Below are 143926 nucleotides of genomic sequence, written 5' to 3' on the forward strand. Positions count from 1 at the left end.
TTGCGCCTATATTCTGGTTTTCATCATAGCTGCAAACTACCTGCATAGAATAACTTTAATATCATCTTGCTTAGAATCGGATTTTACACAGAAATCGTTTTTATCGTTCGAACGCAGCTTTCGATTTTAATTGCAAAAAGTTTTTCGCTGCACTAATTCACCCCCCTCCCCCCCTCTTAGTGCTCTTGATCCTAACAGAAGTGGGGTAGTGTGACTTAGCAGGGTGCGGGTATGCTTTGCTCGGGCGAACCTCTCAGGTCCGTCGCTTGCTCTCGGGCTTCCCCCATCCCGACTTGCTACCCACTCGGCCTTTATCAAGTCGAGTCAGTTGGGGGAGCCGCTAGCCACACGATCTGAGGAATGAGAGGAGCGAGCGTCTGCATCATGCCCACCATGGCTTGCACTTGTTTGGTCAGGCTGAGGAATGCCTCAGGTGTCACGGCCGAGGGTCCCATGGTTAGTCCAATAATATATGTATATTGGATCTTTTGAGACAATTATTAGTCTTAGAATGTAATTCTGATCGGTCAATACAAATACATTTCAATATAATTATTTTATTTTTTTTAGATTAGTTAATCTATCTTGGAAGGTAAAAATGGGTAGAGTAAACCTATTTTTATTTTATTTAAAATTAATGTCCTCTTCCTCTACATGTAGGAAATGAATAAAATAAATCATTTAAATCACGAGAAGTGCTTCCATAGAAGTTCAACTTCCATTCATCTACATCTCTTGTTTCTTATTCCCATTCCTCCTTCCTATTGCAAGGTTTCTAATCTTTTCTATTGCAAGTGTTCCGATCCTTTCTATTGCAAGTGTTTCGATCCTTTCTATTGCAAGCTTTCTAATCTTTCCTATTACAAGTGTCCTAACCTTTCCTTACTGCAATTTTATCTCTACAATTTTTGTATTTGATATATCTCCTGTTTAGATATAACGATTTGAATCTGTGAAACTTCCGAGATTCTGACCTTTCTACCTTGTTATGGTTATAACTTTATGCACTGACCTCTATTTGGATAAAACTTATTTGATCTGAATATAGACTCATAATTCTTTCTTTTGATAGCTTATTTTAAGAATTCGGAGTAAGTTTGCCTATCCAAACTTCTATTTCAAATAAGCCTACGAATTCTGTAAAATAGGGATCGTAATTTCTGACCTTTTGATAATGAACTGCCTATAAGTCCTTGTTGGAAACTTTAATTTATTCCAAACTTATTTTATTTTAAATTAGACACGTATATCTTTTATTTGATACTTAGATTGAAAGATTTAGAGTCCAAATGCCCGCCCAGTTGTCTGTTGAAACTAACCCTGTGAATTCTATAAAATTGAGATTTGTTCTTTGATCTTGGGTAACTAAATCTATTGTAACTCTTTGTTGAAAACTTCGATTCATACAAAAATTATTTTATTTGAAATAAGATTGAAATATCTTTCACAATAGCTTTCTTGAGTATATTGGAGCACGATTGATAGTTTGAATCATTTGTTCAATGTGCCTCTCGAATTCTGCTAGAAATCGAGCTTTGGTCGATTTCACATATTCTGGTTTTATTCCTTTGGAAATTGATTTCATTTAGCTTTCTTGTCCAATTAAGCTTTATATTACTGCTTTGAATTCTTGTATGCTCTTATCCTTAAAATTATTTATATTCTTGAAAACTATTGTGTAACGTTTATACTATATCGTATTAACTCATATAGGCACATGTATATCCCATTGTTCTGCATTTGCTTTCGATATGTGCCTCCATTTTCATTCCTTTGGACATTAAATTCTATCTAACCTTCTTATTTAAATTGAGTTATATGTGATTGCTAGGAATTCTTGAATGCTCTTGCTTTCATTTCCTTTCAAATCTGAATACATTTGTGAAAGATTATACTTGCGTCGTATTGACTCGTAAAGGCGCATGTACGTTTTGTTGTTTTGCGTGTGCTTCCGATATGTGCTTTTTATTGTTCATACTGTCCTTTTGTACTTTGGTGTTTGTGGGATACTGTAAACCTTTGCTAGAAATGGTAAAGGGAGTTATGCATAGAGCCTACGATGCTCTACCGGCCCCCTCTGACTTCACCTAGATGTGGGTGGATGGAGCTCCCAAACGTGGGAGATTTCTGTCTGGTGATCATTCAGAAATGAATGAATCACATTCTGTCTGTGGTCCCACTACACTTTCTGTATATTTGATATGATATTCAGAGCTTTTGTTATGTATTTATGTATGTGCTTTGGATAAGAAAGATATGAATGCAACGTCAAATACGACGTTTCAACTTCTGTTTTGTATTCGTTCTTTGATATGCTCTGAAATGGTTTATATGCCGTTGATATGTTCTGAAATATTTCCTACGCTATTGATATGTTCCGAAATGCTCCCTATGCCTCTGAAATGTTCCTACGCCATTGATATGCTTTGAAATATTCCATATGCCATTAATATGTTCCGAAATATCCCATTCGTTATTGATATGCTCCGATGATTCAATATTGTATTTATTCCACTTCTTTATTTACAGTATGAAAACATATTCATTTCCTCTTCATCTATCCAAATCTATAACACTATCAGAGTGAAATAAGAGATCTAAGGAAGAACATAGGTTGGACTTTATTAGTAACAAGTAAATATTTTGTACGTAAAAAAATTAAGATAATAGGGGGATAAACACCAATAAAAAAATATGAGGCAATCCAAAAAACACTTGATTGTGATCAAATTTATAAGCCGACTTGGATATCGAGCATTTACCTATAAGAACTAAATTAGTTGCAATAAATAGTTGCAACCCTATTCATATTAAAATTCATTATGAACTGTGAAAAGGAATTTGGTAGGGACTGAAGCATAATGTCCACACACAAGTTATCCTCTAGGACCATTTCTAGACCTATGAGTTTCTCTATCCACTCAATCATCTTTAGGACATGGTTTTGAACCGGTGACCCGTCAGTCATCCTAGCGCGGAAGAGGCTCTTGGATATCTCATATCACTGAGTCCTTCCCTGTTCCTTAAACAATTTATGGACATATAGGAGAATGGATCTGGCATCCATCTTTTCATGTTGTCTCTGTAACTCAGGAGTTATAGAGCCCAACATATAGCACTGAGCAAGAGTGGAGTCATCAATGTACTTCACGTAGCGAGTGATCTCATCCTCACTTGCCCCTTCTTCGGGCGTAGGCATCACTGTATCAAGGACGTACAAGATTTTCTCCGTCGTGAGAAAAATTCTCAAGTTACGGAGCCAATCCGTATAATTTGGACCAGTGAGGCTGTTGACATCAAGTATGCCATGTAAGGGATTTGAAAGCGACACTTTCTAAAAATAAAGATGCAGTAGAAATGAATAATATGCAGATTTTGCATGAAGTAAACTATCAAGATATGGACTTCTATCTTAATATGCTCCCACTATTTTACTAACGAGTCACGCGACACCCACAACACGTGAAACGGAAGTCTCCGACAGACTTCTAGTGTGGATCAGGATCCAATCAGCGTCTTAGTGTAACCTCGAGGGACTTAACCAATCACACTAAGCCTAAAAGGTAGGCAACTCTTGCCGATCACAACTCTTTGTGATTCCCATCCTGTTCGGCCTCCGAATCACCATGGCCTCGAGGGACTCGACCAACCATGATGCTCGGTTAAGTCAACACCTTCATTACAAGATGATTCTGATTTGATGATATACCCTCGAGGGACTCGACCAAGCATACCATGTCCTCAGTTCATCGGTGACATCTCTATGTCGTAAGCAAGATAGCGAATCACGATATAGGTGAGTCTCGAGGGACTCGACCAACTCAACCTACACCGGGAATCAGTTCCTACTTATAACGATGGAAGGCCACGTGGGTTAATCTAATTGCCTCACGTTTACCGACTTAATATTATCGAGAGAGATGTTTCTATGATTTGGTCTCCTAATATGACATGTCACACATATGCATATTTAATATATATCTACATCGCATGCAAATGTATATATATATCTAGTATGTGTATAAGCAATCACACCAGATGATCATGGACCACAACCTAATGTGATTAGGCCCAAGCTAGTAGGCCTAATCACTCACATCAAGATCTATGTGTGCAACGGTGTATCTCCATGCCCTGTGATCGTCCATCTCGCCCTCGTTGGTTCCGTCGACATTTTGATGCATCTTCATGCATAGCGATTGTCCGTCTCGTGGGTCCCGCTATCGCATCCATGCTCCCGCTGCGCCTCCTCATGTGATTATAACTTAATCATAGGCATGCAGGCCCGACAATAAACGAGAAATATAATAGAGGCTCATAGACCTCAATAATAATAATCACAAGTACACACATCGCACGGTCCACGATCATCCGTCCACACATCATACATCACATGTATAAATAATCATCATCATGTAGGACTACTAGATAATGATAAAAAATAATAATCAACTAAACCTTTTAATTAATTAGTATTTTATGAAATCAGGGACATATAGGAAATTTTTGAATTCATAGGGGTATTTTCATAATTTGGACAAAAGACAGAAACGAGAATTTATCAAATTTCGAGGGGCAAAACTATCTTTTGCCCAGAAAACCCTAATGCCCTACTCCCCTTTGCTACTGCCGCTGCCGCCACCCTGCTGGCGGCGGGCTGTACGACGGGGCGGGGGCGCCGCCCTTGTAGGTGGGCGCCACCGTGGGTTGGTGCCCCTACGGGTGGCGCTGCCCTCGCGAGCGCTGTGCCCGCGGGTGTAGTGCCCCGCCGGGCAGCCACCCTTGTGGGGGGGCTTGCTCGTAGGAGTAGCGGTCGCAAGCTCCGTTGCCCTGTGGCGCCTCAGCCCGCGGGCGCTGCAACCGCAGGCGCCTCGCCCCGCGGTGCCTCTGCCCACGAGTCCAGCACTCGCAGGCGTCGCCCTTGCGCACGGGCACAGTGCCCACATGCAGGTGGCTGCCTTGCCCGTAGCCCTGCCTACCGGTGACGTGCGGCAACGACCGCGGGTGGGGCACCCGCAGGCTGCTAGCCCCACCGGCTGCAAGTAGGCCGCAGGCCGGCTGCTGTAGGGGCAGCCCCTGTGCTACCTGCCTTCGACTGCGCTGCATGCACGTAGATCGAGGGCAGCAACTATTGCTCCCCTTCCTTGTTTTTACGTTAAAATTCTTCCTTAACACAACACACGCAGTTCAAAACCTATCATTCGCACGAACAACCTAGCTCTGATACCATTGTTGGGAAATCTTGATGGGGCGACATCACATGCGCAGCGAAAGAACAAGGAAAAACAAAATCCCCGATTCCCAAAGAGATGTTCGTCGTCGTGCAAAGATTGGTGCGCAAAATCCGCGAAACTTAAAACTGCGTATAGAGTATATTGTGTTACCTAGGGAGATCATATATCCCTGTTTCCTTGCAGATCTGAAGGAGGTCAAGCGTCCTCCTCTCTAGCAGTGATACACACGGCAGGGCTGCGAAGACGCTCCTCAAAACTCTAGGTCTACTTTGAGGTGAAGAGGGGGAGGAGAATAGGAGAGGCAAGCAAAGGCTCTAGCCAATGAGACTCTGAATCCCTCCTATTTATAGAGGTCCCCTGTCAAACCCTAATGGATCCTCCCTTAGTGGGTATTGGATTTGCATCCAATAACCCAAGCCTTTTAGATTAGTGGATCTTTATCCAATAATCTCTTAAGGGCTCTTATTGGATCTCGTCCATGGGATCCAATAATTCAGGGGTTTATTGGATATCCAATAAGACAAGGGCTCCGTCGGATATCTCATATATGAACCTCTACTCATCGCAATGCCTACCACATGTGTATGACCCTCTAGGCCCAATATCGAGCTGGCTGTGAGTCATACCTATCAGAACTCCTTCTAATTCGATGAATTATTATCTTTGTAATAATTCACTTAACTCATCGACTACGGACGTACTAGGCCACTACGTCGTAGTCCCCAGACGATACAGGGGAATCCAATCCATTGAACCTGTCTGTCCTTAGTTACCGTGTACTTATAGTCCATCATCCATCTAATATCCCAGAGACTGTATATCGAGCATGGTGCTGTCAGACCCATACGGTTTCTACTCGAGTCTCGCTCTAATCGGATTCTCCTAGAGAACTCTTTCTCTCTCAACCAAAATGACCCTGGCCAGGGATTTGTTTGAGCAAGAACACATGGGATATTCCTCTCATGACGCCGAGAGTGGATGATCCTCTATTGACACTCAATAGCCCTCGTAAGGTCGACTACCACTCCCAATGTCCAGTTGTACTAGATCTGGGATAGCCAAACCTATAAGTCTCGTATCAAACTATGGAGCACTCATACAGGACATCCTTGGTGACTCAAGTCTAAGGACCAGATACACCACTAGGACTATGGAATCACTATCTGACAATAAGGCATCATCAACCATCCAGCATTCCGTAAGCGGATCAATCGGTGAACTCATTCTCCAATGAGCACCTGTACTGTATCCCTAGTGTCCCTACATGAGCAGCTATGAGACCAGCTGCATCCATCATATGGACGGGTATACAGCACACCAGTCTGTCCGGTTATTACGATGTCCCTTTCGAGTAACCTATGACCAGGATTATTTAGGATCTGTGTTTAAAGGTGAATCGATCTCATTATCGTGATCTCATCACGATCCGATTCCCATTGCACAAATCCAAGGACATCGCAATATATATATGTATATATATGTATATATATATATATGTATATATATATGTATATATATATATATGTATATATATATGTATGTATATATATATATATGTATGTATATATATATATGTATATATATATATGTATATGTATATATGCAATAGTTATAAAGTGATATATGCTAAAATATAATAATAAAAAAGATTCTGTATCAAATTGCACGTACCATTACTCATGTTATTGGCTTGTTGGGCACCTATTGCTAGTATTTATACTATTGTATGAGGGTCGATAGCACGTCGGTTTGGTGTGGCTACTGATTCTTGAGGGATGGGACGACTATTTTGATCGGTCGTCGTCTCAGGTGGCATGCGGAGCAATGTCAGACAGCACCGCCCCGAGCTCTCGGGATGGGACATGTGGAACAGCTTCTTAGTACACTTCTGACTTGACGTGTGGCGTCAGCTATGACGTGTCTTGGGCCCAAAATACGTCGTATCAAATAATACTATATTAAGAGCTAAAATAGCTAAAGAGATGGGGCATAATTATTATGGAGAACCCGCATGGCCCAATGATATTTTATATTTTATTCAGTAGTAATTCTAGGTACTATTGCATGTAATGTAGGCTTGGTAATTCTAGAACCATCATTAGTAATGTAGGGTTTGAAAATATTACCAAAATGGTACTTTGTTCCCGTATTATAAATACTCCATACAATTCCCAATAAGTTATTAGGTGTTCTTTTAATGGTTTCAATACCAATGAGATTATTAACGGCACTTTTTTTAAAGAATATTAATAAATTTTAAAATCTATTTCATCATCCAATAGCTACAATAGTCTTTTTGATTAGCAGCTCTTTAGTTAGGTAGTGGGTGGATTAGCAGCTCTTTAGTCGGGTGATCCTCGACTTTGGCCCCTTCGATGAGCAAGTCAGTAGTGGGTGGATTGTTTTCTAGTGTAGTTTCTAGTGGATCCTACTACTTCCTCTCAAATCATATTATACTAATACTATTATTTAATTATATCATTGAATCATTTATTTCTCTTGAAATCATTTGTTACATCACGTACAAAACTTAATTATATACCACTTCTACGAATGGCTCGTAATATGACTAGCAATTGCCACTAATCATTATATCATCACATTATAGTTTATGCCTTAATGGTATAAACTATAATGTCATGATATAAGAAGTACTGCAGGGGCAAATAATGTTAGTTAAGAAAGCCAGATAAGAATCATGATGTAGGCAAGAAAGAAAAATAAATTTAAACTAAAACATAAAAATGAACCATGTCATAACTTCTCAACGAAAGTGATATTGCCAAAAAGAAAGAAGAAAAGAATGCCTATCATGGAGTAAGAACTTGGGAGATCCAATCTAATCACAAGCTAAGTAAAAGGATCAACATGCAAGACAGTCTCGCCATTAAAATATATCCTACATAAAACATTATAGAAGTCCAACAAAAAATGAAAGTGTTAAAAGGGTGCAATCTGATGTAAGACCTGCAAGTTATGGAAAGACGCTATATTATACAAGGCTACTGTATCAGATGATGTGAGCACCAATGAAATTTTTTTTTCACATTTAGATAAGAATTTAAATCGATAATATACATGAATAATTTATGCATCATAAATTAGAAAATAAAAGTCTAAGGTATTTAATCTCAAGAACTTAGGTTCGTATATCAATTTTAAACATAAATTCTGTAATATGCTATATGTAATATGAAAAAAATTTAATTAAGAATTAAAATTAAATAATAATATATCGGATCTACATTGCATATCTTTCGATGTCTTCTGGAGAGAAGTTTATGAAATCTACAGGGATACCATCTTCGGATCTAAAACCCACTATATATCAATCTAAAAAGAGAACTAGATTCTCTTTTTTCACTCTTTATATTTTTTTTTCATATGACGACTTAGATTTGGAAGTTCAATAAAACAAAATAAGTATTAAAAAGGTATAATCTTGCAATTTACCCTAGTTGGATGTGATACTAGTTACAAGGCTACTATATCAAATAATGTAAGAACCAATTAAAAAACAAATTCCTATGATATGGTTCAACGTATTGTTAGAGTAACAATAACTTCAGAAAAAAAAATATGCCAAAGGGTCAAGCCAAAACATTATAATGATAACAAATAGGGCTGAAAATATTATAATGATAACAAATAGGTCTGGTGTCATGAGTAAGAACGTAGCAACCATTGTACAAGCCTATAAGGGACAACTTGAAACAAATTAATCTTAATATGATGATAATCAATCCATTTAAGTTTATTAGAGCAGAGAGACATTAATTGAGGGGTATTTATAGGCCCCAAGAGGATTCAAATTTGGGCTTCAAATTTTGAATTCTCTTGGGTTTCCAAGACTGGCGGTGCCACCACCTATCAATGTCTATCAGATGGTGTACTGGCGGTGCCACCGCCTGTCGGTGGCTGTGCCACCACCTAATCTCGGGTGCTGGGCGGTGCCACCGCCTGACTCTTCGGGCTCTGGGCGGTGCCACCGCCCAGTTCGACGGTTCCACCACCCATCCTTAAAGATCTCTGGTTGGGCTTCATGTCCGTCCCAAACTAGGTCACTTTTGGGTCCAATTGGCCCCTAACCAAGATATAGGATTGTCCCTTAATCTTAACCCTAATTACATGTGAACTACATACCTATAAACATAATCCTAAGCAAGTTTTTAATCGGCCAACGTCGAGTTTTGTTTCGGCGAGCTTTCTTGTGATCTTCCGGTGGACTTTCGATATGCCCTTGGTTTCTTCTAGCAGACTCCCAGCAGGCTCTCGATCTTGTGACGAATTCAACGAGTAACTGAGCCTTCTCGGTGATCTCTGCGAACCTCTGACGATCACTTCGGTAGACTTCTAAAAGTTTTGACAAGTCTCCGATCTTTCTTGGTTGGTTCCGACAGTATCTCCGACGAATCTTCGGACTCTCAAACGTCCATCGAACTTTACTCCGGTATCCTTGCTTTATGTTTTTAGGCTATCGTAGTTAATCTTGCACACTTAACTTCAATAATATGGATTAGACCAATTAACCCATCAATTGATTTCATCATCAAAATCCGAGATTCAACACTTCTTAAGTCTTATTTAAAGGGTCCAATAAAATGTTTATATTGGATCTTTTGAGACAATTATTGGTCTTAGAATGTAATTCTAATTGGTCAATAAAAATACATGTCAATACAATTTTTTTTATTTTTTTAGATTAGTTAATCTATCTTGGAAGGTAAAAATGGGTAGAGTAAACCTATTTTTTATTTTATTTGAAATTAACATCCTCTTCCTTTGCACGTAGGAAATGAATAAAATAAATCAATTAAATCATGAGAAGTGCTTCCATAGAAGTTAAACTTCCATTTATCTGCATCTCTTGTTTTTTATTCCCATTCCCATAAGAATGAATACTATGATTCGCATTTCGAATAGGCATAGATATATCATCTTTAAGATAACTTCTATCTTGAGAGTTATTCACAATCTCCCCTAATGTATAATCTAATATATAAATCAATTGATTCTGTCAGGTTAGTTATATGTTGTGTTGTGTCAACTATATCCACATAAGGTGGTGAGATGATATCTAGAGCAGTTATATATTTAGGGCCCTTTATGCAAATGGATGCATCTCTAACTCTATATATATTACTTCTCAATACAATTTCTTTCAAATTTAGTAAAATTTTATGTATCGATTTTTCAATACTTATTATCGTAGAATATTCATGCAATACTTTTTCAAAGTTTGCACATGGGATACATGTTCCTTCTAATTCTCAAGTAAAGCCCTTTGCATTGCAATAGCTATGGTATTGGCTTGACCTTTCGTAAGCGAGGATAGAATGAAAAGACTATTATAAAAATATTTATGTCTACTCTTGATTCAACATACCTCTACTGTAGTGTTCTAGTGGATCCTGCTACTTCCTCTCAAATCATAATATACTAATACTATTATTTAATCATATCATTGAATCATTTATTTCTCATGAAATCATTTGTTATATCACATACAAAACTTAATTATATACCACTTCTACGAATGGCTCGTAATATGACTAGCAATTGCCACTAATCATTAGATCATCACATTATAGTTCATGCCTTAATGGTATAAACTATAATGTCATGATATAAGAAGTGGGGCAAATAATGTTAGTCAAGAAAGCCAGGTAAGAAAGAAAAATAAATTTAAACTAAAACATAAAAATGAACCATGTCATAACTTCTCAACGAAAGTGATATTGCCACAAAGAAAGAAGAAAAAATGCTTATCATAGAGCAAGAACTTGGGAGATCCAATCTAATCACAAGCTAAGTAAAAGGATCAACATGCAAGGCAGTCTCGCCATTAAAATATATCCTACATAAAACATTATAGAAGTCCAACAAAAAATGAAAGTGTTAAAAGGGTGCAATCTGATGTAAGACCTGCGAGTTATGGAAAGACTATATTATACAAGGCTTCTGCATCAGATGATGTGAGCACCAATGAAATTTTTTTTTTTCACATTTAGATAAGAATTTAAATTGATAATATACATGAATAATTTATGCATCATAAATTAGAAAATAAAATATCTAAGGTATTTAATCTCAAGAACTTAGGTTCTAATATCAATTGTAAACATAAAATCTGTAATATGCTATATGTAATATGAAAAAAAAATTTAATTCCGAATTAAAATTAAATAATAATATATCGGATCTACAATGCATATCTTTCGATGTCATCCGGAAAGAACTTTATGAAATCTATAGGGACACCATCTTCGGATCTAAAACCCACTATATATCAATCTAAAAAGAGAACTAGATTCTCTTTTTTCACTCATTATATATTTTTTTCATATGTCGACTTAGATTCGGAAGTTCAATAAAACAAAATAAGTATTAAAAAGGTATAATCTTGCAATTTACCCTAGTTGGATGTGATACTAGTTACAAGGCTACTATATCAGATAATGTAAGAACCAATTAAAAAAGAAATTCCCATGATATGGTTCAACGTATTGTTAGAGTAACAATAATTTCAGAAAAAAAAAATATGCCAAAGGGTCAAGCCAAAACATTATAATGATAACAAATAGGGCTGAAAATATTATAATGATAACAAATAGGTCTGGTGTCATGATTAAGAAAGTAGCAACCATTGTACAAGCCTATAAGGGCCAACTTGAAACAAATTAATCTTAATATGATGATAATCAATCCATTTAAGTTTATTAGAGCAGAGAGACAGATTAATTCATGATAGCTTTTGTCAAGTACAAATGGTTAAGACTTTACGATTTTATTATTGTGGTAACAAAAGACTTATGTGTTGCTCAATAATATGTCAATTAAAATATATCATTGGAGTAGGACAAATCACATTTTAAAGGAGAGACTCAACAAACATGTTATTTTCAACCAAGGACAATATAACTATCTAAAGTTATGCATACTCTAGTTTGCAGTATAAATAATCTATAATTAGCTCGAATCAACATACTGAAATTAACTAATTACATAACATAATTTATAATTAGCCTTCCTCTCTCTCTCTCTCTCCCTCTCTCTCTCTTTCTCTCTCTCTCTCTTCATCTCTCTCTATATATAGAACAAGAGCCGAGCCATAGAAGCATTCTGTTTCCGACACATCTCTCTGACAATGGAGCACTCGTCGCCAATATTCCGTGTAACACCTCTTCTCCTTTTCTTTTCTTTTTCCCAGTAATCCTATCTCAAAGCTTTAATCCTTCAAACTCCAACTTTTCTCGGTTACGTGCAGGTGTTGATGATTTTAGTGCTGTGGACGGTGGTAACAGCGGCGTTCATAGGGATTGTTGAGGGCCATCGCCACCACCGACGGGCAGGTGGTGCGACGGAGCTAGAAGCCTTCCACTATGCGGCGACGGGGGCAGGAGGATGCCGGGCCCACGTGGCCAGCCTGACGGACTTCGACGGGGTGGGCGACGGGGTGACCTCCAACACGGCGGCCTTTGTGGCGGCCATGGCCAACCTCAGTAAGGTGGCGTACGATGGCGGCGCGATGCTGGTGGTGCAGGCCGGCCGGTGGCTCACCGGGCCCTTCAACCTCGCCGACCACTTCACCCTCTTCCTTGACCACGTCGCCGTCATCCTCGCCACTCAGGTCCGCCTCCCTCCTCCGCCCCCTTCCCCCACCTTCTCCTCCATCTATTTCGATGTAGAGTGCATGTTCATATTGGATCTTTTGAGACAATTATTGGTCTTAGAATGTAATTCTGATCGGTCAATAAAAATACATGTCAATATAATTTTTTTTTTAGATTAGTTAATCTATCTTGGAAGGCAAAAATGGGTAGAGTAAATCTATTTTTATTTTATTTGAAATTAATGTCCTCTTCCTCTACATGTAGGAAATGAATAAAATAAATCAATTAAATCACGAGAAGTGCTTCAATAGAAGTTAAACTTCCATTCATCTACATCTCTTGTTTCTTATTCCCATTCCTCCTTCCTTTTGCAAGCTTTCTAATAGTTTTTATTGCAAGTGTTCCGATCCTTTCTATTGCAAGTGTTTCGATCCTTCCTATTGCACGCTTTCTAATCTTTCCTATTGCAAGTGTCCTAACCTTTCCTTACTGTAATTTTATCTCTATATTTGCTTTAAATATGAGGAACTTTAAATTGTTCTAGCCTTGCATTTGATATATCTCCTGTTTAGACATAACGATTTGAATCTATGAAACTTCTGAGATTTTGACCTTTCTACCTTGTTATGGTTATAAATTTATGCACTAACCTCTGATTTGGCCAAAACTTATTTGATCTGAATATAGACTCATAAACCTTTCTTTCATTAGCTTATTTTAAGAATTCGGAGTAAGTTTGCCTTTCCAAACTTCTGTTTCAAATAAGCCTACGAATTTTGTAAAATAGGGATCGTAATTTCTGACCTTTTGATACTGAACTGCCTATAAGTCCCTATTAGATACTTTGATTTATTCCAAACTTATTTCATTTTAAACTAGAGACGTAGATCTTTCATTTAATACCTAGATTGAAAGATTTAGAGTCCAAATGCCTGCCCAGTTTTCTGTTGAACTAACCCTGTGAATTCTATAAAATTAAGATTTGTTCTTTGATCATGGGTTACTAAATCTATTGTAACTCTTTGTTGAAAACTTCGATTCATACGAAAATTATTTTATTTAAAATAAAATTGAAATATCTTTCATAATAGCTTTCTTGAGTATATTGGAGCATGATTGATAGTTTGAATCATTTGTTCAATGTGCCTCTCAAATTCTGTTAGAAATCGAGCTTTGGTCGATTTAACATATTCTAGTTTCATTCCATTGAAAATTGATTTCATTTAGCTTTCTTATCCAATTGAGCTTTATATTACTGCTTTGAATTCTTGTATGCTCTTGTCCTTAAAATTATTTACATTCTTGAAATCTATTGTGTAACGTTTATGCTATATCGTATTAACTCATATAGGCACATGTATATCCCATTGTTCTGCATTTGCTTTCGATATGTACCTATTCCAGTTTCATTCCTTTGGACATTGAATTTTATCTAACCTTCTTATTTGAATTCAGTTATATGTGATTGCTTGGAATCCTTGAATGCTCTTGCTTCCATTTCCTTTCAAATCTGAATATATTTGTGAAAGATTATGCTTATATCGTATTGACTCGTAAAGGCGCATGTATGTTTTGTTGTTCCGCGTGTGCTTCCGATATGTGCTATTTATTGTTTATACTGTCCTTTTGTACTTTGGTGTTTATGAGATACTGTGAACCTTTGCCAGAAATGGTAAAGAGAGTTATGCATAGAGCCTGCGATGTTTTACCAGCCCCCTCTGACTTCACTTAGACGTGGGTGGATGGAGCTCCCAAACGTGAGAGACTTTTGTCTGGTGGTCATTCAGAAATGGATGAATCACATTCTGTCTGTGGTCCCACTACACTTTCTGTATGTTTGATATGATATCTAGAGCTTTGGTTATGTATTTATGTATGCGCTTTGGGTAAGAAAGATAAGAATGCAACGTCAAATACGACGTTTCAGCTTTTGTTTCATATTCATTCTTTGATATGTTCTGAAATATTTCCTATGCTATTGATATGTTCTGAGATGCTCCCTATGCCTCTGAAATGTTCCTACGCCATTGATATGCTTTGAAATATTCTATATGCCATTGATATGTTCCAAAATGTTTCATTTGTCATTAATATGCTCCAAAACATTTCATACACAGTTAATAAGCTCCGAAATGTTTCATTTATTATTGATATGCTCCGATGATTCAATATTATATTTATTCCACTTCCTTATTTACAGTATGGAAACATATTCATTTCCTCTTCATATATGCAAATCTATAACAATATGAGAGTGAAATAAGAGATCTAAGGAAGAACATAGGTTGGACTTTATTAGTAATAAGTAAATAATTTGTACGTAAACAAATCAAGATATTAGGGGGATAAACACCAATAAAAAAATATGAGACAATCCAAAAAACACTTTATTATGATCAAATTTATAAGCCGACTTGGATATCGAGCATTTACCTATAAGAACTAAATTAGTTGCAACCCTGGAAAATAGAATTTAGTAAATCTTTTCTTACATAGAGTCATTATATATGATATGTGGAGATATGTATGAAAAGTAGATTTTATACGGATCTATTTTTACCATTCATTTCATTCTTGCTCGAGTCGAATGATGAAAAATTATCATATTTGGTTCCTTCAGGGGGTTGATCAATAAGAATTCACCTATCCCAATAACAAAAAAACTTGACTAGAACGATACTATATTAAGAGGAAGTTCGCAGGGTGGCCGTTAAAGGCCTAGGTCGCACGCTGGTGAGGAAGTTCTACTCGAACTCCCTGGTGAGCTGGTCAAAGGACAAGACCGAAGATTGGCGCAATCGGCTGAACCACGTTCGTACCGGTCCCCTCAGGGTGGTCGGAAATGCCCGGCACATCAATGCATCGGAGGTGCCATAGAGGGCCATCTGAGCCTGAAATGTGGCGACATGCTCCGCAGCATCGGAGCCACTGTAATATGTCTCCAATGCCGACAGCCTAAAGTTGAGGGGTACCGACTGGTCTTGTACTTCCTTTGTTAAAGGGGACTTGCCTGAGCCGCCTTTGCTAGACTCGCTCGGTGATTTTTGGAACTCGCGCTAGAACTCGTCCAAGCATTGGTTGACTTGGGACAGTTGGGCCCTGAGCGAGTCATCCGCCAAGTCAAACGATATGGTGTCAAACTCGAAGTGGGGTAGTTTGACTTAGCAGGGTGCGGGTATGCTCTGCTTGGGCGGACCTCTCGGGTCCGTCGCTTGCTTTCGGGCTTCCCCCATCTCGACTTGCTACCCACTCGGCCTCAATCGGGTCGGGTCAGTTGGGGGAGCCACTACCCACACGATCTGAGGAATGAACGGAGCGAGCGTCTGCATCATGCCCACCATGGCTTGAACTTGTTTGGTCAGGCTAAGGAATGCCTCGGGTGTCACAGCCGAGGGTCCCGTGGTTAGTTCGAGGGGTGACAACCGTGGGTCATTGAAAAGGTGCCAATAGCGATCTAGCGTCGAGGCCGGGATCCCCCCATCTCCGAGGGTGGGGAGGGACTGATTTCTGGGCTCGATGGAGGGGAGAAAGGTCGGTGGTGTTGGGCTGATAGCCCATATTTAGCCCATGTGGGCTAGGGCAGCCCACAGCCCACACCTCCTCTTAACCTAACCCTAATTAAGATTAGGGGAGTGTGGTGGCTACGTTTTAGAAGCAGAAAAAGGCTATAAAGGCAGAAAAGGAAGAGAAAGAAAGGGAAGAAGACAAGGACAACGCAGAGAGACTATTCTCAATCATCTAGCAGTGTTCTCATCTCAGGTTAGATCAAATCTACAGTAGACTCTTGCTGTGATTACTTGGGGAGGTTTTAGATATTGTGGGCAGTGACGTGATCCTTGTATCCCAGTTATTCTCTTGTGGTTGTTGTTAGGGTTTTGGGCAAGAGATTGAGATTTGTATATTCATTATTCTCATAGTGGATTATCTCTAGTTTGCCCCGTGGTTTTTACCCTTCACATTGAAGGGGTTTTCCACGTATATCTTGGTGTTCTATTTGATTGTGTTTCCATTTTATTCCGCTGCGTATTATGGTCTTCTAGTATTTGTTCATATACAAAGATTATTCCTCTTTATATCCCCATCAACTGGTATCAGAGCGGGGTTTTGGTGATTTAATTTTTGTATATTGAATATGGAGGCCAGTAATGTTTCTCGCATGATTAGTTTGAATGGAAATAATTGGATGATATGGAAACTAAGAATGGAAGATCTCTTGTATTGCAAAGATTTGTATGGACCTTTGCAAGGGGATAGTGCAAAACCTACAACTATGAAAGATGATGAGTGGAAGAGGTTAGATCGAAAAACAATTTGGTTTATTAGACAATGGCTTGATGATAGTGTCTTTCACCATGTTTCTACTGAAATTTCTGCATATTCTCTTTGGAAAAAATTGGAAAGTCTCTATGAAAGAAAAACAGCTGGGAACAAAGCTTTTTTGATCAGAAAACTTGTGAACCTAAAATATAGAGAGGGTGCTTCTATTGCTGAGCATTTGAATGAAATGCAGAGTATTACTAACCAGTTATCCTCTATGAAAATGTCTCTTGATGATGAGTTGTAGGCATTGTTACTTCTCAGTTCATTACTAGAAAGTTGGGAGACACTAGTGGTTTCCCTTAGTAATTCTGCGCCAAATGATATTGTCACTATGAGTCAAGTAACAAGCAGTTTGTTGAATGAGAAGTTGAGAAGAAAGAGTTCGGCAACATCTCAGAATGATTCACAGGCACTTATCTCAGAGAACAGAGGAAGGTCAAAGTCTAGAAGCAGTTCACGTATGGGTAGGAGCAAGTCAATATCAAGAAAAGATATTGTTTGCTATAACTATGGTGAGAAAGAACATTACAAGAACCAATGTAAGCAACCTAAGAAGAACAAGAAAAAGGGAAAAGAAGTGGAGTCTACAAAGTTAAAGGATAATACTACAGCTACAGTGCAGGGTGGTGATTATTTGATTTTGTCTCCTTCTGATGATATTTTTTCTTGTGTGTGTCAGGATCTTGAGTGGGTGATTGACACAGGTGCTTCTTATCATGCTACACCTCGGAGAGAGTTTTTTGCTACATATAGGTCTGGAAACTTTGGTGTTGTCAAGATGGGCAACTATGGCACATCAGACATCATTGGCATGGGTGATATCCATTTAAAGACCAACCTTGGCTGCAAGTTGGTACTTAAGGATGTGAGGCATGTGGTTGACTTGAGGCTGAATTTAATTTTAGTTGGAAGACTAGATGATGAAGAGTATGAAAGCAGATTTCACAGAGGGCAATGGAAGCTCAGTAAGGGTTCTCTTGTTATAGCTAGTGGAAAGAAATGCCATACTTTGTACAGGTTGCAGGCTAAAGCTTATGGTGAGCAGTTAAATGCTACAGAGAAAGACTTCAGTATGGAGTTGTGGCATAGGCGATTGGGACACATGAGCGAGAAGGGGCTGCAAGCTCTTTCCAAGAGAGAGGTATTACCAGATCTCAGAGGTATACATCTGAACCCTTGTATTGATTATTTGATTGGTAAACAACATAGAGTTTCATTTGCTAGTGTTGCTTTGTCTAGAAAAATGTATGCCTTAGACCGTGTTTATACAGATGTATATGGTCCTTTGAGGACAAAAACTCTTTGTGGGTCTGTTGATGTTCTTGGTATAAGTGGTACACTTTATTTTGTCACTTTTATAGATGATTTTTCCAGGAAAGTTTGGGCTTATGCTTTGAAGACCAAAGATCAGGTATTAATGTCTTCAAAGAGTTTCATGCCAAGGTTGAAAGGGAGACAGAAAGGAAATTGAAATGCATAAGATCATATAATGGTGGTGAGTATACGGGATTGTTTAATGACTATTGCAGGTCACATGGGATCCAACATGAGATGACAGTTCCTGGTACACCTCAGCATAATGCAATTGCAGAGAGGATGAACCGCACCATCATGGAAAAGATCAGATGTATGCTTTCACAGGCCAAGCTACCCAAAAGGTTTTGGGATGAGGCTTTGAGAACTGCAGTTGATGTGATCAACTTATCACCATGTACAGCCCTAGATGGTGATGTTGCAGAGAATGTATGGTCAGGGAAAGATATTTCCTACAGGCATTTGAGAGTGTTTGGTTGTCGTGCATTTGCACATGTTCCAGATAATGAGAGGTCCAAGCTGGATGGTAAGTCTAAAGAATGTATTTTTCTTGGTTACTCACATGATCAGTTTGGTTACAGGCTTTGGGATCCAGAAAAGCAGAAGGTGTTCAGGAGCAGAGATGTGGTCTTCTTTGAGGATCAAACCTTTGAGGATTTGAAGAAGAAGGCACCAGCCAAGACTTCTGCAGAAGGATTAGCAGATTGTGACCCAGTTATTCCTCTAGTATATCAGGGTGATGGGGGAGATGTGCAAGAAAATAGTGTAGAGCCTGATGTTGATTTACTTGCAGGACATGTTGAGCAAAAAGAAGTAGGAGAGCAAGTTCCCGCAGAACCTCAGTTGAGAAGATCTTCTAGACAACGTCAACCTTCCAGAAGATACTCTATAGATGAGTATGTGATGCTTACTGATGCAGGTGAACCAGAGAGTTACCAGGAAGCAGTTGAGAGTGAGCAGAAAGAGAAGTGGTTAGTTGCTATGCAGGAAGAGATGGATGCTCTTCAGAAGAACCACACTTATGATTTGGTGTGTTAGGATCGGAGCGGCACTAAGAGGGGGGGGTGAATTAGTGCAGCGGATTAAAACTTCGATTTTAATCAAAATCTTTCGTACGTTAAGAACGAAACTTGAGAAATTTAACTTGAAGGCGTATTCTTGAAGTTGCGCAGCAAGAGTAATAAGGAACTAAAGCAGTAAGAAGATTTGCAGTAATGTAAATGACAATAATAAAAAGCAAACAAGAGATTACGCCGATTTTTAGAGTGGTTCGGTCAAATGACCTACTCCACTTGCGAGGCCCCTCTTCGATGAGGCTCCCACCTTCCACTAGCAAGTCTCTTGAAATGGAAGGGTAAACACCCCTCTTACAACCTTTTACAAGCAGCTCAACCTCTTACAAATTTTCAATAAGAAAGGAGGAGGAGAACTCTCTAGCAAATTGAAAACAAGACTTGCTAAGACTTTCTAAGACTTTTCTTTCAATCAAAATGCTTTTTAAAAGTTGTAACCTCAGCTGAGATTTGAGGGGTATTTATAGGCCTCAAGAGGATTCAAATTTTGGGCTCCAAAATTTGAATTCTCTTAGGGTTCTCGGTGCTGGCGGTTCCACCGCCTAGCCAGGCGGTGCCACCGCCCAGCGCTCGGGTGCTGGACGGTGCAACCGCCCAGCCAAGGAGGTGTCACCGCCCAGCTAGGCGGTGCCACCGCCTACAGTGTTTTCAGCCCGACTACAGTGTTTTCAGTCACTAGTTGGGCTTCAATCTTGGCTCTCTAGTTCGCTGGTTTAGCTTAATTTTTAGCCTAAACCAACTCTAACTTTGGGCCCAGTTGGCCCCTAACCAGGATATAGGATTATCTCTTAATCCTAATCCTAATTACAAGTGGACTACATAACCAAAACACGTCCTAAGCAAATTTTCAACCGCGAACGTCGAGTCTTGTTCTAGCGAGCTTTCCGACGAACTTTCTACCGACGGGCTTCTAGCAAGCTCCCGAACTTGTGATGACTTTAATGAGTAGCCGAGCCTTCTCGGTGATCTTCGTGAACCTCCGACGATCTCTTCGGCGAACTTCCGAAAATTCCGACAGGTTCCCGATTTCTTCTCGGTTGGTTCTGGCAACATCTCCGACGATTCTTCGGACTCTTAAACGTCCATCGAACTTGACTCCGGTATTCTCGCTTTGTGTTTTCTGGTTATCGTAGTTAATCCTGCATACTTAACTCAATAATATGGATTAGATCAAATAACCCATCAATTGATTTTATCATCAAAATCCGAGATTCAACAATCTCCCCCTTTTTGATGATGACAATCAATTGATGACGGAGTTAAACGTAACTCCCCCTATCTATATGCCATATTATGAGAAGATAAAACACTTGAATTTCATCATTGAATTCAAGTATAAACCGATAAGCTCTAACCGTAGAACTTATCGTTATTCTCATTAAGCATAATGTAAATGCGAAACTTTGATGAAAATCTTTTTCAAGTCGAAAGATAAGAGACAAATTTTACTATGACAAGAGATAAAGATTTTCAACTTGAATTGCATGATTATACATTTTAGACATGCATTCAATATGATCAATCAATCTTACGATATTTTCAAGGATTTTGAAAGGCATATAAGATAATCATCGATCAATCACTTTTCTCAAGGATTTTGCAATTCATATTTTGTCATGCTATTAAGAATGATATAAGTCATCACTTTTCTCCCCCTTTGTCATCAACAAAAAGGAAAATGAGACTTGAAGCACATATTTTGTCATACAACGATTTTATCATTGAAAATTAAGTATGCAAAAATATTTACGCAGAGTTCATTTTAGAGGAAAATTCAGCATGCATTCATATTATCTAATCTCTTCTTTCTATGAATAACAGAAATTGTAGATGTATATAAGAGAGAGATTGGGATAAAAAAAATTCAAGTAGTAATTTCACGAAGTCAAGATCATAATTCGAATACAAACTCATTCAAATCATCAAATTAATGAAAATCTCAACATTACTTTTTAAACATCACATAAGGCATTTAAAGAATTTTTGAAACATAGGAGAATGATTAATTTAAGCATACAATGTTTCAATCAAATTCAAGTCATGAATGCCAATACTTTCATATTTGTAAGTATCAATTCATGAATGCCAAAAGATATTATTTGTGATTCCAATTTTGCAAGATCAAGATTATGATTTAGATAAAACTTATTTAAATCAAATCGCTAACTTGAAATTCATAATCAAGTCATCAAAGTCGATTTCGAGATTTCACAACATGTCATATGGAATTTGAAGGAGAATGAGAGACGGAAAGAAGATGAAAAACTTTACGGAAAATCCAATCAAACAAGTTTATTGTTTAGGGACAATTTAACATACCTAATTCCCTTCTAATGAATTCAAATTGGTCTTCATTCAAGGCTTTTGTGAATATATCTGCTAATTGATGCTTTGTGTCAATGAATTCTAGAACAACATCATTGTTAAGAACATGATTGCGTATGAAATGATGCCTAACGTCGATGTGCTTAGTTCTAGAGTGCTGAATTGGATTTTTAGTAAGGCATATGGCACTAGTATTATCGCATTTTATGGGAATATTTTTAAGGTGAATTCCATAGTCTTCTAATATATTTTTCATCCAAATTACTTGTGCACAACATGCACTTGCAGCAATGTATTCGGCTTCCGCCGTAGATAGTGCGACTGAATTTTGTTTCTTGGAAGTCCAAGAAACAAGTGCATGTCCTAAAAATTGGCATATTCCGAATGTACTTTTTCTATCTATCCTGCATCCGCCAAAATCGGCATCTGCATAAGCTATTTGATCGAATTTTTCAGATTTTGGATACCACAATCCTAAATTTGGAGTTCCTTTAAGATATCTAAATATTCTTTTAACACTCTTAAGATGACATAATTTAGGATTAGATTGAAACCTAGCGCAAAGTCCTACACTAAACATAATATCCGGTCTAGTCGCAGTGAGGTAGAGTAGACTACCTATCATTCCCCTATATGTTTTTTGATCGAAACTTTCACCATTTTCATCCATATCTAACTTAGTCGCAGTACTCATAGGGGTGTTTATTGCTTTTGAACTATCCATGTTAAATCGTTTTAACAATTCTAATGTATATTTGGATTGGTTAAGAAATATACCATCACTAAGTTGTTTGATTTGTAATCCCAAAAAGAAAGTTAATTCACCCATTAAACTCATTTCAAATTCAAGACTCATACATTTGGCAAATGATTCACATAGTGATTCATCCGAAGAGCCAAACACAATATCGTCAACATAAATTTGCACAATAAGAAAATTATTTTCAAAATGTTTAATAAACAATGTAGTATCAACCTTGCCTTTGGTAAAATTATTTAAAATAAGAAAGGAACTAAGCCTTTCATACCAAGCTCTAGGAGCTTGTTTTAAGCCATAGAGAGCTTTAGTCAATTTGAATACATGATTAGGAAGAAGAGAATTTTCAAATCCAGGAGGTTGTTCGACAAATACTTCTTCGGAAATAAAGCCATTCAAGAAAGTACTTTTAACATCCATTTGAAATAGTTTAAAATTATTACTACTAGCATAGGCAAGGAGCATCCTTATGGCTTCTAATCGAGCCACGGGAGTGAAGGTTTCTTCGTAATCGATACCTTCTTCTTGGTTGAAACCTTTGGCCACTAATCTAGCCTTGTTTCTAACCACGATACCATTTTCGTCTTTCTTGTTTCTAAAGACCCACTTAGTACCTATGACTAAGTGGTCACTTGGTCTAGGAACAAGCTTCCATACCTCATTCCTCTCAAATTGGTTCAATTCTTCTTGCATTGCAATGATCCAAAAATCATCTTTTAAGGCTTCGTCAATGCATTTAGGTTCAATTTGAGAAAGGAAAGCGGCGTTAGCATAGAAATTTTTGAAAGAAGAACGAGTTTGAACCCCTTTTGATGTATCTCCTATAATTTGCTCTTTTGGATGAGCATCTACATACTTCCATTCTTTTGGTAAAGAAATTTCGGAAGAAGATGCATTCAAATGGCTATTTTGAGGAGAGGGTTCATTTAAATTCAAATTATCAAAACCAAGATCATCATCAAAATCATTTTTCTTTAAATCGGAAATTTCATTAAAAACTACATGAATAGACTCTTCAATTACTAAAGTTCTTTTATTAAAAACCCGAAAAGCTTTAGAAACGGAAGAGTAACCAAGAAAGATGCCTTCATCGGATTTAGCATCAAATTTTCCTAAAGCATCCCTTTCATTTAAAATAAAGCATTTACAACCAAAAACTTTAAAATAGGAGATATTTGGTTTTTTGTTATTCCATAATTCATAGGGAGTTTTGGATAAGGATGGTCTTATTAGAACTCTATTCATGATGTAGCAAGCCGTATTTACGGCTTCGGCCCAAAAGTACTTAGGTAAACTATGTTCATTCAACATAGTTCTTGCCATTTCTTGTAGGTTTCTATTTTTCCTTTCAACTACTCCATTTTGTTGAGGATTTCTTGGAGTTGAGAAGTTGTGATTGTACCCATTACTTTCGCAAAAATTTTGAAAGTCACGATTTTGGAATTCACCACCGTGATCACTCTGAATTGATGAAATCATGAAGCCTTTTTCGTTTTGAGTGAGTTTACAAAATTTAGAGAAACACTTGAAGCAATCACTTTTGTGAGCTAAGAAATAGGTCCAAGTGTATCTAGAGTAGTCATCCACAATCACAAAAGCATATTTGCTTCCACCTAGACTTGTTGTATCAATTGGTCCAAATAAGTCCAAATGGATCAATTGTAATGGTCTAGTAGTGCTAATTTGATTTTTTGGTTTGAAGCTTGTTTTTATTTGTTTGCCTAGTTGACATGCATCGCATACTTTGTCCTTAATAAACTTTATATTTGGAATTCCTCATACTAATTCTTGAGATGAGATCTTAGATATTGTTTTCATGCTTGCATGGCCTAATCTCCTATGCCAAAGCCAAGCATCATCATTTACGGCGGAGAAGCACATTTCATTACTTAGTTCATCAAGATTGATGGTATAGACATTATTTTGTTTTAAAGCAATCATAGTCATGTTATGATTTGGTTTTTCAATAATGCACATATTTGATTCAAATCTAACGATGTAACCTTTATCGCATAGTTGACTAATACTCAAGAGATTATGTTTCAATCCATCAACTAGTAAGACATCATCAATGGAAAAATTAAATTTGTTACCAATAGTTCCCTTGCCAATGATTTTGCCCTTGTTGTTGTCTCCGAAGGTAACGTACCCTTCTTCTTTGCTAGTGAGCATAGAGAAATGAGATGGATCTCCAGTCATATGTCTTGAGCATCCACTATCGAGATACCATCTCTTGCTCCTAGCTTGTGGGTTTGTCTACAAAAGAGGATGATTTTTAGGTACCCATTTGATTTTGGGTGCCTCAAAAATTGACCCACTAACTTTGTTATTTATGATTGAATTCTTTATAGTTCCTTTAGGAACCCATATTAATTTTTGTGAACTAATTTTCCTAAATGGGCATTTGTAGGCAATATGTCCGGATTTGAAACAAAAGTTGCATTTCATATAAGAGGAAACATGTAATGTAGGTCCTTTTATGAAAGTGGTAGGATTTTGATGTAATCCTTTTACAAATCCAATTCCATTTCTATTTGCGATGTGACCCTTGTGTGCAAGGATCATATCTAATCCTTTGCTACCAACCTTAAACTTGTTTAAGGTTTCCTTAAGAAGCAAATTTTCATTTTTTATTGCTTCTAAGTGCTCACACTTAGAGCATGGAGGAGTTTGAAGACTATCAAACTTATCTTGTAGCAAAGCATGCTCTTTCTTTAAGATACTTAACTTCTTGCTAACAGTTCTACATTCATCAAATAATTCATGAAAAGCGATAGATAGTTCTTCAAAAGATAAGTCTTCATTAAATAAATCACATACCTCTTCTCCTAACGCCATTAGCGCGTAATGAGCAACTTGCTCGGTGTTGGACTCCTCTTCTTCGGATGCGCTTGAATCATCCCACGTTGCCTTGAATGCCTTCTTCTTTGATGTTCTTTTTTTGGCTTGAGGACAATCGTTCTTATAGTGTCCCGGTTTTTTGCATTCATAGCAAATCACTTGGTCCTTCTTTTGTTCAAATTTATTTTTTGTATTATTTTTAAATCTGTTCTTTCTTAAATATTTTTTAAACTTTTGAGTCAAAAGTGCAATGTCATTGTCACTGTCCTCATCACTTGATGTTCCTTTCAAGTGGTCTTCTTGTGATTTGAGTGCCATATCCTTCCTGTTCTTTGGAAGGGGGTTCTCGAGTTCGTCATGAGCTTGACATGTCATTTCGTAGGTCATTAGAGACCCATTGAGTTCTTCAAGAGGGAATGCTTTAAGGTCTTTGGCCTCTTGAATGGCCGTAACTTTTGGATCCCAACTTTTAGGGAGGGATCTTAAGATTTTAGTTACTAGTTCAAAGTTAGTAAAATCTTTACCAAGAGCTTTGAGTCCATTGATGACATCCGTAAACCGGGTGTACATGTCTCCGATGGACTCACTTGGTTTCATTCAAAAAAGTTCGTAAGAGTGCACAAGGATGTTGATTTTGGACTCTTTCACTCGGCTAGTGCCTTCATGAGTGACCTCAAGAGTTCTCCAAATATCAATAGCCGAATCACACATTGAAACATGATTAAATTCGTTTTTGTCTAGTGCACAAAACAAGGCATTCATAGCCTTTGAATTTAAAGCAAAAACCTTCTTCTCCGATTCATCCCATTCGCTCATCGGAAGAGAAGATATTTGAAATCCATTCTCGACAATAGACCAAAGCTCAAAGTCCATAGAAATGAGGAAGATTCTCATGCGAGTCTTCCAATATGTGTAATCCGACCCATTAAACAAAGGTGGTCGTGCAATAGAATAGCCCTCTTGCATGCCGGAGTAAGCCATCTCTCTTGGGTATTAAACCAAATATGAGAGATAACCTTGCTCTGATACCACTTGTTAGGATCGGAGCGGCACTAAGAGGGGGGGGTGAATTAGTGCAGCGGATTAAAACTTCGATTTTAATCAAAATCTTTCGTACGTTAAGAACGAAACTTGAGAAATTTAACTTGAAGGCGTATTCTTGAAGTTGCGCAGCAAGAGTAATAAGGAACTAAAGCAGTAAGAAGATTTGCAGTAATGTAAATGACAATAATAAAAAGCAAACAAGAGATTACGCCGATTTTTAGAGTGGTTCGGTCAAATGACCTACTCCACTTGCGAGGCCCCTCTTCGATGAGGCTCCCACCTTCCACTAGCAAGTCTCTTGAAATGGAAGGGTAAACACCCCTCTTACAACCTTTTACAAGCAGCTCAACCTCTTACAAATTTTCAATAAGAAAGGAGGAGGAGAACTCTCTAGCAAATTGAAAACAAGACTTGCTAAGACTTTCTAAGACTTTTCTTTCAATCAAAATGCTTTTCAAAAGTTGTAACCTCAGCTGAGATTTGAGGGGTATTTATAGGCCTCAAGAGGATTCAAATTTTGGGCTCCAAAATTTGAATTCTCTTAGGGTTCCCAGTGCTGGCGGTTCCACCGCCCAGCGCTCGGGTGCTGGACGGTGCAACCGCCCAGCCAAGGAGGTGTCACCGCCCAGCACTCGGGTCCTGGGCGGTGCCACCGCCTACAGTGTTTTCAGCCCGACTACAGTGTTTTCAGCCACTAGTTGGGCTTCAATCTTGGCTCTCTAGTTCGCTGGTTTAGCTTAATTTTTAGCCTAAACCAACTCTAACTTTGGGCCCAGTTGGCCCCTAACCAGGATATAGGATTATCTCTTAATCCTAATCCTAATTACAAGTGGACTACATAACCAAAACATGTCCTAAGCAAATTTTCAACCGCGAACGTCGAGTCTTGTTCTGGCGAGCTTTCCGACGAACTTTCTGCCGACGGGCTTCTAGCAAGCTCCCGAACTTGTGATGACTTTAATGAGTAGCCGAGCCTTCTCGGTGATCTCCGTGAACCTCTGACGATCTCTTCGGTGAACTTCCGAAACTTCCGACAGTTTCCCGATTTCTTCTCGGTTGGTTCTGGCAGCATCTCCGACGATTCTTCGGACTCTTAAACGTCCATCGAACTTGACTCCGGTATTCTCGCTTTGTGTTTTCTGGTTATCGTAGTTAATCCTGCACACTTAACTCAATAATATGGATTAGATCAAATAACCCATCAATTGATTTTATCATCAAAATCCGAGATTCAACATGGTGCTGCTACCAAAAGGAATGAAGGCCTTGAAGAACAAGTGGGTTTTTAGGTTGAAGACTCAAGAATATTGTTCTCAACCAAAGTACAAAGTTAGATTGGTTGTGAAAGGCTTTGGTCAAAAGAAAGGTATTGACTTTGAAGAGATATTTTCTCCTGTTGTTAAAATGTCTTCTATTCGTGTTGCTCTTGGTATTGCTGCTAGCCAGGACTTGGAGGTTGAGCAGTTAGATGTGAAGACAGCTTTCCTTCATGGTGATTTGGAGGAGGAAATTTATATGGAGCAACCAGAAGGCTTCAAAGTCAAAGGTAAAGATAATTTTGTCTGCAAGTTGAAGAAGAGCTTGTATGGGCTAAAGCAAGCTCCAAGACAGTGGTACAGAAAGTTTGATTCATTTATGACAGAAAATGGATACAAAAGAACGGCTTCAGATCATTGTGTGTACATCAAATGGTTTGGTGAGGATTTTATTATTCTCTTACTTTATGTTGATGACATGCTTATTCTTGGGAAAGATATGTCTAAAATTGACAGGTTGAAGAAGGAACTGAGTGAGTCTTTTGCAATGAAGGACATGGGGCCAGCAAAGCAAATACTAGGCATGCAGATTTCCCGTGACAGGAAAAACAAGAAGATTTGGTTATCACAGGAGAAATACATTGAGAAGGTATTGGAAAGATTCAGTATGAGCAATGCAAAACCAGTTGGTTCTCTTCTTGTAGGTCACTTCAAGTTGTGCTCAGAACAGAGTCCGTCAAGTGATGAGGAGAAGGAGAAAATGCAAAAGGTTTCTTATGCTTCAGTAGTTGGAAGTTTAATGTATGCCATTATGTACAAGGCCGGACATCGCATATGCAGTGGGTGTTACTAGTAGATTTCTTACCAGGCAAAGAGCACTGGGCAGCAGTGAAGTAGATTTTTAGATATCTTAGAGGGAGCTCTAAGGTTTGTTTAAGCTTTGGAGGTGGATCACCTGTGTTGACAGGTTACACAGATGCAGATATGGCAAGAGATATAGATACGAGAAAGTCTACTTCAGGTTATGTACTTACTTTTGCATGGGGAGTTGTGTCATGGCAATCCAGGTTATAAAGGTGTATTGCTCTCTCTACCACAGAAGCAGAATATATCGCTGCTACAAAGGTATGCAAAGAAATGTTATGGATGAAAGAATTCTTACAAGAATTGGGGCTGAAATAGAAAAATTATGTGGTGCATTGTGACAGCCAGAGTGCCATCCATTTGTGTAAGAACCCAATGTTTCATTCCAAGTCAAAGCATATAGATGTCAGATACCACTGGATTCGAAATGTATTTGAAGAGAAGCAGTTGCAGCTTCAGAAAATTCATACAGATGACAACGGAGTAGACATGTTGACGAAGACCTTACCAAAAGAAAGACAGGAGATATGCCGACAGTTGGTCGGCATGGCTTCACATTGAGGAGTCATGGGACAGCCTCCCTTATGGGCTGAAGGGGGAGGTTGTTGGGCTGATAGCCCATATTCAGCCCATGTGGGCTAGGGCAGGCCACACCCCCTCTTAACCTAACCCTAATTAAGATTAGGGGGGTGTGGTGGCTACGTTTTAGAAGCAGAAAAAGGCTATAAAAAGGCAGCAACGAGGCAGATCTTGAGGGCCACGGGATTCCAAAGAGAAGAAGGAGAACAAGGCAGAAAAGGAAGAGAAAGAAAGGGAAGAAGACAAGGACAACGCAGAGAGACTGTTCTCAATCATCTAGCAGTGTTCTCATCTCAGGTTAGATCAAATCTTCAGTTGACTCTTGCTGTGATTACTTGGGGAGGTTTTAGATATTGTGGGCAGTGACGTGATCCTTGTATCCCAGTTATTCTCTTGTGGTTGTTGCTAGGGTTTTGGGCAAGAGATTGAGATTTGTATATTCATTATTCTCATAGTGGATTATCTCTAGTTTGCCCCGTGGTTTTTATCCTTCACATTAAAGGGGTTTTCCACGTATATCTTGGTGTTCTGTTTGATTGTGTTTCCATTTTATTCCGCTGCGTATTATGGTCTTCTAGTATTTGTTCATATACAAAGGTTATTCCTCTTTATATCCCCATCAAGTGGTTCTCCCTCGGGGAGAGCTTCTACTACATGCTTCTACGACATGGCCCTTCTTCTAGCGCCAAAATATTAGTGAACAAGTATACCATGGCTGATGAGTTAGCACGGTTTGATCCACGGGTCAATGTCAGGAGCCTTAGATCGAGTGAGCTGGATGACGAGGTGGTCATGCCCTCGGGAAGGGATGCTTGTTAGCGTTGGTCGGGCTCCAACCGATTGATGGCTCGTCCTTGCGCGTTGGATGGCGACCCCTAGGTTGAGACGCTCGCAGCTCGCGAGTGGTCATTCGCTTGCAGAAATGGCCCTCGTCGGGTGATCCCCGACTTTGGCCCATTCGATGAGCAAGCCAGTAGTGGGTGGATTGTTTTCTATTTTTCTTCCCTCCTCTCACCTCTGGCCGGATGTTGGCCAAGGGCTTTATACTATTGTACGAGGGTTAATAGCACGTCGGTTCGGCATGGCCGCTGATTCTCGAGGGATGGGACGACACTTATGACCGAGCTCTCGGGATGGGACACGTGGAACAGCTTCTTGGTACGGTTCTGAATTCACGTGTGGCTTCAGCTGTGACGTATCTTGGGCCCAAAATACGTCGTATCAAATAAAACTATATTAAGACGTAAAAAGGCTAAAGAGATAGGGCATAATTATTATGGAGAACCCGCATGGCCCAATGATATTTCAGTAGCAATTCTAGGTACTATTGCATAGGCTTGGTAATTCTAGAACCATTAATGTAGGCTTTGAAAATATTACCCAAATGGTACTTCGTTCCATATTATAAATACTCCATACAATGCCCAATAAGTTATTAGGTGTTTTTTTTAATGGTTTCAATACCAATGAGATTATTGACAGCACTTTTTTTTTAAGAATATTAATAAATTTTAAAATCTATTTCATCATCCAATAGCTACAATAGACTTTTTGATTAGCAGCTCTTTGGTTAGGTATTGGGGCAACATTATCTATTGATAAATCGCTAACTTTAAGTATTTTTTAACTTAATTCAACTGTGAAATACCTGGATATAAGTATCTAAGAATAGTGACTTCAAAGTTACTATTCTTTGATACATTAATTTGATTATGATTATTTCATGAAAATACATATTGTGCCAAAAAGATTAAAAATAAATTTCTTCTTTCTTTACAAATTTTTCTTTCTATTTTTCTTAGAAAAAGAAGATGAAATAATTGTAATGGATTTAAAATGAAAACTTATTCTTAGGTAAATCAATTGTGAAATGCTTTTGTAGAGTGTCCAATATCTCTTTTACATCTTCTATGTGAACATATTCAATTCTCATAGGATCTTCTTGACTCTTATTTAAAGGGTCCAATAATATATGTATATTGGATCTTTTGAGACAATTATTGGTCTTAGAATGTAATTTTGATTGGCCAATAAAAATACATGTCACTATAATTTTTTTTATTTTTTTTAGATTAGTTAATCTATCTTGGAAGGTAAAAATGGGTAGAGTAAACCTATTTTTATTTTATTTGAAATTAATGTCCTCTTCCTCTGCATGTAGGAAATGAATAAAATAAATCAATTAAATCACGAGAAGTGCTTCCATAGAAGTTAAACTTCCATTCATCTACCTCTCTTGTTTTTTATTCCCATTCCCATAGGACTGAATACTAATATTCACATTTCGAATAGGCATAGATATATCATCTTTAAGATAACTTCTATCTTGAGAGTTATTCACAATCTCCCCTAATGTATAATCTAATTGTTAGGATCAAGAGCACTAAGAGGGGGGGTGAATTAGTGCAGTGGAAAACTTTCGACGATTAAAACTGCGTTCGTACGAAAAGAGCGATTTCGGTGGAAAAGCCGATTCGTAAATCACTTTAACTTGTGATCAAGCAAGATTCAGTTAAAGCAAGTCTATGAAGGCAGTTAGCAGTTATGATAGAAATTAGAATGTAAACGTAAACTTAAAATATGATGTTCGTACGATAAAACTGATTTACGTCTAAACGTCGATTCGGAAAATACTAAACTTTGAAACACGATCGTAAATGCACAGAAGGCAGTAAGCTATTGAGGAGGTTTGCAGTAAAGATAATATGCTCAAAGTAAATGCAAACCGAGATTTAAAGGGGTTCGGTCAATCTTTACCTACATCCACTTTTGGCTTCCTCCACCAACGAGATCACTGACGTCCACTAGAGGCCTTCCTTCAATAGGTGAAGGCCAACCACCCTTTTACAGTTTCACTCCTTTTGACGGGCTTAGGAGACAACCCTTACAAACTTTTCTCTCCTCTCTTGAAAGATCAAAACTTGGAAGAAAAGAGGGAAGAGAACTTCTAGAATTTACAACACTATTGAGCTCTAAAATCACACAGTAAGATCAAGCTTTTGGTGCCTTTGGGTTACCCTTTCATTGCTGAAAGGGTGGGGTATTTATAGGCCCCAACCCAATTTGAATTTCGAGTTCAAAACTGTCAATTCCCAGAATTCCGGGGTCTAGCGGTTGCACCGCTTGGCAGAGCTCGAAGACTGAGCCTCTGGGCGGTATCACCTCTTGTCAGGGGTGGTTGCACCTCCTGCTAGAGCTCGGAGACCGAGCTCAGGCGGTGTCACGCCCCTCAAAATATCGATAATATTTAAAATTTTCATCACAACTAATCCAGGATCCAAACACACATTTGAGGTCACTAAGAAAACATTCAGATCAAAAATTTCACCTCTATAGTCTACAAATTCATAACCCTATGCAGTTCATAAACATCCCACACATCACTCGATAATACAAACAAACTGAACTTAACTCATCAAAATAATAACCACAACATAATTTCACAAGTGGGGAAGTCTATGCAGTCACCAAACCAACGATTACCATAAGTTCGTATCATTACATGAATTTAGCTTCACATTCCAAAATCCTAAACATGAGGGATCCTTTAACTTACACAAAATCCACAGGTTTAGATTCATCGTCAACATTTCATTAGATGCAGAGTGGCTTATACAACAAATACATATATGCTAACACAGATCTGCCCAAAATCTTCTAACTTTCCATTGCCTCAGCCCAATCTTAACATTTAAGCAAGCGATACGCTATCCTGAAAAATTTATCAACAAACGGGGTGAGCATATAGAGCTCAGCAAGTGACTAACATATCCATATCAAAATAGGACAATTTCCAAAGAGATAAAGTTTCATAATACGAGGCAGAATATACGAATTCGTAGACACAATATCGTTAGGTGCAGAATCACAATTGTCTTTTCAATCATACATATTTGGTTCATAACATACGGGGCATAGAGTAATTGGAGCATATCAGAAACGAATGAAACGTTTTGGAGCATAACAATAACAAATGAAACATATCGGAGCTTATCAATGGCATATGAAATGTTTCGAAGCATATCAACAGCGTATGGAACATTTCAAAGCATAACAACAATGAATGAAACATTTCGGAGCTTATCAATATCACATACCAAACAGAAGCTCAAACGTCGTCTTTGACGTTGCATTCATATCATTCTTATCCAAAGCATGTACAAAAACATATAACCAAAGCTCTGGATATCATATCAAACATACAGAAGGTGTAGTGGGATCTGAAACAGAATTGTGATTCATCCATTTCTGAATGACCACCAGACAGAAGTCTCCCACGTCTGGGAGCTCCATCCACCCACGTCTAGGTGAAGTCAAAGGGGGCCGGCAGAGCATCGCAGGCTCTAAGCACATACCCTTTACCATTTCTGGCAAAGGTCCAAACAATCCCACAAACACCGGAGTACAAGAGGGCAGTTTTATCAATAAGTAGCATATATCGGAAGCACACGCGGAACAACAAAACGTACATGTGCCATTTCGAGACAATACGATGCAAGGAACAAATCTCTCACAAATGTATTCAGATTTGGAATGAAAGGAAAGTAGGAGTATACAGGGATTCCAAGCAATCATATTTAGCTCAATTCAAATAAGAAGGTTGGATGAATTCCATATTCAAAGAAATGAAACAGAATACGCGAAATTGACCAGAGCTCGACTTCTGACAGAATTTAAGTGGCACACAGAACAAATACTTCAGATTATCAATTATGCTCCAATACCTATACAAAAACTACTGTCGAAAGATATATCAATCTGTTTTCTGTCGAAACAAGTTTCGTACGAATCAGGGTTTCCCACAAGGAGTTACCTTTGGTTTGGTAACACAAGGTCAAGGACACAATCACTGTTTTGCAGAATACATAGGGTCGGATTTAACAGATAATAGGGTAGGCATTTGAATTCTAAAATTTTCAATCTATATGTCAAAAGAGAGATCTGCAAGTCTAGTTTCGGACAAAGTCAGTTTGGTACAAATCAGAATCTTCAACAGAGAGTTATAGGCATTTTAGTATCGAAAGGTCAGAAATCTTGATCCCTGTTTTGCAGCATCTATAGGCTCATTTAAAACAGATGATTGGGTAAGTGTTCGGTGTCCAAAATCTACAAAATCAGTGTCAAAAGAAAGTTATAAGAGTCTAATTTCAAACAAAATAGTTCCTGCCTGAATTCACATTTTGTACTAAAAATTTTAGATGAAACAGTGTATTGGGATCAGTTTACCGAAAATATTTCAGAATCCATGGTTCTATGTCCAAAGAGAGACATATCAGTTTCTAAATAGAAATCCTTCAGTTTATTTTGAATCAATATAAAAACAGAGACTAATTTTCTGTAGGATGGGGTTAGAAACACTTGCCTTTGAGAATTTTGACCCTAAGTGAAAAGATTTGGGCAAGAACCCTTAAAACCCCAATTTTCTTCTTCTTCTTCTTCTTCTTCTTCTTCTTCTCCTTAAGAACGAAGGCATAGAGGCTTAAGCGGTGGAATTTGTCATTTTGTGCATTTTGTAGTTTAGTCCTTGTTTTTTATCATATTCACGATTAGGTCCTTAGGGTTTACATATAGGTCCTCAGATTCTTTCTTTTTTTTTTTTGAATAGATCTCCCAAATCTTAAAAATAAGTTACCTCTGATTCATACTCTATTTCTTTTGTCAATTTAAAATAGATGCTTACATTATCACAAGAAATTTATACGAAAATTCGGAAATGAGGGGTGCTACACCTCCCCCCCCTTAAAAGAAAAATTTAGTCCTCTAAATTTATCGTACCTCTATCGACGAAAAGACGGGGGTACACCTTTTTCATTTCCTCCTCTAGCTCCCAAGTTGTTTCCTTTCCGGCATGATGTCTCCAAATTACTTGAACCAGTGGGATGACCCGATTCCCTAGGATTTTTTCTTTCTTATCAACAATCTGAATAGGCTCTTCCACATAAGATAAATCTCTATCGATCTCCATCAGCTCATACTCAATGATGTGAGAAGGGTCATATATATACTTCCTAATCATCGAGACATGAAATATATCATGGACATGGCTCAATGCTGGTGGCAAGGCAATCCTGTAAGCGACAGAACCAACCCTCTCAAGAACCTCAAAAGGTCCAATAAATCTTGGGCTTAACTTTCCTTTCTTTCCAAACCTTATAATGCCTTTAGAAGGGGAGACTTTTAAGAATACAAAATCTCCGATTTCAAACTCAATATCTCGTCTCCTATTGTCGGCATAACTCTTTTGACGACTCTGAGCAGTTTTTAACCTTTTCCTTATAACTTGAATTTTCTCGATAGTTTCTTGTACTTTGTCCGGTGCTAATAGCTTTCTGTCACCAACTTCCTCCCAACATATAGGTGTTATGCACTTCCGCCCATATAAAGCTTCATAAGGAGCCATCTGAATACTTGAATGATAACTATTATTATAAGTGAACTCAACAAGTGAAATATCTTTATCCCATTCACCTTTCCAATCCATAACATAGGCTCTAAGTAAATCCTCAAGTGTTTGAATTATTCTTTCTGACTGACCATCAGTCTGAGGATGATATGCAGTACTAAACTTGACTTTAGTGCCCATAGATTCCTGTAATCTTCTCCAGAATCTAGAGAGAAATCTGGAGTCTCTATCAGAGATGATCTCCTTTGGAATACCATGAAGTCTTACTATTTCATTAACATATAAATCTGCAAGTCTATCAAGTGAATAAGTCATATTAATCGGTAGGAAGTGTGCAGATTTTGTTAACCTATCGATGATAACCCAAATAGCATCATGCTTTCTAGAGGTTCTAGGTAGTCCTGAAACAAAATCCATAGTAATACATTCCCATTTCCATTCAGGAATATCTAAAGGTTGCAACAACCCTCCAGGTCTTTGGTGTTCTACTTTGATTTGCTGACAAGTCAAACATTTTGAAACATACATTGCAATTTCCTTCTTCATGCCTTCCCACCAATAATGACTTTGAAGATCTCTATACATCTTAGTGCTCCCAGGATATATGGTGTACTTCGAAGTATGACTTTCCTTTAGGATTTGATTCTTGATATCCGGTTCATTTGGTACACATATTCTCTCCCTAAATCTCAATAGGCCATCCTTTGAAACTTGAAATTGTGGCTTCAATTCCTTTTCTACTTCATTCCTCAAGTAGATTAAATATGGATCTCGTAATTGTCCTTCCTTAATTTGTTGAATAAGATCAGATTGCACTTGAATGGAGGCCATCAATATCATCGAGTCTTGCTCTTTCCTCAAAGCTTTCAAATCAAAATTTTCTTCTAATAACTTCCATTGCTTCACGACTAGACTAGCCATAAAACTTGTAGATTTCCTTCTAAGTGCATCAGCTACAACATTGGCTTTGCCCGGGTGATAACGGATGGCACAATCATAATCCTTCAGAAGTTCTATCCATCTTTGCTGCCTCATGTTTAACTCTTTCTGAGTGAAAATATATTTCAAACTCTTGTGATCAGTAAAGATTTCAAACTGTCGACCATACAAATAATGTCTCCAAATCTTTAGAGCAAAAATAATTGCTGCCAATTCCAAATCATGAGTTGGATAATTCAATTCATAACCTTTAAGTTACCTAGAAGCATACGCAATTACTCTCCCTTCCTGCATCAAAACACATCCTAGGCCCTTTCTTGAAGCATCAGTATAAACTACAAACTCATCACTACCACTTGGAATAGTGAGAATAGGGGCACTAGTCAATCTTCTTTTTAACTCTTGAAAACTTTGCTCACAATCATCACCCCATACAAATTTCATATTCTTCTTAGTGAGTTTGGTGAGAGGTTGAGCAATTCGAGAAAATCCCTCCACAAATCTCCTGTAATAACCTGCCATGCCCAAGAAACTTCTAACTTCCGTTACATTTGTTAGTGCTTCCCATTCAACTACAGCTTCTATTTTTCTTGGATCAACAGATATACCCTTCCCTGAAATCACATGGCCTAAGAAAGCAACTTCATTCAACCAAAATTCACATTTGCTGAACTTTGCATACAACTTCTTTTCTCTTAGTATGGACAATACATTTCTCAAGTGTTCCTCATGCTCTTGATTACTCCTTGAATACACCAATATGTCATCAATAAATATAATTACACAGATATCCAAGAGTGGTTGAAATATCCTATTCATTAGTTCCATAAAAGCTGCAGGGGCATTTGTCAAACCAAATGGCATCACCAAGAATTCATAATGACCATCTCGAGTTCTGAAAGCTGTTTTTGAAATATCCTCCTCCTTGATCTTCAACTGATAGTAACCTGACCTCAGGTCAATCTTAGAGAATACTTGTGCACCCTGCAGTTGATCAAACAAATCATCAATTCTAGGTATGGGATACTTGTTTTTGATGGTCACCTGATTCAACTGTTTATAATCAATACAAAGCCTCAATGTTCCATCCTTCTTCTTCACTAATAGTACCGGAGCACCCCATGGGGATACACTGGGTCGTATGAAACCCTTATCTAATAATTCTTGTATTTGCTTCTTTAATTCCTCTAGCTCGAGTGGTGCCATTCTGTAGGGAGGCTTAGATATTAGGGTTGTATTGGAGACCAGATCAATAGCAAATTCACCCTCTCTATCTAGAGGTAAACCAGGCAAGTCATCTGGGAATACATCAAGGAATTCTTTGACCACTGAAATTTCATCTAGGTGGGTTTCCTGATTTGAATGCTCCTTTACACACACCATATAACAAAAACAACCTTTCTGCATAAGACGATAAGCTTGAAGTGCTGATATCAAGCAAGGAGGCAAATCATGCTTAATGCCCTCAAAGAAAAATATAGGTTGATCTAGTATGTAGAAAGTAATTATTTTCTTGTAACAATCAATACTAGCGTGATGAGAAGATAACCAATCCATGCCAAGTATAATATCAAAACCCTGGATCTCTAGGATAATCAAATCAGCAAAGAGTTCGTGTTCTCCAATAGAGATCAAACAAGATGGGTAAACCAAGTTTGTTGCCAATGAATCTCCAACAGCAGTTGTTACATATAACATATAATCCAGGGGTCTAGGTAGAATATCCAAGTGACAAGCAAAGTATTGTGAAACAAAAGATAAGTTGGAGCCGGGATCAAACAAAACTTTTGCATTTCTTTTAGAAACATGAAGAATACCTTCCACCACTGATTTAGAAGCTTTAGAATCTTGTTCAGTGATAGCGTATACTCTAGCATGGGCTGAGGGTCTAGGAGATAGTGGCTCTTTCTTCCTTTTAAGTGGGCAGTCTCTTAATTGATGATCTAACCTTCCACAAGCAAAACAGGCTCCAATCACCCGAAAACACTGACTTGTTTCATGATTTAATCCACATTTTACACATGATTGAGTCCTCTGCAATGGTTTCCATTTCTCAAATCCAGATGTCTTAAACCTCTTGTTACTAGCTTCATATTCATTTTCTCTTCTGCTTTTGCTAGTAAATTTGTCCTTTTTGTTCTTGCCAATGATTTCTTGAATTTCCTCCATGTCTCGTTCAATTTTCAAAGCTCTTTCTACCGTATCTGCATATGTTTGTAGTTTTAAAGCTGACATTCGGCTTCTTATTGCTGGCCGTAATCCCCTTTCAAACCTTCTTGCCTTCCTAGATTCATCATCAGTCATATGTGTGGCAAACCTGGAGAGCTCAGTGAATTTAGATTCATACTTTGTAACCGTCAAACTTCCCTGGATAAGATTCAAGAACTCCAATTCTTTTTGCTCTCTCATACAATCTGGAAAATATTTATCATTAAACTTTTCTTGGAATAACTTCCATATCATTGGCTCATGTTTGATTTCAGACATCCTCTTAATCATTCTCCACCAGTATTCAGCTTCTCCTTCCAGCATAAAGGTGGCAAGAAAAACCTTTCGATCATCAGGGTAATTTAAGGCATCAAATATTTTCTCTATCTGCATCATCCATCGTTCTGCCACCATTGGACCAGACACACTACTAAAACTAGGAGGACTAAGCTTCTTAAACTGTTCAATTCCCAACCCCGTCTGGTTTGATGTTCCTGTTCCATCATTTCTTCCTGGTAGGACAGGTTGTTGTTGTTGTTGCATAACTTGTGCCATAGTCTCCAAAGTCCGCATGATACCACTCAATTGATCAGCAGTAGATGCAATAGGAGAACTAGATGATCTCGTCATCCTTGCTTCCTAAAACATCAAAAGAATATTTTCTTTGATCAATCTCTAAATGATAGTCAATAAACCTAAAAAAAAATAATATTCTTAGTGATTCTCAAATCATGCTCTGATACCACCCCTGTCACGCCCCTCAAAATATCGATAATATTTAAAATTTTCATCACAACTAATCCAGGATCCAAACACACATTTGAGGTCACTAAGAAAACATTCAGATCAAAAATTTCACCTCTATAGTCTACAAATTCATAACCCTATGCAGTTCATAAACATCCCACACATCACTCGATAATACAAACAAACTGAACTTAACTCATCAAAATAATAACCACAACATAATTTCACAAGTGGGGAAGTCTATGCAGTCACCAAACCAACGATTACCATAAGTTCGTATCATTACATGAATTTAACTTAACATTCCAAAATCCTAAACATGAGGGATCCTTTAACTTACACAAAATCCACAGGTTTAGATTCATCGTCAACATTTCATTAGATGCAGAGTGGCTTATACAACAAATACATATATGCTAACACAGATCTGCCCAAAATCTTCTAACTTTCCACTGCCTCAGCCCAATCTTAACATTTAAGCAAGCGATACGCTATCCTGAAAAATTTATCAACAAACGGGGTGAGCATATAGAGCTCAGCAAGTGACTAACATATCCATATCAAAATAGGACAATTTCCAAAGAGATAAAGTTTCATAATACGAGGCAGAATATACGAATTCGTAGACACAATATCGTTAGGTGCAGAATCACAATTGTCTTTTCAATCATACATATTTGGTTCATAACATACGGGGCATAGAGTAATTGGAGCATATCAGAAACGAATGAAACGTTTTGGAGCATAACAATAACAAATGAAACATATCGGAGCTTATCAATGGCATATGAAATGTTTCGAAGCATATCAACAGCGTATGGAACATTTCAAAGCATAACAACAATGAATGAAACATTTCGGAGCTTATCAATATCACATACCAAACAGAAGCTCAAACGTCGTCTTTGACGTTGCATTCATATCATTCTTATCCAAAGCATGTACAAAAACATATAACCAAAGCTCTGGATATCATATCAAACATACAGAAGGTGTAGTGGGATCTGAAACAGAATTGTGATTCATCCATTTCTGAATGACCACCAGACAGAAGTCTCCTACGTCTGGGAGCTCCATCCACCCACGTCTAGGTGAAGTCAGAGGGGGCCGGCAGAGCATCGCAGGCTCTAAGCACATACCCTTTACCATTTCTGGCAAAGGTCCAAACAATCCCACAAACACCGGAGTACAAGAGGGCAGTTTTATCAATAAGTAGCATATATCGGAAGCACACGCGGAACAACAAAACGTACATGTGCCATTTCGAGACAATACGATGCAAGGAACAAATCTCTCACAAATGTATTCAGATTTGGAATGAAAGGAAAGTAAGAGTATACAGGGATTCCAAGCAATCATATTTAGCTCAATTCAAATAAGAAGGTTGGATGAATTCCATATTCAAAGAAATGAAACAGAATACGCGAAATCGACCAGAGCTCGACTTCTGACAGAATTTAAGTGGCACACAGAACAAATTCTTCAAATTATCAATTATGCTCCAATACCTATACAAAAACTACTGTCGAAAGATATATCAATCTGTTTTCTATCGAAACAAGTTTCGTACGAATCAGGGTTTCCCACAAGGAGTTACCTTTGGTTTGGTAACACAAGGTCAAGGACACAATCACTGTTTTGCAGAATACATAGGGTCGGATTTAACAGATAATAGGGTAGGCATTTGATTTCCAAAATTTTCAAACTATATGTCGAAAGAGAGGTCTGCAAGTCTAGTTTCGGACGAAGTCATTTGGAACAAATCAGAATTTTCAACAAAGAGTTATAGGCATTTTAGTATCGAAAGGTCAGAAATCTTGATCCCTGTTTTGCAGCATCTATAGGCTCATTTAAAACAGATGATTGGGTAAGTGTTCGGTGTCCAAAATCTACAAAATCAGTGTCAAAAGAAAGTTATAAGAGTCTAATTTCAAACAAAATAGTTCCTTCCTAAATTCACATTTTGTACTAAAAATTTTAGCTGAAACAGTGTATTGGGGTCAGTTTACCGAAAAAATTTCAGAATCCATGGTTCTATGTCCAAAGAGAGACATATCAGTTTCTAAATAGAAATCCTTCAGTTTATTTTGAATCAACATAAAAACAGAGACTACTTTTCTGTAGGATGGGGTTAGAAACACTTGCCTTTGAGAATTTTGGCCCTAAGTGAAAAGATTTGGGCAAGAACCCTTAAAACCCCAAATTTTTTTTTCTTCTTCTTCTTCTTCTTCTTCTTCTTCTCCTTCTTCTTCTTTCTTTCTTTCCCTGATCATCCACGTAGCTGCCTTCTCTGCTTCCTTAAGAACGAAGGCAGAGAGGCTTAAGCGGTCGAATTTGTCATTTTGTGCTTTTTGTAGTTTAGTCCTTGTTTTTTATCATATTCACGATTAGGTCCTTAGGGTTTACATATAGGTCCTCAGATTCTTTCTTTTTTTTTTTTGAACAGATCTCCCAAATCTTAAAAATAAGTTACCTCTGATTCATACTCTATTTCTTTTGTCAATTTAAAATAGATGCTTACATTATCACCAGAAATTTATACGAAAATTCGGAAATGAGGGGTGTTACAGGCGGTGCCACCGCTTGACTAGGGCGGTTGCACCGCCCAACCAGAGCTCGGAGACTGAGCCCTGGGCGGTGCCACCGCCGACCCAAGCAGTGCCACCTCTGGCCAAGTAATTTGGGTCCGAATGGGCTGATCCATTCGGACAAAGTAATCTTAAGACATTTACTACAACTTGCTTCGGTGCGTCAATCGCTTCTTCCGGCGAGCTTCCGTCGATCATCCGATGAACCCTCGGTGATGTTTCTGCGGACTTCCGGCAAACTCCTGGACTTGTGATGATCCACTTGGCAAGTTCCAACGAGCTTCTTTGGCAAGCTCCTGGACTTCTCGGATTTGTTCCCGTAGAACCTTCGATGACCGTCTGAACTTCCGTCGAATTCTCGAACTCCCAACGTGATCATAGTGTTGACTCCGGCGCAACTCCTGCATGTCATTGGTCCATCGACGCTTTGTCATTGGTAAAACAAGTTGGGAGACAATTAAAACAAAACTTCGATGGAGACAATTAATCCTAAGCAATTAACCAAGTTGTCCAGCATGTCATTGGTCCATCGACGCTTCGTCCGATTCTTCGGCGCATCGTCCTCTCCAGCGGCGTATTGCCCAATCGGCCAGTTGACTCTACAACTTCGATATCCTTGGCACAATACCCGCTCTTCTTGGCTCGATGCCCGAGTCCACGACCCGAAGCCTTTTGTCGATACAACGACCGATCCACCGGCCCGACGTCCAATCTTCTGACATGTTCCTCCAGCACAACATGATTTTTACTGCTTTAATTGTCTCATCCTGATCGGAGCATCCTGCGTCACTCAAAACACAGATTAAAATATAAACACATATCAAGTGGTTTCATCATCAAAATACGAGATTCAACAATCTCCCCCTTTTTGATTATGACAACTACTTGATGACGAAGTTATCCTTAACTCCTGGAGTTTAAACAAACTCCCTCGATCAATATGTCATATTGATAGAACCTTGAATTCAAACTGAATTCAAGTCATTGCAATGTTCATCATGAATACTTGCAACACGTCATCATGAAGTTATGCATAGACTTATGCATAACATCATACTTCTCCCCCTTTGTCATCAACAAAAAGGAGAAGTCCAACTATTCTTGTGTTTGGAATATAAGTTTAACTCATTGCAAGAAAAACAGAATATCAAGTTTTATCATCATGCAATTTTGAAGCTAAAAAATTTAGCGAATGTTACATCATGCTTAGAACATTCAAGCTATCATGTTTTAGATATGCAAGTTTTACAACATACAAGATAGCAAATTCAAAGATATGCAAGTTGACATATTTGCTTTTCTTTGCGATAGGTAAGATAGCACTTTTGCTTCAAGAAATATGCAAGTTAGCAATCTTTGCTTCTTTTTTGAGATGAGCAATTTCTTGCTTCCCTTGCAAAGTTTGAGCTAGCAATTTTGCTTCCAGTGCAAAGTGCAAGTTAGCATGTTTTGCATCTTGAGTTAGGCAAGATAGCATATTTTTGCATTTTCTTGAGATTTTAATCTAGCAATTCTCGGTGATGTTCAAGATAGCAATTTCTTCTCTTTTGAGAAGTGCAATTTTTGCTTTCTTCTTGAATTGTGCAAGCCAGCTATCTCCCCCTTTGTCATTGTCAAAAAGAAGGGAAGACCCTTTATGTCAATTTCTAAATCATGACAAAGGTGAGTAATCATTCTTATTTCAAAATTCCATAATTAAGATAAACCTTGAATTCAAATTAAGTCAATTTTAATCATCATTTACATCATATGCAATACATCACATACATCATAATAAAAAGCATAAGTATTACATGCATCATTTTAGCAACAAATCATAGCATTTTATCATATGACAAGATATCAGCAAATAAAATTACGATGCAAGTTATTGATATCTTAACATGATTCAAACATTTCAAGTATTTAGCAATCATAGCATTTCATCTATTTCTCATTCAAATATAGTACTCATAGTATCAATTCATATTTTTCTCCCTCTTTGTCATCAACAAAAAGAAGAACGATATAAACAAGTTTTAAATGTAAGTGCAGTAATGATTCATGCCACAACTAGGTTTATGTCATTTTTCAACAACAAGTGATAAGATATCAATTTTACAAATAACATAAGGAAAACATGACTTAGAGATAGCTTTCATTACTTCTTCCTCTTTATTTATTATTATCTTTTTTGCATGAAGAAGGAAAGTCACTAGTGAACTTACTTGAATGAAGTTAAAATTGATAGGATATTAAAGCATACTTCATTTTTACAAGGATCAAGATATGTGTGTGAATCAAAGCCTTGCACGTAAAACTATTTCTCTAAAGATATAAGAAGGAATCATCAAATCCATTTCTCGAAAGATATTTTTCATAAGATAAGTCTATGAGAGATGCATTTGCTAGTTGATTCCATATGTCAAAAATAAATGATATTTTTGGATTTTCAATTTTTTGGATCAAGAAAAATAAAATTTAACACTTTCATGCATTCTGGTTTTGCTATAGATTTTCAAACACAATCATGAAGATAAAACATGCTCATGATCATGGAAATTTTTGTATCCAAAACATATAATTTCCAACATATTATTAAGGCATGTAATAGTGTAAAGTTCTCATTATAGCAATTTAGTGAGTGAATTAAGGACGCCCGAAAAATGATTTTAATAAGTTCATGCATTCGGACACATTTTTGCCATATGTTTTTTAAATACACTCATGAAAATAATACAATCATGTATAACTTAAAATTTCATGCATAAAATTATCAATCATAGTATCAAAATATTTAATATTACATCATTATGCATTTCTTCAAGCATGATTTTATTTAATCAAAATCGAGAAATAACAATGGAAATCAACATGATACAAATTATTTTTTCTTAACCACATATAGCATGATATTAAACTTCTTAATATTTTCATTAAGACATTAAGCATGGTTTTAATCAAAATCAGAAATAATCAAAATACACATTTTTTCTTCTAAAGAAAAACATACATATGATCATTAGATTTAAATCTAACATTTTATTTCATTAACATGAAACATGTAATTTTTATTATTATTTTCAAATTACGGGAATGATCATATTCTTGCATTTTCAAATATTTTTTTAATATGTGATTTTCAAGAAAAATAATTATTCTAAAAAAAGAAAATGCATCAAGAAAAACATCAAGTAATTTCAAAACAAATTAAGGGGGTTTCGATTACCTCATCGTTCAATGCCATTAAGGTGTAGTTTGCCACCTCACCTTTCTTGATTTTCTCCTCGTCTTTGGAGGAGCTCGATTCATCCCACTTTGTGTCCTTCTTCTTGCGTTCAAAGTAAGTAGTTCCGTTCTTTTTGCTTTTTAATTTTTGTTTCATTTGTAGTTTAAGTTCACCATCACTTGAGCTTATGCTCGAGTGGTCTTTAAATGTTCTATGTCCAAAATCCTTCCTGTTCTTTGGAAAGTTATTTTATTCATTTTGTTCATCACGTGCATTGTGCACCATTTCATATGTCATCAATGAACCGATAAGTTCTTCAAGTGGAAAAATATTTAAATCTTTTGTTTCTTGTATTACCATTATTTTAGGATCCCACCTTTTGGAAAGGGATCTTAAGATCATGCTTACGAGATCAAAAGTCGAAAAAGATTTACCAAGAACTCTTGATTATTGACGACATCCGTGAAACGGGTGTACATGTCGCCTATAGTCTCGCTTGGTTACATTCGAAAAAGCTCAAAATCATGCAATAAAATGTTACCTTTCGAGTCTTTGACTCTACTAGTTCCCTCGTGCGTGATTTCAAGTGTTTGCCACATATTAAAAGCCGTTTCACACATAGAAATCCGATTGATCTCATTTTTGTCCAAAGCGCAAAATAAGGCATTCATAGCCTTTGCGTTTAAAGAAAAATACTTCTCCAAATTCGACTATTTGTTCATCAATTTAGAGGGAAGTTCAAAATTATTTTCAATAATATTCCATAAATCCAAATTCATAGAAATCAAGAAAACTCTCATTCGAGTTTGCCAGTAAGTGTAGTCCAATCCGTTAAACAACGATGGACGAACAACCGATAAGCCCTCTTGAAAGCAATGAAGAGCCATTTCTCTCGGGTGTAAATTTGAAATGAGAAATACCGGGCTCTGATACCAATTGTTAGGATCAAGAGTACTAAGAGGGGGGGTGAATTAGTGCAGCGGAAAACTTTCGACGATTAAAACTGCGTTCGTACGATAAGAGCGATTTTGGTTGAAAAGCCGATTCGTAAATCACTTTAACTTGTGATCAAGCAAGATGCAGTTAAAGCAAGTCTATGAAGGCAGTTTGCAATTATGATAGCAATTAGAATGTAAGCGTAAACTGAAATATGATGTTCGTATGATAAAACTGATTTATGTCTAAACACCAATTCGGAAAATACTGACCTTTGAAACATGATTGTTTATGCGCGGAAGGCAGTAAGCTATTGCGGAGGTTTGCAGTAAAGATAATATGCTCAAAGTAAATGCAAACTGAGATTTAGAGTGGTTCGGTCAATCTTGACCTATATCCACTTTTGGCTTCCTCCACCGATGAGATCACAGACGTCCACTAGAGGCCTTCTTTCAATAGGCGAAGGCCAACCACCCTTTTACAATTTTACTCCTTTTGATGGGCTTATGAGACAACCCGTACAAACTTTTCCCTCTTCTCTAGAAAGATCAAAACATGGAAGAAAAGAGGGAGGAGAACTTCTAGTCTTTACAACACTTTTGAGCTCTAAAATCACAGAGTAAGATTAAGCTTTCGGTGCCTTTGGGTTACCCTTTCATTGCTGAAAGGGTGGGGTATTTATTGGCCCCAACCCAATTTAAATTTCGAGCTCAAAACTGTCAATTTCCGGAACTCCGGGGTCTGACAGTTGCACCGCCTAGCAGAGCTCGAAGACTGAGCCTCTAGGCGGTATCACCTCTTATCAGGGGTGTTTGCACCTCCTGCCAGAGCTCGGAGACTAAGCTTAGGCGGTGCCACCGCCTGACTGGGGTAGTTGCACCGCCCAGCCAGAACTCGAAGACCGAGATCAATTGGTTGCATCTCTCTTAGAGGCGGTTGCACCGCCCAGCCAGAGCTAAGAGACTGAGCCCTAGGCGATGCCACCGCGGACCTAGGCGGTGCCACCTCTGGCCAAGTAATCTGGGTCCGAATGGGCTGATCCATTCGGCCCAATTTGGGTCTGTCAAGGGCCCAATTGCTCCAAGATTAAGTTAATGGGATCACCTCCCATTTTTAACTTAATCATCATGCTAACTACGAATTTCTTAAGACATTTACTACAACTTGCTTCGGTGCATCAATCGCTTCTTCCGACGAGCTTCCAGCGAGCTTCCGTCGATCATCCGATGAACCCTCGGTGATGCTCCTACGGACTTCCGGCGAACTCCTGGACTTGCGACGATCCACTTGGCAAGTTCCGACGAGCTTCTTTGGTAAGCTCCTGGACTTCTCGGATTTTTTCCCGCAGAACCTCCGACGACCGTCCGAACTTCCGTCGAATTCTCGAACTCCCAATGTGATCATAGTCTTGACTCCGGCGTAACTCCTACTGCATGTCTTACTTTCATCGTAGTTAATCCTGCACATGTAAAACAAAACTTCGATCGAGACAATTAATCCTAAGCAATTAACCAAGTTGTCCGACATGTCATTGGTCCCTCGACGCTTCGTCCGATTCTTCCGCACATCGTCCTCTCCTACGGCCTATTGCCCAATCAGGCAGTTGACTCCGCAACTCCGATATCCTTGGCACAATACCCACTCTTCTTGGCCCAATACCCGAGTCCACGACCCGAAGCCTTCTGTCGATACGTCGATCGATCCACCGGCCCGACGTCCAATCTTCTGACATGTTCCTTCAGTACAACATGATTTTTCCTAATTTAATTGTCTCATCCTGATCGGAGCATCCTGCGTCACTCAAAACGCAGATTAAAACATAAACACATATCAAGTGGTTTCATCATCAAAATACGAGATTCAACAATCTCCCCCTTTTTGATGATGACAACTACTTGATGATGGAGTTATCCTTAACTCCCGGAGTTTAAACAAACTCCCCCTATCAATATGCCATATTGATATAACCTTGAATTCAAACTGAATTCAAGTCATTGTAATGTTCATCATGAATACTTGCAACACTCATCATGAACTTATGCAGAGACTTATGCATAACATCATACTTCTCCCCCTTTGTCATCAACAAAAAGGAGAATTCCAACTATTCTTGTGTTTAGAATATAAGTTTAACTCATTGCATGAAAAATAGAATATCAAGTTTTATCATCATGCAATTTTGAAGCTAGAAAATTTAGCAAATGTTACATCATGCTTAGAACATTCAAGCTATCAAGTTTTAGATATGCAAGTTTTACAACATACAAGATAGCTAATTCAAATATATGTAAGTTGGCATATTTGCTTTTCTTTGCGATAGGTAAGATAGCACTTTTGCTTCTAGAAATATGCAAGTTAGCAATCTTTGCTTCTCTTTTGAGATAAGCAATTTCTTGCTTCCTTTGCAAAGTTTAAGCTAGCAATTTTGCTTCCATTACAAAGTGCAAGTTAGCATGTTTTGCATCTTGATATAGGCCAGATAGCACATTTTTGCATTTTCTTGAGATTTCAATCTAGCAATTCTTGGTGATGTTCAAGATAGCAATTTCTTCTCTTTTGAGAAGTGCAATTTTTGCTTTCTTTTTGAATTGTGAAAGCCAGCTATCTCCCCCTTTGTCATTGTCAAAAAGAAAGGAAGACCCTTTATGTCAATTTCTAAATTATGACAAAGGTGAGTAATCATTCTTATTTCAAAATTCCATAATTGCAATAAACCTTGAATTCAAATTAAGGCAATTTTAATCATCATTTACATCATATGCAATACATCACATACATCATAATAAAAAGCATAAGTATTGCATGCATCATTTTAGCAACAAATCATAGCATTTCATCACATGGTAAGATATCAGCAAGTAAAATTACGATGCAAGTTATTGATATCTTAACATGATTCAAACATTTCAAGTATTTAGCAATCATAGCATTTCATCTATTTCTCATTCAAATATAGTACTCATAGTATCAATTCATATTTTTCTGCCCCTTTGTCATCAACAAAAAGGAGAACGATATAAACAAGTTTTAAATGTAAGTGCGGTAATGATTCATGCCACAACTAGGTTTATGTCATTTTTCAACAAGTGATAAGATATCAATTTTACAAATAACTTAAGGAAAACATGACTTAGAGATAGCTTTCATTACTTCTTCCTCTTTATTTGTTATTATCTTTTTTGCATGAAGGAGGAAAGTCACTAGTGAACTTACTTGAATGAAGTTAAAATTGATAGGATATTAAAGCACACTTCATTTTTACAAGGATCAAGATATGTGTGAATCAAATCCTTGCACGTAAAACTATTTCTCTAAAGATATAATAAGGAATCATTAAATCCATTTCTCGAAAGATATTTTTCACAAGATAAGTCTATGAGAGATGCATTTGCTAGTTTATTCCATATGTCAAAAATCAATGATATTTTTAGATTTTCAATTGTTAGGATCAAGAAAAATGAAATTTAATACTTTCATGCATTCGGACGTGGTTTTGCTATAGATTTTCAAATACAATCATGAAGATAAAACGTGCTCATGATCATGGAAATTTTTGTATCCAAAACACATAATTTCCAACATATTATTAAGGCATGTAATAGTGTAAGTTTCTCATTATAGTAATTTAGTGAGTGAATTAAGGACGTCTGAAAAATGATTTTAATAAGTTCATGCATTCGGACATATTTTTGCCTTATGTTTTTCAAATACACTCATGAAAATAACACATGCTTATCATCATGTATAACTTAAAATTTCATGCGTAAAATTATCAATCATAGTATCAAAATATTTAATATTACATCATTATGCATTTCTTCAAGCATGATTTTATTTAATCAAAATCGAGATATAAAAATGGAAATCAACATGATACACATTATTACTTCTTAACCACATATAGCATGATATTAAACTTCTTAATATTTTCATTAAGACATTAAGCATGGTTTTAATCAAAATCAGAAATAATCGAAATACACATTTTTTTTTCTTAAGAAAAACATACATATGATCATTAGATTTAAATCTAACATTTTATTTCATTAACATGAAACAGGTAATTTTCATTATTATTTTCAAATTACGAGCATGATCATATTCTTGCATTTTCAAATATTTTTTTTAATATGCAATTTTCAATTAAAATAATTATTCTAAAAAAAGAAAATGCATCATGAAAAACATCAAGTAATTTCAAAACAAATTAAGGGGGTTTCGATTACCTCATCGTTGAATGCTGTTAAGGCGTAGTTTGCCACCTCGCCTTTCTTGATTTTCTCCTCGTCTTCGGAGGACCTCGATTCATCTCACTTTGTGCTCTTTTTCTTGCATTCAAAGTAAGTAGTTCCATTCTTTTTGCTTTTTAATTTTTGTTTCATATGTAGTTTAAGTTCACCGTCACTTGAGCTTATGCTCGAATGGTCTTCAAATGTTCTATGTCCAAAATCCTTCCTATTCTTTGGAAGGTTGTTTTGTTCATTATGTTCATCATGTGCATTGAGCACCATTTCATTTGTCATCAATGAACCGATAAGTTCTTCAAGTGGAAAAATATTTAAATCTTTTGTTTCTTGTATTGCCGTTATTTAGGATCCCACCTTTTTGAAAGGGATCTTAAGATCTTGCTTACGAGATCAAAAGTCGAAAAAGATTTACCAAGAACTCTTAGATTATTGATGACATCCGTGAAACGGGTGTACATGTCGCTTATAGTCTCGCTTGGTTGCATTCGAAAAAGCTCAAAATTATGCAATAAAATGTTAACTTTCGAGTCTTTGACTCTACTAGTTCTCTCGTGCATGATTTCAAGTGTTCGCCAAATATCAAAAGCCGTTTCGCACATAGAAATCCGATTGAACTCATTTTTGTCCAAAGTGCAAAATAAGGCATTCATAGCCTTTGCGTTTAAAAAAAAATACTTCTTCTCCAAATCCGACCATTCGTTCATCAGTTTAGAGGGAAGTTGAAAACTGTTTTCAATAATATTTCATAAATCCAAATTCATAGAAATCAAGAAAACTCTCATTCGAGTTTTCCAGTAAGTGTAGTCCAATCCGTTAAACAATGATTGATGAACAACTGATAAGCCCTCTTGAAATCCATGAAGAGCCATTTCTCGCGGGTGTAAATCCGAAATGAGAAATACCAGGCTCTGATACCAATTGTTAGGATCAAGAGCACTAAGAGGGGGGGGTGAATTAGTGCAGTGGAAAACTTTCGACGATTAAAACTGCGTTCGTACGATAAGAGCGATTTCAGTAGAAAAGCTGATTTGTAAATCACTTTAACTTATGATCAAGCAAGATGAAGTTAAAGCAAGTCTATGAAGGCAATTTGTAGTTATGATGGAAATTAGAATGTAAGTGTAAACTGAAATATGATGTTCGTACGATAAAACTGATTTACGTCTAAACACCAATTCGGAAAATACTGAACTTTGAAACACGATCATAAATGCATAGAAGGCAGTAAGCTATTGAGGAGGTTTGCAGTAAAGATAATATGCTCAAAGTAAATACAATCTGAGATTTAGAGTAGTTCGGTCAATCTTGACCTACATCCACTTTTGGCTTCCTCCACCGACGAGATCACCGATGTCCACTAGAGGCCTTCCTTCAATAGGCGAAGGCCAACCACACTTTTACAGTTTCACTCCTTTTGACGGGCTTAGGAGACAACCCTTACAAACTTTTCTCTCCGCTCTTGAAAGATCAAAACTTGGAAGAAAAGATGGAGGAGAACTTCTAGACTTTGCAACACTTTTGAGCTCTAAAATCACAGAGTAAGATCAAGCTTTTGGTGCCTTTGGGTTACCCTTTCATTGCTGAAAGGGTGGGGTATTTATAGGCCCCAACCCAATTTGAATTTTGAGCTCAAAACTATCAATTCCCGGAATTATGGGGTCTAGCGGTTGCACCGCCTGGCAGAGCTCGAAGACTGAGCCTCTAGGCGGTATCACCTCTTGTCAGGGGTGGTTGCACCTCTTACCAAAGCTCGGAGACTGAGCTCAAGCGGTGCCACCGCCTGACTAGGGCAGTTGCACCGCCCAACCAGAGCTCGGAGACCGAGATCAATTGGTTGCATCTCTGTCAAAGGCGGTTGCACAACCCAGCCAGAGCTCAGAGACTAAGCCCTGGGCGATGCCACCACCGACCCAGGCGGTGCCACCATTGGCCAAGTAATCTGGGTCTGAATGGGCTGATCCATTCGGCCTAATTTGGGTCTGTCAAGGGCCCAATTGCCCCAATATTAAGTTAATGGGATCACCTCCCATTTCTAACTTAATCATCGTGCTAACTACGAATTTCTTAAGACATTTACTGCAACTTGCTTCGGTGCGTCAATCGCTTCTTCCGACGAGCTTCTGTCGATCATCCGATGAACCCTCAGTGATGCTCCTGCGGACTTCCGGCAAACTCCTGGACTTATGACGATCCACTTGGCAAGTTCCGACGAGCTTCTTTGGCAAGCTCCTGGACTTCTCGGATTTGTTCCCGTAGAACCTCCGACAACCGTCCGAACTTCCGTCGAATTCTCGAACTCCCAACGTGATCATAGTCTTGACTCCGGCGCAACTCCTGCTACATGTCTTACTTTCATCATAGTTAATCCTGCACATGTAAAACAAAACTTCGATCGAGATAATTAATCCTTAGCAATTAACCAAGTTGTCTGGCATGTCATTGGTCCATCGACGCTTCGTCCGATTCTTCAACGCATCGTCCTCTCCTGCGGCCTATTGCCCAATCGGCCAGTTGACTCCGCAACTCCAATATCCTTGGCACAATACCCGCTCTTCTTAGCCCGATGCCCGAGTCAACGACCCGAAGCCTTCTGTCGATACGTCGACCGATCCACCGGCCCGACGTCCAATCTTTTGACATGTTCCTCCAGCACAACATGATTTTTTCTGCTTTAATTATCTCATCTTGATTGGAGCATCCTACATCTCTCAAAATACAGATTAAAACATAAACACATATCAAGTGGTTTCATCATCAAAATATGAGATTCAACACTAATATATAAATCAATTGATTCCGTCAAGTTAGTGAGATGATATCTGGAGCAATTATGTATTTAGGGCCCTTTATGCAAATGGATGCATCTCTAACTCTATATATATTACTTCTTAATACAATTTCTATCAAATTTAGTAAAATTTTATGTATCGATTCTTCAGTACTTATCGTAGAATATCCATGCAACACTTTCTCAGAGTTTGCACATGGGATACATGTTCCTTCTAATTCTCAATCTCATGTTCCTTCTAATTCTCAAGTAAAACCCTTTGCATTGCAATAGCTATGGTATTGGCTTGACCTTTCATAAGGGATGATAGAACGAAAAGACTATTATAAAAATATTTATGTCTACTCTTGATTCAACATACCTCTACTGTAGTGTTCTAGTGGATCCTACTACTTCCTCTTAAATCATACTATACTAATACTATTATTTAATCATATCATTGAATCATTTATTTCTCTTGAAATCATTTGTTACATCACGTACAAAACTTAATTATATACCACTTCTACGAATGGCTCATAATATGACTAACAATTGCCACTAATCATTATATCATCACATTATAGTTTATGCCTTAATGGTATAAATTATATTGTCATGATATAAGAAGTACTGTAGGGGCAAATAATGTTAGTCAAGAAAGCCAGATGAGAATCATGACATATGTAAGAAAGAAAAATAAATTTAAACTAAAACATAAAAATGAACCATGTCTTAACTTCTCAACGAAAGTGATATTGCCACAAAGAAAGAAGAAAAAAATGCCTATTAAGGAGCACGAACTTGGTAGATCAAATCTAATCACAAGCTAAGTAAAAGGATCAACATGCAAGGCAGTCTCGCCAATAAAATATATCCTACATAAAACATTATAGAAGTCCAACAAAAAATGAAAGTGTTAAAAGGGTGCAATCTGATGTAAGACATGTGGAAAGATGCTATATTATACAAGGCTACTGTATCAGATGATGTGAGCACCAATGAAATTTTTTTTTTCACATTTAGATAAGAATTTAAATCGATAATATACATGAATAATTTATGCATCATAAATCAGAAAAGAAAAGATCTAAGGTATTTAATCTCAAGAACTTAGGTCCGATATCAATTGTAAACATAAAATCTGTAATATGCTATATGTAATATGAAAAAATTTTAATTCAAAATTAAAATCAAATAATAATATATCAGATCTACAATGCATATCTTTCGGTGTCATCTTAGAAAAAACTTTATGAAATCTATAGGGACACCATCTTCGGATCTAAAATCCACTATATGTCAATCTAAAAAGAGAACTAGATTCTCTTTTTTTCACTTTTTATATTTTTTTTCATATGACGACTTAGATTCGAAAGTTCAATAAAACAAAAAAAGTATTAAAAAGGTGTAATCCCGCAATTTACCCTAGTTGGATGTGATACTAGTTACAAGGCTACTGCATCAGATAATGTGAGAGACAATTAAAAAAGAAATTCTCATGATATGGTTCAACGTATTGTTAGAGTAACAATTATTTCAGAAAAAAATATGCCAAAGGGTCAAGCCAAAACATTATAATGATAACAAATAGGGCTGAAAATATTATAATGATAACAAATAGGTCTGGTGTCATGATTAAGAAAGTAGCAACTATTGTACAAGCCTATAAGGGCCAACTTGAAACAAATTAATCTTAATATGATGATAATCAATCCATTTAAGTTTATTATAGCAGAGAGACAAATTAATTCATGATAGCTTTTGTCAAGTACAAATGGTTAAGACTTTACGATTTTATTATTGTGGTAACAAAAGACTTATGTGTTGCTCAATAATATGTCAACTAAAATATATCATTGGAGTAGGACAAATCACATTTTAAAGGAGAGATCAGACTGTCTCAACAAACATGTTATTTTCAACCAAGGACAATATAACTATCTAAAGTTATGCATACTCTAGTTTGCAGTATAAATAATCTATAATTAGCTCGAATCAACATACTGAAATTAACTAATTACATAACATAATTTATAATTAGCCTTCCTCTCTCTCTCTCTCTCTCTCTCTCTCTCTCTCTCTCTCTCTCTCCATCTCTCTCTATATATAGAACAAGAGCCGAGCCGTGGAAGCATTCTGTTTCCGACACATCTCTCTGACAATGGAGCACTCGCAGCCAATATTCCATGTAACACCTCTTCTCCTTTTCTTTTCTTTTTCCTAGTAATCCTATCTTAAAGCTTTAATCCTTCAAACTCCAACTTTTCTCGGTTACGTACAGGTGTTGATGATTTTAGTGCTGTGGACGGTGGTAACAGCGGCGTTCATAGGGATCGCTGAGGGCCATCGCCACCACCGGCAGGCAGGTGGTGCGACGGAGCTAGAAGCCTTCCACTATGCAGCGGTGGGGGCAAGAGGATGCCGGGCCCACGTGGCCAGCCTGACGGACTTCGGCGGGGTGGGCGACGGGGTGACCTCCAACACGGCGGCCTTTGCGGCGGCCGTGGCCAACCTCAGTAAGGTGGCGTACGACGGCGACGCGATGCTGGTGGTGCCGGCCGGCCGGTGGCTCACCGGGCCCTTCAACCTCGCCGACCACTTCACCCTCTTCCTCGACCACGACGCCGTCATCCTCGCCACTCAGGTCCGCCTCCCTCCTCCGCCCCCTTCCCCCACCTTCTCCTCCATCTATTTCGATGTAGAGTGCATGTTCATAATCGTTCACGGCTTGTTTGCCATTACCATCGCCTCTATCATCCTCGGTGGTGATTATGGCTAGTAGCCCTTCCCACCGAGTCCGTTCATCTGACAGCTCTCGCCAGATGAACGGTGAAGATGAAGAATAGATTCGTCACTGGTGAGCCTCACCAGAACGTTACATAGCGAGTGTATACTATTCTGACGTTTCCTTCATCTCATCTCCAAGGAGAATTCACAAGTCTAATCCGATGTGCATAGTCATCGCTTTGGACTGATGAGTGAAAAGAAGTGAACTAAGAAGTGCATAGTCAAGATCTTGAAGATTACGCTCCAAAATTAATAAGTTTTAATTGAGAATGGCATTCTTTCCGAGTGTAAGAACTTTAAGGTAGGAAAGGATGCGAGGAAACCAGCATAAGAATGGAATGCAGTGTGGACCTTACCCTTACATTAATTTTAGGCTCCACCATCAGTCTAAAAGTTAGGCGGATGACTTTCTAACACAAAACTGCTATTTAGACTCTCAAAACAGGAGAACCACAAACTCTCTCATATTTTGTAGGAAAGAGTACTGTCATCCAATCTCTCAGTATTTTCTTTTTGACTAAACCTTGTAGATCTGTGTAGCTAATTGGGTTTCCTGAAGACAGCAAAACTCTATTAATGCTACAAACTTGGGAGAACAAGTTAGATTTCAACTGCAGCTTATATAACATAAATTTCTATTCTGCAATCCCATTTTATGGCTTCTCACACTGCAACTTGGATAACATTGCTTATGAATTGCATGGATACTCTTTTTTTTTTTTTTTATTGGTAGCTAATAAAAGCTTTAATACTATGTTCTTTTGTTCAATCTGCATCAACTAAGACAATTAGTGATATGCTTATGCAGGATATCAATGAGTGGCCGATCATTGACCCTTTGCCCTCCTACGGTAGAGGAAGAGATGCGACTGGGAGTAGATACAGTAATCTCATCATGGGATATAACCTAACCGATGTGGTCATAACAGGTAGTATATACGTTGCATATTTCCAGTACTTCTATCACATTACTTCTAAATTCATAAAGCCTGCGTCGTGTTGTCATTCCATGATCCCCTAAAATTTAGATTAAAAAAATTATTTTTAGTCAAAAACTATAACATTTAATTCAGTTTATGATGTTTTGGCGTGCTTTGATGGACAAGAAGACACATACATATCATCATCTAACTTGTTTGCATCATAGATGGGGAACAGAATATAATTTGATTGCAACATACCACGTCCTGATGCTAACAAGTTTTATTGTTATTTTTAGGGAATAATGGAACTATCGATGGACAAGGTGAAACCTGGTGGAAAATGTTCCGTAACAAAGAACTCAATTACACTCGTGGATACCTCATTGAATTGATGTACTGCAAACAAGTGCTGATTTCCAACATTACATTGGTTAACTCTCCATCGTGGAATGTCCATCCAGTGTACAGCAGGTTTATATTAATAATCTACTTTCAGAACACTTGAAGGCTTCTTTTGCTTTCTATTCTATTGTTACAATCTGATGTTAACGTGAATGAATGCACTGTGCAGCCACGTAATCGTCTCAGGCATCACAATTCTTGCACCGGTCAACTCTCCCAACACTGATGGGATCGATCCAGGTGGATATCGAACCTACATTTACTTGGGTTGTAGATTCTATGTTGCTGTTTCGATTGATTCTTTTTGGTGGTTTCTCTCTTCTTCGCAGACTCATCCTCCAATGTCCGCATTGAGGACTGCCACATAGTCTCAGGCGATGACTGCATCGCCATTAAAAGCGGTTGGGATGAGTACGGGATTGCATTCAACATGTCAAGCAAACACATAGTGATCAGATGGCTCACCTGCATCTCCCCCACGAGCGCTGTCATCGCCCTGGGAAGCGAGATGTCGGGAGGAATCCAAGATGTCCGGGCCGAAGACATCACGGCCATCCACTCCGAATCCGGCGTCAGGATCAAGACGACCATCGGAAGGGGAGCTTACGTGAAGGACATATTCGTGAGAAGAATGAATCTGCACACAATGAAGTGGGTCTTCTGGATGACGGGCACCTACGGGCAGCACCCGGACGACAAATTTGATCCGAAAGCCATTCCGGTGGTGCAGAATATCAGTTACAGCAACGTGGTGGCCGAGAACGTGACCATGGCCGCGAAGCTGGAGGGGATTCCCGGCGCGCCCTTCACCGGAATATGCATCTACAATGTGACGGCGGAGGTGGTGAAGTCGAAGAAGCCGATTTGGAACTGCACCGACGTGGAGGGCGTATCGAGTCACGTGACGCCCACTCCTTGTGCGCAGATTCCGGAATATCCAGATCGTATAACGCATTGCCCCTTCCCTGAAGATGATCTACCTGTGAATGGTGTTGGGCTAGAGGAGTGTGAGAGCCAAACCATGAGTTGAGATGCTTTCTACAACTCATGGTTTAATGGCATAACCTATGATGTCCTGAAGCTTGGCAGATTAAAATGTTTGCCTTGAACAAAGGCAGATGTAATTGATCATATAATATCCAAAGGCAGATGAAATATCCAATAATATTTCATTGCTATAAATATGGATTATTGAAAAAAATAAGACATGTTATTTATTTGAATACTTTTCTTCAACTTGGAAGTGTTATATTCTTTATTTGATACGAATAGTTAGAAATGAATTTTTCAAAGAGAGGATGACTTATGATTGTCACTAAAACGATTGATTTTATCCCTAACATTTGAATTCATAACCCAATGTATCTTCACTTTTAAATACCACGTAAGCACCCTATGTTGTAGAGGACAGGTCGATTTATTTGAGGAGAACTTTTTCTATGATCATATCTGAATCATGTTATGCATCAACAGGCTTCGTTAGATCCTATAGAATAAAATAAGTGAGGTGGGATGATTCGATATTCTATTTATTCCACTTCCTTATTTACAGTATGGAAACATATTCATTTCCTCTTCATCGATCCAAATCTATAATACTATCAAAGTGAAATAAGAGATCTAAGGAAGAACATAGGTTGGACTTTATTAGTAACAAGTAAATATTTTGTACGTAAAAAAATAAAGATATTAAGGGGATAAACACCAATCAAAAAATATGAGGCAATCCAAAATACACTTGATTACGATCAAATTTATAAGCCGACTTGGATATCGAGCATTTACCTATAAGAACTAAATTAGTTGCAATAAATAGTTGCAACCCTAGAAAATAGAATTTAGTAAATCATTCCTTGCATAGAGTCATTATATATGATACGTGAAGATATGTATGAAAAGTAGATTTTATACGAATCAATTTTTGCCATTCATTTCGTTCTTGCTCGAGCCGAATGATAAAAAATTATCATATTTGGTTCCTTCAGGGGGTGGATCCATAAGAATTCACCTATCCCAATAACAAAAAAACTTGACTAGAATGATACTATATTAAGAGGAAGTTCGCAGGGTGGCCATGAAAGGCCTAGGTCGCACGTTGGTGAGGAAGTTCTGCTCAAACTCCCTGGTGAGCTGGTCAAAGGATAAGACCGAAGATTGGCACAGTCGGTTGAACCACGCTCGTACCGATCCCCTCAGGGTGGTCGGAAATGCCCGGCACATCAATGCATCGGAGGTGCCATAGAGGGCCATCTGAGCCCGAAATGCGGAGACATGCTCCGCGGGATCGGAGCCGCCGTCATATGTCTCCAATACCGACAGCCTGAAGTTGAGGGGTACCGACTTGTCCTGTACTTCCTGTGTGAAATGGGACCTGCCTGAGCTACCTTCGCTAGACTCGCTCAGTGATTTTTGGAACTCGTGCTAGAACTCGTCTAGGCGTTGGTTGACCCGGGACAACTAGGCCCTGAGCGAGTCGTCCACCAAGTCAAACGATACGGAGTCAGGTTTGAAGTGGGGTACCGTGACTTAGCAGAGTGCGGGTATGCTTTGCTCGGGCGAACCTCTCAGGTCCGTTGCTTGCTCTCGGGCTTCCCCCATCCCGACTTGCTACCCACTCGGCCTTTATCGGGTCGAGTCAATTGGGGGAGCCGCTAGCCACACGATCTGAGGAATGAGCAGAGCGAGCGTCTGCATCATGCCCACCATGGCTTGCACTTGTTTGGTCGGGCTGAGGAATGCCTCAGGTGTCACGGCCGAGGGTCCCATGGTTAGTCCAAAAATATGTGTATATTGGATCTTTTGAGACAATTATTAGTCTTAGAATGTAATTCTGATCGGTCAATACAAATACATTTAAATATAATATTTTTTTTTTTTAGATTAGTTAATCTATCTTGGAAGGTAAAAATGGGTAGAGTAAACCTATTTTTATTTTATTTGAAATTAATGTCCTCTTCCTCTACATGTAGGAAATGAATTAAATAAATCATTTAAATCATGAGAAGTGCTCCCATAGAAGTTAAACTTTCATTCATCTACCTCTCTTGTTTCTTATTCCCATTCCTCCTTCCTATTGCAAGGTTTCTAATCTTTTATATTGCAAGTGTTACGATCCTTTCTATTGCAAGTGTTCCGATTCTTCCTATTACAAGCTTTCTAATCTTTCCTATTACAAGTGTCCTAACCTTTTCTTACTGTAATTTTATCTCTACATTTGCTTTGAATATTAGGAACTTTAAATTGTTATAGCCTTGTATTTGATATATCTCGTGTTTAGATGTAACGATTTGAATCTGTGAAACTTCCGAGATTCTGACCTTTCTACCTTGTTATGGTTATAATTTTATGCACTGACCTCTGATTTGGACAAAACTTATTTGATCTGAATATAGACTCATAATTCTTTCTTTTGATAGCTTAATTTAAGAATTTGGAGTAAGTTTGTCTATCCAAACTTCTATTTCAAATAAGCCTATGAATTCTGCAAAACAGGGATCGTAATTTCTGACCTTTTGATAATGAACTACCTATAAGTCCTGTTGGAAACTTTGATTTATTCCAAACTTATTTTATTTTAAATTAGACACGTAGATCTTTCATTTGATACTTAAATTGAAAGATTTAGAGTCCAAATGCCCGCCTAGTTTTCTGTTGAAACTGACCCTGTGAATTCTATAAAATTGAGATTTGTTCTTTGATCTTGGGTAACTAAATCTATTGTAACTCTTTATTGAAAACTTCGATTCATACAAAAATTATTTTATTTGAAATAAGATTGAAATATCTTTCACAATAGCTTTCTTGAGTATATTGGAGCACGATTGATAGTTTGAATCATTTGTTCAATGTGCCTCTTGAATTCTGTTTGAATCATTTGTTCAATGTGCCTCTTGAATTCTGCTAGAAATCGAGCTTTGGTCGATTTCACATATTCTGGTTTTATTCCTTTGGAAATTGATTTCATTTAGCTTTCTTGTCCAATTGAGCTTTATATTACTGCTTTGAATTCTTGTATGCTCTTGTCCTTAAAATTATTTGCATTCTTGAAAACTATTATGTAACGTTTATACTATATCGTATTAACTCATATAAGCACATGTATATCCCATTGTTCCGCATTTGTTTTCGATATGTGCCTCCATTTTCATTCCTTTGGACATTAAATTCTATCTAACCTTCTTATTTGAATTGAGTTATATGTGATTGCTAGGAATTCTTGAATGCTCTTGCTTTCATTTCCTTTCAAATATGAATACTTTTGTGAAAGATTATACTTGCATCGTATTGACTCGTAAAGGCGCATGTACATTTTGTTGTTTTGCATGTGCATTTTGTTGTTTTGCATGTGAAAGATTATACTTGCATCGTATTGCTTCCGATATATGCTATTTATTGTTCATACTATCCTTTTGTACTTTGGTGTTTGTGGGATATTGTAAACCTTTGCCAGAAATGGTAAAGGGAGTTATGCATAGAGCCTGCGATGCTCTACCGGCCCCCTCTGACTTCACCTAGATGTGGGTGGATGGAGCTCCAAAATGTGGGAGACTTCTGTTTGGTGATCATTTAGAAATGAATGAATCACATTCTGTCTGTGGTCCCACTACACTTTCTGTATGTTTGATATGATATTCAGAGCTTTGGTTATGTATTTATGTATGTGCTTTGGATAAGAAAGATATGAATGCAACGTCAGATACGACGTTTCAGCTTCTATTTTGTATTCGTTCATTGATATGCTCTGAAATGGTTTATATGCCGTTGATATGTTCTGAAATATTTCCTACACTATTGATATGTTCCGAAATGCTCCCTATGCCTCTGAAATGTTCCTACGCCATTGATATGCTTTGAAATATTCTATATGCCATTGATATGTTCCGAAATGTTCCCATTTGTCATTGATATGCTCTGAAACATTTCATACGCCGTTGATAAGCTCCGAAATGTTTCATTCATTATTGATATGCTCCGATGATTCAATATTGTATTTATTCCACTTCCTTATTTACAGTATGGAAACATATTCATTTCCTCTTCATCTATCCAAATCTATAACACTATCAGAGTGAAATAAGAGATCTAAGGAAGAACATAGGTTGGACTTTATTAGTAACAAGTAAATATTTTGTACGTAAAAAAATTAAGATATTAGGGGGATAAACACCAATAAAAAAATGAGGCAATCCAAAAAACACTTGATTGTGATCAAATTTATAAGCCGACTTGGATATCGAGCATTTACCTATAAGAACTAAATTAGTTGCAATAAATAGTTGCAACCTTGGAAATTAGAATTTAGTAAATCTTTTCTTACATAGAGTCATTATATATGATATGTGAAGATATGTATGAAAAGTAGATTTTATACGGATCTATTTTTGCCATTCGTTTCATTTTTGCTCGAGCTGAATGATGAAAAATTATCATATTTGGTTCCTTCAGGGGGTGGATCCATAAGAATTCACCTATCCTAATAACAAAAAAACTTAACTAGAATGATACTATATTAAGAGGAAGTTCGCAGGGTGGCCAAGGAAGGCCTAGGTCGCACGTTGGTGAGGAAGTTCTGCTCAAACTCCCTAGTGAGCTGGTCAAAGGACAAGACCGAAGATTGGCACAGTCGGTTGAACCATGCTCGTACCAGTCCCCTCAGGGTGGTCAGAAATGCCCGGCACATCAATGCATCGGAGGTGCCATAGAGGGCCATCTGAGCCTGAAATGCGGAGATATGCTTTGTGGGATCGGAGCCGCCGTCATATATCTCCAATACCGACAGCCTGAAGTTGAGGGGTACCGACTTGTCCTGTACTTCCTGTGTGAAATGGGACCTGCTTGAGCTGCCTGAGCTGCCTTCGCTAGACTTGCTCGGTGATTTTTGGAACTCGTGCTAGAACTCGTATAGGCATTGGTTGACCTAGGACAACTGGGCCTAAGCGAGTCATCCACCAAGTCAAACGATATGGTGTCAAGCTTGAAGTGGGGTAGTGTGACTTAGTAGGTTGCGGGTATGCTCTGCTCGGGCGAACCGCTCGGGTCCGTCGCTTGCTCTCGGGCTTCCCCCATCCCGACTTGCTACCCACTCGGCCTCTATCGGGTCGAGTCAGTTGGGGGAGCCGCTAACCACACGATCCGAGGAATGAGTGGAGCGAGCATCTGCATCATGCCCACCATGGCTTGCACTTGTTTGGAAAGGCTGAGGAATGCCTCAGGTGTCACGACCGAGGGTCCCATGGTTAGTCCAATAATATGTGTATATTGGATCTTTTGAGACAATTATTAGTCTTAGAATGTAATTATGATTGGTCAATAAAAATACGTTTTAATATAATTTTTTTATTTTTTTGAGATTGGTTAATCTATCTTAGAAGGTAAAAATGGGTAGAGTAAACCTATTTTTATTTTATTTGAAATTAATGTCCTCTTCCTCTGCATGTAGGAAATGAATAAAATAAATCATTTAAATCACCAGAAGTGCTTCCATAGAAGTTAAACTTTCATTCATCTACATCTCTTGTTTCTTATTCCCATTCCTCCTTCCTATTGCACGGTTTCTAATCTTTTATATTGCAAGTGTTCCAATCCTTCCTATTATAAGCTTTCTAATCTTTCCTATTACAAGTGTCCTAACCTTTCCTTACTGCAATTTTATCTCTACATTGTTTTGAATATGAGAAACTTTAAATTATTCTAGCCTTGTATTTGATATATCTCGTGTTTAGATGTAACGATTTGAATCTGTGAAACTTTCGAGATTTTGACCTTTCTACCTTGTTATGGTTATAACTTTATGCACTGACCTCTAATTTGGACAAAACTTATTTCATCTGAATATAGACTTATATCCTTTCTTTTGATAGCTTATTTTAAGAATTCAGAGTAAGTTTGCCTATCCAAACTTCTATTTTAAATAAGCCTACGAATTCTGCAAAACAGGGATCGTAATTTATGACCTTTTGATAATGAACAGCCTATAAGTCCCTGTTGGAAACTTTGATTTATTCCAAACTTATTTTATTTTAAATTAGACACGTAGATCTTTCATTTGATACTTAGATTGAAAGATTTAGAGTCCAAATGCCCGCCCAGTTTTCTGTTAAACCTGACCCTATGAATTCTATAAAATTGAGATTTGTTCTTTGATCTTAGGTAACTAAATCTATTGTAACTCTTTATTGAAAACTTCGATTCATACGAAAATTATTTTATTTGAAATAAGATTAAAATATCTTTCACAATAGCTTTCTTGAGTATATTGGAGCACGATTGATAGTTTGAATCATTTGTTCAATGTGCCTCTTGAATTCTGCTAGAAATCGAGTTTTGGTCGATTTCACATATTCTGGTTTCATTCCTTTGGAAATTGATTTCATTTAGCTTTCTTGTCCAATTGATCCTAACCCTAATTACATGTGACCTACATACCTAAAAACATAATCCTAAGCAAGTTTTTAACCGGCCAACGTCGAGTTTTGTTTTGGCGAGCTTTCCTACGATCTTCCGGTGGACTTCCGATACGCCCTTAGGTTTCTTCCGGCGGACTCCCAGCAGGCTCCCGATCTTGTGACGAATTCAACGAGTAGCCAAGCCTTCTCGGTGATCTCTACGAATCTCTGACGATCTCTTCGGCAGACTTCCGAAAGTTCTGACAAGTCTTCGATCTTTCTTGGTTGGTTCCGACAGCATCTCTGACGAATCTTCAGACTCTCAAACGTCCATCGAACTTGACTCTGGTATCCTTGCTTTATGTTTTTTAGGCTATCGTAGTTAATCCTACACACTTAACTTCAATAATTTGGATTAGATCAATTAACCCATCAATTGATTTCATAATCAAAATTCGAGATTCAACAATCTCCCCCTTTTTTATGATGACAATCAATTAATGATAGAGTTAAACATAGCTCCCCCTATCTATATGTCATATTGTGAGAAGATAAAACCACTTGAATTCCATCCCTTTGAATTCAAGCATAAATCAATAAGTTCTAACCATTGAACTTATCGTTGTCTTATTAAGCATGAGCAAATACGAAACTTCGTATTTCTCATAATTTTCAACTATTGAAAATCATTTTCAAGTTAAATGATAAGAGACAATTTTCACTTCGACGAGAGATAAAAAATTTTCAACATGATAAAGATTTTCAACATGAATTTCATGATATAAATGTGAGGAATGATTTCATATGATCAACCAATCTTGCGATATATTCAAAGATTTTACAAGGTATATAAGACAAGCTTTTGCAATTCATATAAGTCATGCTATCGATACGCATAAGTCGTACAAGTCATCACTTCTCCCCCTTTGTCATCAACAAAAAATAAGGAGATGAGACTTGAAACACAGTTTGTGATCATATCATACAAAATTCGAATTCATCATACAAAGTTAATCTCGCAAGAAATATTTATCCACATTCCAAAACAAACCAGCAATTATCTAGAATTTAACAATACATCTCAAACAAAGGTTTAGTTTTTGTTCAAAAGAAGACGACAAACTTCTAACTTGACATTAAGAGTAATCAAAACAGAATAAGAAACTACATCGATTAATCTTAGGAGGTAATCCATAGTGCTGATATATGACATCCATTTTTTGATTCATTTGTCGTAGTTCCTTCAAAATTTCAATTTGCTGGATTTGAATTTGTTCTTGCTGCGATTTGATCTGATACAATTCTACCATAATGAGTTCTTCGGAGGATGAAACAAGAGCCGAAGGTGTTGCGCCAAAGGGACTAGGAGGAGGAGATTCATTTCCCCTAAGAATTGGTGTTTCGGGGTGTTCTACTGGTGGGAGAATTGGAACAATCCTTCTAGGTTGCCTAACCCATATACCCTTGCTAAATATGGACCTAAGTCTTTTCAGCAGATTTCTATTGATGATGTTATACCGATCACTTTAAATTATTTCTTCATCGGGTGGGATACAAATGTCATAGGCAAGTAGGAATCGAGTGATTAACCCTCCATATGGCAACATAGTGTCTTTAGCTATAATATCCTTCATGTGTTGCCGGATTGAGTATCCAAAACAGTTATGTTGACCGGTCATAATCTAATACATGGTGCTTATTTCTATTTGACTCATTTCATCAAGATGAAATTGCTTAGGGAATAGTATGCTTATTATGATATGATGAAGGATTTTAGAGTTAAAGGGCAGTAAGTGCTCGCAACTCTTGGGTATTATGCCGAGGTCTGGATTTGCAAAAATAGTTTCGACGGCTTCGGAGTAAGTTGCTCCGATTATATTGATATCCCATTTACCTCTAAAATAACAGCCCCTATCTTTTTTAGTGATTCCAATTAGTTCACAAATAGTACTATCAAAAATTCTAATTTGTGTTCCTAGTAGGTAAGTACTTAGGCTGTCATTATCTACATATAAGTTTGCATAAAATAGCCTAACTAACCTAGGATAAATTGGTTCATTTATTTGTAGCAGAGGTAGGGCATCTAGATGTGCAAACCACCTAATGGGTTCTAGGTTTCCTAGTTCATTGAGATCAACGTGTTTACCCTTATGGATACCTCTTGTTTCGAAGTTTGAAAACCTAAGAGCTACTTCTTTGGATCTAAAAAGGTCTTGGTAATATAAATCTCCTTCAACCCTTTTCCCTTTTGATCTCTTAGGAGCCATTATCTAGACAAGATAGATGAAACTGTAAAGAGTAGGTAAAATAATGAGAAGAGAGGAAAGATTTCAGATTTTACCTTATTGAGAATCTCTTGGAAGATGGAGAGCTTGGACCAACAAGAATCCCTCTCCAAGGCTTTTAAATGTTAGAATGAAGGTTTAGAGAGGTTGTGGGAGAGCTTGAGGCAGTTTCTCACGGGTTGGGGGTGGTGTCACCGCCGGCCCTAACCCCTCGGCTTATAAAGGGGCTCTCGGACGGTGCCACCGCCAAAAAGAGCAGTGCCACCGCCTAGTGCCTGAGCGCTCAGGCGGTGCTACCGCTGATTCTGGCGGTGCCACCACTGGCTTGCCGCGGAAGAGAAGAAAAAATTCTTTCTTCCCCCCTTTTGTTTTTCAGAGGTGTTCGACTCAAGATAGGTTGAGATGTTGGGTTGTACTTTAATATATCATTTGGAATCAAAAGAGAAGGATGAAATCAACTCCACAAAAGAACGGAACAAGGATGAGACATTTTTCGAAAAATACATTCAAACAAGCTTATTTTCAGGGACAATTTAACATGCCTAGTTCCCTTCTAATGAATTCAAATTGGTCTTCATTTAAGACTTTTATAAAAATGTCTGCTAATTGATGCTTTGTGTCAATAAATTCTAGAACGACATTATTGTTAAGGACATGATCGTATATGAAATGATGCCTAATATCGATATGCTTAGTTCTAGAGTGCTGAATTTGATTTTTGGTAAGACATATGACACTTGTATTATCACATTTTATGGGAATGTTTTTCAAGTGAATTCCATAGTCTTCTAATGTATTTTTCATCTAAACAACTTGTGCACAGCATGCGTTTGCAGCAATATATTCAACTTCCGTCGTAGATAGTACAACTGAATTTTGTTTCTTAGAAGTCCAAGAAACAAGTGCATGTCCTAAGAATTGGCATGTTTCAGATGTACTTTTTCTATCTATCCTGCATCTGCCAAAATCGGCATCTGCATAAGCTATTAAATCGAATTTATCAGATTTTGGATACCACAATCCTAAATTTGGATTTCCTTTAAGATATCTAAATATTCTTTTAACACTCTTAAGATGAGATAATTTAGGATTGGATTGAAATCTAGCGCAAAGTCCTACACTAAACATGATATCCGGTCTAGTCGCGGTGAGGTAGAGTAGACTACCTATCATTCCCCTATATATTTTTTTATCAAAATTTTCACTATTTTCATCCATATCTAATTTAGTCGAAGTACTTATAGGGGTGTTTATCGCTTTTGAATTATTCATGTTAAATCATTTTAACAATTCTAATGTATATTTAGATTGGTTAAGAAATATACTATCACTAAGTTGTTTGATTTGTAATCCAAGAAAGAAGGTTAATTCACCCATTAAACTCATTTCAAATTCATGACTCATACATTTGGCAAATGATTCACATAGCGATTCATCCGAAGAACCAAAAATAATATCGTCAACATAAATTTATACAATAAGAAAATTATTTTCAAAGTGTTTGATAAATAATGTAGTATCAACCTTGCCTTTGGTAAAATTATTTAAAATAAGAAAGGAACTAAGCCTTTCATACCAAGCTCTAGGAGCTTGTTTCAAGCCATAGAGAGCCTTAGTCAATTTGAATACATGATTAGGAAGAAGAGAGTTTTCAAATCCGGGAGGTTGTTCAACATATACTTCTTCGGAAATAAAACCATTCAAGAAGGCACTTTTGACATCCATTTGAAATACTTTAAAATTATTACTACTAGCATAGGCAAGGAGCATCCTAATGGCTTCTAATCTTGCCACAGGAGCGAAGGTTTCTTCGTAGTCGATACCTTCTTCTTGGTTGAAACCTTTGGCCACTAATCTAGCCTTGTTTCTAACCACGATACCGCATTCATCTTGCTTGTTTCTAAAGACCCATTTAGTACCAATGACTAAATGGTCACTAGGTCTAGGAACAAGTTTTCATACCTCATTCCTCTCAAATTGGTTCAATTCCTCTTGCATTGCTATGATCCAAAAATCATCTTTTAAGGCCTCGTCAATGCAATTAGGTTCGATTTGAGAAAGGAAGGCGGCGTTAGCACAAAAATTCTTGAAAGAAGAATGAGTTTGAACCCCTTTTAATGTATCTCTTATAATTAGCTCCTTTGGATGAGCATCTATATACTTCCATTCCTTGGGTAAGGAAATTTCGGAAGAAGATGCCTCCAAGTTGCCATTTTTAGGGGGGGTTCATTTAAATCCAAATTATCAAAACCAAAATCATCATCAAAATTATTTTTCTTTAAATCAAAATTTTTATTAAAAACTACATGAATAGTCTCTTCTATAACTAAGGTTCTCTTGTTGAAAACACGAAAAGCCTTAGAAACTAAGGTTCTCATAAGATCTTCTTGACTCTTATTCAAATGGTCCAATAATATGTGTATATTGGATCTTTTGAGACAATTATTGGTCTTAGAATGTAATTCTAATTGGTCAATAAAAATACATGTCAATATAAATTTTTTTATTTTTTTAGATTAGTTAATCTATCTTGGAAGGTAAAAATGGGTAGAGTAAACCTATTTTTATTTTATTTGAAATTAACATCCTCTTCATTTGCACGTAGGAAATGAATAAAATAAATCAATTAAATCACGAGAAGTGCTTCCATAGAAGTTAAACTTCCATTTATCTACATCTCTTGTTTTTTATTCCCATTCCCATAAGAATAAATACTATGATTTGCATTTCGAATAGACATAGATATATCATCTTTAAGATAACTTCTATCTTGAGAGTTATTCACAATCTCCCCTAATGTATAATCTAATATATAAATCAATTGATTCTATCAGGTTAGTTATATGTTGTGTTGTGTCAACTATATCCACATAAGGTGGTGAGATGATATCTGGAGCACTTATATATTTTGGGCCCTTTATGCAAATGGATGCATCTCTAACTCTATATATATTACTTCTCAATACAATTTCATTCAAATTTAGTAAAATTTTATGTATCAATTTTTCAATACTTATTATCGTAGAATATTCATGCAATACTTTTTTAGAGTTTGCACATGGGATACATGTTCCTTCTAATTCTCAAGTAAAGCCCTTTGCATTGCAATAGCTATGGTATTGGCTTGACCTTTCGTAAGCGAAGATAGAATGAAAGACTATTATAAAAATATTTATGTCTACTCTTGATTCAACATACCTCTACTGTAGTGTTCTAGTGGATCCTGCTACTTCCTCTCAAATCATACTATACTAATACTATTATTTAATCATATCATTGAATCATTTATTTCTCATGAAATCATTTGTTATATCATGTACAAAACTTAATTATATACCACTTCTACAAATGGCTCATAATATGACTCGCAATTGCCACTAATCATTATATCATCACATTATAATTCATGCCTTAATGGTATAAACTATAATGTCATGATATAAGAAGTGGGGCAAATAATGTTAGTCAAGAAAGCCAGGTAAGAAAGAAAAATAAATTTAAACTAAAACATAAAAATGAACCATGTCATAACTTCTCAACGAAAGTGATATTGCCACAAAGAAAGAAGAAAAAATGCCTATCATGGAGCAAGAACTTGGGTGATCCAATCTAATCACAAGCTAAGTAAAAGGATCAACATGCAAGGCAATCTCGCCATTAAAATATATCCTACATAAAACATTATAGAAGTCCAACAAAAAATGAAAGTGTTAAAAGTGTGCAATCTGATGTAAGACCTGTGAGTTATGGAAAGACGCTATATTATACAAGGCTACTGTATCAGATGATGTGAGCACCAATGAAATTTTTTTTTCACATTTAGATAAGAATTTAAATTGATAATATACATGAATAATTTATGCATCATAAATTAGAAAATAAAATATCTAAGGTATTTAATCTCAAGAACTTGGGTTCTGATATCAATTGTAAATATAAAATCTATAATATGCTATATATAATATGAAAAAATTAATTAATTCAGAATTAAAATTAAATAATAATATATCGGAACTACAATACATATCTTTCGATGTCACCTGGAAAGAACTTTATGAAATCTATAGGGACACCATCTTCGAATCTAAAACCGACTATATATCAATCTAAAAAGAGAACTAGATTCTCTTTTTTCACTCTTTATATATTTTTTTTCATACGACGACTTAGATTCAGAAGTTCAATAAAAAAAAATAAGTATTAAAAAGGTATAATCTTACAATTTACCCTCGTTGGATGTGATACTAGTTACAAGGCTACTATATCAGATAATGTAAGAATCAATTAAAAAAGAAATTCTCATGATATGGTTCAACGTATTGTTAGAATAACAATAATTTCAGAAAAAAAAAATATGCCAAAGGGTTAAGCCAAAACATTATAATGATAACAAGTAGGGCTGAAAATATTATAATGATAACAAATAGGTCTAGTGTCATGATTAAGAAAGTAGCATACAAGCCTATAAGGGCCAACTTGAAACAAATTAATCTTAATATGATGATAATCAATCCATTTATGTTTATTAGAGCAGAGAGACAGATTAATTTATGATAGCTTTTGTCAAGTACAAATGGTTAAGACTTTACGATTTTATTATTGTGGTAACAAAAGACTTATGTGTTGCCCAATAATATCTCAACTAAAATATATCATTGGAGTAGGACAAATCATATTTTAAAGGAGAGATCAGACCATACTGTCTCAACAAACATGTTATTTTCAACCAAGGATAATATTGTTGGGTCCAGCCCATATGTGGGTTTGGACAATTGGGTCTATTGAGCCCAAATCAGTAATTAAGAGAGAAAGGGCAAAATTGGGCAGCATGCAGTGTGGGTGTGTGCGCAACAGTGAGATTGCAGCGTCCGGCGGCGTGCTGAAAAAAAAAAAAAAGAGGAGAGAGAAACAGAGAGAGAGAAAGTAAGGTTTCTGAGTTTTTCTGCTTGACGATCGGTGGCCAAACGTTGTCAGTTTCGGCCCAAATTTTATGTGGATAATCCTTGCAGCAAACTCTATAATCCTAACGGTGTTGATCTGCAGTTTACCCTCTCTAAGGTACTTTCCTGTGATATCCACTCTGTGAGACCTAGAATTCTCTTTTGAGGAGATCCATCCTACGTGATGAAGATATGCTATCCTTGAGCCAAGATATATGATCTTGATGTTATTCTGATCCTCTAGTTATTCTAGAGAAGACCTACTGTAAACCTGTTATCATTATTATTGATAGTGGAAGTTTGAGGTGGACTACGGTCCCGTGGTTTTTCCCACATTGGGTTTTCCACGTTAAAAAGATTTGGTCTCACTGTGTGATTGATTTATTGCTCTATTGTTTATGCTGTGCTGATTGATATTAGCATTTTGATATCAAGTTGGTATTTTGATGAGGAACCCATTTTGATACACAAAGAGGGAAAAGATTATTCCGCATTAACAGGTTTCTTCCCAACAAGTGGTATCAGAGCATCAGGTTGTTTGGTGCTAGTTTTCTTGTGTGATTGAAATGGAGCAGTCAGATGGTATGATTAAATTGAACTCATCAAATTATTCCACTTGGAGGCGTCTGATGGAAGATTTGCTCTATTGCAAAGATTTGTATAAGCCTATCAAGGTTAAAGATAAACCTTCTACTATGGACGATGAAGAATGGGAAGTTCAACATAGAAAAGCTATTGCCTATATTAGAAGATGGATGGATATAAACTTGCATGAGCATATTTCAGATGAAATCAGAGCTGATGTTGTTTGGCAAAGGTTAGAAAACCTCTTTGCGAAAAAGACAATGGGAAATAGAATTTCTCTCCTCAGAAGGCTTGTAAATTTGAAGTATAAAGATAGTGGTAACATTGTTGAGCACATAAGCCTATTTCAGAGTCTTGCAAACAAGTTGGTTGCTATGAAAATAAATAAAGATGATGAGATGCAGGGATTATTACTTCTCAGCTCTTTACCAAAAAGTTGGGAAACATATGTGGTGACTATTTGTAACTCCACGCCAGAGGGGACTCTAACCATAGATATGATTAAAGACAGTTTGCTAAATGAAGATGCAAGAAGGAAAGAACAGGGTGAATCTTCTTCTGGGGCATTTGTTACTGAAAAATAAGAAAGACGTGGAAGAAGTCATAGTAGAAATCCATATGGTTATAGAGGAAGATCCAAGTCTAGAAGAGATATCAAATGTTTTCACTGTAATAGGCCAGGTCACATGAAGAAAGAGTGTAGGTTTTGGAAGCGAGAACATAATGAAATGAAGAAAAATGAGAAAGAGATCAATACAGTTGCTGCTGAAGGTAATATCACTATTGTTTGTGATGAAGGTTGTGTCAGTCTTGTAGCTCAGGACAGTAACTAGGTAATTGACTCTGGTGCTTCATTTCATGTTACTTCTCATGGTGATTTCTTTAGATCTTACACTGTTGGTGATTTTGGTAATGTTAGAATGGGAAACAATGGTACATCTAAGATTATGGGTATTGGAGATATTTGCTTGGAGACCAGTATTGGGAGCAAATTAATACTCAAAGATGTAAGGCATGTTCCAGATATTCGTCTTAACTTGATATCTACAGGTAGACTTGATGATGAGGGCTTTGCACATTATTTTGGTGAAAGTAAATGGAAACTCACTAAAGGTTCTCTAATTGTGGCAAAAGGAAAGAAGATTAACTCTTTTTATGTCATGGAAGCTAAGCTACACAAAGGAGAGATTAATGCAATTCGAAAAGGTGAAAGTATAGATCTTTGGCATAAGAGGCTTGGACATATCAGCGAGAAGGGACTTCAAACTCTTGCTAGAAAGCAGTTCTTACCAGAGTTGCAAGGTACATCTCTTAAATCTTGTGATCATTGCTTAGCTGGAAAAACACATAGAGTTGCATTTCAGACATATCCATCATCTAGAAGATCTGATGTTATTGATTTAGTTCATACTGATATTTGTACTATGCAAACTAGAACTCTTGGAGGTGCTCTTTATTTTGTTACTTTTATTGATGACCATTCTAGAAAAGTTTGGGCTTTTGCTTTGAAATCTAAAGACCAGGTACTCGATGCTTTCAAGGAGTTTCATGTCAATGTTGAAAGAGAAACTGGCAGAAAGCTAAAGTGTGTTCGATCCGATAATGGTGGTGAGTACAGGGGTCCTTTTGAGAATTATTGCAGGTTCCATGGTATCAGGCTTGAGAAAACAGTTCCTAAAACTCCTCAGCAGAACGGTGTGGCAGAAAGGATGAACAGAACCATTGAAGAAAGGATTAGGTGTATGCTTTCCCACGCCAAGTTACCAAAGTCATTTTGGGGGGAGGCTATGAGAACTACAGTTGACCTGATAAATCTTTCTCCATCAGTTCCTCTGCAAGGTGATGTTCCAGAGAGAGTATGGAGAGGAAAAGATATATCTTATAATCATTTGAGAGTCTTTGGGTGTAAAGCATTTGTTCATATTCCCAAAGATGAGAGGTCCAAGCTTGATAATAAGGCAAAAGCATGTATCTTCTTGGGATATGGTCATGAAGAGTTTGGGTACAGATTATGGGATCCAGTGAACAAGAAGATTATTAGAAGCAGAGATGTTGTGTTTCTTGAAGACCAATTGTTTGATGATGGTGATAATGTTGAGAAGCCAGAAACCTCTGTTTATATTCCTTGGAGTTTGGGTCCAGTTCCTTCACCTGTAGTTCATGATGATCATAGGGGAGATGAACAAGAAGATTGTGGTGAGAATACTAGTGATGATACACCTACAGTTGATGATGCTGAACAAATTGAACAGGCACCTCCACCACCAGTTGAGATTTCATTGAGAAGATCCACTAGAGAGCGACAACCCTCTACCAGATATCCTCCACATGAGTATGTTATGCTTACTGACGGGGGAGAGCCAAAAACTTACCAAGAAGCTATTCTACATGAGAATAAGAGTGAGTGGGTTAAAGCCATGCAAGAAGAGATGAGATCCTTGCTTGAGAACCACACCTATGACTTGGTAAAGCTGCCGAAAGAGAAGAAAGCTCTCAAGAATAAGTGGGTTTATAAATTGAAGACTGAAAATAATAGCTCACAACAAAGATACAAGGCACGACTAGTTGTGAAAGGATTCAGTCAGAAGAAAGGTATTGACTTTAAAGAAATATTTTCTCCGGTTGTGAAAATGTCCTCTATCCGAGTTGTTCTTGGTTTGGCTGCCCGCTTGAATTTAGAAGTTGAGCAACTTGATGTAAAAACAGCATTTCTTCATGGTGACTTAGAAGAAGAAATTTACATGGAGCAACCAGAAGGTTTCAAAGTCAAGGGAAAAGAAAATCTAATATGTAAGCTTAAGAAAAGCTTATATGGACTCAAACAGGCACCTAGACAGTGGTACAAGAAGTTTGATTCCTTTATGATAAGCCAAGGGTATGATAGAACCACATCTGATCATTGTGTGTTTATAAAGAAATTTTCAGATGATGATTTTATTATTTTACTACTATATGTTGATGATATGTTGATTGTTGGCCATGATGTTGGAAAAATTGAAAAGCTTAAAAGAGAGCTGAGTAAGTCTTTTGCCATGAAAGACTTAGGATCGGTGAGACAAATACTTGGCATGAAGATTTTTCGTGATAGGAAGAAAAGGAAGATTTGGCTATCTCAGGAGACTTACATTGAAAAGGTTCTTGAAAGATTCAACATGAGTAAAGCCAAAGCAGTTTGTTCCCCACTTATAGGTCATTTCAAGCTTAGTTCGAAATAATGTCCTACAAGTGAGAAAGAAAAAGAAGAAATGTCCAGAGTGCCTTACTCATCTGCAGTAGGCAGTTTGATGTATGCTATGGTTTGTACTAGGCCAGATATAGCTCATGTAGTTGGAGTTGTTAGCCGATTTCTCTCAAATCCTGGAAAGGAACATTGGGCAGCAGTGAAATTGATATTAAGATATCTAAGAGGTACTTCCAGGTTGTGTTTATGTTTTGGTGATGATGAACCTGTGTTAGAAGGGTACACAGATGCAGACATGGCAGGTGATACTGATTCCAGGAAGTCCACTTCGGGATTCTTGATGACATTTGCAGGAGGAGCAGTCTCTTGGCAGTCTAAGTTACAGAAGTGTGTTGCTCTATCAACCACAGAAGCAGAATACATAGCAGTTACTGAAGCCTGCAAGGAAGCTTTATGGATGAAAAAGTTTCTACAGGAATTGGGCTTGAAACAGGAAAGATATACTGTTTACTGTGACAGTCAGAGCGCTATTCACCTCTCTAAGAATTCAACATACCATTCTAGATCCAAGCATATTGATGTGAGATATCACTGGATTCATGATGTGCTTGAGATGAAAGAATTACAGTTGGAAAAGGTGCATACCAATGATAATGGTTCAGATATGTTGACAAAGTCTTTACCTAAGGAGAAGCTTGAAGCATGTAGGCGAAGAGCGGGCTTGGTACAGCCCATCATATGAGCTGGAGGGGGAGAATTGTTGGGTCCAGCCCATATGTGGGTTTGGACAATTGGGTCTATTGAGCCCAAATCAGTAATTAAGAGAGAAAGGGCAAAATTGGGCAGCGTGCAGTGTGGGTGTGTGCACAACAGTGAGATTGCAGCGTCCGGCGGCGTGCGAAAAAAAAAAGAGGAGAGAGAAATAGAGAGAGAGAAAGTAAGGTTTCTGAGTTTTTCTGCTTGACGATCGGTGGCCAAACATTGTCAGTTTCGGCCCAAATTTTATGTGGAGAATCCTTGCAGCAAACTCTATAATCCTAACGGTGTTGATCTGCAGTTTACCCTCTCTAAGGTACTTTCCTGTGATATCCACTTTGTGAGACCTAGAATTCTCTTTTGAGGAGATCCATCCTACGTGATGAAGATATGCTATCCTTGAGCCAAGATATATGATCTTGATGTTATTCTGATCCTCTAGTTATTCTAGAGAAGACCTACTATAAACCTGTTATCATTATTATTGATAGTGGAAGTTTGAGGTGGACTATGGTCCCGTGGTTTTTCCCACATTGGGTTTTCCACGTTAAAAAGATTTGGTCTCACTGTGTGATTGATTTATTGCTCTATTGTTTATACTGTGCTGATTGATATTAGCATTTTGATATCAAGTTGGTATTTTGATGAGGAACCCATTTTGATACACAAAGAGGGAAAAGATTATTCCGCATTAACAGGTTTCTTCCCAACAAATATAACTATCTAAAGTTATGCATACTCTAGTTTGCAGTATAAATAATCTATAATTAGCTCAAATCAACATACTGAAATTAACTAATTACATAACATAATTTATAATTAGCCTTCCTCTCTCTCTCTCTCTCTCTCTCTCTCTCCATCTCTCTCTATATATAGAACAAGAGCCGAGCCGTGGAAGCATTCTGTTTCCGACACATCTCTCTGACAATGGAGCACTCGCAGCCAATATTCCGTGTAACACCTCTTCTCCTTTTCTTTTCTTTTTCCCAGTAATCCTATCTCAAAGCTTTAATCCTTCAAACTCCAACTTTTCTTGGTTACGTGCAGGTGTTGATGATTTTAGTGCTATGGACGGTGGTAACAGCGACGTTCATAGGGATCGCTGAGGGCCATCGCCACCACCGGCGGGCAGGTGGTGCGGCGGAGCTAGAAGCCTTCCACTACGCGGCGGCGGGGGCAGGAGGATGCCGGGCCCACGTGGCCAGCCTAACGGACTTCGGCGGGGTGGGCGACGGGGTGACCTCCAACACGGCGGCCTTTGCGGCGGCCGTGGCCAACCTCAGTAAGGTGGCGTACGACGGCGGCGCGATGCTGGTGGTGCCGGCCGGTCGGTGGCTCACCGGGCCCTTCAACCTCGCCGACCACTTCACCCTCTTCCTCGACCACGACGCCATCATCCTCGCCACTCAGGTCCGCCTCCCTCCTCCGCCCCCTTCCCCCACCTTCTCCTCCATCTATTTCGATGTAGAGTGCATGTTCATAATCGTTCACGGCATGTTTGCCATTACCATCGCCTCTATCATCCACGTTGCCTTCATCCTCGGTGGTGATTATGGCTAGTAGCCCTTCCTATCGTGTCCGTTCATCTGACAGCTCTCGCCAGATGAACGGTGACGATGAAGAATAGATTCATCACTAGTGAACCCCACCAGAACGTTACATAGCGAGTGTATACTATTCTAACGTTTCCTTCATCTCATCTCCAAGGAGAATTCACAAGTCTAATCCGATGTGCATAGTCACCGCTTTGGACTGATGAGGGAAAAGAAGTGAACTAAGCCACTACAAATCTAAATTTTTCTTGATAATATTAATTTCTGAAATATTTGCAATTTGTATGGTAGATTTTTGACTATTTAGTATCTCTACTTTGATGTCTCAAAATAAGAAAACAGTAATATTTGTTTTGTTTTATTATTATTATTATTATCATTATTATTATTATTATTATTATTATTATTATTATTATTATTATTATTATTATCATTTCTCTTGTATGTCATATCCTTGTATGTGAACATCAATAATCTTGGATTAGAATCCACATAAAAAATTTCCTTTCAAATTTGAAGATCTTGAACATAACGCTCCAAAATTAATAAGTTTTAATTGAGAATGACATTCTTTCCGAGTGTAAGAACTTTAAGGTAGGAAAGGATGCGAGGAAACCAACATAAGAATGGAATGCAGTGTGGACCTTACCCTTACATTAATTTTAGGCTCCACCATCAGTCTAAAAGTTAGGTGGATGACTTTCTAACACAAAACTGCTCTCAAAACACAAACTCTCTCTTTGATATTTTGTAGGAAAGAGTACGGTCATCCAATCTCTCAGTGTTTTCTTTTTGACTAAACCTTGTAAATCTGTGTAGCTAATTGGGTTTCCTGAAGACAGCAAAACTCTATTAATGCTACAAACTTGGCAGAACAAGTTAGATTTCAACTGCAGCTTATATAACATAAATTTCTATTCTGCAATCCCATTTTATGGCTTCTCACACTGCAACTTGGATAACATTGCTTATGAATTGCATGGATACTCTTTTTTTTTTTTTGTTTATTGGTAGCTAATAGAAGCTTTAATACTATGTTCTTTTGTTCAATCTGCATCAACTAAGACAATTAGTGATATGCTTATGCAGGATATTAATGAGTGGCCGATCATTGACCCTTTGCCCTCCTACGGTAGAGGAAGAGATGCGGCTAGGGGTAGATACAGTAATCTCATCATGGGATATAACCTAACCGATGTGGTCATAACAGGTAGTATATACGTTGCATATTTTCAGTACTTCTATCACATTACTTCTAAATTCATAAAGCCTGCGTCGTGTTGTCATTCCATGATCCCCTAAAATTTAATAAAAAAATTATTTTTAATCAAAAACTATAACATTTAATTCAGTTTATGATGTTTTGGCGTGCTTTGATTGACAAGAAGACACATATATATCATTATCTAACTTGTTTGCATCATAGATGGGGAACAGAATATAATTTGATTGCAACATACCACGTCCTGATGCTAACAAGTTTTATTGTTATTTTTAGGGAATAATGGAACTATCGATGGACTCAATTAGGGAATAATGGAACTATCGATTGAAACCTGGTGGAAAATGTTCCGTAACAAAGAACTCGATTACACTCGTGGATACCTCATTGAATTGATGTACTGCAAACAAGTGCTGATTTCCAACATTACATTGGTTAACTCTCCATCGTGGAATGTCCATCCAGTGTACAGCAGGTTTATATTAATAATCTACTTTCAGAACACTTGAAGGCTTCTTTTGCTTTCCATTCTATTGTTACAATCTGATGTTAACGTGAATGAATGCACTGTGCAGCCACGTAATCGTCTCAGGCATCACAATTCTTGCACCGGTCAACTCTCCCAACACTGATGGGATCGATCCAGGTGGATATCGTACCTACATTTACTTGGGTTGTAGATTCTATGTTGCTGTTTCGATTGATTCTTTTTGGTGGTTTCTCTCTTCTTCACAGACTCATCCTCCAATGTCCGCATTGAGGACTGCTACATAGTCTCAGGCGATGACTGCATCGCCATTAAAAGCGGTTGGGATGAGTACGGGATTGCATTCAACATGTCAAGCAAACACATAGTGATCAGACGGCTCACCTGCATCTCCCCCACGAGCGCTGTCATCGCCCTGGGAAGCGAGATGTCGGGAGGAATCCAAGATGTCCGGGCCGAAGACATCACGGCCATCCACTCCGAATCCGGCGTCAGGATCAAGACGACCATCGGAAGGGGAGCTTACGTGAAGGACATATTCGTGAGAAGAATGAATCTGCACACAATGAAGTGGGTCTTCTGGATGACGGGCACCTACGGGCAGCACCCGGACGACAAATTTGATCCGAAAGCCATTCCGGTGGTGCAGAATATCAGTTACAGCAACGTGGTGGCCGAGAACGTGACCATGGCCGCGAAGCTGGAGGGGATTCCCGGCGCGCCCTTCACCGGAATATGCATCTACAATGTGACGGCGGAGGTGGTGAAGTCGAAGAAGCCGATTTGGAACTGCACCGACGTCGAGGGCGTATCGAGTCACGTGACGCCCACTCCCTGTGCGCAGATTCCGGAATATCCAGATCGTATAACGCATTGCCCCTTCCCGGAAGATGATCTACCTGTGAATGGTGTTGGGCTAGAGGAGTGTGCTTATCAGAGAGCCAAACCATGAGTTGAGATGCTTTCTACAACTCATGGTTTAATGGCATAACCTATGATGTCCTGAAGCTTGGCAGATTAAAATGTTTGCCTTGAACAAAGGCAGATGTAATTGATCATATAATATCCAAAGGCAGATGAAATATCCAATAATATTTCATTGCTATAAATATGGATTATTGAAAAAATAAGACATGTTATTTATTTGAATGCTTTTCTTCAACTTGGAAGTGTTATATTCTTTATTTGATACGAATAGTTAGAAATGAATTTTTCAAAGAGAGGATGACTTATGATTGTCACTAAAACGATTGATTTTATCCCTAACATTTGAATTCATAACCCAATGTATCTTCACTTTTAAATACCACGTAAGCATCCTATGTTGTAGAGGACAGGTCGATTTATTTGAGAACTTTTTCTATGATCATATCTGAATCATGTTATGCATGAACATGCTTCATTAGATCCTATAGAATAAAATAAGTGAGGTGGGATGATTCGATATTCCATTTATTCCACTTCCTTATTTACAGTATGGAAACATATTCATTTCCTCTTCATCGATCCAAATCTATAACACTATCAGAGTGAAATAAGAGATCTAAGGAAGAACATAGGTTGGACTTTATTAGTAACAAGTAAATATTTTGTACGTAAAAAAATAAAGATATTAAGGGGATAAACACCAATCAAAAAATATGAGGCAATCCAAAATACACTTGATTATGATCAAATTTATAAGCCGACTTGGATATCGAGCATTTACCTATAAGAACTAAATTAGTTGCAATAAATAGTTGCAACCCTAGAAAATAGAATTTAGTAAATCATTTCTTGCATAGAGTCATTATATATGATACGTGAAGATATGTATGAAAAGTAGATTTTATACGAATCTATTTTTGCCATTCATTTCGATCTTGCTCGAGCCGAATGATAAAAAATTATCATATTTGGTTCCTTCAGGGGGTGGATCCATAAGAATTCACCTATCCCAATAACAAAAAAACTTGACTAGAACGATACTATATTAAGAGGAAGTTCGCAGGGTGGCCATGAAAGGCCTAGGTCGCACGTTGGTGAGGAAGTTCTGCTCAAACTCCCTGGTGAGCTGGTCAAAGGACAAGACCGAAGATTGGCGCAGTCGGCTGAATCACGCTCGTACCGGTCCCCTCAGGGTGGTTGGAAATGCCCGACACATCAATGCATCAAAGGTGCCATAGAGGGCCATCTGAGCCCGAAATGCGGAGACATGCTCGGCGGGATCGGAACCGTCGTCATATGTCTCCTATACCGACAGCCTGAAGTTGAGGGGTACCGACTTGTCCTGTACTTCCTGTGTGAAATGGGACCTGCCTGAGCCGCCTTCGCTAGACTCGCTGGGTGATTTTTGGAACTCGCGCTAGAACTCGTCCAAGCATTGGTTGACTCGGGACAACTGGGCCCTGAGCGAGTCGTCCACCAAGTCAAACGATACGGTGTCAGGCTCGAAGTGGGGTAGTGTGACATAGCAGAGTGCGGGTATGCTTTGCTCGGGTGAACCTCTCGGATTCGTTGCTTGCTCTCGGGCTTCCCCCATCCCGACATGCTACCCACTCGGCCTATGTCGGGTCGAGTCAGTTGGGGGAGGCGCTAGCCACACGATATGAGGAATGAGCGGAGCGAGCATCTGCATCATGCCCACCATGGCTTGCACTTGTTTGGTCAGGTTGACGAATGCCTCGGGTGTCACGGCCGAGGGTCCCATGGTTAGTCCAATAAGATGTGTATATTGGATCTTTTGAGACAATTATTGGTCTTAGAATGTAATTCTGATCGGTCAATAAAAATACATGTCAATATAATTTTTTTTTTAGATTAGTTAATCTATCTTGGAAGGCAAAAATGGGTAGAGTAAATCTATTTTTATTTTATTTAAAATTAATGTCCTCTTCCTCTGCATGTAGGAAATGAATAAAATAAATCAATTAAATCACGAGAAGTGCTTCAATAGAAGTTAAACTTCCATTCATCTACATCTCTTGTTTCTTATTCCCATTCCTCCTTCCTTTTGCAAGCTTTCTAATATTTTTTATTGCAAGTGTTCCGATCCTTTCTATTGCAAGTGTTTCGATCATTCCTATTGCACGCTTTCTAATCTTTCCTATTGCAAGTGTTCTAACCTTTCCTTACTGCAATTTTATCTCTACATTTGCTTTAAATATGAGGAACTTTGAATTGTTCTAGCCTTGCATTTGATATATCTCCTGTTTAGACATAACGATTTGAATCTATGAAACTTCTGAGATTTTGACCTTTCTACCTTGTTATAGTTATAAATTTATGCACTAACCTCTGATTTGGACAAAACTTATTTGATCTGAATATAGACTCATAAACCTTTCTTTCGTTAGCTTATTTTAAGAATTCGGAGTAAGTTTGCCTTTCCAAACTTCTGTTTCAAATAAGCCTACGAATTCTGTAAAATAGGGATCGTAATTTCTGACCTTTTGATACTGAACTGCCTATAAGTCCCTGTTGGATACTTTGATTTATTCCAAACTTATTTCATTTTAAACTAGAGACGTAGATCTTTCATTTAATACCTAGATTGAAAGATTTAGAGTCCAAATGCCTGCCCAGTTTTCTGTTGAACTGACCCTGTGAATTCTATAAAATTAAGATTTGTTCTTTGATCATAGGTTACTAAATCTATTGTAACTCTTTGTTGAAAACTTCGATTCATACGAAAATTATTTTATTTAAAATAAAATTGAAATATCTTTCATAATAGCTTTCTTGAGTATATTGGAGCATGATTGATAGTTTGAATCATTTGTTCAATGTGCCTCTCAAATTCTGTTAGAAATCGAGCTTTGGTCGATTTCACATATTCTAGTTTCATTCCATTGAAAATTGATTTCATTTAGCTTTCTTATCCAATTAAGCTTTATATTACTGCTTTGAATTCTTGTATGCTCTTGTCCTTAAAATTATTTGCATTCTTGAAATATATTGTGTAACATTTATGCTATATCGTATTAACTCATATAGGCACATGTATATCCCATTGTTCCGCATTTGCTTTCGATATGTACCTATTCCAGTTTCATTCCTTTGGACATTGAATTTTATCTAACCTTCTTATTTGAATTCAGTTATATGTGATTGCTTGGAATCCTTGAATGCTCTTGCTTTCATTTCCTTTCAAATCTGAATATATTTGTGAAAGATTATGCTTACATCGTATTGACTTGTAAAGGCGCATGTATATTTTGTTGTTCCGCGTGTGCTTCCGATATGTGCTATTTATTATTTATACTATCCTTTTGTACTTTGGTGTTTATGAGATACTGTGAACCTTTGCCAGAAATGGTAAAGAGAGTTATGCATAGAGCCTGCGATGTTTTACCGGTCCCCTCTGACTTCACTTAGACGTGGGTGGATGGAGCTCCCAAACGTGAGAGACTTTTGTCTGATGGTCATTCAGAAATGGATGAATCACATTCTGTCTATGGTCCCACTACACTTTCTGTATGTTTGATATGATATCCAGAGCTTTGGTTATGTATTTATGTATGCGCTTTGGATAAGAATGATAAGAATGCAACGTCAAATACGACGTTTCAGCTTTTGTTTCATATTCATTCTTTGATATGTTCTGAAATATTTCCTATGCTATTGATATGTTCTGAGATGCTCCCTATGCCTCTGAAATGTTCCTACGCCATTGATATGCTTTGAAATATTTCATATGCCATTGATATGTTCCAAAATGTTTCATTTATCATTAATATGCTCCGAAACATTTCATACACCGTTAATAAGCTCCGAAATGTTTCATTCATTATTGATATGCTCTGATGATTCAATATTGTATTTATTCCACTTCCTTATTTACAGTATGGAAACATATTCATTTCCTCTTCATCTATCCAAATCTATAACACTATGAGAGTGAACTAAGAGATCTAAGGAAGAACATAGGTTGGACTTTATTAGTAATAAGTAAATATTTTGTATGTAAAAAAATCAAGATATTAGGGGGATAAACACCAATCAAAAAATATGAGACAATCCAAAAAACACTTTATTATGTTCAAATTTATAAGCCGACTTGGATATCGAGCATTTACCTATAAGAACTAAATTAGTTGTAACCCTGGAAAATAGAATTTAGTAAACCTTTTCTTACATAGAGTCATTATATATGATATGTGGAGATATGTATGAAAAGTAGATTTTATACGGATCTATTTTTACCATTCATTTCATTCTTGCTCGAGTCGAATGATGAAAAATTATCATATTTGGTTCCTTCAGGGGGTTGATCAATAAGAATTCACCTATCCCAATAACAAAAAAACTTGACTAGAACGATACTATATTAAGAGGAAGTTCGCAGGGTGGCCGTTAAAGGCCTAGGTCGCACGCTGGTGAGGAAGTTCTACTCGAACTCCCTGGTGAGCTGGTCAAAGGACAAGACCGAAGATTGGCGCAATCGGCTGAACCACATTCGTACCGGTCCCCTCAGGGTGGTCGGAAATGCCCGGCACATCAATGCATCGGAGGTGCCATAGAGGGCCATCTGAGCTTGAAATGTGGCGACATGCTCCGCAGCATCGGAGCCACCGTAATATGTCTCCAATGCCGACAGCCTAAAGTTGAGGGGTACCGACTTGTCCTGTACTTCCTTTGTGAAAGGAGACTTGCCTGAGCCGCCTTTGCTAGACTCACTCGATGATTTTTGGAACTCGCGCTAGAACTCGTCTAGGCATTGGTTGACTCGGGACAGCTGGGCCCTGAGCGAGTCATCCGCCAAGTCAAACGATATGGTGTCAAACTCGAAGTGGGATAGTGTGACTTAGCAGGGTGCGGGTATCCTCTGCTCGGGCGGACCTCTCGGGTCCGTCGCTTGCTTTCGGGCTTCCCCCATCTCAATTGGCTACCCACTCGGCCTCAGTCGGGTCGGGTCAGTTGGGGGAGCCGCTACCCACATGATCTGAGGAATGAACGGAGCGAGCGTCTACATCATGCCCACCATGGCTTGAACTTGTTTGGTCAGGCTGAGGAATGCCTCGGGTGTCACAGCCGAGGGTCCCGTGGTTAGTTCGAGGGGTGACAACCGCGAGTCATTGAAAAGGTGCCAGTAGTGATCTGGCGTCGAGGCCGGGATCCCCCCATCTCCGAGGGTGGGGAGGGACTGATTTCCGGGCTCGATGGAGGGGAGAAAGGTCGATGGTGTTGGGCTGATAGCCTATATTCAGCCCATGTGGGCTAGGGCAGCCCACAGCCCACACCTCCTCTTAACCTAACCATAATTAAGATTAGGGGGGTGTGGTGGCTACGTTTTAGAAGCAGAAAAAGGCTATAAAGGTAGAAAAGGAAGAGAAAGAAAGGGAAGAAGACAAGGACAACGCAAAGAGACTGTTCTCAATCATCTAGCAGTGTTCTCATCTCAGGTTAGATTAAATCTATAGTAGACTCTTGCTGTGATTACTTGGGGAGGTTTTAGATATTGTGGGCAGTGACGTGATCCTTGTATCCCAGTTATTCTCTTGTGGTTGTTGCTAGGGTTTTGGGCAAGAGATTGAGATTTGTATATTCATTATTCTCATAGTGGATTATCTCTAGTTTACCCCGTGGTTTTTACCCTTCACATTGAAGGGGTTTTCCACGTATATCTCGGTGTTTTGTTTGATTATGTTTCCATTTTATTCCGCTACGTATTATGGTCTTCTAGTATTTGTTCATATACAAAGGTTATTCCTCTTTATATCCCCATCAACTGGTATCGGAGCGGGGTTTTGGTGATTTAATTTTTGTATATTGAACATGGAGGCTAGTAATGTTTCTCGCATGATTAGTTTGAATGGAAATAATTGGATGATATGGAAACCAAGAATGGAAGATCTCTTGTATTGCAAAGATTTGTATGGACCTTTGCAAGGGGATAGTGCAAAACCTACAACTATGACAGATGATGAGTGGAAGAGGTTAGATCGAAAAACAATTGGGTTTATTAGACAATGGCTTGATGATAGTGTCTTTCACCATGTTTCTACTGAAATTTCTGCATATTCTCTTTAGAAAAAATTGGAAAGTCTCTATGAAAGAAAAACAGCTGACAACAAAGCTTTTTTGATCAGAAAACTTGTGAACCTAAAATATAGAGAGGGTGCTTCTATTGCTGAGCATTTGAATGAAATGCAGAGTATTACTAACTAGTTATCCTCTATGAAAATGTCTCTTGATGATGAGTTGCAGGCATTGTTACTTCTCAGTTCATTACCAGAAAGTTGGGAGACACTAGTGGTTTCCCTTAGTAATTTTGCGCCAGATGGTATTGTCACTATGAGTCAATTAACAAGCAGTTTGTTGAATGAGGAGTTGAGAAGAAAGAGTTCGGCAACATCTCAGAATGATTCACAGGCACTTATCTCAGAGAACAGAAGAAGGTCAAAGTCTAGAAGCAGTTCACGTATGGGTAGGAGCAAGTCAAGATCAAGAAAAGATATTGTTTGCTATAACTGTGGTGAGAAAGGACATTACAAGAACCAATGTAAGCAACCTAAGAAGAACAAGAAAAAGGGAAAAGAAGTGGAGTCTACAAAGTCAAAGGATAATACTACAGCTACAGTGCAGGGTGGTGATTATTTGATTTTGTCTCCTTCTGATGATATTTTTTCTTGTGTGTGTCAGGATCTTGAGTGGGTGATTGACACAGGTGCTTCTTATCATGCTACACCTCGGAGAGAGTTTTTTGCTACATATAGGTCTAGAAACTTTGGTGTTGTCAAGATAGGCAACTATGGCACATCAGACATCATTGGCATGGGTGATATCCATTTAAAGACTAACCTTGGCTGCAAGTTGGTACTTAAGGATGTGAGGCATGTGGTTGACTTGAGGCTGAATTTAATTTCAGTTGGAAGACTAGATGATGAAGAGTATGAAAGCAGATTTCACATAGGGCAATGGAAGCTCAGTAAGGATTCTCTTGTTATAGCTAGTGGAAAGAAATGTCATACTTTATACAGGTTGCAGGCTAAAGCTTATGGTGAGCAGTTAAATGCTACAGAGAAAGACTTTAGTATGGAGTTGTGGCATAGGCGATTGGGACACATGAGCGAGAAGGGGCTGCAAGCTCTTTCCAAGAGAGAGGTATTACCAGATCTCAGAGGTATACATCTGAACCCTTGTATTGATTGTTTGGCTGGTAAACAACATATAGTTTCATTTGCTAGTGTTGCTTTGTTTAGAAAAATGCATGCCTTAAACCGTGTTTATACAGATGTATGTGGTCCTTTGAGGACAAAAACTCTTTGTGGGTCTGTTGATGTTCTTGGTATAAGTGGTACACTTTATTTTGTCACTTTTATAGATGATTTTTTCAGGAAAGTTTGGGCTTATGCTTTGAAGACCAAAGATCAGGTTATTAATGTCTTCAAAGAGTTTCATGCCAAGGTTGAAAGGGAGACAGAAAGGAAATTAAAATGCATAAGATCAGATAATGGTGGTGAGTATACGGGATTGTTTAATGACTATTGCAGGTCACATGGGATCCAACATGAGATGACAGTTCCTGGTACACCTCAGCATAATGCAATTGCAGAGAGGATGAACCGCACTATCATGGAAAAGATCAGATGTATGCTTTCACAGGCCAAGCTACCCAAAAGGTTTTGGGATGAGGCTTTGAGAACTGCAGTTGATGTGATCAACTTATCACCATGTACAGCCCTAGATGTTGATGTTGCAGAGCATGTATGGTCAGGCAAAGATGTTTCCTACAAGCATTTGAGAGTGTTTGGTTGTCGTGCATTTGCACATGTTCCAGATAATAAGAGGTCCAAGCTGGATGGTAAGTCTAAAGAATGTATTTTTCTTGGTTACTCACATAATCAGTTTGGTTACAGGCTTTGGGATCCAGAAAAGTAGAAGGTGTTCAGGAGCAGAGATGTGGTCTTCTTTGAGGATCAAACCTTTGAGGATTTGAAGAAGAAGGTACCAGCCAAGACTTCTGCAGAAGGATTAGCATATTGTGACCCAGTTATTCCTCCAGTATATCAGGGTGATGGGGGAGATGTGCAGGAAAATAGTGTAGAGCCTGATGTTGATTTACCTGCAGGACATGTTGAGCAAGAAGAAGTAGGAGAGCAAGTTCCCGCAGAACCTCAGTTGAGAAGATCTTCTAGACAACGTCAACCTTCCAGAAGATACTCTACAGATGAGTATGTAATGCTTACTGATGCAGGTGAACCAGAGAGTTACCAGGAAGCAGTTGAGAGTGAGCAGAAAGAGAAGTGGTTAGTTGTTATGCAGGAAGAGATGGATGCTCTTCAGAAGAACCACACTTATGATTTGGTGCTGCTACCAAATGGAATGAAGGCCTTGAAGAACAAGTGGGCTTTTAGGTTGAAGGCTCAAGAATATTGTTCTCAACCAAAGTAAAAAGCTAGATTGGTTGTGAAAGGCTTTGGTCAAAAGAAAGGTATTGACTTTGAAGAGATATTTTCTCCTGTTGTTAAAATATCTTCTATTCGTGTTGCTCTTGGTATTGCTGCTAGCCAGGACTTGGAGGTTGAGCAGTTAGATGTGAAGACAGCTTTCCTTCATGGTGATTTGGAGGAGGAAATTTATATGGAGCAACCAGAAGGCTTCAAAGTCAAAGGTAAAGATAATTTTATCTGCAAGTTGAAGAAGAGCTTGTATGGGCTAAAGCAAGCTCCAAGATAGTGGTACAGAAAGTTTGATTCATTTATGACAGAAAATGGATACAAAAGAACGGCTTCAGATCATTGTGTGTACATCAAATGGTTTGGTGAGGATTTTATTATTCTCTTACTTTATGTTGATGACATGCTTATTCTTGGGAAAGATATGTCTAAAATTGACAGGTTGAAGAAGGAACTGAGTGAGTCTTTTACAATGAAGGACATGGGGCCAGCAAAGCAAATACTAGGCATGCAGATTTCCCGTGACAGGAAAAACAAGAAGATTTGGTTGTCACAGGAGAAATACATTGAGAAGGTATTGGAAAGATTTAGTATGAGCAACGCAAAACCAGTTGGTTCTCCTCTTACAGGTCACTTCAAGTTGTGCTCAGAACAGAGTCCGCCAAGTGATGAGGAGAAGGAGAAAATGCAAAAGGTTTCTTATGCTTTAGTAGTTGGAAGTTTAATGTATGCAATGGTATGTACAAGGCCGGACATCGCATATGCAGTGGGTGTTACTAGCAGATTTCTTACAAATCCAGGAAAAGAGCACTAGGCAGCAGTGAAGTGGATTTTTAGATATCTCAGAGGGAGCTCTAAGGTTTGTTTAAGCTTTGGAGGTGGATCACCTGTGTTGACAGGTTACACAGATGCAGATATGGCAAGAGATATAGATACGAGAAAGTCTACTTCAGGTTATGTATTTACTTTTGCAGGGGGAGCTGTGTCATGGCAATCCAGGTTACAAAGGTGTATTGCTCTTTCCACCACAGAAGCAGAATATATTGCTCCTACAGAGGTATGCAAAGAAATGTTATGGATGAAAGAATTCTTACAAGAATTGGGGCTGAAACAGAAAAATTATGTGGTGCATTGTGATAGCCAGAGTGCCATCCATTTGTATAAGAACCCAATGTTTCATTCCAAGTCAAAGCATATATATGTCAGATACCATTGGATTCGAAATGTATTTGAAGAGAAGCAGTTGCAGCTTCAGAAAATTCATACAGATGACAACGGAGTAGACATATTGACGAAGACCTTACCAAAAGAAAGACAGGAGATATGCCGACAGTTGGTCGGCATGGCTTCATATTGAGGAGTCATGGGACAGCCTCCCTTATGGGCTGAAGGGGGAGGTTGTTGGGCTGATAGCCCATATTTAGCCCATGTGGGCTAGGGCAGCCTACAACCCACACCCCCTCTTAACCTAACCCTAATTAAGATTAGGGGGGTATGGTGGCTACGTTTTAGAAGCAGAAAAAGGCTATAAAAAGGCAGCAACGAGGCAGATCTTGAGGGCCACGGGATTCCAAAGAGAAGAAGGAGAACAAGGCAGAAAAGGAAGAGAAAGAAAGGGAAGAAGACAAGGACAATGCAGAGAGACTGTTCTCAATCATCTAGCAGTGTTCTCATCTCAGGTTAGATCAAATCTTCAGTTGACTCTTGCTGTGATTATTTGGGGAGGTTTTAGATATTGTGGGCAGTGACGTAATCCTTGTATCCCAGTTATTCTCTTGTGGTTGTTGCTAGGGTTTTGGGCAAGAGATTGAGATTTATATATTCATTATTCTCATAGTGGATTATCTCTAGTTTGCCCCGTGGTTTTTACCCTTCACATTGAAGGGGTTTTCCACGTATATCTTGGTGTTATGTTTGATTGTGTTTCCATTTTATTCCGCTGCGTATTATGGTCTTCTAGTATTTGTTCATATACAAAGGTTATTCCTCTTTATATCCCTATCAGGTGGTTCTCCCTCGAGGAGAGCTTCTACTACATGCTTCTACGACATGGCCCTTCTTCTAGCGCCAAAATATTAGTGAACAAGTATACCATGGCTGATGAGTTAGCACAGTTTGGTCCACGGGTCAATGTCGGGAGCCTTCGATCGAGTGAGCTGTATGACGAGGTGGTCGTGCCCTCGGGAAGGGATGCTTGTTAGCGTTGGTCGGGCTCCGACCGATTGACGGCTCATCCTTGCGCGTTGGATGGTGACCCCTAGGTTGAGACGCTCGCAGCTCGCGAGTGGTCATTCGCCTGCAGAAATGGCCCTCGTCGGGTGATCCCCGACTTTGGCCCCTTCGATGAGCAAGTCAGTATTGGGTGGATTGTTTTCTATTTTTCTTCCCTCCTCTCACCTCTGGCCGGATGTTGACCAAGGGCTTTATACTATTGTACGAGGGTTAATAGCACGTCGGTTCGGCATGGCCGCTTACTCTCGAGGGATGGGACGACACTTATGACCGAGCTCTCGGGATGGGCCACGTGGAACAGCTTCTTGGTACGATTCTGAATTCACGTGTGGCTTCAGCTGTGACGTATCTTGGGCCCAAAATATGTCGTATCAAATAAAACTATATTAAGACGTAAAAAGGCTAAAGAGATAGGGCATAATTATTATGGAGAACCTGCATGGCCCAATGATATTTCAGTAGCAATTCTAGGTACTATTGCATAGGCTTGGTAATTCTAGAACCATTAATGTAGGCTTTGAAAATATTACCCAAATGGTACTTCGTTCCATATTATAAATACTCCATACAATGCCCAATAAGTTATTAGATGTTTTTTTTAATGGTTTCAATACCAATGAGATTATTGACAGCACTTTTTTTTAAGAATATTAATAAATTTTAAAATCTATTTCCTCATCCAATAGCTACAATAGACTTTTTGATTAGCAGCTCTTTGGTTAGGTATTGGGGCAACATTATCTATTGATAAATCGCTAACTTTAAGTATTTTTTAACTTAATTCAACTGTGAAATACCTGGATATAAGTATCTAAGAATAGTGACTTCAAAGTTACTATTCTTTGATACATTAATTTGATTATGATTATTTCATGAAAATACATATTGTGCCAAAAAGATTAAAAATAAATTTCTTCTTTCTTTACAAATTTTTCTTTCTATTTTTCTTAGAAAAAGAAGATGAAATAATTGTAATGGATTTAAAATGAAAATTTATTCTTAGGTAAATCAATTGTGAAATGCTTTTGTAGAGTGTCCAATATCTCTTTTATATCTTCTATGTGAACATATTCAATTCTCATATTGTTGGGTCCAGCCCATATGTGGGCTTGGACAATTGGACCTATTGAGCCCAAATCACTAATTGAAAGAAAGGGCAAAAGGTGAGGGTAGTAAAAAAAAAAAGAGCATGTGGCGTGTGTGTGTGCAGATGAGCGTGCAGCGAGCGACGGCGCAGAGAGAGAAAAGAGGAGAGAGAAAGATTAGGTTTCTGAGTTTCTGTTTGACGATCGGCAGCCAAACGTTGTCAGTTTTGGCCCAAATTTTATGTAGAGAATTCTTGCAGCAAACTCTACAATTCTAATGGTGTTGATCTAAAATTTACCCCCTCTAAGGTACTTTTCTACTATATCTACTCTATGAGACCTAGAATTCTCTTTTGAGGAGATCCATCCGATATGCTAGAGCTAAGATCTATGTTCTTGATGTTATTATGATCCTCTTATTATTCTAGAGAAGACCTATTGTAAACCTGTTATCATTATTATTGATAGCGAAAGTTTAAAATGGATTATGGTCCCGTGGTTTTTTCCACATTAGGTTTTCCACTTTAAAAGATTTGGTCTCACTGTGTGATTGATTATTTGCTCTATTGTTTATGTTATGCTGGTTGATATTTTCATTTGGATATCAAGTTGGTATTTTGATGAGAAACCCATTTTGATAGACAAAGAGGGAAAAGAATATTCCGCTTTAACAGGTTTTTTCCCAACAAGAAGAACATAGGTTGGACTTTATAAGTAATAAGTAAATATTTTGTTCGTAAAAAAATCAAGATATTAGGGGGATAAACACCAATAAAAAAATATGAGATAATCCAAAAAACACTTGATTATGATCAAATTTATAAGCCGACTTGGATATCGAGCATTTACCTATAAGAACTAAATTAGTTGCAACCCTGGAAAATAGAATTTAGTAAATCTTTTCTTACATAGAGTCATTATATATGATATGTGGAGATATATATGAAAAGTAGATATTATATGGATCTATTTTTACAATTCATTTCAATTTTGCTTGAGTTGAATGATGAAAAATTATCATATTTGGTTCCTTCAGGGGGTGGATCCATAAGAATTCACCTATCCCAATAATAAAAAAACTTGACTAGAATGATACTATATTAAGAGGAAGTTCGCAGGGTGGCCATGGAAGGCCTAGGTCGCACGCTGGTGAGGAAGTTCTGCTCGAACTCCCTAGTGAGCTGGTCAAAGGACAAGACCGAAGATTGGCGCAGTCGGTTGAACCACGCTCGTACCGGTCCCCCCAGGGTGATCGAAAATGCCCAGCACATCAATGCATCGGAGGTGCCATAGAGGGCCATCTGAGCGTAAACTGATTTACATCTAAACGTCGATTCGGAAAATACTAAACTTTGAAACACGATCGTAAATGCACAGAAGGCAGTAAGCTATTGAGGAGGTTTGCAATAAAGATAATATGCTCAAAGTAAATGCAAACCAAGATTTAGAGTGGTTCGGTCAATCTTTACCTACATCCACTTTTGGCTTCCTCCACCGACGAGATCACTGACGTCCACTAGAGGCCTTCCTTCAATAGGTGAAGGCCAACCACCCTTTTACAGTTTCACTCCTTTTGACAGGCTTAGGAGACAACCCTTACAAACTTTTCTCTCCTCTCTTGAAAGATCAAAACTTGGAAGAAAAGAGGGAAGAGAACTTCTAGAATTTACAACACTATTGAGCTCTAAAATCACAGAGTAAGATCAAGCTTTTGGTGCCTTTGGGTTACCCTTTCATTGCTGAAAGGGTGGGGTATTTATAGGCCCCAACCCAATTTGAATTTCGAGCTCAAAACTGTCAATTCCCAGAATTCCGGGGTCTAGCGGTTGCACCGCCTAGCAGAGCTCGAAGACTGAGCCTCTGGGCTGTATCACCTCTTGTCAGGGGTGGTTGCACCTCCTGCCAGAGCTCGGAGATCGAGCTTATGCGGTGCCACCGCTTGACTGGGGCGGTTGCACCGCCCAACCAGAGCTCGGAGACTGAGCCCTAGGCGGTGCCACCACCGACCCAGGCAGTGCCACCTCTGGCCAAGTAATTTGGGTCCGAATGGGCTGATCCATTTGGACCAAGTAATCTTAAGACATTTACTGCAACTTGCTTCAGTGCGTCAATCGCTTCTTCCGGTGAGCTTCCGTCGATCATCCGATGAACCCTCGGTGATGCTTCTGCGGACTTCCGGCAAACTCCTGGACTTGCGATGATCCACTTGGCAAGTTCCAACGAGCTTCTTTGGCAAGCTCCTGGACTTCTCGGATTTGTTCCCGTAGAACCTCCGATGACCGTCCGAACTTCCATCGAATTCTCGAACTCCCAACGTGATCATAGTGTTGACTCCGGCGCAACTCCTGCTACATGTCTTACTTTCATCGTAGTTAATCCTGCACATGTAAAACAAAACTTCGATGGAGACAATTAATCCTAAGCAATTAACCAAGTTGTCCGGCATGTCATTGGTCCCTCGACGCTTCGTCCGATTCTTCGGCGCATCGTCCTCTCCTGCGGCGTATTGCCCAATCGGCCAGTTGACTCTACAACTCCGATATCCTTGGCACAATACCCGCTCTTCTTGGCTCGATGCCCGAGTCCTCGACCCGAAGCCTTTTGTCGATACAACGACCGATCCACCGGCCCGACGTCCAATCTTCTGACATGTTCCTCCAGCACAACATGATTTTTACTGCTTTAATTGTCTCATCCTTATCGGAGCATCCTGCGTCACTCAAAACACAGATTAAAATATAAACACATATCAAGTGGTTTCATCATCAAAATATGAGATTCAACAATCTCCCCCTTTTTGATTATGACAACTACTTGATGACGAAGTTATCCTTAACTCCTGGAGTTTAAACAAACTCCCTCTATCAATATGTCATATTGATAGAACCTTGAATTCAAACTGAATTCAAGTCATTGCAATGTTCATCATGAATACTAGCAACACGTCATTATGAAGTTATGCATAGACTTATGCATAACATCATACTTCTCCCCCTTTTTCATCAACAAAAAGGAGAAGTCCAACTATTCTTGTGTTTGGAATATAAGTTTAACTCATTGCATGAAAAACATAATATCAAGTTTTATCATCATGTAGTTTTGAAGCTAAAAAATTTAGCAAATGTTACATCATGCTTAGAACATTCAAGCTATCATGTTTTAGATATGCAAGTTTTACAACATACAAGATAGAAAATTCAAAGATATGCAAGTTGACATATTTGCTTTTCTTTGCGATAGGTAAGATAGCACTTTTGCTTCTAGAAATATGCAAGTTAGCAATCTTTGCTTCTTTTTTTAGATGAGCAATTTCTTGCTTCCCTAGCAAAGTTTGAGCTAGCAATTTTGCTTCCAGTGCAAAGTGCAAGTTAGCATGTTTTGCATCTTGAGATAGGCAAGATAGCATATTTTTGCATTTTCTTGAGATTTCAATCTAGCAATTCTCGGTGATGTTCAAGATAGTAATTTCTTCTCTTTTGAGAAGTGCAATTTTTGCTTTCTTCTTGAATTGTGCAAGCCAGCTATCTCCCCCTTTGTCATTGTCAAAAAGAAGGGAAGACCCTTTATGTCAATTTCTAAATCATGACAAAGGTGAGTAATCATTCTTATTTCAAAATTCCATAATTAAGATAAACCTTGAATTCAAATTAAGGCAATTTTAATCATCATTTACACCATATGCAATACATCACATACATCATAATAAAAAGCATAAGTATTACATGCATCATTTTAGCAACAAATCATAGCATTTTATCATATGGCAAGATATCAGCAAATAAAATTACGATCCAAGTTATTGATATCTTAACATGATTCAAACATTTCAAGTATTTAGCAATCATAGCATTTCATCTATTTCTCATTCAAATATAGTACTCATAGTATCAATTCATATTTTTCTCCCCCTTTGTCATCAACAAAAAGGAGAACGATATAAACAAGTTTTAAATGTAAGTGCGGTAATGATTCAAGCCACAACTAGGTTTATGTCATTTTTCAACAAGTGATAAGATATCAATTTTACAAATAACTTAAGGAAAACATGACTTAGAGATAGCTTTCATTACTTCTTCCTCTTTATTTGTTATTATCTTTTTTGCATGAAGGAGGAAAGTCACTAGTGAACTTACTTGAATGAAGTTAAAATTGATAGGATATTAAAGCATACTTCATTTTTACAAGGATCAAGATATGTGTGTGAATCAAAGCCTTGCACGTGAAACTATTTCTCTAAAGATATAAGAAGGAATCATCAAATCCATTTCTCGAAAGTTATTTTTCATAAGATAAGTCTATGAGAGATGCATTTGCTAGTTGATTCCATATGTCAAAAATAAATGATATTTTTGGATTTTCAATTGTTTGGATCAAGAAAAATAAAATATAACACTTTCATGCATTCGGACATGGTTTTGCTATAGATTTTCAAACACAATCACGAAGATAAAACATGCTCATGATCATGAAAATTTTTGTATCCAAAACATATAATTTCCATCATATTATTAAGGCATGTAATAGTGTAAAGTTCTCATTATAGCAATTTAGTGAGTGAATTAAGGACGCCCGAAAAATGATTTTAATAAGTTCATGCATTCGGACATATTTTTGCCATATGTTTTTTAAATACACTCATGAAAATAATACATGCTTATCATCATGTATAACTTAAAATTTCATGCATAAAATTATCAATCATAGTATCAAAATATTTAATATTACATCATTATGCATTTCTTCAAGCATGATTTTATTTAATCAAAATCGAGAAATGACAATGGAAATCAACATGATACACATTATTTTTTCTTAACCACATATAGTATGATATTAAACTTCTTAATATTTTCATTAAGACATTAAGCATGGTTTTAATCAAAATCAGAAATAATCAAAATACACATTTTTTCTTCTTAAGAAAAACATACATAGGATCATTAGATTTAAATCTAACATTTTATTTCATTAACATGAAACATGTAATTTTTATTATTATTTTCAAATTACAGGAATGATCATATTTTTGCATTTTCAAATATTTTTTTAATATGTGATTTTTAAGAAAAATAATTATTCTAAAAAAAGAAAATGCATCATGAAAAACATCAAGTAATTTCAAAACAAATTAAGGGGTTTTCGATTACCTCATCGTTCAATGCCGTTAAGGTGTAGTTTGCCACCTCGCCTTTCTTGATTTTCTCCTCGTCTTTGGAGGAGCTCGATTCATCCCACTTTGTGTTTTTCTTCTTGCGTTCAAAGTAAGTAGTTCCGTTCTATTTGCTTTTTAATTTTTGTTTCATTTGTAGTTTAAGTTCACCATCACTTGAGCTTATGCTCGAGTGGTCTTTAAATGTTCTATGTCCAAAATCCTTCTGTTCTTTGGAAGGTTGTTTTGTTCATTTCGTTCATCATGTGCATTGTGCACCATTTCATATGTCATCAATAAACCGATAAGTTCTTCAAGTGGAAAAATATTTAAATCTTTTTTTTCTTGTATTACCGTTATTTTAGGATCCCACCTTTTGGAAAGGGATCTTAAGATCTTGCTTACGAGATCAAAAGTCGAAAAAGATTTACCAAGAACTCTTGATTATTAACGACATCCGTGAAACAGGTGTACATGTCGCCTATAGTCTCGCTTGGTTGCATTTGAAAAAGCTTAAAATCATGCAATAAAATGTTAACTTTCGTGTCTTTGACTCTACTAGTTCCCTCGTGCATGATTTCAAGTGTTTGCCACATATCAAAAGCCGTTTCACACATAGAAATCCGATTGAACTCATTTTTTTCCAAAGCGCAAAATAAGGCATTCATAGCCTTTGCGTTTAAAGAAAAATACTTCTCCAAATTCGACTATTTGTTCATCAATTTAGAGGGAAGTTCAAAATTATTTTCAATAATATTCCATAAATCCAAATTCATAGAAATCAAGAAAACTCTCATTCGAGTTTTCCAGTAAGTGTAGTCCAATCCGTTAAACAACGATGAACGAACAACCGATAAGCCCTCTTGAAAGCAATGAAGAGCCATTTCTCTTGGGTGTAAATCTGAAATGAGAAATACCAGGCTCTGATACCAATTGTTAGGATCAAGAGCACTAAGAGGGGCGGGTGAATTAGTGCAGCGGAAAACTTTCGACGATTAAAACTACGTTCGTACGATAAGAGCGATTTTGGTTGAAAAGCCGATTCGTAAATCACTTTAACTTGTGATCAAGCAAGATGTAGTTAAAGCAAGTCTATGAAGGCAGTTTGCAGTTATGATAGCAATTAGAATGTAAGTGTAAACTGAAATATGATGTTCGTATGATAAAACTGATTTATGTCTAAACACCAATTCGAAAAATACTGACCTTTGAAACACGATTGTTTATGCGCAGAAGGCAGTAAGCTATTGCGGAGGTTTGCAGTAGAGATAATATACTCAAAGTAAATGCAAACTGAGATTTAGAGTGGTTCGGTCAATCTTGACCTACATCCACTTTTGGCTTCCTCCACCGACGAGATCACCGACGTCCACTAGAGGCCTTCTTTCAATAGGCGAAGGCCAACCACCCTTTTACAATTTTACTCCTTTTGACGGGCTTATGAGACAACCCTTACAAACTTTTCCCTCTTCTCTAGAAAGATCAAAACATGGAAGAAAAGAGGGAGGAGAACTTCTAGTCTTTACAACACTTTTGAGCTCTAAAATCACAGAGTAAGATCAAGCTTTCGGTGCCTTTGGGTTACCCTTTCATTGCTAAAAGGGTGGGGTATTTATAGGCCCCAACCCAATTTGAATTTCGAGCTCAAAACTATCAATTCTCGGAACTCCGGGGTCTGACGGTTGCACCGCCTGGTAGAGCTCAAAGACTGAGCCTCTAGGCGGTATCACCTCTTGTCAGGGGTGGTTGCACCTCCTGCCAGAGCTCGAAGACTAAGCTTAGGCGGTGCCACCGCCTGATTGGGGCAGTTGCACCGCCCAGCCAGAACTCGGAGACCGAGATCAATTGGTTGCATCTCTCTTAGAGGCGGTTGCACCGCCCAGCCAGAGCTCAGAGACTGAGCCCTAGGCGATGCCACCGCGGACCTAGGCGGTGCCACCTCTGGCCAAGTAATCTGGGTCCGAATGGGCTGATCAATTCGGCCCAATTTGGGTTTGTCAAGGGCCCAATTGCTCCAAGATTAAGTTAATGGGATCACCTCCCATTTTTAACTTAATCATCGTGCTAACTACGAATTTCTTAAGATATTTACTACAACTTGCTTCGGTGCATCAATCGCTTCTTCCGACGAGCTTCCAGCGAGCTTCCGTCGATCATCCGATGAACCCTCAGTGATGCTCCTATGGACTTCCGGCGAACTCCTGGACTTGCGACGATCCACTTGGCAAGTTCCGACGAGCTTCTTTGGTAAGCTCTTGGACTTCTCGGATTTTTTCCCGCAGAACCTCCAACGACCGTCCGAACTTCCGTCGAATTCTCGAACTCCCAACGTGATCATAGTCTTGACTCTGGCATAACTCCTACTGCATGTCTTACTTTCATCGTAGTTAATCCTGCACATGTAAAACAAAACTTCGATCGAGACAATTAATCCTAAGCAATTAACCAAGTTGTCCGGCATGTCATTGGTCCCTCGACGCTTCGTCCGATTCTTCTGCACATCGTCCTCTCCTGCGGCCTATTGCCCAATCGGCCAGTTGACTCCGCAACTCCGATATCCTTGGCACAATACCCACTCTTCTTGGCCCAATACCCGAGTCCACGACCCGAAGCCTTCTGTCGATACGTCGATCGATCCACCGGCCCGACGTCCAATCTTCTGACATGTTCCTTCAGTACAACATGATTTTTCCTACTTTAATTGTCTCATCCTGATCGGAGCATCCTACGTCACTCAAAACGCAGATTAAAACATAAACACATATCAAGTGGTTTCATCATCAAAATACAAGATTCAACAATCTCCCCCTTTTTGATGATGACAACTACTTGATGACGGAGTTATCCTTAACTCCCGGAGTTTAAACAAACTCCCCCTATCAATATGCCATATTGATAGAACCTTGAATTCAAACTGAATTCAAGTCGTTGTAATGTTCATCATGAATACTTGCAACACTCATCATGAACTTATGCAGAGACTTATGCATAACATCATACTTCTCCCCCTTTGTCATCAACAAAAAGGAGAATTCCAACTATTCTTGTGTTTAGAATATAAGTTTAACTCATTGCATGAAAAACATATTATCAAGTTTTATCATCATGCAGTTTTGAAGCTAGAAAATTTAGCAAGTGTTACATCATGCTTAGAACATTCAAGCTATCAAGTTTTAGATATGCAAGTTTTACAACATACAAGATAGCAAATTCAAAGATATGTAAGTTGGTATATTTGCTTTTCTTTGCGATAGGTAAGATAGCACTTTTGCTTCTAGAAATATGCAAGTTAGCAATCTTTGCTTCTCTTTTGAGATAAGCAATTTCTTGCTTCCTTTGCAAAGTTTAAGCTAGCAATTTTGCTTCCATTGTAAAGTGCAAGTTAGCATGTTTTGCATCTTAATATAGGCCAGATAGCACATTTTTGCATTTTCTTGAGATTTCAATCTAGCAATTCTTAGTGATGTTCAAGATAGCAATTTCTTCTCTTTTGAGAAGTGCAATTTTTGCTTTCTTCTTGAATTGTGCAAGCCAGCTATCTCCCCCTTTGTCATTGTCAAAAAGAAAGGAAGACCCTTTATGTCAATTTCTAAATCATGACAAAGGTGAGTAATCATTCTTATTTCAAAATTTCATAATTGCGATAAACCTTGAATTCAAATTAAGGCAATATTAATCATCATTTACATCATATGCAATACATCACATACATCATAATAAAAGGCATAAGTATTGCATGCATCATTTTAGCAACAAATCATAGCATTTCATCACATGGTAAGATATCAGCAAGTAAAATTACAATGCAAGTTATTGATATCTTAACATGATTCAAACATTTCAAGTATTTAGCAATCATAGCATTTCATCTATTTCTCATTCAAATATAGTACTCATAGTATCAATTCATATTTTTCTCCCCCTTTGTCATCAACAAAAAGGAGAACGATATAAGCAAGTTTTAAATGTAAGTGCGGTAATGATTCATGTCATAACTAGGTTTATGTCATTTTTCAACAATGAGTGATAGGATATCAATTATACAAATACTTAAGGAAAACGTGACATGGAGATAGCTTTCATTACTTCTTCCTCTTTATTTGTTATTATATTTTTTGCATGAAGGAGGAAAGTCACTAGTGAGCTTACTTGAATGAAGTTAAAATTGATAGGATATTAAAGCACACTTTATTTTTACAAGGATCAAGATATGTGTGTGAATCAAATCCTTGCACGTAAAACTATTTCTCTAAAGATATAAGAAGGAATCATTAAATCCATTTCTCGAAAGATATTTTTCACAAGATAAGTCTATGAGAGATGCATTTGCTAGTTGATTCCATATGTCAAAAATCAATGATATTTTTTATTTTCAATTGTTAGGATCAAGAAAAATAAAATTTAATACTTTCATGCATTCGGACGTGGTTTTGCTATAGATTTTCAAATACAATCATGAAGATAAAACATGCTCATGATCATGGAAATTTTTGTATCCAAAACACATAATTTCCAACATATTATTAAGGCATGTAATAGTGTAAGTTTCTCATTATAGTAATTTAATGAGTGAATTAAGGACGTCCGAAAAATGATTTTAATAAGTTCATGCATTCGGACACATTTTTGCCTTATGTTTTTCAAATACACTCATGAAAATAACACATGCTTATCATCATGTATAACTTAAAATTTCATGCGTAAAATTATCAATCATAGTATCAAAATATTTAAAATTACATCATTATGCATTTCTTCAAGCATGATTTTATTTAATCAAAATCGAGATATAAAAATGGAAATCAACATGATACACATTATTACTTCTTAACCACATATAGCATGATATTAAACTTCTTAATATTTTCATTAAGACATTAAGCATGGTTTTAATCAAAATCAGAAATAATCGAAATACACATTTTTTTTTTCTTAAGAAAAACATACATATGATCATTAGATTTAAATCTAACATTTTATTTCATTAACATGAAACAGGTAATTTTCATTATTATTTTCAAATTACGAGCATGATCATATTCTTGCATTTTCAAATATTTTTATTAATATGCAATTTTCAAGAAAAATAATTATTCTAAAAAAAGAAAATGCATCATGAAAAACATCAAGTAATTTCAAAACAAATTAAGGGGGTTTCGATTACCTCATCGTTGAATGCTGTTAAGGCGTAGTTTGCCACCTCACCTTTCTTGATTTTCTCCTCGTCTTCGGAGGACCTCGATTCATCCCACTTTGTGCTCTTTTTCTTGCGTTCAAAGTAAGTAGTTCCATTCTTTTTGCTTTTTAATTTTTGTTTCATTTGTAGTTTAAGTTCACCATCACTTGAGCTTATGCTCGAGTGGTCTTCAAATGTTCTATGTCCAAAATCCTTCCTGTTCTTTGGAAGGTTGTTTTGTTCATTATGTTCATCATGTGCATTGTGCACCATTTCATTTGTCATTAATGAACCGATAAGTTCTTCAAGTGGAAAAATATTTAAATCTTTTGTTTCTTGTATTGCCGTTATTTTAGGATCCTACCTTTTTAAAAGGGATCTTAAGATCTTGCTTACGAGATCAAAAGTCGAAAAAGATTTACCAAGAACTCTTAGATTATTGATGACATCCGTGAAACGGGTATACATGTCGCCTATAGTCTCGCTTGGTTGCATTCGAAAAAGCTCAAAATTATGCAATAAAATGTTAACTTTCGAGTCTTTGACTCTACTAGTTCCCTCGTGCGTGATTTCAAGTGTTCGCCAAATATCAAAAGCCGTTTCGCACATAGAAATCCGATTGAACTCATTTTTGTCCAAAGCGCAAAATAAGGCATTCATAGCCTTTGCGTTTAAAAAAAATACTTTTTCTCCAAATCCGACCATTCGTTCATTAGTTTAGAGGGAAGTTGAAAACTGTTTTCAATAATATTCCATAAATCCAAATTCATAGAAATCAAGAAAACTCTCATTCGAGTTTTCTAGTAAGTGTAGTCCAATCCGTTAAACAATGATGGACGAACAACCGATAAAACCTCTTGAAATCCATGAAGAGCCATTTCTCACGGGTGTAAATCCGAAATGAGAAATACCGGGCTCTGATACCAATTGTTAGGATCAAGAGCACTAAGAGGGGGGGGTGAATTAGTGCAGCGGAAAAATTTCGACGATTAAAACTGCATTCGTACGATAAGAGCGATTTCGGTAGAAAAGCTGATTTGTAAATCACTTTAACTTGTGATCAAGCAAGATGCAGTTAAAGCAAGTCTATGAAGGCAATTTGCAGTTATGATGAAAATTAGAATGTAAGCGTAAACTGAAATATGATGTTCGTATGATAAAACTGATTTACGTCTAAACACCAATTCGAAAAATACTGAACTTTGAAACACGATCATAAATGCATAGAAGGCAGTAAGCTATTGAGGAGGTTTGCAGTAAAGATAATATGCTCAAAGTAAATGCAAACTGAGATTTAGAGTGGTTCGGTCAATCTTGACCTACATCCACTTTTGGCTTCCTCCACCGACGAGATCACCGATGTCCACTAGAGGCCTTCCTTCAATAGGCGAAGGCCAACCACACTTTTATAGTTTCACTCCTTTTGACGGGCTTAGGAGACAACCCTTACAAACTTTTGTCTCCTCTCTTGAAAGATCAAAACTTGGAAGAAAAGATGGAGGAGAACTTCTAGACTTTACAACACTTTTGAGCTCTAAAATCACAGAGTAAGATCAAGCTTTCGGTGCCTTTGGGTTACCCTTTCATTGCTGAAAGGGTGGGGTATTTATAGGCCCCAACCCAATTTGAATTTTGAGCTCAAAACTATCAATTCCCGGAATTCTGGGGTCTAGCGGTTGCACCGCCTAGCAGAGCTCGAAGACTGAGCCTCTAGGTGGTATCACCTCTTGTCAGGGGTGGTTGCACCTCCTACCAGAGCTCGGAGACTAAGCTCAAGCGGTGCCACCGCCTGACTGGGGTAGTTGCACCGCCCAACCAGAGCTCGGAGACCGAGATCAATTGGTTGCATCTCTGTCAAAGGCGGTTGCACAACCCAGCCAGAGCTCAGAGACTGAGCCCTTGGCGATGCCACCACCGACCCAGGCGGTGCCACCTTTGGCCAAGTAATCTGGGTCTGAATGGGCTGATCCATTCGGCCCAATTTGGATCTGTCAAGGGCCTAATTGCCCCAATATTAAGTTAATGGGATCACCTCCCATTTCTAACTTAATCATCGTGCTAACTATGAATTTCTTAAGATATTTACTGCAACTTGCTTCGGTGCGTCAATCGCTTCTTCCGACGAGCTTCCGTCGATCATCCGATGAACCCTCAGTGATGCTCCTGCGGACTTCCGACAAACTCCTGGACTTACGACGATCCACTTGGCAAGTTCCGATGAGCTTCTTTGGCAAGCTCTTGGACTTCTCGGATTTGTTTCCGCAGAACCTCCAACGACCGTCCGAACTTCTGTCGAATTCTCAAACTCCCAACATGATCATAGTCTTGACTCCAGCGCAACTCCTGCTACATGTCTTACTTTCATCGTAGTTAATCCTGCACATGTAAAATAAAACTTTGATCGAGACAATTAATCCTAAGCAATTAACCAAGTTGTCTGGCATGTCATTGGTCCATCGACGCTTCGTCCGATTCTTCAGCGCATCGTCCTCTCCTGCGGCCTATTGCCCAATCGGCCATTTGACTCCGCAACTCCGATATCCTTGGCACAATACCCGCTCTTCTTGGCCCGATGCCCGAGTCCACGACCCGAAGCCTTCTGTCGATACGTCGACCGATCCACCGGCCCGACGTCCAATCTTCTGACATGTTCCTCCAGCACAACATGATTTTTTCTGCTTTAATTGTCTCATCTTGATCGGAGCATCCTGCATCTCTCAAAATGCAGATTAAAACATAAACACATATCAAGTGGTTTTATCATCAAAATATGAGATTCAACACTAATATATAAATCAATTGATTCAGTCAAGTTAGTGAGATGATATCTGGAGCAATTATGTATTTAGGGCCCTTTATGCAAATGGATGCATCTCTAACTCTATATATATTACTTCTTAATACAATTTCTATCAAATTTAGTAAAATTTTATGTATCGATTCTTCAATACTTATTATCGTAGAATATCCATGCAACACTTTCTCAGAGTTTGCACATGGGATACATGTTCCTTCTAATTCTCAAGTAAAGCCCTTTGCATTGCAATAGCTATGGTATTAGCTTGACCTTTCATAAGGGATGATAGAACGAAAAGACTATTATAAAAATATTTATGTCTACTCTTGATTCAACATACCTCTACTGTAGTGTTCTCGTGGATCCTACTACTTCCTCTTAAATCATACTATACTAATACTATTATTTAATCATTTCATTGAATCATTTATTTCTCTTGAAATCATTTGTTACATCACGTACAAAACTTAATTATATACCACTTCTACGAATGGCTCATAATATGACTAACAATTGCCACTAATCATTATATCATCACATTATAGTTTATGCCTTAATGGTATAAATTATATTGTCATGATATAAGAAGTACTGTAGGGGCAAATAATGTTAGTCAAGAAAGCCAGATGAGAATCATGACATATGTAAGAAAGAAAAATAAATTTAAACTAAAACATAAAAATGAACCATGTCTTAACTTCTCAACGAAAGTGATATTGCCACAAAGAAAGAAGAAAAAAATGCCTATTAAGGAGCACGAACTTGGTAGATCAAATCTAATCACAAGCTAAGTAAAAGGATCAACATGCAAGGCAGTCTCGCCAATAAAATATATCCTACATAAAACATTATAGAAGCCCAACAAAAAATGAAAGTGTTAAAAGGGTGCAATCTGATGTAAGACCTGTGGAAAGATGCTATATTATACAAGGCTACTGTATCAGATGATGTGAACACCAATGAAATTTTTTTTTTCACATTTAGATAAGAATTTAAATTGATAATATACATGAATAATTTATGCATCATAAATCAGAAAAGAAAAGATCTAAGGTATTTAATCTCAAGAACTTAGGTCTGATATCAATTGTAAAAATAAAATCTATAATATGCTATATGTAATATGAAAAAAATTTAATTCAAAATTAAAATCAAATAATAATATATCGGATCTACAATGCATATCTTTCGGTGTCATCTTAGAAAAAACTTTATAAAATCTATAGGGACACCATCTTCGGATCTAAAATCCACTATATGTCAATCTAAAAAGAGAACTAGATTATCTTTTTTTCACTCTTTATATTTTTTTTCATATGACGACTTAGATTCGAAAGTTCAATAAAACAAAAAAAGTATTAAAAAGGTGTAATCCCGCAATTTACCCTAGTTGGATGTGATACTAGTTACAAGGCTACTGCATTAGATAATGTGAGAGACAATTAAAAAAGAAATTCTCATGATATGGTTCAACATATTGTTAGAGTAACAATTATTTCAGAAAAAAATATGCCAAAGGGTCAAGCCAAAACATTATAATGATAACAAATAGGGCTGAAAATATTATAATGATAACAAATAGGTCTGGTGTCATGATTAAGAAAGTAGCAACTATTGTACAAGCCTATAAGGGTCAACTTGAAACAAATTAATCTTAATATGATGATAATCAATCCATTTAAGTTTATTATAGCAGAGAGACAAATTAATTCATGATAGCTTTTGTCAAGTACAAATGGTTAAGACTTTACGATTTTATTATTGTGGTAACAAAAGACTTATGTGTTGCTCAATAATATGTCAACTAAAATATATCGGAGTAGGACAAATCACATTTTAAAGGAGAGATCAGACTGTCTCAACAAACATGTTATTTTCAACCAAGGACAATATAACTATCTAAAGTTATGCATACTCTAGTTTGCAGTATAAATAATCTATAATTAGCTCGAATCAACATACTGAAATTAACTAATTACATAACATAATTTATAATTAGCCTTCCTCTCTCTCTCTCTCTCTCTCTCTCTCTCTCTCTCCATCTCTCTCTATATATAGAACAAGAGCCGAGCCGTGGAAGCATTCTGTTTCCGACACATCTCTCTGACAATGGAGCACTCGCAGCCAATATTCCGTGTAACACCTCTTCTCCTTTTCTTTTCTTTTTCCTAGTAATCCTATCTTAAAGCTTTAATCCTTCAAACTCCAACTTTTCTCGGTTACGTGCAAGTGTTGATGATTTTAGTGCTGTGGACGGTGGTAACAGCGGCGTTCATAGGGATCGCTGAGGGCCGCCACCACCGGCAGGCAGGTGGTGCGACGGAGCTAGAAGCCTTCCACTACGCAGCGGCGGGGGCAAGAGGATGCCGGGCCCACGTGGCCAGCCTGACGGACTTCGATGGGGTGGGCAACGGGGTGACCTCCAACACGGCGGCCTTTGCGGCGGCCGTGGCCAACCTCAGTAAGGTGGCGTACGATGGTGGCGCGATGCTGGTGGTGCCGGCCGGCCGGTGGCTCACCGGGCCCTTCAACCTCGCCGACCACTTCACCCTCTTCCTCGACCACGACGCCGTCATCCTCGCCACTCAGGTCCGCCTCCCTTCTCCGCCCCCTTCCCCCACCTTCTCCTCCATCTATTTCGATGTAGAGTGCATGTTCATAATCGTTCACGGCTTGTTTGCCATTACCATCGCCTCTATCATCCTCGGTGGTGATTATGGCTAGTAGCCCTTCCCATCGAGTCCGTTCATCTGACAGCTCTCGCCAGATGAACGGTGACGATGAAGAATAGATTCGTCACTGGTGAGCCCCACCAGAACGTTACATAGCGAGTGTATACTATTCTAACGTTTCCTTCATCTCATCTCCAAGGAGAATTCACAAGTCTAATCCGATGTGCATAGTCACCGCTTTGGACTGACGAGGGAAAAGAAGTGAACTAAGCCACTACAAATCTAAATTTGTCTTGATAATATTAACTTCTGAAATATTTGCAATTTGTATGGTAGATTTTTGACTATTTAGTATCTCTACTTTGATGTCTCAAAATAAGAAAACAGTAATATTTGTTTTATTTTATTATTATTATTATCATTATTATTATTATTATTATTATTATTATTATTATTATTATTATTATTATTATTATTATTATTATTTCTCTTGTATGTCATATCCTTGTATGTGAACATCAATAATCTTGGATTAAAATCCACATAAAAAATTTCCTTTCAAATTTCAAGATCTTGAAGATAACGCTCCAAAATTAATAAGTTTTAATTGAGAATGACATTCTTTCCGAGTGTAAGAACTTTAAGGTAGGAAAGGATACGAGGAAACCAACATAAGAATGGAATGCAGTGTGGACCTTACCCTTACATTAATTCTAGGCTCCACCATCAGTCTAAAAGTTAGGTGGATGACTTTCTAACACAAAACTGCTCTCAAAACACAAACTCTCTCTTTGATATTTTGTAGGAAAGAGTACTGTCATCCAATCTCTCAGTGTTTTCTTTTTGACTAAACCTTGTAGATCTGTGTAGCTAATTGGGTTTCCTGAAGACAGCAAAACTCTATTAATGCTACAAACTTGGGAGAACAAGTTAGATTTCAACTGCAGCTTATATAACATAAATTTCTATTCTGCAATCCCATTTTATGGCTTCTCACACTGCAACTTGGACAGCATTGCTTATGAATTGCATGGATACTCTTTTTTTTTTTTGTTTATTGGTAGCTAATAGAAGCTTTAATACTATGTTCTTTTGTTCAATCTGCATCAACTAAGATAATTGGTGATATGCTTATGCAGGATATCAACGAGTGGCCGATCATTGACCCTTTGCCCTCCTATGGTAGAGGAAGAGATGCGGTTGGGGGTAGATACAGTAATCTCATCATGGGATATAACCTAACCGATGTGGTCATAACAGGTAGCATATACGTTGCATATTTCCAGTACTTCTATCACATTAATTCTAATTTCATAAAGCCTGTGTCGTGTTGTCATTCCATGATCCCCTAAAATTTAGATAAAAAAAATTATTTTTAGTCAAAAACTATAACATTTAATTCAGTTTATGATGTTTTGGCGTGCTTTGATTGACAAGAAGACACATATATATCATCATCTAACTTGTTTGCATCATAGATGGGGAACAGAATATAATTTGATTGCAACATACCACGTCCTGATGCTAACAAGTTTTATTGTTATTTTTAGGGAAAAATGGAACTATCGATGGACAAGGTGAAACCTGGTGGAAAATGTTCCGTAACAAAGAACTCAATTACACTCGTGGATACCTCATTGAATTGATGTACTGCAAACAAGTGCTGATTTCCAACATTACATTGGTTAACTCTCCATCGTGGAATGTCCATCCAGTGTACAGCAGGTTTATATTAATAATCTACTTTCAGAACACTTGAAGGCTTCTTTTGCTTTCCATTCTATTGTTACAATCTGATGTTAACGTGAATGAATGCACTGTGCAGCCACGTAATCGTCTCAGGCATCACAATTCTTGCACCGGTCAACTCTCCCAACACTGATGGGATCGATCCAGGTGGATATCGTACCTACATTTACTTGGGTTGTAGATTCTATGTTGCTGTTTCGATTGATTCTTTTTGGTGGTTTCTCTCTTCTTCGCAGACTCATCCTCCAATGTCCGCATTGAGGACTGCTACATAGTCTCAGGCGATGACTGCATCGCCATTAAAAGCGGTTGGGATGAGTACGGGATTGCATTCAACATGTCAAGCAAACACATAGTGATCAGACGGCTCACCTGCATCTCCCCCACGAGCGCTGTCATCGCCCTGGGAAGCGAGATGTCGGGAGGAATCCAAGATGTCCGGGCCGAAGACATCACGGCCATCCACTCCGAATCCGGCGTCAGGATCAAGACGACCATCGGAAGGGGAGCTTACGTGAAGGACATATTCGTGAGAAGAATGAATCTGCACACAATGAAGTGGGTCTTCTGGATGACGGGCACCTACGGGCAGCACCCGGACGACAAATTTGATCCGAAAGCCATTCCGGTGGTGCAGAATATCAGTTACAGCAACGTGGTGGCCGAGAACGTGACCATGGCCGCGAAGCTGGAGGGGATTCCCGGCGCGCCCTTCACCGGAATATGCATCTACAATGTGACGGCGGAGGTGGTGAAGTCGAAGAAGCCGATTTGGAACTGCACCGTCTTGAGTATCCAAAACAGTTATGTTGACCGGTCATAATCTAATACATGGTGCTTATTTCTATTTGACTCATTTCATCAAGATGAAATTGCTTAGGGAATAGTATGCTTGTTATGATATGATGAAGGATTTTAGAGTTAAAGGGCAGTAAGTGCTCGCAACTCTTGGGTATTATGCCAAGGTCTGGATTTGCAAAAATAGTTTCGACGGCTTCGGAGTAAGTTGCTCCGATTATATTGACATCCCATTTACCTCTAAAATAACAGCCCCTATCTTTTTTAGTGATTCCAATTAGTTCACAAATAGTACTATCAAAAATTCTAATTTGTGTTCCTAGTAGGTAAGTACTTAGGCTGTCATTATCTACATATAAGTTTGCATAAAATAGCCTAACTAACCTAGGATAAATTGGTTCATTTATTTGTAGCAGAGGTAGGGCATCTAGATGTGCAAACCACCTAATGGGTTCTAGGTTTCCTAGTTCATTGAGATCAACGTGTTTACCCTTATGGATACCTCTTGTTTCGAAGTTTGGAAACCTAAGAGCTACTTCTTTGGATCTAAAAAATTCTTGGTAATATAAATCTCCTTCAACCCTTTTCTCTTTTGATCTCTTAGGAGCCATTATCTAGACAAGATAGATGAAACTATAAAGAGTAGGTAAAATAATGAGAAGAGAGGAAAGATTTCATATTTTACCTTATTGAGAATCTCTTGGAAGATGGAGAGCTTGGACCAACAAGAATCCCTCTCCAAGGCTTTTAAATGTTGGAATGAAGGTTTAGAGAGGTTGTGGGAGAGCTTGAGGCAGTTTCTCATGGGTTGGGGGTGGTGTCACCGCCGGCCCTAACCCCTCGGCTTATAAAAGGGCTCACGGGCGGTGCCACCGCCAAAAAGAGCAGTGCCACCGCCTAGTGCCTGAGCGCTCAACCGGTGCTACCGCTGATTCTGGCGGTGCCACCACTGGCTTGCCGCGGAAGAGAAGAAAAAATTCTTTCTTCCCCCCTTTTGTTTTTCAGAGGTGTTCGACTCAAGATAGGTTGAGATGTTGGGTTGTACTTTAATATATCATTTGGAATCAAAAGAGAAGGATGAAATCAACTCCACAAAAGAACGGAACAAGGATGAGACATTTTTCGAAAAATACATTCAAACAAGCTTATTTTCAGGGACAATTTAACATGCCTAGTTCCCTTCTAATGAATTCAAATTGGTCTTCATTTAAGACTTTTATAAAAATGTCTGCTAATTGATGCTTTGTGTCAATAAATTCTAGAATGACATTATTGTTAAGGACATGATCGCATATGAAATGATGCCTAATATCGATATGCTTAGTTCTAGAGTGCTGAATTTGATTTTTGGTAAGACATATGACACTTGTATTATCACATTTTATGGGAATGTTTTTCAAGTGAATTCCATAGTCTTCTAATGTATTTTTCATCTAAATAACTTGTGCACAGCATGCATTTGCAGCAATGTATTCAACTTCCGTCATAGATAGTACAATTGAATTTTGTTTCTTGGAAGTCCAAGAAATAAGTGCATGTCCTAAGAATTGGCATGTTTCAGATGTACTTTTTCTATCTATCCTGCATCTGCCAAAATCGGCATCTGCATAAGCTATTAAATCGAATTTATCAGATTTTGGATACCACAATCCTAAATTTGGAGTTCCTTTAAGATATCTAAATATTCTTTTAACACTCTTAAGATGAGATAATTTAGGATTGGATTGAAATCTAGTGCAAAGTCCTACACTAAACAAGATATCCGGTCTAGTCGCGGTGAGGTAGAGTAGACTACCTATCATTCCCCTATATATTTTTTTATCGAAATTTTCACTATTTTCATCCATATCTAATTTAGTCGAAGTACTTATAGGGGTGTTTATCACTTTTGAATTATTCATGTTAAATCGTTTTAACAATTCTAATATATATTTAGATTGGTTAAGAAATATACTATCACTAAGTTGTTTGATTTGTAATCCTAGAAAGAAGGTTAATTCACCCATTAAACTAATTTCAAATTCATGACTCATACATTTGGCAAATGATTCACATAGCGATTCATCCGAAGAACCAAAAATAATATCGTCAACATAAATTTATACAATAAGAAAATTATTTTCAAAGTGTTTGATAAATAATGTAGTATCAACCTTGCCTTTGGTAAAATTATTTAAAATAAGAAAGGAACTAAGCCTTTCATACCTAGCTCTAGGAGCTTGTTTCAAGCCATAGAGAGCCTTAGTCAATTTGAATACATGATTAGGAAGAAGAGAGTTTTCAAATCCGGGAGGTTGTTCAACATATACTTCTTCGGAAATAAAACCATTCAAGAAGGCACTTTTGACATCTATTTGAAATACTTTAAAATTATTACTACTAGCATAGGCAAGGAGCATCCTAATGGCTTCTAATCTTGCCACAGGAGTGAAGGTTTCTTCGTAGTCGATACATTCTTCGTGGTTGAAACCTTTGGCCACTAATCTAGCCTTGTTTCTAACCACGATACCGCATTCATCTTGCTTGTTTCTAAAGACCCATTTAGTACCAATGACTAAATGGTCACTAGGTCTAGGAACAAGTTTCCATACCTCATTCATCTCAAATTGGTTCATTTCCTCTTGCATTGCTATGATCCAAAAATCATCTTTTAAGGCATCGTCAATGCAATTAGGTTCGATTTAAGAAAGGAAGGCGGCGTTAGCACAAAAATTCTTGAAAGAAGAATGAGTTTGAACCCCTTTTAATGTATCTCTTATAATTAGCTCCTTTAGATGAGCATCTATATACTTCCATTCCTTGGGTAAGGAAATTTCGGAAGAAGATGCCTCCAAGTTGCCATTTTTAGGGTGGGTTCATTGAAATCCAAATTATCAAAACCAAAATCATCATCAAAATTATTTTTCTTTAAATCAAAAATTTCATTAAAAACTACATGAATAGTCTCTTCTATAACTAAGGTTCTCTTGTTGAAAACACGAAAAGCCTTAGAAACTAAGGTTCTCATAAGATCTTCTTGACTCTTATTCAAATGGTCCAATAATATGTGTATATTGGATCTTTTGAGACAATTATTGGTCTTAGAATGTAATTCTAATTGGTCAATAAAAATACATGTCAATATAATTTTTTTTATTTTTTTAGATTAGTTAATCTATCTTGGAAGGTAAAAATGGGTAGAGTAAACCTATTTTTATTTTATTTGAAATTAACATCCTCTTCATTTGCACGTAGGAAATGAATAAAATAAATCAATTAAATCATGAGAAGTGCTTCCATAGAAGTTAAACTTCCATTTATCTACATCTCTTGTTTTTTATTCCCATTCCCATAAGAATATATACTATGATTTGCATTTCGAATAGGCATAGATATATCATCTTTAAGATAACTTCTATCTTGAGAGTTATTCACAATCTCCGCTAATGTATAATCTAATATATAAATCAATTGATTCTGTCAGGTTAGTTATATGCTGTGTTGTGTCAACTATATCCACATAAGGTGGTGAGATGATATCTGGAGCAGTTATATATTTAGGGCCCTTTATGCAAATGGATGCATCTCTAACTCTATATATATTACTTCTCAATACAATTTCTTTCAAAGTTAGTAAAATTTTATGTATCAATTTTTCAATACTTATTATCGTAGAATATTCATGCAATACTTTTTCAGAGTTTGCACATGGGATACCTGTTCCTTCTAATTCTCAAGTAAAGCCCTTTGCGTTGCAATAGCTATGGTATTGGCTTAACCTTTCTTAAGCGAGGATAGAATGAAAGACTATTATAAAAATATTTATGTCTACTCTTGATTCAACATACCTCTACTGTAGTGTTCTAGTGGATCCTGCTACTTCCTCTCAAATCATACTATACTAATACTATTATTTAATCATATCATTGAATCATTTATTTCTCATGAAATCATTTGTTATATCATGTACAAAACTTAATTATATACCACTTCTACAAATGGCTCATAATATGACTAGCAATTGCCACTAATCATTATATCATCACATTATAGTTCATGCCTTTATGGTATAAACTATAATGTCATGATATAAGAAGTGGGGCAAATAATGTTAGTCAAGAAAGCCAGGTAAGAAAGAAAAATAAATTTAAACTAAAACATAAAAATGAACCATGTCATAACTTCTCAACGAAAGTGATATTGTCACAAAGAAAGAAGAAAAAATGCCTATCATGGAGCAAGAACTTGGGTGATCCAATCTAATCACAAGCTAAGTAAAAGGATCAACATGCAAGGCAGTCTCGCCGTTAAAATATATCCTACATAAAACATTATAGAAGTCCAACAAAAAATGAAAGTTTTAAAAGGGTGCAATCTGATGTAAGACCTGTGAGTTATGGAAAGACACTATATTATACAAGGCTACTGTATCAGATGATGTGAGCACCAATGAAAATTTTTTTTTCACATTTAGATAAGAATTTAAATTGATAATATACATGAATAATTTATGCATCATAAATTAGAAAATAAAATATCTAAGGTATTTAATCTCAAGAACTTGGGTTCTGATATCAATTGTAAACATAAAATCTGTAATATGCTATATATAATATGAAAAAAAATTAATTCAGAATTAAAATTAAATAATAATATATCGGAACTACAATGCATATCTTTCGATGTCACCTGGAAAGAACTTTATGAAATCTATAGGGACACCATCTTCGAATCTAAAACCGACTATATATCAATCTAAAAAGAGAACTAGATTCTCTTTTTTCACTCTTTATATATTTTTTTTCATATGACGACTTAGATTCAGAAGTTCAATAAAAAAAAATAAGTATTAAAAAGGTATTATCTTGCAATTTACCCTCGTTGGATGTGATACTAGTTACAAGGCTACTATATCAGATAATGTAAGAATCAATTAAAAAAGAAATTCCCATGATATGGTTCAACGTATTGTTAGAATAACAATAATTTCAGAAAAAAAAATATGCCAAAGGGTTAAGCCAAAACATTATAATGATAACAAATAGGGCTGAAAATATTATAATGATAACAAATAGGTCTAGTGTCATGATTAAGAAAGTAGCATACAAGCCTATAAGGGCCAACTTGAAACAAATTAATCTTAATATGATGATAATCAATCCATTTAAGTTTATTAGAGCAGAGAGACAGATTAATTTATGATAGCTTTTGTCAAGTACAAATGGTTAAGACTTTACGATTTTATTATTGTGGTAACAAAAGACTTATGTGTTGCTCAATAATATCTCAACTAAAATATATCATTGGAGTAGGACAAATCACATTTTAAAGGAGAGATCAGACCATACTGTCTCAACAAACATGTTATTTTCAACCAAGGATAATATAACTATCTAAAGTTATGCATACTCTAGTTTGTAGTATAAATAATCTATAATTAGCTCGAATCAACATACTGAAATTAACTAATTACATAACATAATTTATAATTAGCCTTCCTCTCTCTCTCTCTCTCTCTCTCTCTCTCTCTCTCTCTCCATCTCTCTCTCCATCTCTCTCTATATATAGAACAAGAGCCGAGCCGTGGAAGCATTCTGTTTCCGACACATCTCTCTGACAATGGAGCACTCGCAGCCAATATTCCGTGTAACACCTCTTCTCCTTTTCTTTTCTTTTTCCCAGTAATCCTATCTCAAAGCTTTAATCCTTCAAACTCCAACTTTTCTTGGTTACGTGCAGGTGTTGATGACTTTTCTTGGTTACGTGCAGGTGTTGATGATTTTTGTGCTATGGATGGTGGTAACAGCGGCGTTCATTGGGATCGCTGAGGGCCATCGCCACCACCGGCGGGCAGGTGGTGCGGCGGAGCTAGAAGCCTTCCACTACGCGGCGGCGGGGGCAGGAGGATGCCGGGCCCACGTGGCCAGCCTAACGGACTTCGGCGGGGTGGGCGACGGGGTGACCTCCAACACAGCGGCCTTTGCGGCGGCCGTGGCCAACCTCAGTAAGGTGGCGTACGACGGCGGCGCGATGCTGGTGGTGCCGGCCGGTCGGTGGCTCACCGGGCCCTTCAATCTCGCCGACCACTTCACCCTCTTCCTCGACCACGACGCCGTCATCCTCGCCACTCAGGTCCGCCTCCCTCCTCCGCCCCCTTCCCCCACCTTCTCCTCCATCTATTTCGATGTAGAGTGCATGTTCATAATCGTTCACGGCATGTTTGCCATTACCATCGCCTCTATCATCCGCGTTGCCTTCATCCTCGGTGGTGATTATGGCTAGTAGCCCTTCCCATCGAGTCTGTTCATCTGACAACTCTCGCCAGATGAAAGGTGACGATGAAGAATAGATTCATCACTAGTGAGCCCCACCAGAACGTTACATAGCGAGTGAATACTATTCTAACGTTTCCTTCATCTCATCTCCAAGGAGAATTCACAAGTCTAATCCGATGTGCATAGTCACCGCTTTGGACTGATGAGGGAAAAGAAGTGAACTAAGCCACTACAAATCTAAATTTTTCTTGATAATATTAATTTCTGAAATATTTGCAATTTGTATGGTGGATTTTTGACTATTTAGTATCTCTACTTTGATGTCTCAAAATAAGAAAACAGTAATATTTGTTTTGTTTTATTATTATTATTATTATCATTATTATTATTATCATTATTATTATTATTATTATTATTATTATTATTATTATTATTATTATCATTTCTCTTTTATGTCATATCCTTGTATGTGAACATCAATAATCTTGGATTAGAATCCACATAAAAAATTTCCTTTAAAATTTCAAGATCTTGAAGATAACGCTTCAAAATTAATAAGTTTTAATTGAGAATGACATTCTTTCCGAGTGTAAGAACTTTAAGGTAGGAAAGGATGCAAGGAAACCAACATAAGAATGAAATGCAGTGTGCACCTTACCCTTACATTAATTTTAGGCTCCACCATCAGTCTAAAAGTTAGGTGGATGACTTTCTAACACAAAACTGCTCTCAAAACACAAACTCTCTCTTTGATATTTTGTAGGAAAGAGTACTGTCATCCAATCTCTCAGTGTTTTCTTTTTGACTAAACCTTGTAGATCTGTGTAGCTAATTGGGTTTCCTGAAGACAGCAAAACTCTATTAATGCTACAAACTTGGGAGAACAAGTTAGATTTCAACTGCAGCTTATATAACATAAATTTCTATTCTGCAATCCCATTTTATGGCTTCTCACACTGCAACTTGGATAACATTGCTTATGAATTACATGGATACTCTTTTTTTTTTTTGTTTATTGGTAGCTAATAGAGGCTTTAATACTATGTTCTTTTGTTCAATCTGCATCAACTAAGACAATTCATTTCATGGTGATATGCTTGTGCAGGATATCAACGAGTGGCCGATCATTGACCCTTTGCCCTCCTACGGTAGAGGAAGAGATGCGACTGGGGGTAGATATAGTAATCTCATCATGGGATATAACCAAACCGATGTGGTCATAACATGTAGTATATACGTTGCATATTTCCAGTACTTCTATCACATTACTTCTAAATTCATAAAGCCTGCGTCGTGTTGTCATTCCATGATCCCCTAAAATTTAGATAAAAAAAATTATTTTTAGTCAAAAACTATAACATTTAATTCAGTTTATGATGTTTTGGCGTGCTTTGATTGACAAGAAGACACATATATATCATCATCTAACTTGTTTGCATCATAGATGGGGAACAGAATATAATTTGATTGCAACATACCACGTCCTGATGCTAACAAGTTTTATTGTTATTTTTAGGGAAAAATGGAACTATCGATGGACAAGGTGAAACCTGGTGGAAAATGTTCCGTAACAAAGAACTCAATTACACTCGTGGATACCTCATTGAATTGATGTACTGCAAACAAGTGCTGATTTCCAACATTACATTGGTTAACTCTCCATCGTGGAATGTCCATCCAGTGTACAGCAGGTTTATATTAATAATCTACTTTCAGAACACTTGAAGGCTTCTTTTGCTTTCCATTCTATTGTTACAATCTGATGTTAACGTGAATGAATGCACTGTGCAGCCACGTAATCGTCTCAGGCATCACAATTCTTGCACCGGTCAACTCTCCCAACACTGATGGGATCGATCCAGGTGGATATCGTACCTACATTTACTTGGGTTGTAGATTCTATGTTGCTGTTTCGATTGATTCTTTTTGGTGGTTTCTCTCTTCTTCGCAGACTCATCCTCCAATGTCCGCATTGAGGACTGCTACATAGTCTCAGGCGATGACTGCATCGCCATTAAAAGCGGTTGGGATGAGTACGGGATTGCATTCAACATGTCAAGCAAACACATAGTGATCAGACGGCTCACCTGCATCTCCCCCACGAGCGCTGTCATCGCCCTGGGAAGCGAGATGTCGGGAGGAATCCAAGATGTCCGGGCCGAAGACATCACGGCCATCCACTCCGAATCCGGCGTCAGGATCAAGACGACCATCGGAAGGGGAGCTTACGTGAAGGACATATTCGTGAGAAGAATGAATCTGCACACAATGAAGTGGGTCTTCTGGATGACGGGCACCTACGGGCAGCACCCGGACGACAAATTTGATCCGAAAGCCATTCCGGTGGTGCAGAATATCAGTTACAGCAACGTGGTGGCCGAGAACGTGACCATGGCCGCGAAGCTGGAGGGGATTCCCGGCGCGCCCTTCATCGGAATATGCATCTACAATGTGACGGCGGAGGTGGTGAAGTCGAAGAAGCCGATTTGGAACTGCACCGACGTGGAGGGCGTATCGAGACAGGCCTGCTCTGAGGTGGAGAAGAAGAGGAGAAGAGGTGGAGAGGAAGAGGAGAATAGGAAAGGCAAGCAAAGGCTCTAGCCTATGAGGCTCTGAATCCTTCCTATTTATAGAGATCCCTTGTCAAACCCTAATGGGTCCTCCCCTAATGGGTATTGGATCTGCATCCAATAAGACAAGGGCTCCGTCGAATATCTCATATTTGAACCTCTACTCATCGCAATGCCTACCATATGTGTGTGACCCTCTGGGCCTAATATCGAGCTGGTCGTAAGTCATACCCGTTAGAACTCCTTCTAACTCAGTGAATTATTATCTCTGTCATAATTCACTTGACTCATCGACTACGGAAGTACCAGGCCACTACGTCGTAGTCCCCAGACGATACAGGGGAATCCAATCCATTGGACTTGTCTGTCCTCAGTTACCGTGTACCTATAATCCCTCATCCATTTAATATCCCAAAGACCGTATATCGAGCATGGTGTTGTCAGACCCATACGGTTTCTACTCGAGTCTCGCTCTAATCGGATTCTCCCGGAGAACTCTTTCTCTCTCAACCCGAATGACCCTGGCCAGGGATTTGTCTGAGCAAGAACACATGGGATATTCCTCTCGTGACGCCGAGAGTGGATGATCCTCTATCGACACTCAATAGCCCTCGTAAGGTCGACTACCACTCCCAATGACCAACTGTACTAGATCTGGGACAACCAAACCTATAAGTCTGGTATCAAAGAGTGGAGCACTTATACAGGACATCCTTGGTGTCTCAAGTCTAAGGACCAGATACACCACTAGGACTACGGAATCGCTGTCTGACAATAAGGCATCATCAACCATCCAGCATTCCGTAAGCAGATCAATCAGTGAACTCATTCTCCAATGAGCACCAGTACTGTATCCCTAGTGTCCCTACATGAGCAGCTATGAGACCAGCTGCATCCATCATATGGACGGGTATACAGCACACTAGTCTATCCAGTTATCACGATATCCCTCTTGAATAACCTATGACTGGGATTATTTAGGATATGTGTTTAAAGGTGAATCGATCTCATTATCATGATCTCATCACGATCCGATTCCCATTGCACAAATCCAAGGACATCACAATATATGTATGCATTTATGCAATAGTTATAAAGTGATATACGCCAAAATATAATAAGCAAAAAGATTCTGTATCAAGTCACACGTGTCATCACTCACTTGATTGGCTTGCTGGGCACCTATGACTAGCAGTGCGGAGTAGCATCAGACAACATCACCCTGAGCTCTCGGGACGGGACATATGGAACAACTTCTTGGTACAGTTCTGACTTGGTGTGTGATGTTAGCTATGACGTGTCTTGGGCCCAAAATATGGTGTATCACTTCTCCCCTCCCCTCCAAGGCATGTCGTCGGGTCCTTAAAGGGTCGGGTAGCATGCCTGGGTCGGAGTGAGGCTGATCGCTTACAAGGGGAAGCTGGATTAACTCGTCGTGGGGCGATTTAGAGGGGCGACGCCCCTTGCTTCAGGCAGGATTGACTCTGTTGATCGGGAGGTTGGGGCCTGACGAGGCGAGATCGACATGTCGTAGGTCAGATAACCGGTTTGGCGTGGCTCGGAGTTACGGCCACCGAGTTTGCAAGTCGGCGAGTGAGCTAGAGCGGCTCGGTTAGAGACTTGACGAGCTGCGAGTCGGGGTCGACGTGGAGCGATTTGGACAATGGACTAGGTTAGCGAGGTGTGGCTCGAACGTTGGACTAACCGAGAGGCGATTGGCCGCGAGGTGGGGTTCGGGCGTTGGATCGACAAAGATGCGACTTGGGCATTAGATTGGCCGCGAGGCATGGCTCAGGCGTTGGATCAGCCAAGATGCAACTCGGACATTAGATTGGCCGCGAGGCATGATTCGGGAGCTTGGACTTGTGGGCCGAGTGACTAAACTCGGGCTCAAGTTTTGGTGCTGGCGGTTTGCAAGTCGGGAGCGAGCTGGAGCGACTCGGGCAAGAGCAAAACCTATGAGCTGAGTGACTATACTCATGCTTAGGTTTTGGGGCCAACGGGTCGCAAGTCGGGAGCGAGCTGGAGCAACTTGGGCAGGACCCGAACCTATGAGCCGAGTGACTATACTCGGGCTCAGGTTTTGGGGCCGGCGGGTAACAAGTTGGGAGCAAGCTGGAGCGACCCGAGCAGGAGCTGAACCTGTGAGCCGAGTGACTATACTCGGGCTCAGGTTTTAGTGTAGAGCGATGTGCCGATTTTTGCCTGAACACTATCGTGCCACATGGCGAGCCAGGCGAAGCGACACGGGACATGGCGGGAAACTTTTGCTTTGAATGGCCTTTGGAGGGCGCTTTTGGGTGATGGGATGCCTCTGGTGGGAGCTTCGAGGTGGGCGAATTTGGCGGATTCGAGGGGTTGTGATGGGTCTTAAATGCTGTGACTGTTTCTCTCCTCAGGAAGCCCCAATCACCGCCTTGCAGTGGGGCAACCCACCTTTTATAAACCCCTTTTGGAGCGGTTGCCATCGCCTTTGCCATTTTGCTTTAGTCCTTCATCCCACGCCTCGGCTTCTTTCTTGCAACTTTGAGGTCAGGATGTCTCCGTCTTCATCCTTGTCTTCCTCTTCCTCTTCGTCTTCATCTCCATCTCCTTCACCTTCTTCCTTTGGGAGTCCACGGGATGAGGTAGTCAGTGTGTCATTGGGTAGTGCCTCCTCAGAGGCCTCCGAGAGTTCTGCCGTGCTTGAGGCTCTCAAGTCGTGGCATGATGTGGACTTGATGGTGACCGAGGACCTTTTGAGTGTGCTCTGGGATCGCTATCGTATCCCGGAGTGTTACGGCTTCCACGCCCCTCGGACTGGGCAGTGGTCGTATAATCGATTTCCCGATGGGTTTGGGTTGACTGTGGGGGCACTTAAGACGGGGCAGCGGCTCCCAGTGCACCCTGTCATTGGGGACTGCCTTCGTTTCTAGGGGATCTCACCATCTCAGGTGTCGCCAAACTCATGGTGCTATCTGGTGGCCTTCATATAGGAGTGTTAGGAGGCTAGGATCAAGCCATCCCGAGCCCTCTTTCTGGCCTGCTTTCACTTGTGCAGGGGGCAAGGCAGGTATTACTTGACCACCTGTAATGGTTTCAAGATCAGCCATGCACCTTCCAACAACAAAGTTTAGAAGAAGTATTTCTTCTTTGTTAGTTGTAGTAAAGAGTGGGGCTTTAGCACTGGGTGGGCCTTCCAGACCATCGATAATGCCTCCCCGTTGCTCTTTGACGGAGAAACAGTGGTCGTGGATCGAGTGAGGGGTATCCTGTCCTCTTCTCAAGCAATTAAGGAGATGATCGAGGAGTGGATGGTCGAAGCAAAGTTGAGCCCCGCCATCGGGGGTATAGCCATTCGCATATGATGGCTCATCCTCTCGTCCCGAACTATTGCTTTCTTGTATGCCAAGGTGTGTAGATGTGCTTTAGCTCTCCTTTCCTCGAGGAGATCTAAGTTTGCTCGGAGGCCCTTCTCGGAGTCTCCTTGTTCGTAATTGGAGGTGCGTAGGGTCGAGAACATCCTCTCGGGCGGAAGGACCACTTTGGTCCCGAACGCTAGGCTGAACGGAGACTCCCCCGAGGCGGTTTTGGGAGTCGTTCGCATTGCCCACAAGATGCTGGGAAGCTCGTCCACCTAGGATTCATGCGCACTTGAGATCCTCCTTTTGAGGCCTTTCAGAATCACCTGATTCATCACTTCAGTCTGGCCATTGGTTTGCGGGTGCGCGACCGAGCTGAACTTCAGCTGGATCCCGTATAACTAGCAATAGACTTTGAATTTAGCATTGTTGAATTGAGCTCCATTGTCAACAATAAGAGCTGTCGGGATCCCGAACCAGGTGATGATGTTCTTCCATGTGTAGCTTTGGACTTGCTTCTCGATAATGGAGGCCAAGGGTTTGGCTTCAACCCATTTCGTGAAGTAGTCGACCCCAACTATAAGAAAGCGCTGTTGTTCCAATGCTAGAGGGAAAGGTCCAAGGAAATCAAGCCCCTATTGGGCGAAGGGCTAGGCCGCGTCTATTGGGGTAAGAGGAATCGCCGGCTAGTGTGGCAGTCTTGCATGCCTTTGTCATTGAGGGCACTGATGCATGTATGACATGGTGTCCTGATGCATAGTTGGCCAGTAGTACCCTTGTCAGAGAGTCTTGAAGGCCAACGTTTGCCCCCCGATGTGCTCCCCACAGATCCCCTCATGGAGCTCGGTGAGGACCATCTCAGCTTCTGATGGCGCTTGGCAGCGTAAGAGAGGTTGAGAGAAGGCCCTTCAATACAGCCTACCAATTTGACACAGTACCAGGCTTAGGTTCACCTCAACCATCTCGTAGCCTTCGGGTCATTGAGCTCCTTTCTGCCCGTTTTGAAGTGGAGGATCTCCTCCATCTAGCTTGGTGGTACATTCATTTCGACGACCTCGTATGGCATCACTGTCGATGTTGTTACAGACTCAATCGCTGGAGCCAACGCCGAGCTGTGGGCAGAGGTTGATCTGGCCAGCGCATCGGCCCGCATGTTTTGTGCCCTAGGTATTCTAGCGATTAAGAGGCGGCTGAAGCGGTGAGCGAGCCGCTTTGCCTCCATCAGGTACAACGCCATTGTCAGGTCTCGAGTTTCGTAGCTCCCATTGACATGTCCCGTCACCAGCTAGGAGTCGCTAAAGATTTCGAGGTTGTCTACATGCATCTCTAAAGTGAGGCACAGGCCATGAAGTAGTGCCTCATACTCGGCCACATTGTTGGTGGCTCGGAATTGCAACTGGAGCAACCTCTCGTAGGTTTCTCCTAACGGGCCTTTGAGGATAAGCCCAACCCTGGCCACTCCGGTAGTGGATGAGCCATCCACATACTGGGTCCACGTGTTCTTGCTATTCTCCTGCTCCATAGCATGGTCTTTAGGAGTTAGCTCAGAAATAAAGTCAGCCTGTACCTGAGCTTTGATGGCAGTCATGGGGGAGTACTGAATATCGAATTCGCTAAGCTCGACTGACTACCACAACATGCGACTTGATGCATTAAAGTTGGAAAGAATCTATTGTAGTGGCTAGTTAGTGATTATTTTGATCGTGTGGGCTTGGAAGTAGGCCGCAGCTTTCGGGCCATCTTCATTAGAGCAAGGGTTAGCTTCTCGATTGGGGAGTACCACGCCTTGGGCCCAACGAGGATATGACTGACATAATATACGGGTTGCTACATTGGTGGTATCTCCCGAACTAACACCAAGCTAACTACTTGTGCCGAGACCGCCAAGTAGTTACCAAGGGTTTCGCCCGGCTCGGGCGAGGCGAGTTGGGGCAAGCGGGCAAGGCACGCCTTCAACTTTTCAAAGGCTTCCTCGCACTCCGAGGTAAATGTAAAGTTGTCGGCTCATCGTAGAGCCTGGAAAAAAGGGAGGCACTTGTCGCCTAAATGTGACATGAACCTACTGAGCGCTGCCAACTTCTCGACGAGTCGCTGCACCTCCTTGACCGAGCGAGGGGAGTCCATCTCGGTTACGGCCCCGCACAATTTCTAGGTTGGCATCTATCCCCCTTTGGTGAATGATAAAGCCAAGGAACCTCCCAGAGCTAACCCTGAAGACACACTTCGCGGGATTCAAACGCATGTTGAACCGTCTGAGCGTTTGGAACATTTTCGCCAGATCGGTCAGATGTGCACTCGTGGCCTTGCTCTTTACAATCATGTCATCCATGTATACTTCCATATTCCTCTCAAGTTGGTGCTTGAAAAATTTATCGACCATCCTTTGGTAAGTTGTCCCATCGTTTTTCAAGCCGAAGGGTATCACTTTATAACAATACGCCCCTCTGTTAGTGACAAAGGCAGTGTTCTCTTGATCCTGAGTTACCATCCGGATTTAGTTGTAGCCCGAGAATGCGTCCATGAACATAAGAAGTTCATGGCCCGCGGTGGCGTCAACTAATTGGTCTATCCTGGGGAGCAAATAGCAGTCCTTGGGGCATGCTCGATTGAGATCGGTGTAATCAACACACATTCTCCAGCTTCCATTAGATTTCTTAATGAGGACTACATTCAACAGCCACCGAGGATATTAAACCTCAGTAATGAATCCGGCCCTTTTAAGGTGGTCGACCTCGTCGTTGATTGCCTTTTGTCGGTCGGGGGTGAACTTCCTTGGTCTTTGTCTCACCGGCCGAGCCTCGGGGTCGATGTTAATTCGATGTTGGGCCACTTCTGGGTTGATCCCGGGCATCTGTTAGAACCCTTGCAGATTCTAAACTTGGGGTTGATCTCTTTAAGGGATCGGCCTCCTTAGAACTCTATAGGGGTTCCTCCCTCTAAGTTGCTACTCAAAGGCTGCAAAAAAGATTCATCTATTGCTTATCAAAAGAGGAGGAATACATGGCTATTTATAGGGTTTCTAAACCCTAACTCCTAATAGGACTCATACTCTAGACTCCTGCTTCTAACCAACTCCTAATAGGACTTCTACTCAAGACTCCTATTCATTTACAACTCCTAATTCTTCTCTAAGAAACAACCTCCTAACCCTAGCCGGCCTCTTCACCTCTTTAATAGGGGTCAGCTTAGGTAGGTTTTACATGAATGTCTCTCTCAATTAGGACTCTCCTAGCTAGAGTCCTAATAGACCTGCCCTCTTCAAATCAGCCTTGTCCTCGAGGCTGATGATTCATGAATTTTGGGAATTTGATCTTCAAGTCATCATAGTTCTCCCAAGTGGCATCTTCTGTTAGTAGGTTCACCCACTGTTTTAGCACTTTAGTAGTGGGTCGTCGTCGTCGAGTCACGATCTGTTGATCAATAATGGTACTTGGCTGGGTCTAGAGTTCTCCTTGGATAGTTAAATTTGGCGGGTGGCTTTGGGCTGTCTCTAAGCACCTATTTATAACTTTTGTCTGGCCGTCGATTTGTGGGTGATATACCATACTCCTTTTCAATTTAGTACCCTGCATATAGAATAACTTTGTTCAAAATATGCTCGTGAAGATGCAAGTAGAATTTATCATAAGCACAATGCGTCTCTTATAGTGTAATTTTTTTGAGTCCCAATTGTAATGAGCCACGGAGCTTGGTGATTCCTCTAAATTTTTTATAATCTTACTAGTCTCTGAATCTTCCTGCCATTCTATCTTAATATCCTTAAGGAAGTCGCTGGTCGAAAGTAAAACGGTCGAAACTTCAGCTTGCTCGGGTAGCTGCGAAAGCGCATCTACAAGAATATTCTCTTTCCCCTTTTTGTAAGTTATTTCATAATCAAATCCAAGAAGTTTTGTTACCCATTTTTGCTGCTCAGAGGATGATATCTTTCGCTCCAAAAAGTACTTGAAGCTTTTATGGTCAATTTTAATTTAAAATCGTCGACCAATCAAGTAGGGTCTCCACCTCATTGCTGTGCGCACAATGGCGAGCATCTCCTTATCATATATTGACTTATTTTGATGGGAGGGAGATAATGTCTTGCTAGTGTATGTGAGTGGTCGACCATCTTGCATGAGAATGGCTCCAATTCCAACTTCAAATGCGTCGGCCTCAATAATGAAGGGTCAGTTGAAATCTGGTAATGTTAGCACCGACGTCGTCGTCATGGCTACCTTAAGTTTGTCGAAGGAAGCAAAGGCTCTGTCCAACCATTGGAAGACATCTTTTTCCAGTAAGGAAGTAAGTGGTGCATTGATCTTTCCATAGTTTTTCATGAACTTGTGGTAGTAGCCTGTTAAACCCAGAAAGCCATGTAGCAATTTTATGTTTCTCGGGGTCGGCCAGTTTTTCATTGCTCCAAATTAGAAGGGGTCCACTGCCACACCTTCCTCTGATATGATATGCCCAAGATATTTCACTTTCTGTTAAAGAAAGCAAAAATTCGTAGTGGTTGTTGTGTGTTCAAAAGGTGGTTTTCGGTATGTCTTCTTCGCACGCTCGTATTTAATGATACCCGGATCAAAGGTCCAGTTTTGTAAAGATTTGTGCTCCCTTTCATCTAGCAATTCATCTACTATTAGAATAAGGTATTTGTCCTTGATGGTTATGCCATTGAGAGCTCGGTAATCAACACATATTCGCCTTGTTCCGTCCTTCTTGCGTACAAGTAGCACCGGTGAAGAATAAAGGTTGCAACTTGGCCGAATAACTCCTGTTTTGAGCATCTCTTTTACAATCCTTTCTATTTCATCCTTCTAGAGATGTGGATACTAATATGGCTGAGCATTTACTGAAGATTTGCTTAGAAGAATCGTTATACAATGATCATGCTAACGGGTAAGAGGTAGGTTACGCGGTTCGTCAAATATATTTGAAACTTCAGCAAGCAAAGGAAGTAGATTTGGATCTTCAAATTCTGTTGGCTCTCCCTTAGTTTGCTACTCAAGTTGTACCAAAAAGCCGCTGCATGCTTTATGCAAAACCTTCTCTATTTATTATGTGCAAATCGTTGTTATGTCGCCCCCACATTTCCCGTGCAATGTCACTTGTTTCTCCTTATTGTAAAATTTCATAATTAGTTTCATAAAATTCTAGGAAACATCACCTAATGTCATCAACCATTTAATTCTGAGCATGGCCTCATGAATGCAAGATTATTAGTAGAAAATACAAATTGCTAAAAAAGGAGCATGATAGTCTTACTTGTAATTTCGATAAGTTAAAAGCTGAATATTATGATAGTTTAGGTTCATGCATAAAATGCCATGATCTAGAAACTCTCCAAAAGGAAAACTTGCTACTTAAGGACACCTTGAAGAAATTCGAGGTTGGTAGCAAGTCCTTGAACATGATCCTTGCAAACAAGGGTCACATTCCCAAAAGAAGTGGAATCGGATTTGTGAGAAGTCCTCACCAAAATCCAACCATCTTCATAAAAGGCCCCATCTTACATGTTCGACACCAAGACAAATGCAACTTTTGTTGCAAACTTGGACACAAAACGCATTATTGTCCATTCAAGAAAATTAGTCCAAACAAATTAATTTGGGTTCCTAAAGGAACCATGATAAATTCTATGCAACATGATAAACAATGTAGATCTATTTTTGAGGCATCCAAAAGCAAATGGGTACCTAAAAATCATCCTTTCTTGTAGAAACCTATACCATCGCAAGCTAGGAGCAAGAGATGGTACATTGATAGTGGATGCTCAAGGCATATGACCGGGGATCCATATCAATTCTCTAAGCTCACTAGCATAGACGTGTTGAATCTCGGATTTTGATTATGAAACTAATTAATTGTGTTTAGATGTTTAAAAGCATTTTGAGTGATGCAGGTCTACTCGATCAGGATTAGACAGTTAACACAGGAGGAATTGACGTTGCGCCGGAGGAGATCACGTTAGGATATTGGATGGCAGAAGACTTCGGACGTCGGGCATTGAGCCAAGAGCAGAATTGCGCCAAGGATATCGGGGTTGCGGAGGTCAACCGCCGATTGGGCAACAAGCCGCAAGAGAGGACGATGCGCTGAAGAATCAGACGAAGCGCTAACCAATAACGTGCCGGGCAACAGAATGTCAATTCGCGTTGTAATAATTGTCTAGATCGGAGTAGAGTTTTGGCTTATGTGTGTAGGATTAACTACGATAATGACGAAGACATAAAGTGAAACAAAGTGTTGGAGTTAAGCGCAAAGGATTTGTTGCGAGTTCGAGAGTTCGACGAAAGTCCGAAGGTTCGTCGGGAATGCTGTCGGAACTAGCCGAGAATGAGTAGGGAGCTTGCCGAAGGGTTTTTTGGAAGCTCGCCAGAAGGTTCGTTGGAAGTTCGCGGAGCTCACCGAGAAAGATCGGAGCTTGCCGAAGAAGCTCATTGGAACTCGCCAAGATCAAATCGTGAAGTCTAGGAGCTTGCCGGGAGTCCGTAGAATGGTTTCTGAGAGTTTATCGGAAGACCGTCGGAAGTTCATCGGAAGATCGCCGGAAGAAGTCTTGACTTACGAACTTTGTAATAGCTTAGAAAATGTCTTTAAATTCGTAGTTAGCACGTTAATTAGGGTTAGGATTAGGTGTTAATCCTATAACCCAAGTAGGGGCCAATTGGGCCCGAGTTCGGACTGGTTTGGGCCAAGTTTGGAGCCCAACCAGTGAGCTGAATTGGCCTAGGCGGTGGCACCACCAGTCCACTATCAGTGTCAGATACTGATAGGCGGTGGCACCGCCGGCCTCGAAAACCCAAGAGAATTCAAAATTTGGAGCCCAAATTTGAATCCTCTCGAGGCCTATAAATACCCCTCATTTCTCAGCAGAGAACACAACCTTTTGAAAAGCAATAGTTTGAGTTAAGAGCCTTATAATAGTCTTTGCAAGCTTTATTTTTCATATTGCCTAAGTGTTCACCTCCTTCCATCTTGTTGAAAAGAATTGTAAGAGTGTGAACCACTTGTAAAGGTTGTAAGAGGGGTATTAGTCCTTCCCCTACAAGAAATTTGCTAGTGGAAGTTGGAAGCCTCTTCGAAGAAGGCTTCGCAAGTGGATGTAGGTCATTTTGACCGAACCACTTTAAAAGCTGCTACGTTATCTGGTTTGCATCCTACTCTTGCCATTTACATACTGTAAACTTCTCTACTTAGTTACTACGCTTCCATATGTTTCTAAGTTATCAAGCTTCTAAAATCGGTTTCCATTGATATTGCTTTTCATCGTACGAAAGATTTGTCCAAAATCGAAGTTTTAATCCGCTGCACTAATTCACCCCCCCCTCTTAATGCCGCTCCGATCCTAACAATTGGTATCAGAGCCCGGTATTTCTCATTTCGGATTTACACCCGAGAGAAATGACTCTTCATGGCTTTCAAGAGGGCTTTTCGGTTTTTCGTCCACCGTTGTTTAACGGATTGGACTATACTTATTGGAAAACTCGAATAAGAGTTTTCTTGATTTCTATGAATTTGGATTTATGGAATATCATTGAAAACGATTTTCAACTTCCCTCTAAACCGATGAACGAATGGTCGGATTTGGAGAAGAAGTATTTTTATTTAAACGCAAAGGCTATGAATGCCTTATTTTGCGCTTTGGACAAAAATGAGTTTAATCGGATTTCAACGTGCGAAACGGCTTTTGATATTTGGCGAACACTTGAAATCACACACGAAGGAACTAGTAGAGTCAAAGACTCGAAAGTTAACATTTTATTGCATGATTTTGAGCTTTTTCAAATGCAACCAAGCGAGACTATATGGGACATGTATACCCGTTTCACGGATGTCATCAATAATCTAAGAGTTCTTGGTAAATCTTTTTCGAATTTTGATCTCATAAGCAAGATCTTAAGATCCCTTCCAAAAAGGTGGGATCCTAAAAAAACCGCAATACAAGAAACAAAAGATTTAAATATTTTTCCACTTGAAGAACTAATTGGTTCGTTGATGACATATGAAATGGTGTACAAAACATATGATGAACATGATGAACAAAATCACCTTCCAAAGAATAGGAAGGATTTGGAACACTGGACAAATGAATACCACTTGAGTGATGACTCAAGTGATGAGGACAATGATGAACTTGAACTTTGAACACTAAATCTTAATAAGTTTATTAAACAAAAATCTAAAATAAACAATGAACTTGAATGGAGGAAGAGGCCAAAGAAGAGGAAGGCAACCAAGGATGAATCAAGAACTTCCAAAGGTGAAACGGCGAATTGGGCTTTGATAGGCTTCGACTACAAGGTAAGTAACTCAACTCTCTTGAATTATTTTGAAATTACTTGAAGTTTTTCATGAAGTGCTTAATTTAGATAATATAATAGAAAATAAAAAATTGTTTTTCAAAAATCATATTATGTTTTTCTTTGTAGCATCTTTGAAAAATTAAAAATTTGATCATAAAAAGTATATTGTAAAAGTTTCATGCATGTTATGTTTTGAAATGTTGAATGATGCAATATTAGGGATGATAATATGATATGTGATAATGCTTAGGATTAATCCATACATATGTATGTTGATGATTTTATATCATGCATGAGTTTTTGAAGTAAATGTTGATTTGAAACTCTCATTTTGGATTAACATGTTTTTGGTTGAATCATTTTTATGACGAATTAAGATGACATTCTCATGACATATTAAGATGACATAGTGCATGTACATCTATGTATGAATTTCTTGATAGTCTTTTGATGATAGATGTGATATCATGATGTTTTATTTTTGATGTGTTTGGTCTTGACGGTTTTATGACGAAACTTATGTTTTGATTTTAAATGATGATACATGTTTTCACAAAAAAAACTTGAACACCCTCACATGAAATCAATTGTATGAAATGGAAATAAATTTTATATCCTATTGAGATTAATGAATTTATTTTACCATTCTTGTGAATCTCATGAAAATAAACATGATGAATATTTTGAAAATAAATGAGTGTCATGCATATTGATCATGCTTAATAAATTTCGAAATTATGCATGATGAATCTTGTGATTTATGGATTATTGATTTTTACTATAATGAAAGTGCCTTTTTAATCTTTGTTGTAATAAATCTTACACTTTCGGTTTTAAACATGATACATGTTTTTATTTGGTATAAGTGAAATAAAATCATATGAATTGAAACAACTAAAAAGAGGAAAATATTTTTTCCTTGAAAAATTATTTTTCTCTATCCTATTGATCTTGATGTTTATTATGATAAATCTATGTATACCATTTTGAATCTCTTGAAAGTAATGTTGAGATTTTGATGAATTTGATGATTTGAATTTAAATGAGATTGTATTCAAATTATGATCTTGATTTCTTGGATTTACTACTTGAGATTTTTTTTAATCACAATCTCTTCTTTGTACACCTACAATTTTTGTTATTTATAAAAAGAAGTGATTTGATAAAATGAATCATGTCTTTTGTAATTCAAGAGGTCTTATCTTTCATGACATGATGCCATTGGATTTATGGCTTGTATGCCTTGAAATAATTGAAATATTATGCACTATTTTGTTCTTTCCTTATTCTTTCTTGTTTACAATGATAAAATGAGAAAAAGTTATGATCATGCATGACAAGATGCAATTTGATAGATTAATACCATGATGATTTGAAATGTTTATGATTTGCAATGATGCATACAATACTTGTGCTTTCTAATTATGATGTGATGTATTACATATGATGTAAATCATGATTTAAAATACTATGAGTTGTTGCTAAAATGATGTATTATAAATATTGATTTAATGTTTTGTATCATGAATACTCTAAATGTTGAATGTTTGGTATCATGATCAAAATATTGATAAATAGTTAAAAATTTTAGTATCATGTATCATATCCTCATAATGTCGATCGATTTATTCAATATTGTGCATGATGAGTTATAGTGATGATTGAAACAATGATTGAAATGATATGAATGATGATTTGGAATCATGTATATAATGATGAGTTTATATGTTTTGAAAATATATATGATGATTTGGTATTATGCATGCAATAATGATGCACACAATGATGAAATATTCATGATAAAATTATTATTTTGATATTCATGACTTGAATCTTCCTTTCTTTTTGCCAATGACAAAGAGAGAGAAAGAGTTGCTAATGTGCTATCTTGAATTGATGTAAAGGGTAATCTCAAAGATAAATTAGCTACCTTGCACAAGTCAAGAAAATGCAAAAATTTGCTTACTTTCTTGCACATCTAAAGAAAAGATACAAATGTAACACTTGCCAAATTGTTTGCTTGCCTCATGTAAAACATGGTCCCTTGCTAGTTTGGTATTTTGCTAAGGAAGCAAAAATGACACTTCTCAAAAAAGAAGAAAGAGCTTACTTTCTTGAACATCTTTAATATGCTAGCTAGCATGATGTACAATTTGCTATCTTGAACATTACAAAGAAATACTATCATGCACATTGTAAAGAAAAGCAAATATGCCAACTTGCACATCTTTAAATTTGCTAGCTTGTATGTAGTAAAACTTGCATATCGTAAAAGTTGCTAGCTTATAGAGAAGCAAAGAATTGCTATCTCGAAAGAAGCAAAAAATGCAAAACTTAGAAAAGTTGTAATATAATTGCTCTTGCCATGCTTTGTATCAAAAATAGGTTGATATCCTTAAAAGCATTGCATTAAATTTTTTAGTATTGCAATGTATCACATGTATTGCAAATTAAAATTTTTGAGACTATTATCATATCATGTTTAACAATTGATGTCTTTTATGACATGATTTCTTTGCATTTTTGTCTTGTATGTATTATGTGATGATTGAAATATTGATTGATGCAAATTCATAATTTATGTAAAAGTCTAAATCATTGGTTTCTCTCCTTTTCGGCAATGACATAGGAGGAGAAAGATTGCTAGCTCAAGGCAAATGTTGGCTAGCTTGTACTCTTCCCTTCTTTTCGACAAAAACAAAGGGGAGAAAGCTTTTGCTAGTGAGAACATGCAAAGAAAAGCAAAGTGCAATCTTGCACAAGAAGCAAGTGTTGAATTGCCATGATTGAACTTAAGAATCTTGCTATGCTTTTGTGCTTATATATTGTGATGAAAATCTAGCTTTATGTTGCAAAAACTTGCATATCTTTTAAAATAGCTAGAGCTACTTCTCCTTTTTGTTGATAACATAGGGGGAGAAGTATATTGATGACTTTATGCATTGAATTGAATATTTTATATATATTTGCATGATGGTTTAAATATTTTTCATAACATGTGATGAATGTTACTTGGATTTGGGATAATCCAAGTGTTCTATCAATAGCATATTGATAGAGGGAGTTTAGTTAAACTCCGGGGAGTTAAGGTTAACTCTGTTAGTCATCAATTAGTTGTCATCATCAAAAAGGGGGAGATTGTTGAATCTCGGATTTTGATTATAAAACTAATTGATTGTGTTTTGATGTTTAAAAGCATTTTGAGTGATGCAGGTCTACTCGATCAGGATTAGACGGTTGACGTAGGAGGAATTGACGTTGCGCCGGAGGAGATCACATTAGGATATTGGATGGCAGAAGACTTCGGACGTCGGGCATCAGGCCAAGAGCGAAATTATGCCAAGGATATCGGGGTTGCGGAGGTCAACCGCCGATTGGGCAACAAGCCGCAAGAGAGGACGATGCGTTGAAGAATCGGACGAAGCGCTAACCAATAATGTGCCGGGCAACAGAATGTCAATTTGCGTTGTAATAATTGTCTAGATCAGAGTAGAGTTTTGGCTTATGTGTGTAGGATTAACTACGATAACGACGAAGACATAAAGCGAAACAAAGTGTTGGAGTCAAGCGCAAAGGATTTGTTGCGAGTTCGACGGAAGTCCGAAGGTTCGTCGGGAATGCTGTCGGAACTAGCCGAGAATGAGTAGGGAGCTTGCCGAAGGGTTTTTTGGAAGCTCACCAGAAGGTTCGTTGGAAGTTCGTGGAGCTCACCGAGAAAGATCGGAGCTTGCCGAAGAAGCTCATTGGAACTTGCCAAGATCAAATCGTGAAGTCTAGGAGCTTGCCGGGAGTCTGTAGAATAATTTCCGAGAGTTTATCGAAAGACCGTCGGAAGTTCGTCGGAAGATCGCCGGAAGAAGTCTTGACTTATGGACTTTGTAATAGCTTAGAAAATGTCTTTAAATTCATAGTTAGCATGTTAATTAGGGTTAGGATTAGGTGTTAATCCTATAACCCAAGTAGGGGCCAATTGGGCCCGAGTTCGGACTGGTTTGGGCCAAGTTTGGAGCCTAACCAGTGAGCTGAATTCACCTAGGCGGTGGCACCGCCTAGCACCCGAGAGCTGGGCGGTGGCACCGCTTGACTGGGCGGTGGCACCGCCAGTCCACTGTCAGTGTTAGACACTGACAGGTGGTACCGCCACTAACAAGCGGCGGCACCGCCGGCCTTGGAAACCCAAGAGAATTCAAAATTTGGAGCCCAAATTTGAATCCTCTCGAGGCCTATAAATACCCCTCATTTCTCAGCAGAGAACACAACCTTTTGAAAAGCAATAGTTTGAGTTAAGAGCCTTAGAATAGTCTTTGCAAGCTTTATTTTTCATATTGCCTAAGTGTTCACCTCCTTCCATCTTGTTGAAAAGAATTGTAAGAGTGTGAACCACTTGTAAAGGTTGTAAGAGGGGTATTAGTCCTTCCCCTACAAGAAATTTGCTAGTGGAAGTTGGAAGCCTCTTCGAAGAATGCTTCGCAAGTGGATGTAGGTCATTTTGACAGAACCACTTTAAAAGCTACTGCGTTATCTGGTTTGCATCCTACTCTTGCCATTTACATACTGCAAACTTCTGTACTTAGTTACTACGCTTCCATACGTTTCTAAGTTAGCAAGCTTCTAAAATCGGTTTCCATTGATATTGCTTTTCATCGTACGAAAGATTTCTCCAAAATCGAAGTTTTAATCCGCTGCACTAATTCACCCCCCCCCTCTTAGTGCCACTCCGATCATAACAAGACGAAGGCTATGTCACCTTCGGAGACAACAACAAGGGTAAAATCATTGGCAAAGGAACCATAGGTAACAAATCCAACTTCTTTATCAAAGATGTTTTGTTAGTTGATGGTTTAAAACATAACCTCTTGAGCATTAGTCAATTATGTGATAAAGGATATATTGTCATATTCGAATCTAATGCTTGCATCATTGAAAAACCACACAAAAACACGTCTATGATTGCATTAAAACAAATAACGTATACACTATTGACATCAATGATTTGTGTAATGAAATGTGTTTTTCGGTTTTGAATGAGGATGCTTGGCTATGGCATAAAAGATTAGGTCATGCTAGCATGAAACTAATCACTCAAATATCATCTAAAGAACTTGTAAGAGGAATTCCTCATATCAAGTTCATCAAAGATAATGTATGTGATGCTTGCCAATTAGGTAAACAAATTAAGGGTAGTTTCAAATCTAAGAATTAAATAAGCACCTCTAGGCCCGTACAATTGATCCATATGGACTTGTTCGGACCAATCTCTACATCAAGCCTAGGAGGTAGCAAATACGCCTTCGTCATTGTGGATGACTATAACAGATACACATGGACTTATTTTTTAAAACAGAAAAATGAATGCTTTAGATATTTTACCAAGTTTTGTAAACTTGTTCAGAATGAGAAGGGTTCTATGATTTCGTCAATTAGAAGTGATCATGGTGGTGAATTTCAAAACTATGATTTCCAAGAATTTTGTGAACTCAATGGATACAACCATAATTTCTCTACTCCTAGAAATCGTCAACAAAATGGAGTAGTAGAAAGAAAAAATCGAAATTTACAAGAAATGACAAGAACCATATTGAATGAACATAGCCTACCCAAATATTTTTGGGCCGAAGCCGTAAATACTGCATGCTATATTTTGAATAGAGTTCTAGTAAGACCCTTACTCACCAAAACTCCCTATGAGTTATGGAACAACAAAAAACCTAATGTTTCATATTTTAAAGTCTTTGGGTGTAAGTGTTTTATCTTGAATGAAAAGGATAACTTAGGAAAATTTGATGCTAAATCCGATGAAGGAATCTTTCTTGGTTATTCTTCGGTTTCTAAAGTCTTTCATATCTTCAATAAAAGAACTTTAATTATTGAAGAATCCATTTATGTTGTTTTCAATGAGATTTCCGAAATCAGGAAAAATGATTTTGATGATGATGTTAATTTTGATTCCTTGAATTTAAATGAAACCCCGTCTCCAACTAGCAACTTGGATGCATCCACTTCCGAAACATCCTTACCCAAGGATTGGAAGTATGTAGATGCTCATCCTAAGGAGCTAATCTTAGGAGACACATCAAAGGGGGTTCAAACACGTTCTTCTCTTAAAAATTTTTGTTCCAACGCCGCTTTTCTTTCCCAAATTGAACCTAAATGTATTGACGAAGCCATGAAAGATGATTCATGGATTATCGCAATGCAAGATGAATTAAATCAATTTGAGAGAACTGAGGTGTGGAAGCTTGTTCCTAGGCCAAATGACCATTTAGTTATTGGTACTAAATGGGTTTTTAGAAACAAGCAAGATGAATATGGTATCGTGGTTAGAAACAAGGCTAGATTAGTAGCCAAAGGTTTCAACCAAGAAGAAGGTATCGATTACAAAGAAACCTTCGCTCCTGTGGCTCGATTAGAAGCTATAAGGATGCTCCTTGCCTACGCTAGTAGTAATAATTTTAAGTTGTTTCAAATGTATGTTAAAAGTGCTTTTCTTAATAGCTTTATTTTCGAAGAAGTCTATGTTGAACAACCTCCTGGATTTGAAAATAATAGCCATCCTAATCATGTGTTTAGATTAACTAAAGCTCTCTATGGTTTAAAACAAGCTCCGAGGGCTTGGTGTGAGAGACTTAGTTCTTTTCTTATCGAAAATAATTTTCCAAAATGCAAGGTTGATTCGACATTGTTCATCAAGAATTTTGAAAATGATTTTCTTATTGTTCAGATTTATGTTGATGATATTATCTTTGGTTCTACGAATGAATCTCTTTGTGAATCTTTTGCTAAAACTATGAGTCTTGAATTCAAAATGAGTTTAATGGGAGAATTAACATTCTTCTTAGGCTTACAAATCAAACAACTAAGCAATGACATCTTTATTAGTCAAACTAAATATGCTATGAATTTATGAAAAAAGTTTAATATGAATAACTCAAAAGCTATTAACACTCCTATGAGCACCTCCACTAAGTTAGAAATCGATAAAAGTGGAGAAAGCTTCGATCAAAAAACTTATAGGGGCATGATAGGAAGTTTACTTTACCTCACTACAACTAGACCAGATATCATGTTCAGTGTAGGACTTTATGCTAGATTTCAATCAAACCCTAAGATATCTCATCTCAAAGCAGTTAAAAGAATACTTAGATATCTTAATGGTACCACAAATCTAGGATTATGGTACCCAAAATCAAAGAATCTTGAGTTAATTGCTTGTGCTGATGCGGACTTTGCTGGCTGTAAACTAGATAGAAAAAGCACATCAGGAACATGTCAATTTTTAGGACATGCCCTTGTTTCCTGGTCATCTAAGAAACAAAACTCGGTTGCACTATCAACAACCGAAGCTGAATATATTGTAGCAAGTTCATGCTGTGCACAAGTTGTATGGATGAAAAACACCTTAGAAGATTATAAAATTCATCTTAAAAATATTCCCATTAAATGTGATAACACTGTTAGGATCGGAGCGGCACTAAGAGGGGGGGTGAATTAGTGCAGCGGATTAAAACGTCGGTTTTGATAAATCATTCGTACGATAAAAATCGGAATTGGAAGTGCTTAACTTGAAAGCATATTCGCAAAGTTGTGCAGCAAAGGTAATGAGGAAATAAAGCAAGTAAGAAAGTTTACAGTAATGTAAATAGCAGTAATGAAATGCAAACCAGAGATTGCGCCGATTTTAAAGTGGTTCGGTCAAGTGACCTACATCCACTTGCGAGGCCCCTCTTCGATGAGTCTCCCACCTTCCACTAGCTAATCTCTTGAAAGGGAAGGGTGAATACCCCTCTTACAATTTTTTACAAGCGGTTCACTCTCTTACAGATTTTCAGCAAGAAAGAAGGAGGTGAACACTAGCAAATTGAAAACAAGACTAGCTAAGACTTTTCTAAGGCCTTTCTCTCAAACAATTGCTGCTCAAAAAATTGTAATCTCAGTTGAGATTTGAGGGGTATTTATAGGCCTTAAGAGGATTCAATTTTGGGCTCCAAAATTTGAATTCTCTTTGGGTTCCCGATGCTGGCGGTGCCATCGCCTGTCAGTGTCAGACACTGACAGTGCTGGGCGGTGCCACCGCCCAGCCCCGGTGGTGCCACCGCCAGACCCTTCGGTTCACTTGTTGGGCTTCAAATTTAGCCCAAACTAAGTCTAATTTTGGGCCTAGTTGGCCCCTAACCAAGATATAGGATTATCTCTTAATCCTAATCCTAATTACAAGTGAACTACATAACAAAACACATCCTAAGCAAGTTTTCAACCGTGAACGTCGAGTCTTGTTCCGATGAGCTTTCCGACGAACTTCTTCCGACGGACTCCCTGCAAGCTCCCGAACTTGTGATGACTTTAACGAGTAGCCGAGCCTTCTCGGTGATCTCCGTGAACCTCCGACGATCTCTTCGACGAACTTTCGAAAATTCTGACAGGTTCCCGATTTCTTCTCGGTTGGTTCCCAATTTCTTCTCGGTTGGCACCGCCTGAGCTCGGTCTTCGAGCTTTAGCAGGAGGTGTAACCGACCCTGATAGGAGGTGGCACTGCCCAGAGGCTCAGTCTTCGAGCTATGCCAGGCGGTGCAACCGCCAGATCCCGGAATTCCGGGAATTGACAGTTTTGAGCTCCAAATTCAAACTGGGTTGGGGCCTATAAATACCCCACCCATTCAGCACTGAAAGGGCATAGCATATACACTGAAATCCTGATCTTGTTCTGTGATTTTTAGAGCTCAAAATTGTTTTAAAGGCCAAAAGTTCTCCCTCTTTTCTTTCAAGTTCTGAGCTTTAAAGAGAGGAGAGAAAATTCTGTAAGGGTTGTCTCCTAAGCCCGTCAAAAAGAGTGAAACTGTAAAAGGGTGGTTGGCCTTTGCCTATTGAAGGAAGGCCTCTAGTTGACGTCAGTGACCTCGTCGGTGGAGGAAGCCAAATTTGGAGTAGGTCAAGATTGACCGAACCACTCTAAATCTCAGTTTGCATTTACTTTGAGCATCTTATCCTTACTGCAAACCTCCTCAATAGCTTACTGCCTTCTGCGCATATACGATCGTGTTTCAAGCTCTGCATTTTCCGAATCGGCGTTTAGACGTAAATCATTTTTATCGTACGAACATCATATTTCAGTTTACGTTTTACGTTCTGATTTCTATCTTAAACTACAAACTGCCTTTATATCTTTGCTTTAACTGCATCTTGCTTGGTTACAAGTTAAAGTGATTTATGAATCGGATTTTCTACCGAAATCGCTCTTATCGTACGAACGCGATTTTAATCGTCGAAAGTTTTCTGCTGCACTAATTCACCCCCCCTCTTAGTGCTCTTGATCCTAACAGGTTATTGTTTGAGAAGGCCTCCAACTTTCATCGTTTGCGGGTTTGAGTAGCCGGCTAGTGCATGTACTGTAACGTCAGTCGGTTGTGGCTCTTCTTCCATTTCTTCTTTATGTTTAAGGTTCTCTTCTGAATATTCAATGACCTCTTCTTCTATTGGTTCAATTATAAGAAGTCTCCCTTTCATCGTTTGCGGGTTTGAGTAGCCAGCTAGTGTGTGTACTGTAACGTCGGTCGGTTGTGGCTCTTCTTCCGCATCTTCTTTGTTATGTTTAAGGCTCTCTTTTGAATGCTCAATGACCTCTTCTTCTACTGGTTCAATCAAAAAAAGTCCCCCTTTTCTATAGCAATGCTTGTAACTCCACGGCTCATCGCAATGCCAACATAACCGCTTTACAGATTGCTCCCGAAGCTCTTCTCTTGTCAACCTCTTTGGTGCAGGGACTCGATCGACAGTAGGGGGGGCTGAGGACTTCAGTATTTCTAGTTGAGGAGCAACTCTAGTCCTTCAAGCTTCATGATTCAATCGCTTCTCTTGATGTCGTGCGAAAGAGATGGCTGCCATAAGCGTGTACGGTTGTCACGCTTTAACTTCTCCCCGGATCTCCGACTTCAAGCCCTCAATGAAGGTCCTCAATAGATGTTTTTGAGACCAATCATGAGTTTGATTAGATAACCTTTCAAACCTAGTTTGGTACTCCTGAATGGTGGAGGTTTGTCGGATCTTTGCTAATTGTCCGTCAATATTCTCGTAATCAGTTGGTCTGAAGTGGATCAACAATCCTTCTTTGAATTGTCGTCATGAAAGGACTCCATAAGTGTGTTCAAACCAGTCAAACCATTGTATGGCATCCCCTTTAAGATGTATAGCTGCAATTTTTACCATAGATGCATCTGCGTTTTTGTGGTACCAAAAATATCGCTCCGCACGCGAAATCCAACCAATCAGGTCTCCTTCTTCCCATCTAGGGAAGTTCACCCTCATGCGTGGATAGTTGGGATCAATCATAGAACCTCTCCTCTTTTGGAAGTCATCTCTTTGGGCTTGGTGTGATTGAGCAGAGCTCTCTCCTTGATGTGATTTCTACGGGCTTAGTGGTCGGCCCAATATGAGTTCAGTAAAGAGTGTCCGAATCGTATCCTCCATTCATGCCTCAAAGGCTTCGAATTTAGCATTGATTGCCTCCTCAGATGCCCTAGTATATGCCTCCAAATCTGTGATGTTATGATCTCTCTTTTGTTGTCGGGTTATAGGCGTGTATAGGTTGAGAGAGGTGATGGTCGAAAGGGTTGGTGGATTGGTAGATATAGGTTACGGTTTAGGCTTGTTTTGTGGCTGTTTTGGGTGCAGTTTGAGGGAATGGTTTAGTGGAGTTTTAGGACTGTGGATGAAAGTTTTGGATCTATGGTAGATGGCAGCAAAGGTTTGATAGAAATCAGTGGAAGTTGCTGCAAGTATGTGCTGTCTTGTAAGAACAAAATTGTCGTCGAAGAAATAGCAGTTTCTCGATGAAATTTCCACCAAAAACTTGAGAGATTTGAGGAGGGAATTGACAGCAAAATCACAATTTATATGACAGCAAGGATCTCTAATTTAATCAAGAAAATTTTGGCAGTATAACAGCAAGGAAATTGGTGCAACCTGCGATAGCAGAATTCTTATTGGAAAATTTCAGCGGATTGGGACAAAAATTTACAGAAATACAAAATCATTTTTAGAGATGAATTCCTCTATAGATCAATTTTAGATGGAAGCAAAGATGATTTATGAAGTGTATAAGAAATTTCATTCAAAAAAGATTGTAAATAGATGAGTTAAGGCAATAATATGCGACTGAAATTTTCTACAGCACAGATTTTCAAGTGTAGCAGATTGGACATAAAAGATTAGTAGTTTATATTGAAATTTTTTTAATGAAACTAAAGGAAAATCCACTGTTAGGAAGTGTCAAATCTATCATAAAAACTTTATAGAGATTTGGATAGTAAAAATATTGTATCAAGATCAAACAAACAGTGCTATGCGGCTGAAATTTTACAGTGCAGATTTTCAAGTATAGCAGATTAGATGTAAAAGATCAATGGTTTATATTAAGAATTTTTTGAAAAAACTAAAGGAAAATCTGCTGTTAGGAAGTGTCAAAGATGTCATAAAAATTTCATAGAAATTTGAATAGAAAAAGCACAGTAGCAACTCCTACTTCTAACCAACTCCTAATAGGACTTCTACTCAAGACTCCATTCCTTTACAACTCCTAATTCTTCTCTAAGAAACAACCTCCTAACCCTAGCCAGCCTCTTCACCTCTTTAATAGGGGTCAACTTAGGTAGGTTTTACATGAATGTCCCTCTCAATTAGGACTCTCATAGCTAGAGTCCTAACAGCATCTCCTCGGAGGACCATGCGAACATATCGGCGTTTTTCGTCAGGAAGTCAATGAGGTGGAGCTGATCTATTTCGAGGAGTGTGGTTCCGACCTTGATGGTCAGATTGGGTTGGCTCCCTTTCTGGGGTACCTCGGTGAGTCGCTCGGGAGACTCTAGCGGCATCGGTGCTATGGGTCCTTCACGGGGGTTGGGGACTTGAGTCAGGCATGATTTCCCCGAGAGAGTAACCGACGTGAGATAGCATCACCTTGAATCTCCCGAGTCACTTCGGGCCTCCTCGATCCCCATCGAGGTCGGAAACTTAATGGCCTTGTGGTAGGTGGAAACCACCGCCTTTAACTTTTTAGACATCGATCGGTCGAGGATGACATTATAGGCCAAGGGTAGATCAACTACCATGAAGGTGGTCATTTTTGTCTTTGCTCTCGGCTCTTCCCCAATGGTGATAGGGAGGACCGTGGTCCTGAGCGGGGAGATGGAATCTCTCATGAATCCTGTAAGTACTAACGCCATGGGGGTGAGGTCTCCCTCGGTCAAGCCGAGCCTCTTGAAGGTGTCAAAGTAAAGGACATCGGCAGAACTCTCGGTGTCAACCATCACCCTTTTGACTCGGGCGTTTGCAATCTGGATGGAGATCACCAGAGCATCATCATGATGGGAGCGCTTGACTTCTTTGGCCCCGAAGGTGATTTCAAGCTCGAGCTCAGGCCAGGGACATTTCTCGAATGCGCTACGGTCATAGGCCTTCCTCGCTGCAAAGCTATTGCAGCCGGCTGCTGGTCCCCCAGAGATGATGTCGATTTATCTTTCAACGGGTCCCTTGGGGTGTGGAGTCGCTTCCCAGGGTTCCTTGTTATAGCGTTCGAGGTGACCTCTCTGGATCAATCCCTCTATTTGATTTTGGAGGTCGCGACAGTCCTCTGTGTCATGGCCGTAGTCCCAGTGGAACCTGTAATATTTGGACCGA

The 143926-nt window shown here is 38.5% G+C and overlaps 3 protein-coding genes and 1 pseudogene across 3 annotated transcripts; all 4 read left to right on the plus strand.

Moving 5' to 3' along the window:
- The first annotated feature begins 12381 nt into the window (after positions 1–12381).
- On the plus strand, positions 12382–58408 carry LOC135630735 (probable polygalacturonase). The gene is made up of 7 exons (XM_065137898.1): positions 12382–12408; positions 12502–12864; positions 55548–55910; positions 56862–56982; positions 57273–57447; positions 57548–57618; positions 57708–58408. The coding sequence occupies exons 1-7, from the start codon at positions 12382–12384 to the stop codon at positions 58406–58408; spliced, it is 1821 nt and encodes a 606-aa protein (XP_064993970.1).
- A 1674-nt stretch (positions 58409–60082) lies between these two features.
- Positions 60083–80724, plus strand: LOC135630736 (probable polygalacturonase; annotated as a pseudogene).
- Positions 80725–107826: 27102 nt separating this feature from the next.
- Positions 107827–113557, plus strand: LOC135630737 (probable polygalacturonase). Its single transcript, XM_065137900.1, has 6 exons — positions 107827–108180; positions 109403–109523; positions 109814–109988; positions 110089–110159; positions 110249–110803; positions 113505–113557. The coding sequence occupies exons 1-6, from the start codon at positions 107827–107829 to the stop codon at positions 113555–113557; spliced, it is 1329 nt and encodes a 442-aa protein (XP_064993972.1).
- Positions 113558–116582: 3025 nt separating this feature from the next.
- On the plus strand, positions 116583–119681 carry LOC135630738 (probable polygalacturonase). Its single transcript, XM_065137901.1, has 5 exons — positions 116583–116921; positions 118170–118290; positions 118581–118755; positions 118856–118926; positions 119016–119681. Exons 1-5 carry the CDS (start codon positions 116583–116585, stop codon positions 119663–119665), a joined length of 1356 nt encoding a protein of 451 aa, XP_064993973.1. The 3' UTR covers positions 119666–119681.
- Positions 119682–143926: the final 24245 nt, after the last annotated feature.

Source organism: Musa acuminata, chromosome BXJ3-2 (assembly GCF_036884655.1).
Source record: "Musa acuminata AAA Group cultivar baxijiao chromosome BXJ3-2, Cavendish_Baxijiao_AAA, whole genome shotgun sequence".
NCBI classification, from domain to species: domain Eukaryota; kingdom Viridiplantae; phylum Streptophyta; class Magnoliopsida; order Zingiberales; family Musaceae; genus Musa; species Musa acuminata.

What these genes read in the sequence shown, in the direction of transcription:
- LOC135630735 (XM_065137898.1), top strand. Translation starts at nt 12,382, where the DNA reads ATGGAGCACTCGTCGCCAATATTCCGT. An exon ending in CCGTCATCCTCGCCACTCAG is followed by an intron (nt 55,911 to 56,861) that starts GTCCGCCTCCCT and finishes ATGCTTATGCAG; the next exon opens with GATATCAATGAGTGGCCGAT. An exon ending in CACTGATGGGATCGATCCAG is followed by an intron (nt 57,619 to 57,707) that starts GTGGATATCGAA and finishes TCTTCTTCGCAG; the next exon opens with ACTCATCCTCCAATGTCCGC.
- LOC135630737 (XM_065137900.1), top strand. Translation starts at nt 107,827, where the DNA reads ATGATTTTAGTGCTGTGGACGGTGGTAACAGCGGCGTTCATAGGGATC. An exon ending in CCGTCATCCTCGCCACTCAG is followed by an intron (nt 108,181 to 109,402) that starts GTCCGCCTCCCT and finishes ATGCTTATGCAG; the next exon opens with GATATCAACGAGTGGCCGAT. An exon ending in AACCGATGTGGTCATAACAG is followed by an intron (nt 109,524 to 109,813) that starts GTAGCATATACG and finishes TGTTATTTTTAG; the next exon opens with GGAAAAATGGAACTATCGAT.
- LOC135630738 (XM_065137901.1), top strand. Translation starts at nt 116,583, where the DNA reads ATGGTGGTAACAGCGGCGTTCATTGGGATCGCTGAGGGCCATCGCCAC. An exon ending in CCGTCATCCTCGCCACTCAG is followed by an intron (nt 116,922 to 118,169) that starts GTCCGCCTCCCT and finishes ATGCTTGTGCAG; the next exon opens with GATATCAACGAGTGGCCGAT. An exon ending in GTCCATCCAGTGTACAGCAG is followed by an intron (nt 118,756 to 118,855) that starts GTTTATATTAAT and finishes TGCACTGTGCAG; the next exon opens with CCACGTAATCGTCTCAGGCA.